Source organism: Jaculus jaculus, chromosome 6 (genome assembly GCF_020740685.1).
Source record: "Jaculus jaculus isolate mJacJac1 chromosome 6, mJacJac1.mat.Y.cur, whole genome shotgun sequence".
Taxonomy (NCBI): Eukaryota; Metazoa; Chordata; class Mammalia; order Rodentia; family Dipodidae; genus Jaculus; species Jaculus jaculus.
The window spans coordinates 32,710,972-32,852,361 of NC_059107.1; the positions used below are offsets into that span (position 1 = coordinate 32,710,972).

At 44.0% G+C, this 141,390-nt stretch overlaps 5 protein-coding genes and 2 non-coding genes across 14 annotated transcripts in view; 6 read left to right on the forward strand and 1 right to left on the reverse strand.

Annotated features, from left to right (window-relative positions):
* The first annotated feature begins 8,043 nt into the window (after positions 1–8,043).
* Camlg (calcium modulating ligand) lies at positions 8,044–20,007 on the forward strand. 3 transcript variants are annotated; one of them, XM_045152759.1, is made up of 4 exons: positions 8,044–8,235; positions 11,113–11,570; positions 16,126–16,191; positions 19,389–20,007. In XM_045152759.1, exons 1-4 carry the CDS (start codon positions 8,064–8,066, stop codon positions 19,578–19,580), a joined length of 888 nt encoding a protein of 295 aa, XP_045008694.1. In that variant the 5' UTR covers positions 8,044–8,063; the 3' UTR covers positions 19,581–20,007. The 3 variants fall into 3 exon arrangements, with proteins under 3 accessions (XP_045008694.1, XP_045008695.1, XP_004665128.1); XM_004665071.2 differs by having other exon boundaries at positions 8,047–8,235; positions 11,110–11,570; XM_045152760.1 differs by lacking the exon at positions 16,126–16,191 and having other exon boundaries at positions 8,045–8,235; positions 11,110–11,570.
* A 1,471-nt stretch (positions 20,008–21,478) lies between these two features.
* LOC123461855 lies at positions 21,479–21,582 on the reverse strand. Its single transcript, XR_006637919.1, has one exon. It is a non-coding gene; the product is annotated as a U6 spliceosomal RNA (small nuclear RNA).
* Positions 21,583–29,009: 7,427 nt separating this feature from the next.
* On the forward strand, positions 29,010–75,201 carry Ddx46 (DEAD-box helicase 46). Of its 3 annotated transcripts, none has more exons than XM_004665072.2 (23): positions 29,010–29,184; positions 34,436–34,624; positions 37,190–37,333; positions 39,581–39,677; positions 42,778–42,943; positions 44,609–44,760; positions 46,853–46,966; positions 48,014–48,179; positions 48,898–49,018; positions 51,092–51,267; positions 52,152–52,273; positions 56,991–57,069; positions 59,167–59,249; positions 60,571–60,735; positions 61,188–61,350; positions 63,278–63,471; positions 66,595–66,732; positions 66,997–67,146; positions 68,112–68,285; positions 69,950–70,168; positions 71,462–71,606; positions 73,554–73,627; positions 74,862–75,201. In XM_004665072.2, exons 1-23 carry the CDS (start codon positions 29,168–29,170, stop codon positions 74,907–74,909), a joined length of 3,096 nt encoding a protein of 1,031 aa, XP_004665129.1. In that variant the 5' UTR covers positions 29,010–29,167; the 3' UTR covers positions 74,910–75,201. The 3 variants fall into 3 exon arrangements, with proteins under 3 accessions (XP_004665129.1, XP_045008024.1, XP_045008023.1); XM_045152089.1 differs by having other exon boundaries at positions 29,011–29,184; positions 46,856–46,966; positions 68,112–68,288; XM_045152088.1 differs by having other exon boundaries at positions 29,012–29,184; positions 68,112–68,288.
* Positions 62,941–63,073, forward strand: LOC123461940. Its single transcript, XR_006637985.1, has one exon. It is a non-coding gene; the product is annotated as a small nucleolar RNA SNORA9 (small nucleolar RNA).
* Positions 75,202–89,189: 13,988 nt separating the features above from the next.
* C6H5orf24 (chromosome 6 C5orf24 homolog) lies at positions 89,190–101,785 on the forward strand. 3 transcript variants are annotated; one of them, XM_045152538.1, is made up of 3 exons: positions 89,191–89,325; positions 89,518–89,902; positions 97,502–101,785. In XM_045152538.1, exon 3 carries the CDS (start codon positions 97,505–97,507, stop codon positions 98,072–98,074), a length of 570 nt encoding a protein of 189 aa, XP_045008473.1. In that variant the 5' UTR covers positions 89,191–89,325; positions 89,518–89,902; positions 97,502–97,504; the 3' UTR covers positions 98,075–101,785. The 3 variants fall into 3 exon arrangements, with proteins under 3 accessions (XP_045008472.1, XP_045008473.1, XP_045008474.1); XM_045152539.1 differs by having other exon boundaries at positions 89,192–89,325; positions 89,518–89,891; XM_045152537.1 differs by lacking the exon at positions 89,518–89,902 and having other exon boundaries at positions 89,190–89,325.
* Positions 101,786–108,658: 6,873 nt separating this feature from the next.
* Txndc15 (thioredoxin domain containing 15) lies at positions 108,659–122,308 on the forward strand. Its single transcript, XM_004665074.2, has 5 exons — positions 108,659–108,879; positions 113,203–113,666; positions 117,297–117,460; positions 118,790–118,920; positions 121,802–122,308. Exons 1-5 carry the CDS (start codon positions 108,696–108,698, stop codon positions 121,996–121,998), a joined length of 1,140 nt encoding a protein of 379 aa, XP_004665131.2. The 5' UTR covers positions 108,659–108,695; the 3' UTR covers positions 121,999–122,308.
* Positions 122,309–125,350: 3,042 nt separating this feature from the next.
* Pcbd2 (pterin-4 alpha-carbinolamine dehydratase 2) overlaps positions 125,351–141,390 on the forward strand; it is a 98,635-nt gene continuing 82,595 nt past the window's right edge. The window contains exons 1-2 of one of the 2 annotated variants that reach the window (XM_045153042.1): positions 125,351–125,434; positions 132,534–132,665. In XM_045153042.1, the coding sequence (XP_045008977.1) occupies positions 125,351–125,434; positions 132,534–132,665 (216 nt within the window). Of the gene's footprint in view, positions 125,435–125,533; positions 125,673–132,533; positions 132,666–141,390 lie in introns of those variants that run through there. The other variant, XM_045153043.1, reaches the window with a different exon arrangement.

The following is a 141,390-nucleotide window of genomic DNA, read 5'->3' on the forward strand; positions in this document are numbered from 1 at the left end:
TTTATTTATTGGGTTTTATTTTTTTTCTGATTTATTTTTATTTACTTATTAGAGGGAGAGAGAGACAGAGTAGGATTGGGCATACCAGGGCCTCTAGCCTCTGCAAACGAATTCCAGATGCATGTGCCACCATGTGCATATGGTTTACGTGGGACCTGAATTAAACCTGGGTCCTTAGGCTTTGCAGGCAAATGCCTTAATCACTAAGCCATCTCTCCAGCCCTATTTATTTATGCATTTATTTTTAATATTTATTTATTTGACAGAGAAAGAGGAAGAAAGAGAGGGAATGGGCATGCCAGGGCCTCCAGCCACTGCAAAGTACTCCAGATGCATATGCCCCCTTGTGCATCTGGTTAACGTGGGTCCTAGAGAATCGAACCTGGGTCCTTTGGTTTTGCAGGCAAACACCTAAACCACTAAGCCATGCCTCTGGCCCATTTATTTTTTTTGAAGTGGGGTCTCACTCTAGCCCAGGCTGACCCAGAACTCATTATATAGTCTCACGGTGGCCTCGAACTCGTAGTGATCCTCCTACCTTTGCCTCCCAAGTGCTGAGATTAAAGGTGTGTGCACCACTCCCAGCTCTTTTTTTTTTTTTTTAATACTTTCTGGGCTGGAGGGATGGCTTAGCGGTTAAGGCGTTTGCCTGCAAAGCCCAGGATCAATTTCCCAGGACCCACGTTAGCCAGTTGCACCAGGGACGCACACATCTGGAGTTCTTTTGCAGCAGCTGGAGGCCCTGGTGTGCCCATTCTCTGTCTCTCTTCCTCTTTCTCTGTTAAATAAATAAAAATATTTTCCTCAGAGCTGGAGAGATTGCTCAGTGGTTAAAGGCACTTGCTTTCAAAACCTGATGGCATGAGTCTGACTCCCTGGTACCCATATAAAGCTAGATGCACAAAGTGGTGCATGCACCTGGAGTTCCTTTGCAGTGGCAGGGGCCCCTAGCTTGCCTATACTGACTCTCTCTCAAATAAATAAATTCAAATATTTAAAACAATGTTTTCCTCTGTGACTTCTTTGCCTCCATCGTGCATGGGATGCAGCTAACTAATCTCGCTTCCATGATGCTGTGAATGTGGATAAGACACCAGGAAGCTGGGCGTGGTGGCACATGCCTTTAATCCCAGCACTTGAGAGACAGAGGTAGGAGGACTCACGTAAATTTAAAACCATCTTGGGACTATAGAGTGAGTTCCAGGTCAGCCTGGATTAGAGTGAGACCCAACCGTGGGGAAAAAAAAAAAAAAAAAAAGCCAGGTATGGTGGTGCACACCGTTAATCCCAGCACTTAGGAAGCAGAGGTAGGAGGATCACTATGAGTTCGAGGCCACCCTGAGACTACATAGTGAATTACAGGTCAGCCTGAGATGCAGTGAAACCCTACCACCAAAAAAAAAAAAAAAAATCCACCAGGTTCTGACTTCCAGCAACTCTGCTTTCTAGAGGTCTACTATGACCTTGCCCAGGTCAGAGCACTCCAAACCAACCTCCACGAAGGCAGTCTGAAGCCTGCTTGGTGACAGAGAAATGCGGTGATCTTCAACTTGGGAAGGGGCCAGTGTGGGAGAGGGTCTTTACTCCCCAAAGAACTTTGGTAGTTTCTTAACACATTTTTGGTGTCCTAACATTCATGAGAGGCCTACTGCCACCTAGTGGACACACGGCAGGGACGCTGCTAACCCTGAGATGCACATCAGCGCCACCAACAAAGGATTCGGGGCTGAGGTGTCAGTAATGGAGAGGTTGAGAAACCCTAGGGTAGACCTCTGGCCCTTCTGTTTGTTCGCTAGCAGTGTGTGGCTTTTGAAAGGCTGAGCAGAGGCGTTTAGTAAATAATATATGCTACAGCCATGGAACACAGTAAATATATAGCTATGAAACACAAAACGATGCTCCCAGCACAGACAGATGTTCAAATTAGTTGACTCCCAACCCAAACCTGTGTTTTTGGCGCCTTCCCCATCCATCGTTGCTCTCAAGGGATCCTGAAGAACGTAACTCTGCTCTCGCTGAGTGCATTGAAGCTTTTCCTTACCCACTCTGCTCTGCCCGCTCTCTAGTAAGTGCTGGACTGGAGGGGTGATCCTTTAAGGGGTCTCACAGGAGAGTCTGTGCCTCTCTCTCCAGCTCTGCACCCCCCCAAACCTAGCTGTTGCAGTGATCAAAACACATTTCTGGCCTTCATGGAGCTTGTCTCCCAGAAGGGAAATTCAGACAGTCAAGAGAATTAGTGTAACTGGAATACCAGAGCTTGTGAGGCTGACCACCATAGTCAATGAGCACAGACAGGAATTGAATATTAAGCGTGTTTATGTATTTATTTGACAAGTTACATACTTGAACATAATGTAATTTCATCATATGCTGCTCCCCATGCCTTCTTTTCTTCCCCTTCCTCCCTACTACGGAACTTCTATCCAATTAATCCCTCTCCTGTATTTTGTTTTGTTTTCTTCAAGGCACAGTCTCACTTTAGCTTGGGCTGACTTCTTGGCACTCATACTGCAACTCCAGACTGGCCTTAAACTCACAGCAATCGTCCTACCTTTGCCTCCTGAGTGCTGGGATTATAGACATGTGCCACCAGGCTTGGCTCCCTCCTCCGTTTTTTATTTTTATTTTGGTGTTACCAGGTAGGGTCTGACCTGCAGCCCATGCTGTCTTGGAATTCACTATGTAGTATCAGGCTAACCCCAAACTCAAAGCAATCCTACCTGTGCCTTCCAAACTGGGATTAAAGGCGTGTGCCACCATACCAGGCTGGTTTTGTTTGTTTGTTTGTTTTGTTTTGAAGTAGGGTCTCACTGTAGCTCAGGCTGACCTGGAATTCACTATGTAGTCTCAGGGTGGCCTCAAACTCACAGCCGTCCTTCTACCACTGCCTCCCGTGTGCTGGGATTAAAGGCATGCACCACCACACCCAGCTACCAGGATGTTTTTTTAAATTCTCTTTTTAATTTATTTGCAAGAAGAGAGTGAGAGAGAGAATGGGTGCACCAGGGACGCTAGCCTCTGCAAACAAGCTCCAGATGCATGTGCCACTTTATGCATCTGGCTTTATGTGGGTCCTGGGGAATTGGACTTGGGTCCTTAAGCTTTGCAGGCAAACACCTTAGCCCCTGAGCCATCTCCCCAGCCCCCCTCTTCTGTTTTGATGACTTTTTTTTTTTGGCCTGCCTTCAATATCCATATTGAAATGTTGATGCAATCAATATTGTGGAAGCATTGACATCTGCTGTTGGGTCATGAAATAACCCACTACCTTCTGCATGAAGTCAGAAGATAAGGTCCCAAAGTATTCCTCCCGATCCTCTGGCTCTTATATTCTTTTTTAAAAAATTATTTTGGGCTGGAGAGATGGCTTAGCAGTTAAGCGCTTGCCTGTGAAGCCTAAGGACCCCGGTTCGAGGCTCGGTTCCCCAGGTCCCACGTTAGCCAGATGCACAAGGGGGCGCTCGCGTCTGGAGTTCGTTTGCAGAGGCTGGAAGCTCTGGCGTGCCCATTCTCTCTCTCTCCCTCTATCTGTCTTTCTCTCTGTGTCTGTCGCTCTCAAATAAATAAATAAAATATAAAAATTTAATTTATTTCATTTCATTTTGGGCTTGAGACATGGCTTAGCGGTTAAGGTGCTTGCCTGCAAAGCCAGAAGACCACAGTTCGATTCCCCAGGACCCAATTAAGCCAGCTGCACAAGGGGGCACATGTGTCTGGAGTTTGTTTGCAGTGGCTGGAGGCCCTGGTGCGCCCATTCTCTCTCTCCCTTTCTCTGTCGAGTAAATAAATGAAATAAAATATAAAAAATGTATTTTATTTTATTTTTAAGAGAGAAAGAGGCAGAGAGGGAGAAAGAAAATGGGTGCGCCAGGGCCTTTCAGCCACAGCCAACAAACCATAAACCCTTGTGCCCCCTTGTGTACATGTGCGACATTGCAGGCTTGCATCAGTTTACTGAGGGACCGGATTTGAACAAGCATTCTTAGGCTTTGCAGGCAAGTGCATTAACCATTAAGTCATCTCTCCACCTCTGGCTCTTACATTCTTTCTGCGCCCTTTCCTGCACATATTTTTTGAATATTGAATGCCCTGTTTATTCAGCATCATCTGCAAAAATAATCTTCTCTTAACAAAGGTGACAGAATTATCCTTTTTTTTTTTTTTTTCTGAGGTATGGTTTCACTCTAGCCCAGGCTAGAATTCACTATGCAGTCTCAGGGTGGCCTTGAACTCACAGTGATCCTACCTCTGCCTCCTTAGTGCTGGGATTAAAGGCATGTAGCACCATGCCTGTCTCCCAGATGATTTTTTTTTTCTTTTTATGTTTTTTCGTGGTAGGGTCTCACTCTAGTCCAGGCTGACCTGGAATTCACTGTGTGTTCTCAGGGTGGCCTCCAACTAATGGCAATCCTCCTACCTCTGTCTCTGGAGTGCTGGGATTAAAGGCGTGTGCCACCATTCTCGGCTTGATTTTTTAAATTTAATTAATTACTTTATTTATGTGTCTTGTGTGTATATGACCATGCCAGGGTCTCTAGCTGCTGCAAGTGAAATCCCATGCAGCTTCACATGGGTACTGGGGAATTGATCAAGGGGTAGCAGGCTTTGCAAGCAAGCACCTTTAACCATTGAGCAATCTCTCCATCTCAGACTTTTTTTTTTCAAGGTAGGTTCTCACTCTAGCTGAGGCTGACCAGGAACTCACTATGTAGTCTCAGGGTGGCCTTGAAGTCAAGGCGATTCTCCTACCTCTGCCTCCACCACCATGTCTGCCCCTCTCTGTCTGTTTTCCTCAGAATAAATACATTAAAATAAAAATCATCCTCTGAGCCAAGTGTGGTGGCGTATGCCTTTAATCCCAGCACTCTGGAGGCAGAGTTAGGATCACTGTGAGTTCAAGGCCACCTTGAGACCACATAGTGAATTCCAGGTCAGGGCTTGGAGGGATGGCTTAGGTTAAGGCATTTGCCTGCAATGCCAAAGAACCCAGGTTCAATTCCCCAGGACCCACATTAGCCAGATGCATAAGGTCAGCCTGGGCTATAGTGAGACCCTACCTCAAAAACAAAACAAAACAAAAAATCATCCTCTAATCAAGCTGGAACTGAGCTGAAACCCTCCTCCCCACTGACCAGTTGTCAGAAAGCTGGCTGGAAAAAGCTACGCTGCATGCAGCCTTATGGGAGATAAGATTCAATTCCCCAGGACCCATGTTAGCCAAGGTGGCGCACGTGTCTGAAGTTCATTTGCAGTGGCTAGATGCCCTAGTGTGCCCATTCCCTCTCTGTCAAATAAATTTTAAAAATTTTTTTACAAGAGACCCATTGAGAAGGGAAGTGGATATGATGAAGGATGTATTTGTGAAGGGGAATGTGGGGGAGGGGAGGGAATTATCACGGTTTATTGTCTATAATTATGGAAGTTGTCAATATAAAAAATAAATAAAAATAACAACCTGGCCTGGTGATGCACGCATTTAATCCCAGCACTTGAGAGGTAGAGGCAGGAGGATTGCTGTGAGTTCAAGATTAGCCTGAGACTATATAGTGAATTCTAGGTAAACCTGGGCTAGCTCGAGAGCCTATCTTGAAACAACATACAAACAAACAAAAACCCCCAAATTTAAAGCAAACAAAAAAAGTCTTCCTTGGGCTGCAGAGATGGCTTAATGGTTAAGGCACTTGCCTGCAAAGCAAAGGACCTTGGTTTGATTCTCCAGGCTTTCACCTCTGGAGAACTGGAATCAATTCTGGCGAATCCTGTCCTGCCGTGCATCATGGCAAAGTGAGACTGTTGTCTTGCCACCTGGTTCAGCTTGGCCAGATCGAGCAGAGAAATGGTGTGTTGTCCTTGAATGGAGTAGGCGTCTAGAGGTGGTCCCTCCAGGTCGTGGGTGGCGTGGGGGTAGCCCGCCGCATCGCTGCAGCGGTCTTGGCCGCCCGCGCAGATGACGGGCAAGCTGGTGGGCATGGGCTGGTATGGAATGGTCATGACTCTCCCCTGCGGAGACTGGAAGAGCGACTCCAGCATGACCAGGCAGATCTGCTTGACACACTCGGTGACCAACTGCGACACGCCGGCCGTCCTCGTTTCTTGATGCACACATACAGATATGGGCTTCTGACTTAGACTCCCTGAGATGGGGAAGCCTCATGACCCTAGCATGCTCCAATCTAGTACAAAGTATCATAGACACAATCAATGAGTCCCATGATCCCAGAAGCCTTCCCCATTCCTAAAATAATTGTCTATTTTTTATTAATTTTATTTATTTGTGGGGGGGGTGTCAGTTAGATAAATAGATACACAGAGAGAAAATGGGCACGCCAGGGGCTCCAGCCACTGCAAATGAACTACAGACATATGCACCACCTTGTGCATCTGGCGTACACTGGTACTGGTGAATGGAACCTGGGTCCTTAGGCTCTGCAGGCAAGCATCTTAACTGCTAAGCCATTTCTCCAAACCTTTAATTTTTTAAATTAAATTTTATTTATTTGAGAGATAGATAGATAGAATCCCCCCCCAAAGTAAATAAAAGGCTAGATTTTAAGAGTCCCGGAGCTTTCTGCCCATTCCCCTTTTTCCCTCCTCACACCTGACCATGGGTAGTCTATGCGTGGGATTCTGAAAACCCCTCCTGTTACGGTAATTGAGGATATCTCTGGGTGAGGTGAACGCTTACTGAAGGCTCAAAGGGCATTTTCCCTCCTTTTCCTATAAAACCTCTCTCTGGCCTTTTATTCTTTTTGTTGTCCTATTCCCAGTGCACCTCACCCATTTTTCCTCTCTCTCTCACCCATTACGATAAAGTCTTCAACTCAAGAAAAGGTTTGTCTTCGTGTCCACCCAGCCCCCCAAATCTTACAGAAGCAAAGGTAGTTAATCAACAGAGGTCAAGGTTGCCTTCACCGGAGTGCCACATCCCTATAAAACTAGGCCTGGTTAACGTTCATGGTGTCAAGTTTTGCCCTCCTCCAGACGCCTACTTAGGTTTCTTGCATGCTAGGCATGAGGTAACTCAGCAAACCATTGATAATCTTTTTTTTTTTTTTTTTTTTCGGGGTAGGGTCTCACTCTAGCCTTGGCTGACCTGGAACTTTGTAGTTCCAGGCTGGCCTCGAACTCACGGTGAACTCTGCCTCCCCAGTGCTGGGATTAAATGCATGAGCTGCCACGCCCGACTTTTAGCCATTGATAATTAATGCGTGCGTTACTAGTTTACACACTTCAGATTCCTTTCTGTACAAAGTGCTTTACGGTCCTGTAAGCATGAAAACATAGTGGCAAGTGCGAAGCAGGAAAAGAAGGGCATAAGGCTGGGCGTGGCGGCGCACGCCTTTAATCCCAGCACTGGGGAGGCAGAGGTAGGAGGATCGCTGTGAAATTTGAGGCCATCCTGAGACTACAGAGTGAATTCCGGGTCAGCCTGGGCTAGAGAGAGACCCTACTTTGAAAAAAAATGGAAAAAAAGAGAGAAGGGAATAAGGAATGTTGTGAAGTGGATAGGGGAAGAACTGGGAAAGTCTCTTTAACAAAAACGCGCTAGGAAAGTCTCGCAGAAGCACGGTTCAGAGCAGGACTCCTGACCACCAACCCCAGCGGCACCCTCCGTTACGCATTACGTATTAATTCACGAGCCAACTCGCGGAACGTTTGGTAACATGCGTGTGTCTGTCGCTGCAATCTCCATTTTGCTTTCTGGCAACGCATCCTCATTGCTAACCTTTTCATACCTATCAGCCCTGCGTCGGTTTTATTCACCTCGGAGAGAGCACTAGATGGGGTGCGGGCGACGGCGAGGAAAGGGGAGCAGTGAGAGCCACGTGCGGCGAGGCTCTGCAAGCAGCCAGCATTGCCCTCATCAAAAATGGCGGCCAGGGACTCGCGCGCGGGGCCCTGGGAACGGCGCCATTTCCGGCGGCGCGCGCACGCCCGGCCCGCAGCCCAGGCACCCTGCCCGGGGGCGGGTCTACAGTGGGCGGGGGCCGCGCGTTCCGTGACCGCGTTCTGCACCGCTGCCGCCCCGCTCGCGCTGTGGAGGGAAGGGAGGAGGAGGAAGGATGGAGTCTGCGATTGCGGCTGCCGACGGCGGCGACAGGCCCGAGGCCGCGGCGGGTTCCGGCCTGTCCGCCTCCCAGCGTCGGGCCGAGCTGCGGCGGAGAAAGCTGCTCATGAACTCGGAGCAGCGCATCAACCGCATCTTGGGCTTCCACAGGCCCGGCGGCGGCGCGGGTGAGAGCGCGGGGTCTCCCTGTGTCCCGCCCGCCCCCTCTGCACCTTCAACCCCCTTCCGGCCTCTCTAGTCCGCTGACCCCGGGACCCGAGGCCCTGGCCTCCGCCCGTCCTCCTTTCCCGCCGTCGTCCTCACGTCTTAACCCCGGTTTCCGCGGGCGCCCCGTCCTGACGTCGTCCCCCCCGCCCCGGGCCACCAAGCCTGGGCCTCGGAGTCTCTGCTCAGTTACCTGATTCAGCCCTCGTCATCCTTTCCTGCCCCCCTCGCCTTTCTTGAAGGACGCATTTTATTCCCCAGACCGCTCAGGGACATCGTTTTCCTTTCCCTCTCTTCCAGATGCTCCAGTGCCTTCCCTGTCTCTTTCCTTCCTTCCATTCTCCCATCCTTCCTTCCCTCTCTCTTTGCAGTCTAACTCTTGTTCTCGCACATCAGCTTGCTTGCTCTGTAGATCAGGGACCGTGTGTCATGTCTAGGCTGTGTTTAGTGCTCTCGACACACCTATGGGTCTTATTAGAAACTGAATTTATATGAGTGAACGCTGTATATACCTCAACAACTGTAATGTGCCCGTCTGAGATTTCATCAGTTGAGATGACTATATTCTTTTTAGTAACTGTATCTAACCAAGGAAAGTCCTTATTTTTTTTTGTCCAAAGTCATGTCCAGTATTTTTTTTTCTTCATATGAATACAATTGAACACTCGCTGTTTTAAGTTTCTTTTAAGTTTATGTTGGGGTGTGTCCTGTTATAATTGGCATTTAGCAAGCTCTATCCAGCTTGTTAGTGACTTCTATGAGGTATTACGGTTCTGAACTTACAAACAGTGTGAAAAAGAATTAGGAGCACCATTTTCAATTTCTGCTAAAACAATAGAAGAATTTTTTTTCTGTAATGATCAATATAAGGACATTTGCTGTTTCTCAAATGATTGTTCTTAAAGTATTTTCTGTATTTTTTTCTTTTCCTTTGAAAAATTTATCCATCTTTAAAAGCTTTTTAAAAATCCCAAACAGCCTCCTTACAACTGCTTAAGTGCTTGCTAATGGCTGCCTGATGATATAAACAGTGGTTTTAGGTATGCCACACCCTGTGCTCACAGGATTCAGGACTCAGAAATCTAGTTTTAATTTAAAAAGATGTAGTTGTTTTATATAATTTAGCCAAATAAACATGTTCAGGCAATGCATGCATACCTCTGGTATATATTATCCATGAAATGCTATCTTACTGCTTATTCTATACCTTAATAGTTTTCCCAGTCTGCTCACTAATCTCATTCCATAGCCACAAAATTTCAATAATTTTCCTGTGACAGAATACTCATTTAAGATGCTGTATTTTTAAATTTTATTTTATTTTTATATTTTGGGTTTTCAAGGTAGGGTCTCACTCTAGCCCAAGCTGACCTTAAATTCACTATGGATTTCAGGGTGGTCTCAAACTCACAGCATTCCTCCAACCTCTGCCTCCCCAGTGCTGGGATTAAAGGTGTGTGCCACCACACCCGGCTTTTGTTTGTTTTTTAAGGTAGTGTCTTGCTCTAGCCCATGCTGACCTTGAATTTCCCAGCAAGATGCTGTATTTTAAGAGTGTCGAGGAAGGAACTAGTTTTGTTTATTTTATTTAGTTTTTCGAGGTAGGGTCTCACTGTAGCCCAGGTAGTTTATTTATTTATTTATTTTTAAATTATTTTAATTTATTTATTTGAGAGCGACAGGTACACAGAGAGAGAATGGGTGCACCAGGGCCTCCAGCCACTGCAAAGGAACTCCAGACCCGTGCGCCCCCTTGTGCATCTGGCTAACTTGGGTCTTGGGGAATTGAGCCTTGAACCGGGGTCCTGAGGCTTCACAGGCAAGTTCTTAACCACTAGGCCATCTCTCTAGCCCAGGTAGTTTAGTTTTTAAAACCATTTTCATTTATTTATTTGAGAGAGAGAGAGAGTGGCAAATAGAAAGAGAATGGGTGCTCCTTGGTCTCTAGCCACTGCAAACAAATTCTTGACACATGCATCACCCTGTGCTTCTGGCTTTATCTGGATACTGCGGAATTGAACCTGGGTCCTTTGGCTTTACAGGCAAGCATCTTAACCACTAAGTCACATCCCCAGCCTTAATTATTTATTTTGGTTTTTCAAGGTGGGGTATCACTCTAGCTAAGGCTAACCTGGAATTCACTGTGTAGTCTCAGGGTGGCCTCAAACTCACGGCAATCCTCCTACCTCTGCCTCCCAAGTGCTGGGATTAAAGGTATGTGCCACCATGCCTGGCTATTTTTTTTTTTTTTTTTTAAATTTTTATTTATTTATTTGAGAGCGACAGACACAGGGAGAAAGAGAGAAAGACAGATAGAGGGAGAGAGAGAGAATGGGCGTGCCAGGGCTTCCAGCCTCTGCCAACGAACTCCAGATGCGTGTGCCCCCTTGTGCATCTGGCTAACGTGGGACCTGGGGAACCGAGCCTCGAACCGGGGTCCTTAGGCTTCACAGGCAAGCGCTTAACCGCTAAGCCATCTCTCCAGCCCCTGGCTATTTTTTATTATTCGCAAGCAGTGGGGAGAGAAAGGAAGAATTGACTTACCAGGGCTTCTTGTCATTGCAGCTAAACTCCAGATGCGTGTGTCACTTTGTGCGCGCATCTGGCTTTACCTGGGTACTGGGTAGTCAAACCCAGGCTGTCAGCTTTGTAGGCAAGTGCCTTAACTACTGAGCCATCTTTCCAGCCTCCTTTTTTTTTTTTCCTTCAGGATCAGTATTTATTTTGATTCAGAGAGCCACATCCTAGTAGCAGCAGTATACTTTTAAGTATTAGTGTATAAGGTGTTTGCTAGGATGTAACACACAATGACTTTAATTTCTTTTTTTCTCTCCTAGAAGAAGAGAGTCAAGCAAAATCAAAGCAGCAGGACAGTGACAAACTGAACTCTCTCGGTGTTCCTTCTGTTTCCAAGCGGGTAGTGCTGGGTGATTCAGTCAGTTCCGGGAGCACTGACCGGCCTGGTGGTGTGGCTGAGGTCAAGGGTACCCAGCTGGGAGAGAAACTGGACTCATTCATGAAACCACCAGAATGCAGCAATGATGTCAACCTTGAGCTCCGGCAGCGGAACAGAGGGGACCTGACAGCAGACAGTGCGCAGAGGGGCTCGCAGCACGGCTTAGAACAGTACCTTTCCAGGTTTGAAGAAGCCATGAAGCTCCGGAAGCAGCTGATCAGTGAAAAGCCCAGCCAGGAGGATGGAAGTTCCACAGAAGAGTTTGACTCCTTCCGAATATTTAGATTGGTGGGATGCGCTCTTCTTGCACTCGGAGTCAGAGCTTTTGTTTGCAAATATTTGGTAAGAAAAGGGCTGTAAACCATCCACTAGAGAATTGGAATTTGGTTATAGTAATGGGTACTTTTTTTTTTTTTTTTTTCCCAAGTTAGGGTCTCACTCTGTCCCAGGCTGACCTGGAATTCACTATGTAGTCTCAGGCTGGCCTCAAACTTACAGCGATCCTCCTACCTCTGCCTCCTGAGTGCTGGGATTAAAGGCGTGTGCCACCATGTCTGGCTTTTTTGGTAATGGGTACTTTTTAAAAATACTTTGTTTTTATTTATTTATTTGAGAGAGAGAGAGAATGGGCGCACCAGGGCTTCCAGTCACTGCAAATGAACTCCAGATGCATGCACCACCTTGTGCATCTGGCTTTTGTAGGTCCTCGGGAATCAAACCTGGGTCTTTTGGCTTTGCAGACCAGCTCCTTAACTGCTAAGCCATCTCCCCAGCCCAGTAATGGGTACTTTTAACCCATAGGATTCAATGTCATACAAGTATCTTCGAGACCTATAAGGTTGTTTGGAAGTCTAATAATGTGCTTTGTTATTCCTCTTAATTATAATATTTTTATATTTAATACTTAATATTTACTATTTTTATTTTAATATTTATTTATTTATTTATTTATTTGAGAGCGACAGACACAGAGAGAAAGACAGATAGAGGGAGAGAGAGAGAATGGGCGCGCCAGGGCTTCCAGCCTCTGCAAACGAACTCCAGACGCGTGCGCCCCCTTGTGCATCTGGCTAACGTGGGACCTGGGGAACCGAGCCTCGAACTGGGGTTCTTAGGCTTCACAGGCAAGCGCTTAACCGCTAAGCCATCTCTCCAGCCCCTATTTTTATTTTAATTAGAATAGGAATAATTACTCAAGTTCTTCTATGTAGAAGATACTTTTTTTTTTTTTTTGGTTTTTTCAGGTAGGGCCTGACCTGGATTTCACTATGTAGTCTTAGGGTGACCTGAAACTCACAGAGATCCTCCTACCTCTCCCTCCGAGTACTGGGCTTAAAGGCATGTGCCACCACGCCTAGCAACTTATTTATTTATTTTATTTTATTTTTTCAAGGCAGGGTCTCACTGTAGCTCAGGCTAACCTGGAATTTACTATGTAATCTCAGGGTGGCCTCAAACTCAATGGCAATCCTTCTGGCTCTGCCTCCTGAATGCTGTGATTAAACGTGTGCACCACCATGCCGGCTGAGTGTGCCACCTTGTGCGCACGTACCAGCTTGCGCACTTGTGTCACCTGTGTGTCTGGTGTATGTGGGAACTGGAGAGTGAAACATGGGTCCTTAGGATTTGCACGCAAGCATGTTAACCACTAAGCCATCTCTCCAGCCCCCAAATGGTTTTTAAAATCATTTATTTTTATTTATTTACTTATTTATTTTTTTTTTTTTTGCAAATATTTTCTTAGCTAGAGTCTCTTCAGTAGACTTGGTCTTTTTTTTCCACAGCAAAGATCAGTGGCGCTTTTAACATGTGAAGCAAGAGGGTTGCTTTTTTGTCTTATCTAAAAACTCTGCTTTCAGGCTTTTAAAGCTGTGTCTCATTTTTGGGTAGGTGTGTTTTTGTTTTTTTTTTTTGATTTGGTTTTCTGGTTTCATGACCAGCTGTTTAGTTTTTGCTCTGTACTGCTGTGCAATAATGTTTGCTTCTTTGTTCTCTTTATGATCACTGCCATTTGAGAAATAATTATGTAAATTAAATGCCATTTTGATAGCAGCCAGACCACCAGGGTGTTTTATCTATAGTAAGTTTTATTTATAGTATGAACAGCCTGTTATGTGAGGGCCCAGGCTGTATGAGTTAAGTGCCCTGAACTCTGAGGGAGGAATGGCGTCTGTTTCGAGGTGCGGGGCCTTTGATGCATGCTTAGGTTGTTAATTCACGTCTTCCGGCTGAGGAAGATGTACTGCATGTTGTAGTGTGAATGGGTCACTATGTAATGCTTTATTTTGCCCATGAAGACCTGGAACTCAACTCTAGTCCCAGGCTGGCTTTGAACTCACAGAGGTCCTCCCACCTCAGCCTCTTGAGTGTGAGTGCTGGGACTACCATGCCGACCTCTTAATACTCCTAATTTAAAAGATAAGGCTGGAGAGATGGCTCAGTTGGTACTACCCAAGTCTGACTCTATAAACCTTGTGAACAGCAGGGTGTGGCCGTGCATGTCTGTATCAGTCCCACAAAGGGGAGCAGACCAGGTCATCGCTGGGGTTGGTGAAAAGTAGCAAGTTCTGGCACGGGTACAGTAAGAAACCCAGCTCAAACAAGAACGTGCGCTGGGAAGGAGAGGATTGCTGTCACAAGGCAAGCACATGGTGCTCAGCAAGGGCATGCACACGTGCAAGCGCTACACCACACGCACCACGTTACATATGCCCCTTCCCGACCCCCCCAAAAAAGAGGTTTTGGACTGGGTGTGAGAGCACAGCCTGTAACCTACAACTCTGGAGGCTGAGGAAGCAGGAACATAAGTTCAAGGCCAGTCTGATGCTTCAAGACCAGGTGGCCCAGCATCTGACAGTGAAAGCAAAGGACTTCTTCTAGACCAGCTTGGATTCCATAATGAGAATCCATCTCATAAAAAGAAAAACAGGCCAGGTATGGTGCAATTGCCTTTAATCCCACACTTGGGAGGCCAAAGTAGGAGGAGTGATGTGAGTTTGAGGACAGACTGGGACTACATAGTGAATTACAGATCTGCCTGGGCTAGAGGGAAACCCTACCTCAAAAAAAAAAAAAAAAAAAAAGAGAGAGAGAGAGAGAGAGATGGCTTAGTAGTTAAAGCATTTGTCTGTGAAGCCAAAGGACCCAGGTTCAATTCCCCAGGACCCACATAAGCCAGATGCACAAGGTGGTACATGAGTCTGGAGTTTGTGTACAGTGGCTGAAGGCTCTAGCACACCCATTTTCTCTCTTTCTCTCTCTCTGTGTGTGTCTATCTCCCTCTATCTTTCTCTCTCAAATAAATAAAATAAAGAAAGAAAAAACAAACAGAAAAACTACTGGGTGTGGTGTTGCATGCCTTTATTCCCAGCACTTGGGAGGCAGAGGTAGGAGGATCACTGAGTTTGAGGTCACCCTGAGAGACTATATAGTGAATTCTAGGTTAGCCTTGGCTAGAGTAAGACCCTACCTCCACAAACCAAAAACCTGTTTTTTTTTTTTTTTTTTTGAGGTAGGGTCTCACTCTGGCTCAGGCTGACCTGGAATTCACTATGTAGTCTCAGGATGGCCTTGAACTCTTGGCGATCCTCCTACCTCTGCCTCCCGAGTGCTGGGATTAAAGGCGTGCGCCACCACGCCCAGCTAAAACCTGGTTTTAAAAGACATTTTTATTTATTTATTTGCAAGGAGAAAGAGAGTGAGAAAAGAAATAATGGGCATGCCAGGGCCTCCAGCCACTGCAAATGAACTCTAGATACATGTGACACTTTGTGCATCTGGCTTTACTTGGGTCTTGGGTAATTGAACACAGGTCATAAAGCTTTGCAGGCAAGCACCTTGACCTGAGCAACTGTCTAGCCTGAAAAACAATTTTAGTTTTCATCATAGGGATTTGCTGTAGCCCAGCTGACCTGGAATTCACTATGTAGTCTCAGGATGGCCTTGAATTCATGGTCTTCCTCTGCCTCCCAGGTGTGCTGAGATTAAAGGCATGCACTACCATGCCTGGCTGAAAAACAATGTTTATATGAGAGAAGACATTTTGGAGAACGTTGAAAGATCATATCAGCTGAGAAATATGTTTATTTTTTGGTTTTTCAAGGTAGGGTCTCACTGTAGCCCAGGCTGACCTGGAATTCACTCTATAGTCTCACGGTGGCCTAGAACTCACTGTAATCTTATCTCTGCCTCCCAAGTGCTTGCTTGGATTAAAGGTGTGCACCACAAAGCCCAGCTTTTTTGTTTGTTTGTTTGTTTGTTTTTGTTTTTTCCGAGGTCGGGTCTGTAGCCCAAGCTGACCTGTTTCCTGTATGCTGGGTTTAAAGGCGTGCACCACCACGCCCAGCTTTTTTTAAGTAATTAGTTTGACAGAGAAAGACGGGGAGAGAGGGAGAGAGAATGGGCGCATCAGGGCCTCCAGCCCCACTGCAGAGGAACTCCAGATGCGTGCGCTCCCTTGTGCATCTGGCTAATGTGGGTCCTGGGGAATTGAACCTAGGTCCTTTGGCTTTGCAGGCAGACATCTTAACCACTAAGCCATCCCTTCCACACTTTTTTTGTTTTTTTTTTTTTTTGAGGTAGGGTTTCACTATAGCCCAGGCTGACCTGGGATTCACTATGCAGTTTCAGGGTGGCCTCGAACTCTCAGCCTCTCTTCTGCCTCCCAAGTGTTGGGATTAAAGGTGTGTACCATCACGCCCAGCTTTGAGAAATATGTTTTATGGCTAGAAACTCAAATGTCTTTATTGTCTTCCCCCTTCTGCAAAAACAAGATTATTTGCAGACATTAAATTATTTTACTGTAATGTTTTGCTTTTTTATTTTATAACTTTGGTTGGTTTATTGTGGTCTGATTGATTCTGTTGGAAAAATTGAATTTTATCTTCTATCTTCACAGTCCATATTTGCTCCGTTTCTTACTTTACAACTTGCATACATGGGACTATACAAATACTTTCCCAAGGTAAATTTCAATCTTTTCTAAATTATGATGTATTTAGATTGAATCATGCCTAGCTCATTTTAAGAACATAAGAAAGAAAAATGTTCTGCTTGTGGTCTGAGTCAGTACTGCTCAAAGTGTGGTCTCTGCTGGTGCTGATATTTAGATGGTTTGTGTCTGAGAGGCATTAATTCCAAAAGTGAGAAAACGTCATAGCAATTTGATATCACTGTTAACATTTTAATCATATGTATGTATATTTAAAAATATTTATTTATTTGAGAGAGAGAGAGAATGGGCACACTAGGGCTTCCAGTCACTGCAGACAAACTCCAGAGCATGCACCACCTTGTGCATATGGCTTTACACAGGTATTGGAGGCTAGAACCTGGGTCCTTTGGCTTTGCTGACAAGTACTTTAACTACTCAACCAGCTCTTCAGGATACACACACACACACACACACACACACACACACACTTAATTGTATTTATTTATTTGAGGCCAAGAAAGACAGAGAGAAAAAGGCAGACAGAGAGAGTGAGTATGGGTGCATCAGGGCCTCCTGCCACTGCAAATGAATGCCAGTTGCATGCACCGTTTTATGTGGGCACTGGGAAATTGAACCTAGGCTCTCAGGCCTTGCAAACAAGCACCTTTAACAGTTGAGTCATCTCTCCCACCCCTTAATTATATTTCATACTATTTTGTTGTGTGATATGTTAGTGGCAAAGATGATGCTTCATCTTAGGCTGTGAATACTATCTGTCCAAAAAGTGTGTGTTTGATTAGTAAATGTAACACACTGGACATGGTGGCACACACCTTTAATCCCAGCACTCTGGAGTCAGAGGTAGGATGATCACCGTGAGTTTGAGGCCATCCTGAGAATATATAGTGAATTCTAGGTCAATCTGGGCTAGAGTAAGACCCTTCCTTGAGAAAAGAGACCAAAGAAAGCAAACTAACAACAGTGTGACTATACCCAGGTCTGTGAGCTCACTATAACAACTGGGCGGGACCAGGATGCACCTCAGTGGCAGAGTTATTTTCTAGCGTGTGCTCAAAATTGCTCCCCTGCAACCCCTCAAAAAAAAAAAAAACAACAACGAAAAAAAAACTGTGGGCTGGAGAGATGGCTTAGCAGTTAAGTGTTTGCTTGTGAAGCCTAAGGACCCCAGTTCAAGGCTCTCTATTCCCCAGGACCCAGGCTAGCCAGATGCACAAGGGGGTGCATGTGTCTGGATTTTGTTTGCAGTGGCTGAAGGCCCTAGTGTGCCCATTCTCTCTATTTGCCTCCTTCTCCCTATGTCGCTCTCAAATAAATAAAAATGAACAAAAAATTTTTAAATGAAGTCACACACAAGTCTGGCTTTAACAATCCTGCCTTCATCTCCCCAGTGCTGGATTACCTGCAAGCACCACTTAGCCTGGCCAACAGATCAGGTCCCCTCTGCTGTCAGGCAGGCCAAGCCCGTGGGGTGGAGCATACATCTGCAGTCAAGAAGACTGTCACCATCACCCTCTCCGTAGTACTTGCCGAGTATTTCTCAAACTCAAATCCATTTTATTTTAAAAATTAATATATTTTTTTGTAGACAAAATGAATTGTAACTTTTTTTTTTCCCCAGTAGGGTCATATTCTAGCTCAGGCTGACCTGGAGTTCACTAGGTCATCTCACTTGCCTTTCACCTACCTCTGCCTCCTGAGTGCTGGGATTAAAGGTGTACAACACCACGCCTGGCTTGTTAAATGTATTAAGTTAAATTACTTATTAAGTGTGGGGGGGCAGAGGGAATTAACATGGGATTTTTTTTATAATCATGGAAAATGCTAATAAAAATTTTAAAAAAGTGAAAAAAAAAGAAAAAAATACTTATTAAATTAATTAATTTATTAATACCCAGCCTTACAAAGCTTCTTAATTTTTTGCTTGCTTGTTTTTTTTTTTTTTTCAAGGTAAGGGTTTCATTCTAGCCCAGGCTGACCAGGAATTAACTCTGTAGTCTCAGGGTAGTCTTGAATTCCTGGCGATCCTCCTACTTCTGCCTCCTGAGTGCTGGGATTAGAGGTGTGAGCCACCATGCCCTGCTCAAAATATATTAGTTTTTAAAAATTATTTACTTATTTATTTGAGAGAGGAAAAAAAGGCCGATAGAATCGGCACACCAAGGCCTCCAGCCACTGCAAACAAACTCCAGATGCATGCACTACCATGTGCATCTGGCTTACATGGGTACTGGGGAATCAAACCTGGGTCCTTAGGCTTTACAGGTAAGCACCTTAAGTGCTAAGCCATCTCTCCTAATTTTTCTTTTTTTCTCGAGGTAGGGTTTCACTCTGACACAGGCTGATGTGGAATTAACTCTTGGTGGCCTCAAACTCACAGCAATCTTCCTACCTCTGTCCCCCAAGTGCTGGAATTAGAGGCATCCACCACCATGCTGGCTTTCCTAAATTAAAAAAAAAAAACTAATTTCTTTATTTATTTGAGAGAGAGGCAGATAGATAGAGAATGGGTGCTCCAGGGCCTCTAGCTACTGCAAACCAACTCTAGAAGCATGCACCACCTTGTGCATCTGGCTTATGTGGGTTCTGGGGAATTGAACCTGTGTCCTTTAGCTTTGCTGGCAAGAGCCTTAACTGTTAAGCCATCTCTCCAATTCTTTACACAGTTTACATGAAACTCTAAGGTCATTTCTCTCTTTGAGTGTCAGTCACACATAATCCACTTTCATGCATTTATGTCTTGGCTAGTAATGTTTTTTCCTGTTTTTGTCTCGTATTATATAGCTCTTAAATAGTTGGTTATGTCTTGTAATACAAGACATAAATGATGCATTTATAAAACTTTTGCTAGTAAGTATGTTGTTTGCAGGTGGGTGTGTTGGTACATGCCTTTAATCCCAGCACTCAGGAGGCAGAGGTAGGAGGATTGCTGTGAGTTTAAGGCCAGCCTGAGACTACATAGTGAATTCCAGGTCAGCCTGAGCTAGAGTGAGACCCTACCTCAAACAAACAAACAAAAAAGAATGTTATTCGCTATTGCCTAGTAAATTTCCACTATATTATATTCTCAGTAAATATTGACATGTTAATTGTTTTGAAATTTCGTTAGCAGTCTTACAAAATAATTTGGAAAAGTATCATGGGTCATGTTTATAGATCTGAGCTATGTAGTCCGCTGAGGGCTGAAGATTGATGTGCCTCTGTTGCAGGGAGAAAAGAAAGTGAAGACCACAGTGCTCACAGCAGCTCTTTTGTTATCTGGGATTCCTGCTGAAGTGATAAATCGATCGATGGATACCTATAGTAAAATGGGTGAAGTCTTCACAGACCTTTGTGTCTACTTTTTCACGTTCATCTTTTGTCATGAACTGGTGGATTATTGGGGCTCTCAAGTACCATGAAGGCTGAAGAACTCAGAGTTTTCAAAGTGAAAATCAATTTCTCTTCAATATTGCAATGTTTCAGAAGGAGGCAAATTGCTTTACACCTTTATGTAATTCTTTTAATTTACAGGGACTGTAAAACGACTTTATTAGGTTCCCTGAATTAAAGGGGTTTGTGAATGTACTAGTACTGCTGAGTAACTAGATGGGGTAATGATTATTATTGATCATTATTGGTTGTCCTTATTTAATTAGACTCTCAGCCACATACCTTCCTCCTCACTTCTGAGATGTACGCTTCCTGTTTTGGAGACTAAGGTCTGTTTGTAGGAGAGTAGATAAACATGGTCTCAGCAGCCCTAAAGGTCTATTTCTTGTATTTCTGTCATTTTGTCCTGAGATATAAAACCCATCTTAAAAATAAAGCGAAAAGAATTGTATTGTTGATTGTGGTATGCCACGCACCTGGCTTGGTTTTACTTTTTTGGTGTGTGCATGTGTATGAATGCAGGTGCACGCATGCTCTTCTATGTGTGGAGGTCAGAGGACAACTTTTGCCTTCTACTTTATTTGAGACAGGTTCTCTCATTTGTTCATTGCTGGATACCAGGGTAGCTGATATACAAGCTTCCAAGAGATTCTCTAGTTTCCACCTCCCCTCTGGCTGTAGGTTTGGCGAATTCACAGAAGCCTGCTGTGGTGGCAAGCTTTTATGTGGGGTCTGGGACCTGAACTTAGGTATTCAAGGCAAAAGTGCTTTGTCTGCCACCTCCCTAGCTCCTAGCTCCTACATTCTTTTTTTTTTTTTTTTTTTTGGTTTTTCGAAGTAGCGTTTCACTCTAGTCCAGGCTGTTTTGGAATTCACTATGTAGTCTCAGGGTGGCATCAAACTCAGGGTGATTTTCCTACCTCTGCCTCCCAAGTGCTGGGATTAAAGGTGTGTGCCACCACGATCAGCAGCTCCTACATTCTTTAAAGATTAAAAACCTAAAATCTTATTGATGTATAGATTTTTAAAATTTTTTAAAACTTTTTATGTATTTGAGAGAGAAAGAGGCAAAGAGAGGGAGAGACAGAATGGGCATGCCAGGGCCTCCAGCCATTGCAAACAAACCCCAGACACATGCTCCCCCTTGTGCCTCTGGCTTACATGGTGTTGCAGTCTGGGTCGCATTGCTGGTAGAAATCACCCAACCAAGAGCAGCTTCTGAGAAAAAGAGGTTTATTTGGCTTACAGGCTCGAGGGGAAGCTCCACGATGGCAGGGGAAAACGATGGCATGAGCAGATAGTGGACATCACCCCCTGGCCAACAGAAGATGGACCACAGCAACAGGAGGGTGTGCCAAACACTGGCATGGGGAAACTGGCTATAAAGCCCTTAAGCCCGCCCCCAACAATACACTCCCTCCAGGAGGCATTAATTCCCAAATCTCCATCAGCTGGGGAGCTAGCATTCGCAACACCTAAGTTTATGGGGGACACCTGAATCAAACCACCACACATGGATCATGGGGAATCTAACTGAGGTCCTTTGGCTTTGCAGGCAAATGCCTTAACCGCTAAGCCATCTCTCCAGCCCTTAAAAATTATTTTTAAGGTTTATTATTATTATTAGTAAGATGTATTGGTACCCTTTTTTCCCTTGTCCCTGCCCCCATTCTTGTTTGTGATGCTTCTCAGTTGGGTCAACAGGTATTCCCCATGAGATTATGGTTGATGCATTGTGGGAGCAGTAGTCTATTATTTTGTCTGGGAAGAGAATGCCTCTGGGCATGATGTCACAACCAGTGACTCTTATAATCTTTCCACCCCATCTTCCGCAAAATTCCCTGAGCTGTGGTGGGTGAGTTTTAAGTCTATTTCAGTGATGAGCTATTAGGAGCCCTTTGGATCTCTGCTTTGGTAGGTGTTGAGTAAGAATATGGAAGGCTTCATGAATTTGTGTGACATCCTTGTGCAGGGGCCATGCTAATCCTCTCTGTGTCACTCCTATTGTATATGTGCTGCTGAAATGAGTACAGTTTTTTCTTTTCTTTTTTTTTTTTTCTGAGGTGGGGTCTTGGTGTAGCCCAGACAGACCTGGAATTCACTCTGGAGTCTCAGGATGGCCTCGAACTCACAATGATCCTTCTACCCCTGCCTCTTCCTAGTGCTGAGATCAAAGGCGTGCGCCACACACCTGGCTTGCTGTATTTTTTTAAAAAGTATTTTTATTTGACAGAGAGGAAAAGAGAGAGAATGGGCATGCCAGGGCATCCAGCCACTGCAAACAACTCCAGATGCATATGTCACCTTATGTATCTGGCTTATGTGGGTCCTGGGGAATTGAACCTGGGTCCTTTGGCTTTGTAGATAAGTGCCTTAGTTGCAAAGCCATCTCTCTAGCCCGTGTTTATTTTAATTTTTTTTTTTTTACTTGGGATTAGAATAACAAGGATATGTACAGATGTGATGGTATCCATCTCTAATCTTAGCAGTCAAGAGTCTGAGGCAAGGGCTGGAGAGACGGCTTAGTGGTTAAGCGCTTGCCTGTGAAGCCTAAGGACACAGGTTCAAAGCTTGACTCCCCAGGACCCACGTTAGCCAGATGCACAAGGGGGCACACGTGTCTGGAGTTCATTTGCAGTGGCTGGAAGCCCTGGCGTGCCCATTCTCTTCATCTACCTTTCTCTCCCTCCCTCTCTGTCACTCTCAAATAAATAAATAAAACGAGCAGAAATATTAAAAAAAAAAAAAAAAAAAAGAGTTTGAGGCAAGCCAGAAGGCAAGATCCTCCCAAAAAAAAAGGAGCTGTAGAGATGCCTTATTGATTAAGGCATTTGCTGGCAAAGCCCAAGGACCCAGGTTTGATTCCCCATAAGCCAGATGTTCAAGGTGTCACATGTGTCTGAAGTTCATTTGCAGCAGCTGAAGGCCCTGGTGCGCCCATTCTCTCTCTCTCTCTTTCAAATAAATAATTTTTTTTAAACAAAAAGGGTCTGGAGAGGGCTGCAGAGATGGTGTAGCGGTTAAGTGCTTGCCTGTGAAGCCTAAGGACCCTGGTTCAAGGCTCAATTCCCCAGGACCCACGTTAGCCAGATGCACAAGGGGGTGCAAGCATCTGGAGTTCATTTGCAGTGGTGGGAGGCCCTGGCGCGCCCATTCTCTCTCTCTCTGTCTATTTGTCTCTTTCTCTCTCTGTGTCTGTTGCTCTCAAGTAAATAAATAAAAATTAAAAGCGGGGGCTGGAGAAATGAGATGGCTTAGTGGTTAAGGCACTTGCCTGCAAATCCAAAGGAGCCAGGTTCAATTCCTTAGTACCCACGTAAAGCCAGATGCACAAGGTGGTGCATGGATCTGGAGTTGGTTTGCAGTGGCTGGAGGCCCTGGTGTGCCCATTCTCTCTATCTGCTTCTCTCTCTCAAATAAATAAATAGATAGAATACTGCTGGGTGTGGTGGTGCACACCTTTAATCCCAGCAGTCAAAAGGCAGAGGTAGGAGCATCACTGTGAGTTCCAGGCTACCCTGAGACGACAGAGTGAATTCCAGGTAATCCTGGGCTATAGCAAAACCTTAACTTGAAAAACCAAAATAGAAAAAAAAAAAAACAACAAAATATTATGGTGGCACACGCCTTTAATCCAGCACTCGAGAGGCAGAGGTAGGCGGATCACTATGAGTTCAAGGCCACCCTGAGAATCCATAGTGAATTCTAGGTCAGCCTGGACTAGGGTGAAACCCTACCTCAAAGAAACAAAGAAACAAAAAAGAAACTTAATAAAACCCAAGAGACAAAACATGTTTCCTGATTTCATAATGAACTTGGTGCCTAGAGAACTTAAATGTATCCTTCCCCTAATTAATTTCTGGAAAACCACTCTGTCAAATCCAGGACCTAGTACTTCAGGTAATTTTTTCTGTGGAGATGTGGACGACACCCCAGATAAGATATCAACAAAGGATCAAAGTAACCATGCAGCCATAATCCACCTTGGTGAACGAGTGAGTTGACAGGGGTTACTTAAGGAGCATGGAAGACTCCGAGGCAGCTGCATCACCAGAAAGCCCACACCGACATGGGTAACTGCTCACCAACAACCCTGGAGCTCTCTGGAAGACCTGAAGCCACCTACCTGTCTTGCAGTCAGTTCAGCTGGTCCCCAATCATTGTCACTGTTTGTATATCCTAGAGGAGGGATTTTGTAAATCTTGAACTATTTACTTCCCTAAATCCTAAGAGATTCATTCCATCGAAGGGAATATTTCAATTCAGAGGAAATTGCTATCTAGCACCTAGCTAGGTAAACACTTCACAAAAGTGCTAAATCCCCAACCCTAGCACTAGTGGTCTTGAATTGTATGTTTATTAAAATTGTTCCTTAAAAGATAAAAGCAGGGGTTTTAAGCGCTTGCCTGTGAAGCCTAAGGACCCCGGTTCGAGGCTCGGTTCCCCAGGTCCCACGTTAGCCAGATGCACAAGGGGGCGCTCGCGTCTGGAGTTCGTTTGCAGAGGCTGGAAGCCCTGGCGCGCCCATTCTCTCTCTCTCCCTCTATCTGTCTTTCTCTCTGTGTCTGTTGCTCTCAAATAAATAAATTTAAAAAAAATTAAAAAAAAAAAAAGATAAAAGCAGGGGACTTCCAGTTAAGATGGCAGCATAGGACCCAAGCCAAAGCAGCTCAGGGGAGAAAAAGCCAAAAAAGCCCCAGCAAAATACATTCTTCTACTAGAAAGTGAGGTATATAAGAAATTACCAAATGTAGCAGGGAAGGAGAAGAGATTCACCGTGTCCAGAGCCCACTGAAGCAGGCAGAGGCAGCTCCAGCAGTGGCGGCACCAGGTCTGCGGGGCCACAGCTGCAAAGCTCAGCCTGAGCCACAGGAAAAGCCAGGTGAGGGGATTATCCACTCACATTGGAGCTCCTTGTGTACTCAAGAAACGTGAAGGGGGGACAGCAGGGAAGAGCAGAGGAGCAGCTTGTGAGGAAGAGGATCACAAGGACCAGCAGGAAAACAGCCACCATCCACAGCCTCCCCTCCCCCACTGCCAGCACAAGCTCCAGAGACCTGGGCAAGGGAGCTCACAGCACCCAGCTCCGGTGACCAGAGCAGCGATCCAGCAACCCAGCCAGCCTACTTGAACCCACAGTGCACCAAAAAGGGACCCAAGCAGGAGCGCAGCATAATTGAGAACAAAACCATCCCAAAAGATAACTGGGATTACACCAGGTCAGTACCTGCCAAATAAGCCTCGTATACAGGCTTGAATTGGAAGTGGTAATTGCACCTTCAATATCAGGATAAATTATATGTTAAATCTGATGGATGGATGGATCTGCCATTCTTTTTTTTTTTTTTTTTTCGAGGTAGGGTCTCATTCTAGCCCAGGCTGACCTGGAAATCACTATGGAGTCTCAGGGTGGCCTTGAACTCACAGTGATCCTCCTACCTCTGCCTCCCAAGTGCTGGGATTAAAGGCGTGCGCCACCACACCCGGCGGATCTGCCATTCTTAAATAAGCTATATTTGGTGCTTGTCATTTGTTGTTTCCTGACTTATTGTGCCTTTGTTTCCTCTTCTGTTGTTCATTAGGGAAGGGTCTCAGTTGGTCACAAGCTGACTTGGAACCCTCAACAGACCAGAAATCTTAGCTTCCTAGTTAACAGGATTAAGGGTGTGGGACAACACACACGCTAAGGGATTGAGATTTTGTTAGAGGATCTGGTTGTCATAATACCTACTCTTGCATAAATATTCTGTGCTATTTTTCATTGAATATGTACATTGCTTAGTTAAATTTTAGAATCTGCCTGTATTTTGTTCCACTCAGCCTATTTGAATACTCTCATAGCAGGCAAACCCAACACCTAGGGTCACTTTTGTAGATACTCTGAGAGTCTTGAGAACCACACCTAGCACCTTAAGCTCCTACCCTGAAGATATATAACATCAGATTGACTGATATATCTAATAATACTACAGCTAATTAGAAAATCCAAGCATTAAATTAATCCAAGATGCAAAAATATACACATTATAACACAAGAAACATCAAAAATCAAGACAAGGGCTGGAGAGATGGCTTAGCGGTTACGTGCTTGCCTGTGAAGCCTAAGGACCCCGGTTCGAGGCTCGGTTCCCCAGGTCCCACGCTAGCCAGATGCACAAGGGGGCGCACGCATCTGGAGTTTGTTTGCAGAGGCTGGAAGCCCTGGCGCGCCCATTCTGTCTCCCTCTATCTGTCTTTCTCTCTGTGTCTGTTGCTCTCAAATAAATAAATAAATAAATAAAGATAATGAAGAATGAAATATTTAAAAAAAATCAAGACAATATAAATCTACCAAAAAGTATTAATGCATCAGAAATGACCTCCAGTGAGAATGAGTTAGTGGAAATGCCTGAGAAAGATTTCAAAAGAATGATTATAAGGGCTGGAGAGGTGGCTTAGCGGTTAAACGCTTGCCCGTGAAGCCTAAGGACCCTGGTTCGAGGCTTGATTCTCCAGGACCCACGTTAGCCAGATGCACAAGGGCGCGCACGCGTCTGGAGTTCGTCTGCAGTGGCTGGAGGCCCTGGCGTGCCCATTCTCTCTCTCTCTCTATCTGCCTCTTTCTCTCTCTGTCACTCTCAAATAAATAAATAAAAATGAACAAAAAAAAATTAAAAAAAAATGATTATAAATATGCTGAAAGAAGTTAAAGAGGAAATCAAAGGAATGAAAGAGGAAATCAAAGGAACCAAAGAAGACACAGGAAATCAATTTAATGAAATAAAGAAGTCAATATAAGACATAAATAAGGAAATAGAAATAATAACAGAAAACCAGTCAGAAATACTAGCAATGAAGAACACAGTGAAATTTAAGAAAAAAAAAAATGTAGAAAATCTCACCAGTAGAATGGATAAAGGAGAGGACAGACTATCTAAGTTAGAAGACCAGGTAGCAGATCTAATACAACCCAACAAAGAGAAAGACAAAGTAATAGGAAAGTATGAATGGGAATTTCAAGATATTCGGGATGCTATGAAACTATGTTGAAAGCAGTTAGAGAGAAAGATCAAGTTACATACAAAGGCAAGCCCATCACAGAAGATTACTCAACACAAACTTTAAAAGCCAGAAGGGCTTGGCGTGATGTATTCTAAGTTCTGAAAAATAACAACTGTTTACCAAGGTTACTTTATCCTGCAAAGCTACCCATTCAAAAAGAAATAAGGACATTCCACAACAAAAGCAGGCTAAAGGAATATTTGAAGACAAAACCAGCTCTACAGAAAATACTTGAAAGAATCCTCCACACTGAAGAGAAAGAAAAGCACACATACAAGGAATCTGGGGGGGGAAAAAAAAACATACTCAAATACTTGTTAATACAAGAGAGCAAAGGTAAAACTGGAAGAACTACAAAAATGGCAAAAATAAATACACAACTTTCAATATCTCTTAATAGCAACAGCCTCAATGCCCCAACCAAAAGACATAGAGGTTTGCAGAGTGGGTTAAACAGCAGGATCCTTCAACTTGTTGCCTCTAAGAAACTCACTTTTCTACAAAGGATGGACACTATCTTAGGGTGAAAGGTTGGAAAATGGTGTTTCAAGCAAATGGGCCTGGAAAACAAGCAGGGGTTGCTATCCTAATATCTGACAAGGTATACTTCAGTCCAACATTAGTTAGGAAAGATAAGGAAGGTCATATTATATTGATTTTTTTTTTTTTTTTTTTTTGGTTTTCCGAGGTAGGGTCTCATTCCAGCCCAGGCTAACCTGGGATTCACTATGCAGTCACAGGGTGGCCTTGAACTCACAACAACCCTCCTATCTCTGCCTCCTGAGTGAGATAAAGGCATATTCCACCTTGCCTGACCTCTAATCTCATTTTTAAAGTAAAATTGATCGTATAATGTACATGTAATAGGAAAGTACTGTTTCTTTTTTTTTTTTTTTCGGTTTTTCAAGGTAGGGCCTCACTCAAGCTCAGGCTGACCTGGAATTCACTAGTCTCAGGGAGCCTTGAACTCATAGTGATCCTCCTACCTCTGCCTCCCAAGTGTTGGGATTAAAAGTGTTTACCACCCTACCCAGCTATTTTTTTTACTTTTATTTTAGAGAGAGACAGAGAGAGTGAGAAAATTGGCATGCCAAGGCTTCAGCTACTGCATTCAAACTCCAGACAATTTTACCACCTAGTGGGCATGTGCAACCTTGTTCTTGCCTCACCTTTGTGTGTCTGGCTTAATGTGGGATCTGGAGAGTTGAACATGGGTCTTTAGGCTTCACAGGAAAGCACCTTAACAGGTAAGCCATCTCTCCAGCCCTAATTTTTAAAATTTATTTTTGTTTATTTGAGAGAGAAGCCCACAGATAAAGAGTGTATGCGTGTGTGTGTCTAAGAGAGACAGAAAACTTGGTGTGGTGGCACACACCTTTAATTTTAGCACCCAGGAGACAGGTAGGAGGATCACTGTGAGTTTGAGGCCACTCTGAGACGACAGAGTGAGTAAACGGGCGCACAGGGTCTTCAGCCACTGCAACAAACTCTAGATGGATATGCTACCTTGTGCACGTCTAGCTTACATGGGTCCTGGGAAATTAAACCTGGGTCCTTTGGCTTTGCAGGGAAGCGCCTTAACTGCTAAGCCATCTCCCCAGGCCAAAAGTAATGATTTACAATGGGCGTGGTGGCGCATGCCTTCATCTCAGCAATGTGGAGGCTTAGGTAGGAGGGTCATTTGTGAGTTGAGGCCAGCCCCGAAGTACAAGTCCCAGGTCAGCCTGGTCTACAGTGAGACCCTACCTTGAAAAACAAAACAAAAAACAACAACAACAAAAGATATTCTTGGGCAGGAGAGATGACTCAGCAATTAGGGCACTTTCTTACAAAGTGACAACCGAGGTTCAATTCTCCAGTAGCCAGGTAAAGTCAGATGCAAAAGTGTTGCAGGCATCTGGAGTTCATTTGCGTCGTCTGGAGGCCCTGGCATGCCCATTCTCTCCGTCTCTCTTCTATCTCTCTTTGCTTCCAAAAAAATAAATATTTAAGAAATGATAATCTTAGCCGGGTGTGGTGGTGCACGCCTTTAATCCCAGCACTCAGGAGGCAGAGGTAGGAGATCCCCATTTGAGGCAACCCTGAGACTACAAGAGTGAATTCCAGGTCAGCCTGCGCTCTAGTGAGACCATACCTAGAAACCCTTCACCCCCCCCCAAAAAAAAAAAAAAAAACCAGCAACAACAAACAAACAGGTTGTAGCGCTCCAAAGATCCTTTCCTCCAGGGTGGACCAGACTGAGGCCGAGGGACCAACCAGACTCCATTGCACCCATCAGCCCAGCGAGGGCATCTCCGCCAGGTGCAGCGCGGCGGGTGTGCGTCCTCCGACCGGTAGGTGGCGCTGCGCGAAAGCAGCGACTTCCTGCGGGCGGTTTCCTTCCTGCCGCGGCCGGGGCCTTTCGGTCTTATGGGCGTTTGCCGCGCTGGAATGACGGCCTCCTCCGGGGCTGCTGCGGCTTCTTAGGACCAGCCCTTCCTCGGCGCCCGCCCGTGCTCCGTGACCTCCTCCTTCGCCCTTGTTCGCCGGCGCGCGGTCCCCGAGGACGAGGCTTCCGTGCAGCCCCGCCGGCAGCATGGGCCGGGAGTCGCGGTGAGTGTGGGCGGCGACCTGGGGTCGCTGGGGAGGAGAGGAGAGGAGGGAGTTGGACGGTGGCGCGGCCATGGCTCCAGCGCCCCACCGGTGAGCAGCCGCCGCGGCCGGGGCATGACTGTGTTGGGGCGGCGAAGGTCACCGACGATAACCCCTGAGCTGCCAGCAAGCCGGCCCGAGCCCCGGGTGCGGAAACCATCCATCGTCTGCGGAGTTGCCTCCGCCTGGGAGCGTGCAGCCTTGTCTCTCCTCTGTAGGGATCCCGTTGGGAAGTCCCATCGCCTTGCGTTGGCATCATTTCTCAGCACTCTTTTCGGTTTTGATCTGCCCAGGTCCTTGGAAAAGGGGCGCGCGGGCAGACCTGTTTGCCTCTCCGTGCAACACTGCTTCTTCTGGGTTAAGGTTAAATAAAATACTTGTTGCGCGGACATTGACTTCCAGGATAGACTTCGTCTTTCTTTGTGACCTGCTTTTCAATCTTTCTGAAACGGTGCGCGGAGAGAGCTTATTTTCGACTCCTTCAAAACTTTAGATCGCTGATGCAATGATTCGAGACCTTGCGATTTTTAATCTTAAAATACAGCTATTAGGGATGGAGGGGGGGATAGGAGGAGGGGACGAGAATCAACAAAAACAAGCCGGGCATGGTGGCGCATGCCTTTAATCCCAGCGTTCTGGAGGTACAGGTAGGAGGATCGCTGTGAGTTCGAGGCCAGCCTGAGACTCCATAGTGAATTCCAGGTCAGTCTGGGCTAGTGTGAGACCCTACCTTGATAAACAAAACACACACACACACACACACACACACACACACACACGACAACAACAACGAAAACACCTGTTGTTTGCTATGTGTTTAGCAGTGTCAGGAAGATGCTGTGGGATGGTGTATGGAACAATGAAAGTTTACTACATTTTTTTAAAAATTTTTTTTAAATTTTAATTTATTTGAGAATGACAGACACAGAGAGAAAGACAGATAGAGGGAGAGAGAGAATGGGCGCGCCAGGGCTTCCAGCCTCTGCAAACGAACTCCAGACGCGTGCGCCCCCTTGTGCATCTGGCTAACGTGGGACCTGGGGAACCGAGCCTCGAACCGGGGTCCTTAGGCTTCACAGGCAAGCGCTTAACCGCTAAGCCATCTCTCCAGCCCTTTGTTTGTTTTTTATGTCTTTGGAGGTAGGGAGGTTTGTGTCTGGAGGAGCACGTTGTAAGGAGTCCTACCCTTCCTTTGACTCTCACATTCTTTCTGCCACCTCTTCTGCAACGGTCCCTGAGTCATGGAAGGTGTGATAGAGATATTTCAGTGCTGAGCTCTCCTCTGTCATTTCTCAGCACCATGGTTCCTTCTGAATCATCCGGTCACTGCCATCTGAAAAGAGAAAGTTCTCTAATGAAAAAGTGAGAGTAGCATTAATATAAGGGTATGAACATTAAGAGAAGTGCTTACTGGGCAGTTTGATGCGCATAGTATATACATTTAGCTACAGCAGACGTTACACCCCTAGGGCTCATGACTACCCCTGTTGTAGGTATCAGGGATGTATTCCCTCCCATGGAGTGGGCCTCCAGTCCAGTTAGAGGGTGGTTGGTTTCCTGCATAACAGATGTGCCACTAGCCTGTGCCACTTTATGTATCTGACTTTGTGTGAGTGGCTTGGGAATTAGACCCAGACTTGAAAGCTTTGCAAGCAAGTGCCTTTAACTGCTGAGCCATCTTCTCACCCATTGTTTTACTTTTTAATGCTAACTGTAGTTTATTGAGATATAACTAACATTCAGGAAAATGGACACAAAGTGAAATTTAGCAAATATATAAACTGTGTAGCCTCATCTAAATAAAAATAAAGAATATTAACTACAGTAACTTCCTCTGAAGGTTTTTTTTTTGTTTTGTTTTGTTTTTTGTTTTGGAGGCAGGACTCTCACCCTGCCTGACCTGGAACATTCACTCTGTAGCCTAGGCTGATTCTCCTACCTCAGCTTCTTGAGGGCTGAGAACAAAAGTATGAGCCTACCACACCTGGCCTATGGAGGTCATTTATATCTCTCAGAAGTCATTGCTATTCATCTGGCCACCCAAACTAGGAAGCTGAAAGTGGTATTTTGACTCTTTTTTTTCCCCCCCTTTATTGCCTCCTTCCCACTAAATCCTGCAGCCATTTTCCATTTCTCCTCTTCCTAATTTAATTACAATCCTTATCATTTATTGCTGAGATTCATACATCTGCTTCAACTTGATTTCCTCCCTGAATCATCTTTCATCTTGCTGTTCTAATCATAAGGTCATTCCATCTCTCATACTGATTGGGGAATGATGCTTCTGAAAATAGTGGGGCTGGAGAGATGGCTCAGAGGTTAAAGGTGCTTGCTTGAAATATCCTAAGATTGTGTCATTCTGTGACTTAATCTCTACTGGTTCACATTGCTTCCAAGATGCAAGCCACACTCTTCAGGCAGCCTCCAGGACATTTCACAGGAAGATCCGCCTTAGCCCGTTAGCCTTCTGCCATACCTTTGTGCTTTCAGTTTGTCCAGGGAATGGTGAGAGGCTCAGAGGCTTGCCTCCAAAGCCAAGAACCCATGCAAGCCAGATGCCCAAGGTGGCAAACGTGTCTGGAGTTCGTTTGTGCAGTGGTTGGAGGCCCTGGTTTGTCTGTTCTCTACCTGTCTGCCTCTTTCTCAAATGAATAAATAAATATAAAATATTTAAAAAAAGAAAAGAAATAGCCCCAAAGCCCAGTTTGCCATTTTATTTTTATTTATTTATTTGAGAGAGGAAAAGAGGCAGAGAGAGAGAGAGAGAGAGAGAGAGAGAGGGAGGGAGGGAGGGAGGGAGGGAGGGAGGGAAAGAAAAAGAAAGAATGGGAATCAGAACCGAGCTTCTCTGGCTTTGCAGAGAAGCACCTTGGCGGCTAAGCCATCTCTCCAGCCCCAGTTTGCCTTTGTATGTAGCTTTCATGAAGGACAAATGAAAGAGATCCAGAAAAGGCCCCAAAAGTGAACAGATTGGTTTAAATTTTCCAGATAAGAATTTGTGAGCCTCTGAGGATTTTGAGCAAGAAATTGGCAATGGGCTGGGCATGGTGGCCCACACCTTTAATCCCAGCACTTGGTAGGCCACAGTAGGAGAATCACTAGAAATTCAAGGCCTCCCTGAGACTACATAGTGAATTCCAGATCAGCCTAGGCTAGAGTAAGACCCTACCTGGAAAAAACAAAAGTAAATAAATAAAGTAGAATTCTAAGCCCATTATTTTATTTTATTTTATTTATTCCAGGCTGACCTGGAAGTCAATATATAGTCTCAGGGTGGCCTTGAACTCGTGGCAATCCTCTTGCTTCTGCCTCCCAAGTGGTGGGATTAAAGGCGTGTGCTACCATTCCCAGCTTAGCATTCTACTTTAGGAAAGATTGCCCTAACAGCAGTAAGTCATTTAAGAGAATAAGAGAGAGGCTGGAGAGATGGCTCAGTGGTTAAGGCATAAAGCCTAAGGACTTTGGTTCTATTCCTCATAATACCTAAAGCCAGATGCCCAAGGTAACACATGTGTCTGGAGTTTGTTTGCAGTGATTAGAAGCCCTGGTGTGTCCATTTTCTCCTTCTGTGTATATATCTGCACAACACCTCACATACACATGTAAATAAATAAAATATTAAAAGTATAGAACAAGGGACTTGAAATAGGAAGACCAGGAGTCTAGAATAATGTGCTGAGTAAGTTGTGCAACAGTGACTGGAAAGTCTGAGGAGTGGCACCAGGTGAAAGGGAGAACAGAGATGGGATTTGGTGTTGTATTGATTGTGTAGAATGAGAAAGAAAAATACTGTAGGTCACTGATGTTTTGAGCCTAGTGACTAGAAGTTGTGAAGACAAATGGTTTGGGCGGAGAGTAAATGTAACAAGTTTGTTTCTACACACTGAATTTGATAATAGTTGTATTTATTCTCTAGTAGTATTATCCAGGTTTTGTTGTTTCACTATTTATTTAATTTATTTTTTCATTTGAGAGGAGAGAAGTAGGGGGAGAGAAGTAGGGGGAGAGCAAGAGAGAGAATGGGCACACCAGGGCCTCCAGCCACTGTAAATGAACTACCTTGTGCATCTATCTGGCTTACGTGGGTCCCGGGGAATCTAACCTGGGTCCTTTGGCTTTGCAGGCAAACACCTTAACGGCTGAGCCATCTCTAACCCTCACTTTTTTTTTTTTTTTTTTTAATTTGCAAGTAGAGAGAGCACAGAAGGGAGGGAATGGGCACTCCAGGTGCATATGACACTTTGTGCATCTGGCTTTAAGTGTGTACTGGGGGATGGAATATGGGCTGTCAGGTACCTTTAACTGCTGAGCCATTTCTCCAGCCCTGTCTCCCCTCTACCCCGGAAGGGTCTCATTCTAGCCTTAGGCGGATCTGGAACTCACTGTGTGTGTGTGTATGGGTGCTACAGGGTGTCTTGGCAGTGCAAATGAATACCAGATGTTTGTGGCACGTTTAGCATCTGGCTTACACGGGTCTTATGGGAATTAAACCTGGGCCAGCAGGCTTTGCAAGCAAGTGCCTTTAGCTTCTGAGCCATCTGCCTAGCGCCCTTTAAAAAATTTTTTTTTTTGAGGTAGGATCTTGCTGTAGCCTAGGCTGACCTGGAATTCTCTATGTAGTCTCAGGGTGGCCTCCAATTTATGGTGTTCCTCCTACCTCTGCCTCCCGAGTGCTGGGATTAAAGGCGTGCGCCACCACCCCCGGCTAAAAAAATTTTTTTTTTAAAGCTTTTGCATGAGTGCATATGCAACAGAGCCCCTTTAACCACTGAACCATCTCCCTAGTCTAGTTGCTTTATTTAGAGATGGGGTTATTCTCTGTTACCTGGGATAGCCTTGAACTTTTACCCTCAAGTTATCGTCTTTCCTCGGCCTCCTTAGTAGTTGGCCTAGCAGATGTACTACACGCCTGCCTCAGTAGCTTCTTACTTACTCAGAAGAAAGGCAAAGTTTTAATAATGGCCTGTGAGGCTTTCCTTGTGTGGCTGCTTTGTTGTGTCTCTGGCTTTGTCTCATGGTGCTGTGGGTCATTCAGAAGAAGGAGGATCATCGTGAGTTCAAGGCCAGCCTGTGACTACAGTGAATGCCAGGTCAGCCTGGACTAGAGCAAGACCCTACCTCAAAAACCCAAAATAAATAAATAAATAAGTAAAAAGAAAAATGAAATGCATACTGTTTCCTAAATTTAATCTTTGATTGATTCCTGTTCTAGCCACTATCGCAAGCGGTCAGCATCACGGGGACGCTCTGGAAGTCGATCGAGGAGTCGCTCACCCTCAGACAAAAGAAGCAAACGTGGAGATGACAGACGGTCTAGAAGTCGAGACAGAGACAGGAGGAGAGAGAGGTCTCGGAGTCGAGATAAGAGAAGATCACGGTCAAGGGACAGGAAGCGTCTGAGGTAAGACATTCATCTCTGACAGACCAGTGATAAATTGGCCTTCACAGATCAACTGGGTGTCTCCAGAAGTATTTTCAGATTGGAATTTAATAGCTTATTTGTGCCCACTCTTCTATCCCCATTGTTTTTATTTAAAAAATTTTAAAAATTATTTTTATTTATTTAGTTGAGAGAGGGAGATATACAGAAATAGACAGGTAGAGAGAGAGAATTGGCATGCCAGGGCCTCCAGCCGCTGCTAACAAATTCCAGGTGCGTGTGCCATCTTATGCATCTGGCTTATGTGGGTCCTAGGGAGTTGAACCCGGGTCCTTTGGCTTTGAAGGGAAGCCCCTTAACTGCTAAACTATCTCTCCAGCCCCATTCTTTTTTTGGGGGTGGGGTGGGGTGGTTTGGTTTTTCAAGGTGGGGTCTCACTGTATAGCCCAGGCTGACCTGCAATTCACTATGTAGTCTCAGGGTGGTCTTGAACTCATGGCTATCCACCTACCTCTGCCTCCCAAGTGCTGGGATTAAAGGCGTGCACCACCACGCCTGGCTTATCCCCATTATTTTATTAGACACAGAACACTTGACCACCAATAGATTCTCAAACAATGTTCTAGGTTGTGTTTCCTATGATCCCTGAAGAACCCTTGAAGCTCAAGAAGAGAGGTAGAAAGGAAACAAAAAATAAGGGGCTTGGGAGATGGTGTACTTGTTAAAGGCACTTGCTTGTAAAGACTGCCAGCCTGGGCTAAATTCCCCAGCTACACATGTAAAGCCGGATAGGCATTAAAATCATTTACAGTGGCAAGAGTTCTGTTGCTCCCTCCCTACACATGTGTGCGTGTTTGCATACATGCAAGTAAATACAATAAAATATGGTAGTATGCTCTATTTATGGTCATTGTATTTTGATTTTGCCTTAACAGGGCTGAGCAGTCATTAAAGCAGGCAGGGGAAGATAGAAGGCTGAGGTTTCTCTAAGCCCTCTGCTGTTTTAAGCTACTCCAGTTACTGGTCTTCTACATAGAGTAAAGAACACTCTTTTTGTTTTGTTTTTTTCAAGGTAGGGTCTCACTTTTAGTTCAGACTGACCTGGAATTAGTGTCAAGGTGGCCTTGAGCTCATGGCGATCTACCTACCTCTGGTCCCAAGTGTTGGGATTAAAGGCATGTGCCACCACGACCAGCTTCTAAAGAACACTCATATTTATTGTACATTTCTTTGCAGTTCATTGACACTATAAGCAAATAGCCATACCTTTCTGGAGGTGAAAATGTGTCAAAATAATTATTCTTAAAAATAATAATTATTATTCTTAGCCCTTCAAATTTTTGTTCTCATTAAAGTTGGAGGGGAAGACATAGTTATGCTGTGAACAGATCACAGAAAGAAATTGACTTTTATCTTTTTTAAACATTGAAAGGAGATAATGAAGTGATGTTACCTGGTACTTAGGGGAAGTATTTGCCCATGTCAATGTGCTTAATGCTGACAGTTCAGTCAAGTACTTGTTAAATGAAATCGGTTGTTTAGCATTTTGACCTTTGAGTTTTTCTTTTTTTTTTTTTGGTTTGTGAGGTAGGGTCTCACTCTACCCCAGGCTGACTTGGAATTCACCATAAGTCTCAGGGTAGCCTTGAACTCATGGTGATCCTCTGCCTGCACCACTATGCCCGGCATAAAAGAAGTCTTTGGGATTGCTACTTGTGGAGATCTTTTTTCTTGTATATTGTATTAATTTATTTATTTGAGGGGGGGGGCAGATAGAGAATGGGTGTGCAAGGGACTGTGGCCACAGCACACAAACTCCAGACATGCACCACCTTGTGCATCTGACTTAGGTGGGTACTAGGGAATCAAACCTAGGTCCTTAGGCTTCATAGGGCAAAAGCCTTAACCACTAAGCCATCTCTCCAGCTTTTTTATTTTTATATATTTTTTTTGGTTTTTCAAAGTAGGGTCTCACTTTGGCCCAGGCTGACCTGGAATTCACTGTGGGGTCTCAGGGTGGCCTTGAACTCATGATGATCCTCCTACCTCTGCCTCCCAAGTGCTATGATTAAAGGCGTGCGCCATCATGCCTGGCTTGAACTTTGATTTTTGATGTGGAAGTAAAATTACAAGATTGACATCAGTGGCATTCTTAAATTCTCCATGCTTTCCTGGTGGGAGACAGGTCAGAGCTGGAGAGCTGATGTTTGTCATGTTGGTGGTCAGTAGCAGTGAAGGCTATAAACTTTTGCCTTCAGTTCAGGGGTCTTCCCCTCACAGTCAAATGTTGCCCATCCTTATACTTTAGTGTAGGGACAAGTGTTTCATCACTGAGCTGTATCCCCAGCCAATTTGAAAGTTAGAATTTCTGCTGTAGACTGTATATTTAAAATATCTGTCATTACTGATTTAATTAATATCCTCATGTTTCCATTGAGTATTTAAGAACTAGCCTTGTTTCCTATTGAGCTGATCTGCCTTTAATAATGATTTTGAAATCTTTTTTTTTTTTTTTACTATGGTACAGTCATGATCTGAAATAGCTCCCTTTGGCCATAGATAAAATGAAAAGTGTTCCCCTTCCAGGCGTTCCAGAAGTCGAGAGAGAGACAGAAGCCGGGAGCGAAGACGATCTCGAAGCCGAGACAGGAGGCGCTCCAGAAGTCGCAGCCGTGGCCGGCGGTCCCGGTCCTCCAGTCCGGGCAATAAGAGCAAGAAGGCAGAGAACAGGTGATGCTGTCCTTGGGTTGGGTTTTCTGTACAGGTTGGGTACTGTTTCTCCCTTTGCTGGGTCTTCCCTAACCCTCCCTTGAAATTTATCCTTGTGAATAATTACGAACCTTTGGCAGAATTTTAATAGGTTGTGGAGTTTAATTTTTTTTGGTTTATTTTTATTTATTTATTTGAGAGCAACAGAGAGAGAAAGAGGCAGAGAGAGAGAGACAGACAGACAGAATGGGTGCGTTAGGGCCTCCATCCACTGCAAATGAACTCCAGATGTATGCACTACCTTGTGCATCTGGCTTACATGGATCCTGGGGAATCAAGCCTCGAACTGGGGTCCTTAGGCTTCACAAGCAAGTGCTTAACTGCTAAGCTATCTTTCCAGCCTGGTTGTGAAGTTTTTAACTCAACTGGAAAATACTAGATCCTATTGGTTTTAATACTCAGTACATTTTAATAATACTGTTATTATTTATTTTATTTAGGTGTTTTGAGGTAGGGTCCTGCTCTAGCCCAGGCTACCATGCCCAGCTACATCGTCCTTTCTATATTAGCCTCCCCAGTGCTGAAATTAAAGACCTGTGCCACCATGCCCAGCTCTTTGTTTTTTCGAGGTAGGGTCTCACTCTGGCTCAGGCTGACCTGGAATTCACTATGTAATCGGGTGGCCTTGAACTCACGGTGATCCTCCTACCTCTGCCTCCCGAGTGCTGGGATTAAAGGTGTGCACCACCACGCCCAGCTTTTCTTTTTCATATATATATACATATATATATTTTGGTTTTTGGAGGTAGGGTTTTACTCTAGTCCAGGCTGACCTGGAATTCACTATATAGTGTCAGGGTGGCCTCAAATTCATGGTGATCATGCCTCTCAAGTGCTGGGATTAAAGGTGTGCGCTATTGTGCCTGGCCTTTTCTCTCTCTCTCTCTCTCTCTCTCTGTCTCTCTCTCTCTCTCTCTCTCTCTCACACACACACACACACACACACACACACACACACACACACATAGGTATAGATATATAGATATAGGTTTGAGAAAGGGAGGAGGAGGCAGAGAGAGAGAGAGAATGGGTATGTCAGGGCCTCCAGCCACTGCAAATGTACTCCAGATGCATGTGCCATCTTGTGCATCTGTCTTATATGGGTCCTGGGGAATTGAACCATGGTCCTTTGGCTTTGCAGACAAGTGCTTGACCACTAAGCCATTTCTCCAGACCTTTTTTTTCATGTATTTATTGGCCATTTATAGTTTCTCTTTTTGGAAGTACATGTTCTTATCCTTTTCTCATTTTCCTATTGGATTCTTAGATTGGATTTTTCTCTCATTTAAAGAAGTGTTTCTTCGTAAGTAACACGTTATCTTGTCAATAGAAGTGACGTTCTCCGTCTGTCAGTGTGTGTGCCTGGTCTATCGGACTATTGCAGTGTGAGCCTTCAAGTCAGTTCTATTCACCAACCACTGCTGGGGTGGTTCCCCGGGGCCGCCCTGCTGTGCTCCAACGCGAGCTCACGCTGACCAGACAGGCCGCAAGGACAGACTGACTGCGCTCACAGTACCTCTGCCACCAGGGTCACGTAGAGATGACCGCGCGGGGATCCGTGTTTGCTGTAAAACTGCTCAGTACTGCAAAGCTTCTGTGGCTGTGTGTTTAACTCTCAAACTTACAGAATACAGTAAAGTCAAAACAAAGAAAAAAAAAAAGAAGAAGTGTTTCTTTCCTTCTCTTTTTTTTCACTGTAGCTCAGGCTGACCTGGAATTCACTTTGTAGTCTCAGGGTAGCCTTGAACTCACAGTGATCCTCCTACCTCTGCCTCCCAAGTGCTGGGATTAAAGGTATGCATCACCATGCCTAGGTTAAATTTTTTTTCTTAGACAAATTTCCAAATGTTTAGTAATGTTTTCCATTAAGTATTTGGACACATATTATTTCATTTTAGTTTCAAGATATTTATTAATGGAATATGAACTAACACTTGGGGTAATAAAGTGAAATCCAAGTTTATTAAAATAGTCCCCCCCCACCATGGTAGCATCTTGCTCTAGCCCAGGCTGACCTGGAATTCACTATGTAATCTCAGGGTGGCCTCAAACTCATGGTGATTCTCCTACCTCTGCCTCCCCAGTTTTGGGATTAAAGACATGCACCACCAGGCCTGGTCTAAAATAGTCTTTTAAAATGAAGACTGTGTTTTGAAGCACAGATAGCTAATATCTCTTTTCTTTTTCTCTCTTGTTTTGACTTGGTAGGTCTCGGTCCAAAGAGAAAACAGAAGGTGGGGAAAGTTCTAAAGAGAAGAAAAAAGACAAGGATGACAAGGAGGATGAAAAGGAAAAGGATGCTGGTGTATGTTTAATATAACTCTATTATCAGTCTTGTTTGTACTGGAACAAGTTATTTCTTGTTTTTGTTTTTTTTTTGAGGTAGCGTTATATGCAAGCCAAGGCTGACCTAGAATTCACTATGTAGTCTCAGGGTGGCCTGGAACTCATAGCAGTCTTCCTATCTCTGCCTCCCAAGTGCTGAGATTAAAGGCATGCCCCACCACACTTGGCCCTGGGACACATTATTTCTTTACGATAGATGTTAATTTTTTCTAGTTCATTGCCACCACTAACGTTATTTATTTATTGATTTGACAGAGAAAGAGGGAGGGGGCGAGAGTGAGTGGTCGTGCCAGGGCCTGCAGCCATTGCAAACAAACTCCAGAGAAGTGCGCCCCTTTGTGCATCTTGCTAATGTGGGTCCTGGGGAATCGAACCGGGGCCTTTTCTTTGCAAGCGCTTGCTTAACTATTACGCCATCCCTCTATTGGGTCTCATGTCAGCCTCGGCTAACCTGGAATTCACTCTGTACTCTCAGCGTGGCCTCAAACTTATAGCAATTCTCCCACCTCTGCCTGCCGAGTGCTGGGATTAAAGGTGTGTGCCACCAGGCCCAGCTGGTTTCTCTTTTAAAAAGAAGAAATTTTATTTACTTTTTGTTTTTTTGAGGTCTCATTCTAGCCCGGGCTGACTTGGAACTCATTTTGTAGTCTCAGGCTGGATTCGAACTCACAGGGATCCTCTTACCTATTCCTCCTGAGTGCTGGGATTAAAGGCGTGCACCACCATTTCTGGCCATTAGTCTATTTATTTAAGAGAGAGAGAATGAGTATGGGTGTACCAGAGCTGTCTACCACTGCAAATGAACTGCAGAAGCATGTACCACTTTGTGCATCTGGGTTTATATGGGCACTGGGGAATTGAACTCAAGCCATCAGATTTTGCAAGCAAGGACCTTTAAGCAAAAAACCTTCTCTCCAGCCCCCCTTACTTTATCTTTGGGGTACCCCAGGCTGATCTAGAACTCACTGTGTATTCCAGGTTGGCCTCGAACCCATAGTTATTCTCCTACCTCTGCTTCCTGAGTGTTGAGATTAAAGATGTGCACCACTGTGCCCAACTCTGATCTTGTGGCGTGTGTGTGTGTGTGTGTGTGTGTGTGTTTTCCTAGGTAGGGTCAGCTCAGGCTGACCTGACCTAGAATTCACTATGTAGTTTCAGGGTGACCTCAAATAGAGATCCTCTTTCCTATGCCTCCGAGTGCTGGGATTCAAGGCATGTACCACCATGCCTGGCCTCTAGTCTTGTTTTGATCCAGAGTCTCTTTTTACTGCTTCCAGTACTTGTCTGGCTCTGTCCATTCTCAGGTCTCTTACTACACTGTAGGACTAGGGTTATAGGCATCATGGTCACACCCAGATGTTTACATGGGATCTGAAGACTTGAACTCAGGCAGTCTCAGGTTTCCTGAGGGCCTCATGCTTATGTAGGAAGTACACTAGCTACTGAGCTATCTGTCCAGCTAGTTCCATCTCTTATTTTGTTTTTGTTTATTTATTTGAGAGAGAGAGAGAGAGAGAGAGAGAGAAAGAAGTGAATAGAGAAAGATAATGGGCCCACCATTATCTAGACACTGCAGATGAACTTATGTGGGTCCTAGGGAATTGAACCTGGCTCCTTAGGCTCCACAGACTAGTACCTTAACTAACAAGCCATCTCTCCAGCCCATTTCTTTCTTCCTTCCTTCCTTCCTTCCTTCCTTCCTTCCTTCCTTCCTTCCTTCCTTCCTTCCTTCCCTCCCTCCCTCCCTCCCTCCCTCCCTCCCTCCCTCCTTTCTTTCTTTCTTTCTTTCTAATTTATTCCTTTTTTATTTCTTTTTTTAAATATTTTTTGGTTTTTCTAGGTAGGGGTTCACTGTAGCCCAGGCTGACCTGGTATTCACTTTGTAGTCTTAGGGTGGTCTCAAACTCTTGGTGATCCACCTACCTTTGCCTCCTAAGTGCTGGGATTAAAGGCATGTGCCACCACACCTGGCTTCTTTTCTTTTTTGTGCATGTGTTCATATATGTGTGAGTGCATGTGTGTGAGGGGGAGCTTACTTTGTGTGTGTGTGCATGTGCACATGCACGTGATCATGCATGTTGAGGCCAAAGGTTGATATTTGCCCTACTCAGTCTCTACCTTTTTTGTGAGACAGTATCTTTTTTTTTTTTTTTTTGGTTTTTTGAGGTAGAGTTTCTAGCCCATGCTGATCTGGAGTTTACTTTGTAGTCTCAGGATGGCCTCAAATTCATGGAGATCCTCCTACCTCTGCTTCCCAAGTGCTGGGAAAAGGCATGGAGACAGTGTCTTTTTTAAAAAAACATTTTATTTGGGCTGGAGAGATGGTTTAGCAGTTAAGGCGCCTGCCTGCAAAACTTAAGGACGCATGTTTGATCTCTTTCCAGATCCTGCATAAGCCAGATGCACATAGGTGACGCAGGCACAAGGTCACACATGCCCACTTGGTGGTGTAAGCATCTGGAGTTGGATTGTAGTTGCTGAGGCCCTGGTGCACCAATTCTCTTTCTATTTCTTGCTCTTGCTATCTCTATAAAAATTTATTTAGGTTGGGGAAATGGCTTAGTGGTAAAGACACTTGCCTGTGAAGCCTAAAGACTCTGGTCTGATTCCCCAGGACCCACATAGCCAGATGCACAAGAGGGAGCATGCGTCTGGAGTTTGTTTGCAGTGGCTGGAGGCCCTGGTGCACCCATTGTCTTTCTCTCGTTTCCAATAAATAAATAAATAAATAAACAAATAAATAAATAAAATATTTAAAAAATTTATTTATGTATGTATTGGAAAGAGAGTGAATAGGCATTCCAAGGCCTCCAGCTGCTGAAAATGAACTCCAGATGAATGCGCCACTTTGTGCATCTGGCTTACATGGGACCTGGAGAATTGAACTTGGCTCCTTAGACCTTGCGGGCAAGCGCCTGAACTGCTAAGCCATCTCTCCAGCCTCATTTTCCTCTTTTATACATTGGAGAATTTATTTAGAATCTGATGTGAGGTAAATTGCTGATACTGATTCTGGTTTTAGTTTTACTTTTCCTTTTTTGTCTCTGTTCACCCCCAAGAACTTTGACCAGAATAAGCTGGAGGAAGAAATGAGAAAGCGAAAAGAAAGAGTTGAAAAATGGCGAGAAGAACAGCGTAAGAAGGCTATGGAAAACATAGGAGAACTGAAAAAGGAAATCGAGGAGATGAAACAAGGAAAAAAATGGAGCTTAGAAGATGATGATGGTATATAAATCAGCTTGTGGAGCTGTTCATGGAGAGGACTGTAGAAGAATTAGAATACTTCATATTGGGCTTTCAGGAGAGCTTTCTTTTCTTTTCTTTTTTTCTCAAGTATACATTTATTTTTGCAAGCAGAGAGAGAGAGAATGAATGGGTGCGCCAAGTCTGCTTGCCACTGCACAGGCATTCCAGATGCATGTGCTACTTTGTGCATCTGGCCTTATGTGGGCACTGGGGAATTGAATCAATGTCATTAGGCTTTGCAAGGAAGCACCTTTACCATTGACCAGTCTCTTCAGCCCAGGGATTTTTTTAAAAAATATATTTATTTATTTATTTGAGAGGGAGAATGGATGCACTTCTGGCCATTGCATATGAACTCCAGAAGTGTGCACCCCTTTGTGCATCTGGCTTACGTGGGTCCTGGAGAATCGAACCGGGATCCTTTGGCTTTGCAGGCAAACACCTGCTAAGCCATCTCTTCAGCCCTCCCTCCCCCCCCCCTTTTTTTTTTTTTTGGTGTTTCAAAGTAGGGCTTCACTCTACTTGAGGCTGAATTGGAATTCAGTATGTAGTCTCAGGGTGGCCTCAAACTCATGGTGATCCTCCTACCACTGCCTCCCAAGTGCTGGGATGCACCACCACACCTGCCTTTTTTTTTTTTTATTATTATTGTGAAAAATATATACAATATGGTACTTACAATTTTTAACTTTTTTTTTTCTGTTTTTCAAGGTAGGATTTCACTCTAGTCTAGGCCAACCTGGAATTCATTATGTAGTGTCAAGGTGGCTTCCAACTCTCAGTGATCTTCCTACCTCTGCCTCCCAAGCACTGGGATAAAAGGCAAAGGCATGTGCCACCACAGCCAGCTGGATTTTTTTTTTTTTTTTTTTTTTTTTTTGGTTTTTTGAGGTAGGGTCTCACTCTGGTCCAGGCTGACCTGGAATTAATTCTGTAGTCTCAGGGTGGCCTTGAACTCACGGAGATCCTACTACCTCTGCCTACCTCTGCCTCCCGAGTGCTGGGATTAAAGGCGTGTGCCACCATGCCCGGCCCAGCTGGATTTTAACATTTTTCCTGTCTTTGGTGCTGAGGTTCAAAGCTAGACCTTAGTTATGCACAAGAGTTAGGTTGTCTAGAGTGATATACCAGTTTTTCCTTCTGTGAATACAAGAGAATTTGAAAAATCTGAAAAAAAGAATTTGAAAAAGCATTTAGAAGGGTGTGGTGGTGCATGCCTTTAATCTCAGGACTAAGGAGGCAGAGATAGGAGGATTACTGTGAGTTTGAGGCCACCCTGAGAATACATAGAGAATTCCAGGTTAGCCTGGACTAGAGTGAGACTCGACATCAACCCCCCCCCCAAAAAAAACCCACAAACAAAAGCATTTAGCAGAGAAAGTCTTTGACTTTTCTCAGTAGAGCTGTGTTTATAGCAGTATTGCCCCTTTCCTATTAAGTGATTTGTTTTCTCATTATTGTTAATCAGAGATAATATATGCATGGTTGAAAACTGTAAATCTCCAAGTGTGAGCACTTGAACTATAGCCTGGTTGGAGTTATTGGGAGGGTGGGTGTTTGTAGCGCGATACAAGTTCGAAAGGGAGGTTATGTGCGGGGCTTCTTTTTGAAACCGTTCACAAAGTGTATCTGCTGGTGTTGTAGATGACGAAGATGATCCTGCAGAAGCAGAAAAAGAAGGAAATGAGATGGAGGGTGAGGAATTAGACCCACTAGATGCGTACATGGAAGAAGTGAAGGAAGAAGTAAAGAAGTTCAACATGAGGAGTGTGAAAGGAGGTGGAGGAAATGAAAAGGTATTAGACTTTCTCTTTTAAAGATTTATTTAAGCTGGGTATGGTGTTGGACACCTTTAATCCCAGCACTGGGAGGCAGAGGTAGGAGGATCACTATGAGTTCAAGTCTACCCTGAGACTACATAGTGAATTCCAGGTTATTCATGGGTTAAAGCAGGACCCTACAATGAAAAACCAGAAAAAGAAAAATATTTTCTCTCTCTGTCTCTTTCTCTGTCAAATAAATAAATAAATAAAAATATTTAGAAAAATAAAAAGGGTGGGATGGCATAGTGAGTAAGGCATTTGCCTGCAAAGCCAAAGAACCCAGGTTCGATGCCCCAGGACCCACGTAAGCCAGATGCACAAGGTGGCTCAAGTGTCTGGAGTTCGTTTGCAGTGGTTGGAGGCCCTGGTGTGTCCATTCTCTCTCCCTCTTTCTTTATCAGATAAATAAATAAATAAAAATAAAATATTTCAGCCAGGTGTGGTGGTACATACCTTTAATGCCAGCACTCAGGAGGCAGAGGTAGGATTGCTGTGAGTTCGAGGCCTCCCTGACACTACATAGTAAATTCCTTATCTCTATCTATCTGTCTGTCTGTCTGTCTGTCTATCTGTCTGTCTGTCTGTCTATCTATCTGTCTATCTATCTTCTCCTGAGAGAAATTGAATTGATTGCATTGTCCTCTTGGTACTGTTTTCATAATATACTATGGGATTGGGAATTGGGGTGCACATTTTTTTTTTTTTTTTTGGTTTTTCGAGGTAGGGTCTTACTCCAGCCCAGGCTGACCTGGTATTCACTATGGAGTCTCAGGGTGGCCTTGAACTCACGGCAGTCCTCCTACCTCTGCCTCCCAAGTGCTGGGATTAAAGGTGTGCGCCACCACACCTGGCTTTGGGGCGCACACTTTTAATCTCAGCCCTGGAGAGGCAGAGGTAGGAGGATTGCCCTGAATTTGAGGCCAACCTGAGACTACAGAATGAGTTCCTGGTCATCCTGGGATAGAGTGAGATACTGCCTCAAATAAACCAAAAAATAAATAAGTAAAATAAAATATATTGTGGGAAAATGAGCTCATGTCTGTAGTGAAGTTTCATTTTTCTTATCGCAAAAGTTCTTTAATAAAATTTCTTGGCTTTGGTTTTTTGAGGTAGCGTTTGTTTCTAGCCTAGACTGGCATGGAATTCACTATGTAGTCAGAGTGGACTTGAACTCACTACAGTCCTCTTACATCAATCTTCCTAGTAGTGCTGGGATTAAAGGCAGGCACCACCACACCTGGAAATAAAATCTTTTACCACTTCAAAAGCATATATATTAGGTCTGGGGAGATATCTCAGTAGCTGAAGTGCTTGTGTTGCCAGCATGAAGACCTGTACGCGAAATGCTGGGTGTAGTGGCATGTGTGTGTTACCCAGTGCCAGGGAGGTGGAGAGGGGTCCTGAAACCCACTGGGTAGCCAGTCTAGCCCAATTAGTGAACTTCGGGCCCATGAGAGACCCTGTTTCAATGAATCTCAAAGAGGCTGGCGGTGTTCCTAAAAATGATGCCTGAGGTTGTCCTGTGGCCTCTATACATACATGCATGCCTACATTCACACGCCCAAGTATATTCTGTGAAATTACATGTTGTGCAATAAGCTTTATGTTAATGTGTTATAAGCAAGTATCTTTAACCTCTGAGCCATCTTCCCAGCTCACATAAATGTATATATAATGTTACATTTTAAAATTTATATAAGTTGAAATGAAACTCAGTATCGCTGCTCTTTTCATTAATTAACTTTAAGTTAGTTTGAATTATAAATTGTGGGGGCTGCTATGGTGGCTCTGTGGTTAAAGGCACCTGTTTACAAAACCTACCAGCCTTGGTTCATTTCCCAAGCCAATCATGTAAGCCAGATGTAGAAAGCGGAGCAAGCGTCTGGTGTTCATTTATAGCAGCAGGAGGCCCTGACATGCCCATATACACACACAAACTCGTGCAGAGAAATAAGAACAAAATTCAAGAAACAATTTTAAATCTTAAGATCTAATGTGATACATTTGACATATATAAGTTTTGTTTTAGTGTTGCAAGATATTTTATATCCCTTTTTTATTTTAGAAGTCTGGGCCAACAGTCACAAAAGTTGTTACTGTTGTAACAACCAAAAAAGCAGTTGTGGATTCTGATAAGAAGAAAGGCGAGCTGATGGAGAATGACCAAGATGCCATGGAGGTGATTGTTCATTCATTGTTACTTGGGTTCTGGTAATGTCTAAGAGGTATTTACCACAAAGTATTGCTGGACATGTGATTTTCAGCAATACAGACTACTACTGAGAGGAATTCTTTCAGTTAATTCTGTGTAGCATAATGGTATTATAGCTGTATTTCCACTTGGTAGAATTGTTTGGCATCTTTCATCTTTTGTTGAATGCCTACTTTTTTGCCACCCCTCCCATCATCAGCTCATGTACACATCTAGTACACAGAAAAATAAAGTGATAGAATGAATTAATCTTTCCTGTTGCATTATAAGAATGTATCCAGTGAGAACAGTAGCAAACTTCCTTGAAATCCTCTCTAAGTTAAATTAGCTTGTATTGGCATTCAAACAGCCAGCAAAACGCCTCTCCCTAAAAGCTAAGAAATTGGGATGGAGAGATGGCTTAGTGGTTAAGGCACTTGCCTGCGAAGTCTAAGGATCCAGGTTTGATTCTTCAGGTCCCACGTAAGCCAGATGCACCAGGTGGCACATGCATCTGGAGTTCGTTTGCAGTGACTAGAGGCTTTGATGCACCCATTCTCTCTCTCTTAAGAAATTAAGTTGGTTGGGCTGGAGAGAGATCTTAGCAGTTAAGGTGCTTGCCTGTGAAGCCAAAGGACCTCAGTTTGATTCTCTAGGACCCATGTAAGCCAGATGCACAGGGTGGTGCATGCATCTGGAGTTCGTTTACAGTGGCTGGAAGCCCTGCCGTGTCTCTTTCTGCTTCTTTCTCTCTCAAATAAACAAATAGAAATGAAATATTTTTTTAAAAAGGAAATTAAGTTGGAATGTTCTTGAAGAGGTGATTGTTTCTATTCCTCATCACAGACAGATACCATCAAGAGAATGAGGTTTAAGTGTTCTGGAGTTGGATAAAAATCTTGGGGGTCAAGTAGAATGTTTTAGAAAGTATAGAACGAGCTAACGCAGTTTCTGCGGGGGAGCAGATTTTTAAACTAGGGCTGTGCTTCCATAAGGGGGAGAATAATAATGAACTCTTTTGTCTGTAAACTCAAGTATTCTTCAGAAGAGGAAGAAGTGGATCTTCAGACAGCTCTCACAGGCTATCAGACAAAACAAAGAAAACTTCTAGAACCTGTTGATCATGGAAAAATTGAATATGAACCATTTAGAAAAAATTTTTATGTTGAAGTTCCAGAACTAGCAAAAATGTCTCAAGAAGGTAAAATTCTTCTTTGTTTATTGATTGTCGAGGAGTCAGGGGAGGCAATATTTCACTTTGCCTAGGAAGAAGGTGGCTAGGGATGCATGTTGCAAGATGTTTTTGGAAGAATTTTTAAAAAGAGCAAACATGAATTCAGTCCATGTCATTGATGTTCTTAGGATTGAAAATACTCTTTTTTTTGTTTTATCTTTTTGAGGGAGGGTCTCATTGTAACCCAGGCTAACCTGGAATTCACTATGTAGTCCTTGAACTCACAGTGATCCTCCTACCTCAGCCTTCCAAGTGCTGGGATTAAAGGCATGCACTGCCATGCACAGCTGAAAATACACATGTTAAGTTGTAATGGAATATTTCTATTAGTTCTTGTATGTGCGAGGAAGGAACAACTGTCAGTCTGTTGTTGGTTAAATATAAATAATCGGGCAACTCTTTACTAGGAAAACAGGTAGTTGTAGTATTTGCCAATCATTCGTTATTGTCATCATTACAACCAATGTTGAATTTGAGATATTTCTGCATTCTTAATTTATTGCTTGTACTTTCTGAGCTGTTTGGTGCTTCCTATTGCAGATTTTATATGAAATTTCTATGATAGCATTAAAAGACAAAAAAGAATGGAAGATTCTTAAGGATTCTTAGTCTTAATTGAAAGGTAGAAGGTACTGTGAAGCAATGATTTTGTAAGGGTTTTTGTAATCTGGATTTTGTTTTGTAGAGGTGAATGTATTTCGATTAGAAATGGAAGGCATTACAGTTAAAGGAAAAGGTTGTCCTAAACCAATAAAATCCTGGGTCCAGTGTGGCATTTCCATGAAGATATTAAATTCCCTCAAAAAGTAAGTGGTTGGTGACTATTCACATTTTTCAGTGTCTTTCCTACTTAAAATAGCTGTTTTACATGAACCATTTCTCTGGGCTTAACTAATATTTATTTATAGTTTAGTTTTCTGAGTTACGGTCTCACTCTAGTTCAGGCTGACCTGGAATTCACTATATATTCTCACAGTGGCTTCAAATTCATGGTGATCCTCCTACCTCTGCCTCCCAAGTGCTGGGATTAGCCTGGCTTTTTTTTTTTTTTTTGATAGATAGATAGATACAGTTTTATGAGAGAGAATAGGCATACTAGGACGTCCAGCCACTGCAATCCAACTCCAGATGCATGTACCATCTTGTGCACTTGCATCACCTTGTACGTCTGGCTTACGTGGGACCTGGAGAGTCGAACATGGATCCTTGTAGGCAAGCGCCTTAAACTTTAAGCCATCTCTCCAGGCCAAATATATATATATATTTTTTTAAATTTATTTATTTATTTATTTATTTGAGAGCAACAGACACAGAGAGAAAGACAGATAGAGGGAGAGAGAGAGAATGGGTGCGCCAGGACTTCCAGCCTCTGCAAACGAACTCCAGATGCGTGCGCCCCCTTGTGCATCTGGCTAACGTGGGACCTGGGGAACCGAGCCTCGAACCGGGGTCCTTAGGCTTCACAGGCAAGCGCTTAACCGCTAAGCCATCTCTCCAGCCCCAGGCCAAATATTTTTACCTATGCAAGCTGAGCGAGAGAGAACGGATATGCCAGGGCCCTGTAGTCATGCATGTGTTACTTGGTACATCTGGCTTCATGTGGGTACTGGGAGTCGTGCTTGGGTTGTTAGGCTGCATGCACTCTTTTTTTATTTAGAAATAATTTTTTTATTCATTTATTTATTTGGAGAGAGAGAGGGAGGGAGGCAGATAGAGAGAAAGAGAATGGGCCTGTCAGGGCCTCCAGCCCTTGTAAACGAGCTCCATACTCATGCACCACCCTGTGCATCTGGCTTATGTGGGTCCTGAGGAATCGAACCGTTGTCCTTTGCCTTTGCCGGCAAGTGCCTTAACTGCTAAGCCATCTCTCTAGCCCACTTACACTTTTAGTAGAAAAGTTTTTTGTAGCTAAGTGTGGTGTGGTGGTACACACCTTTAATCCTAGCACTTGGAAAGCCGTGGTAGGATAGCTGTGAGTTTGAGGTCAGCCTGGGACTACAGAGTGAATTCCAGATCAGCCTGGGCTAGAGTGAGACCCTTCTCAAACAAACAAAACAAAATCAAAAAAAGTTTTTTGTGTCCCTCCTCATGGTGGGAGCTAAGCATGGTAGGGAAGTGTTCTGTCACTAAGTATATCTCAAGCCCCAGCCTTTTCCCCCCTAAATGGCTGTATTAAGATACAATTTAAATCTGAACTTTTATTATTTAAAGTATACAGTTCAATGGTATGTTTATAGAATTGTGCAACCATCTAATTATTTTGGTTTTTCAAGGTAGGGTCTTTCTGTAACCCTGGCTGACCTAGAATTCACTGTGTAGTCACAGGGAGGCCTTGAACTTGATTCTCCTACCTCTGCCTTCTGAGTGCTGTGATTAAAGGTGTGGTCTGGCTTAATTTTTGTACATTTTCATCATGTCCCAGAGAAACCTGTATCCATTAAGTTCTCTCCTATCTCTTCTACCCTGGGCAACTATGAATGTACTTTTTTTCTATAATTGGCTGCATTGGACATTACACACAAGCAGAATTATATAATATGTAGTCTTTCCCCTTGGTACTATCACAGTGTTCTCCCATTTTGGGGACTCTCTTGATACTTCATTGCTTCTTTTTCTTTTCTTTTTTCTGAGATAGAGTCTCACTCTAGCCCAGGCTGACTTGGAATTCACTATGTAGTCTCAGGGTAGTCTAGAGCTCACGGTGATCCTTCTACCTCTGTCTCCTGAGTGCTGGGATTAAAGGCATGTGCCACCATGCCTGACACATTGCTTCTTTATTATGTGGAGAAATAACATTTGAAGAACTCATATTTATGGGGCACCAAGGAGCGTAGCAATGATTGCAATTCTTACCTTGTTTCTTTTTGCTTCTTTTTAAGGCATGGCTATGAAAAGCCCACACCAATCCAAAGTCAAGCGATTCCTGCAATAATGTCTGGCCGAGATTTGATTGGCATTGCCAAGACAGGAAGTGGAAAAACCATTGCTTTTCTCTTACCCATGTTTAGACACATCATGGATCAGAGGTCCTTAGAAGAAGGAGAGGGGCCAATAGGTACAATTCTCATAAATTTTTTTTTTTAAGATTTCTTGGTTGTCAGTTAACTAGAAAGACCTTATGCTCTATAGAGTTATTAATTATGCCAATAAAGATGTCTTTATGTCCATTTCCTGTATCAATTTGGCACTTTGGGGCTGATTTCCCCTTACCAGCAGGTGGAGTGAGAATCTTCAGAGCTCTGGAGTGACATCTCAGAAGTTCAAAAACAGCCTGTCCTGGCACAGCTCAGTTTTTAAACTCTGACCTGGCAGGTAGACCCCTCGTGCATCTATCTGTTTATTTATGTTGAGCTTTGTTCTTGGCCCAGTATCAGGAGGTATATAAACTCAACATGGAGGATAGTAGGGAAATGCATTTTCCCAGAGTTTTCTCATTTTGGTCTTAGAAAGTGTAGTGCCAGCATTTCACTCAGGATTCGGTTTTCAGATTCAGACTTCTCGGTTCCTTTTGGCAGAGTCGTCTGCAGGTTTGAGTAGGGCTTTGGAAAGTTGTTGAGCTCTTCATGTAAATTCAAGGCACAGTATATCTCTCCTCTGTCTGTGCCCCTCAGAGCAAGGTGGTTTCTGGAAGCAGCAGTATGGCTTCTGTGACACAGTGAGTCGTTTGATTCTCTTGTTACGTGATTGGCAGTTGAGAACTGTTTGAATTTCTGTTCAACCACGTGTTCCTGAGGGTTGAGTATGATGTTTAACTCTTATTTATTTTCCTATAGCATGTTCTTAATCTATTATGTTCTTTATCATAATATTTATGTATAATATACAAAAACAAACAAATATGTCTATGAGACCCAAATTTTATTGCAGAGGTTAATTTAACATTTTAACATATCACCTCAAGACTTGGGTGATCAGGCTTTGACATATTTCTCTTTTCAGCTGTCATCATGACACCAACTCGGGAGCTGGCTTTACAAATTACTAAAGAATGTAAGAAGTTTTCGAAGACATTGGGACTTAGAGTTGTCTGTGTTTATGGAGGAACAGGGATCAGTGAGCAGGTAGTTAGAAAAGAAACATTCAAACTTTCTTTTTTAATGCAGTGTGTGTGAGTGTGTGAGTGCATCATGAGCATTTGGACATCAGAGGACAACGCCCAGGGTCAGTCCTTGCTTTCCACCTGGTTTGAGGCTGGGCTCTTGTTTGCTGCTAAGGATATTAGGTCCAAGGGCTTCTAGGGTTTGTCTGTATTCTCCCTTCTCATTTTAGAAGGGTAGGGCTTACAGTAACTTGCATCTGGCTTTATGGCTTTTTCTGGGGTTTGGGGACCAGAGCTCAGCTTGTTATGCTTGTATTGAAATTGCTTTTAGCTGCTGAGCCATGTCCCAGCCCCCCAATTTTTCTGTCTTTCCTCAAATTGAATGAGTTAATAGTTAAATAGTAATTTTTCATTTGAGTGTTTTAAATGTGTGTGCTTCTAAAATCATAAAGAGTATTAGTGTGTGAAAAGAATTGTAAAAATATTTTTTTGTCTTCAAGGTAGGGTTTCACTCTAGCCCAGGCTGACCTAGAATTCACTGAATTGTCTCAGGGTGGCCTCGAACTCATGGTGATCCCCCTACCTCTGCCTCCCCAGTGCTGGGATTAAAGTTGTGTGCCACCACGCCCAGCCCTAGAATTGTAAAAATTATATACTTGCGCAGTGGTACATATCCATAATCCTTGCATTGGGAAGACTAAGATAGAAGGTCACAGCTGAAAGCCTTGAAAGACTGTTGAAAAAAGAACAAAGAAAAGCTGGTCAGGTCAGCCTGGGCTAGAGCTAGACCCTACCTCTAAAGAAAAAGAAAATGAGGGCTGGAGCAATGGCTTGGTTGTTAAAGCACTTGCCTGCAAAGCCTAAGGACCCATGTTCAACTCCCCAGGTCCCACATAAGCCAGACGCGCAAGGTGACACAAGTGCAAGGCTGCAGAGGCGCACAAGATGATGATGCACTGTCTGGGGTCTGATTGCAGTGCCTAGAAACCCTGGAGCGAGCGTTCTCTCTTTATCTTTGCTCTCTTCCATTCTTTCCCTCACTCTCTCTCATTAAAAAAAAAAAGAAAATCAGGGAATGGTGATGCACATCTATATCCCCAGACTGAGGCAGTAGGATCACAGTGAGTTTGAGGTTAGCCTGTTGTACAGAGTAAGTTCCAGGTCAGGCAGAGCTCAGTACAAGAACCTGTTCCAGGGGCTGGAGAGATGGTTTAGTGGGTAAGTGCTTGCCTTTGAAGCCTAAGGACCCTGGTTCGAGGCTCGATGCCCTGGTACCCATGTAAGCCAGATGCACAAGGTAGCGCATGCATCTGGAATTTGCTTGCAGTGGCTGTAGGCTCTGGTGCACGTGCTCTCTCTATCTTTCTCTGCCTCTTTCTCTCTCTGTCTGTCACTCTCAAAAAAATTTTTAAAAAGAACCTGTTTGACAGAGTAAAAAAGAATGAATTGATGTAATATAGGTAGCATATATTCGTAGCATGATAGCTATCGTTAGTATTCTACTAAAAACTTAGTTTTCTCAGAGTTCATCCTTTTTTTGGGAGAGGGGAGGTTGAGGTAGAGTCTTACTCTAGCTCAGGCTGACTTGGAATTCACTATGTAGTCTCTGGGTGGCCACAAATTCTCATGATCCTCCTGCCTCTGCCTTCTGAGTGCTGGGATTAAAGGTGTGTGCCACCATACCCGGCTCTCAGAGTACATCTTAAATTAGGTTATTGTTATTTCTGTTTTAGAATTTCAGAGTCATTCTTACATTAGCATGCCTTTCTTTCCCCTGCCTAGAAAGACAGATTTATTTTTCCATTTTATAGATGCAAAAGTATTCGGGATGATGAAATAAGATGACAAGTTGGTTTATAGGAGTTAGACCTTAATTGAGGACCTAGATCTTCTAATTCCAAGGCCTATAGTTATCTTCTCTATTTCATCTTGGCTTCTGTCAAGTATGGTGGTTCCGGGCATGGTGGCACACGCCTTTAATCCCAGCACTTGGGAGGCAGAGGTAGGAGGATCACCATGAGTTCGAGGCCACCCTGAGAATGTAGAGTGAATTCCAGGTCATCCTGAGCTAGAGTGAGACCCTACCTTGAAAAACAAACAAAAAAAAAGTATGGTGGTAATGTTGTATATCATTGTTACAATTTCATCTGTATTCTTAGGTGTTTTTTAGCAAGAATTATTTTTACAAACCTTGGCTGTATTTAATTTGGCATTTATAAAACTGTCTTATGGAGATTATTATTATATTTTGACTAGAAAGGAATAAAAATGGCTTCTGTGATTGTGATCAAATAAGCCCTGAAAATTTTGGATTATTCAAAGTTAAAGTTTATTTACTCCAAGCTGGAGAGAATGCTTAGTGGTTAAGGCATTTGCCTGCAAACCCTAAGCACCTTGGTTCAATTCCCCAGGACCCATGTAAACCAGTTAGTTGCACAAGGTGGCACATGCATCTAGAGATTGTTTACATTGGCTGGAGGCCCTGGCGTGCCTGTTTCTCTCTCTCTCTCTCTCTCTCTCTCTAATAAATAAATAAAAAAAATAAGATTATTTACTCTAAGACTTGCTATGGAGCCCAGCTGTCCTCTAGCTTGGGGCCCTCTTGCTTCTACCTCCAGAGTGCTGGAGACCCTATGTGCATCTCCATACCAGGTCATTGTAGGTTTTTGTTTTCTGTGCTGGGGATTTCAGCTTATCAACTCAGTTCTCTTAAAACCCGTGTTCCTCAGCTCCATTAGGACAAACATACTATCATTTTTTCTCTTTGGGCCTGTAACCCTGACCAGCTGTCTGCAAAATCAGGGCTGCAGCTGGGCTTGCACCTTTAATCTTAGCATTTGGGAGGCTGAGGCAGGAGGGCCACTGTGAGCTTGAGGCCAGCCTGGGTTAGTGAGACCTTGCCTCAAACAAACAAAATGAGGGCTGCTTTACTCCTATCAGTAATGGTAAGTTAAAATTGGTGAAATTCCGCTGGGGGTGGTTGCACACGCCTTTAATCCCAGTACTTGGGAGGCAGAGGTGGGAGGATCGCTGTGAGTTCAAGGCTACCCTGAGACTACATAGTGAATTCCAGCTCAGCCTGGGCTAGAGCAACACCCTGCCTTGAAAAAAAAAGAAAGAAAGAAAAGAAGAAATTGGTGAAATTCTTTAGTTTTATTGCCTTCAAATTTTATGGCACCATGTGGTTCTGCTGTTCCACATTCCTTTAACTGTCTGTGGCACTCCAGTGAACCAAACAGAAATGTTTGGTGACTGCTGCTGCTTTAAATTTTTTTTTTTTATTTTATCTAAACACCCTACTTAAAATTGCAACGCTAGCTGGTTGTGGTGGCATATACCTTTAATCCCAGCCCTCTGAGGCAGAGGTAGGAGGATTGCACTGTGTTTGAGGCCATCCTGAGACTATGTAGTGAATTCCAGGTCAGTCTGGGCTAGAGCGAGACCTTATCATGAAACACCACACATTAAAAAAAAAAAAAAAAGTGAGCCGGGTGTGGTGGCGCATGCCTTTAATCCCAGCACTTAGGAGGCAGAGGTTGGAGGATCGCTGAGAGTTTGAGGTCACCCTGAGACTACATAGTGAATTCCAGGTCAGCCTGAGCCAGAGTGAGACCTTACCTTGAAAAACCAAAAAAATAAAATAAATAAATAAAAATAAATAAAATAAAAAGTATAACATTTTTCTCAACACTTTTCTGCTTTATTTTGGTCCAAAGTACTTCAACTTCACTCTATCTAACATTTATTTAATTACTTCATTTTATTTGGTGGGGGGAGGTGCTGCTTTTTAATTTTTTTCCCCTTTAAAAAAGTTTTTTTTTTTTAATTTTTATTAACATTTTCCATGATTATAAAATATATCCCATGGTAATTCCCTCCCTCCCCACCCCCACACTTTCCCATTTGAAATTCCATTCTCCATCATATTACCTCCCCATTATAATCATTGTAATTACATATATACAATATCAACTATCAACCTATTTAGTATCCTCCCCCCTTCCTTTCTTTTTTTTTTTGGTGTTTTTGAGGTAGAGTCTCTCTCTGGTGCAGGCTGACCTGGAATTCACAATGTAGTCTCAGGTTGGCCTTGAACTCACAGCAGTATTCCTACCTCACACTCTAGTTCGTTCTGGGATTAAAGGTTTGTGCCACCATGTCTGGTATGCATCTTTTATTTTTTTAAATTTTTTTTTTAAATTTTTTATGTTTTATTTTTATTTATTTGAGCGCAACAGAGAGAGAGAGAGAGAGAGAGGGAAAGAGGCAGAGAGCGATGGGCGTGCGAGGGCTTCCAGCCACTGCAAAGGAGCTCCAGACACGTGCGTTTCCTTGTGCATATGGCTAACGTGGGTCCTGGGGAATCAAGCCTCGAACCAAGGTCCTTAGGCTTCACAGGCAAGTGCTTAACTGCTAAGCCATCTCTCCAGCCCCTATTTTTTTAAATTTTATTTAAGAGAGTACATTGATGCGTCAGGGCATTTAGCTGCTACAAACTCCACATGCATGTACCCACCACTTTGCACATCTGGCTTTATGTGGATACTGGGGGATTGAACCCTGGTTGCAGACTTTGCAAGCATGTGCCTTTAACCACTGAGCAATCTCCTCAGCCCTGTGTTTGGTGTTTTCTACTCAGACCATTTTGCCTGATAGAGCTATGTAAGAGCCAGTTTTTTAAAATCATTTTAAGCATTAATGCTGATGGATAGAATATAAAATTTCTTCTTTTTAATTAGATTGCTGAGCTGAAAAGAGGTGCTGAAATTATTGTTTGCACACCTGGTCGAATGATTGACATGTTAGCAGCCAACAGTGGTAAGTTGGGGGTATTTTTTTCTGTTTTCTTTTATTGTTGAGCTTGTCACATTTTTGTTAAAAGCAGATAAAAGAAACCAACAAAGGGTTTCTACATTTCTTCTTAAAGCTGTGATATCTTAGTGTGTATTGTAACAAGCTTTCTGTTGAAAGTATTAATCCTTCTTTTGGAATTCAATTTAAAATTTCGTTTCAGAACTAACTCAGTTCATGTCCTTAGCATTTAACTTGGATCCCCCTCAATCCCCCCAGGTAGGGTTTTTTTGCTCTAGCCTAAGCTATCCTGGAATTCACTATGTAGTCTCAGGATGGCTTCCAACTCATGGTGAGAACTTTCTACCTCTGCCTCCAAGTGCTGGGATTAAAGGCATGTGCCACCATGCTCAGCTATTGGATTCTTAATTTATCTTTTGTTGTCATTGATTTTGATTTTTGATTTTCGAGGTAGGGTTTCACCCTAGTGCAGGCTGCCCTGGAATTCACTATGCAGTCTCAGGGAGGCCTTGAACCCAAGCTGGTCCTCCTACTTTGGCCTCCCAACTGCTGGAATTAAAGGTGTAGGCCACCACACCCAACTTAATCTATTTTTTTTGCTTGGCTTTGCTTTTAAAATGGTGGGATGCTAGTTTTTATTGTAAAATTCTCCCCAGGGTCAGTATTTTACAATACTAGATAAATTAAGATATTGCAGCTTCAAGAAATTTTTATCTTTTGTAAATATTGCATGTTTTAGCTCAAATGTTATGCTTTGTTAAATTATTCCCTATCAAAACTGTTACTAAACTGTTGACATTATTTAACTTCTGTGGAGAAAGGCCCTTCAAGATTTATAGAACTGGGCTTCCGAGACTAAACCATCAAAGGTAGGTAACTTAATGCTGTTCCCAAACTTGCAAAACTAATTGTGGCTGCAGGTGGTAGTGTGGAATACATAGCCATTAGGAAGCACTTATTTTGGCTCATTTTTAGTTCTAGAAGAAAATGCTTTCAAAGGTTTCCATTACAGTATGTTGCAGTATTCATATACATATTAGAGTACTGAAAACTGAGTAGTGCATGTTTCTAACAGCATTGTTTGAATTTCTGTGTAAACTTAATTATAGTTCTACTCGAGGTTGACCAGGTGACATGGAAGTTGTTTGTTAAATCATATGTGCTTGCATAGCATATGAAAAGTTTGGGGATAAGTGTTGATTAAATAATCCCTTATTTTTTCTTAATGCTGCATTGATTAAATTTCCTGAAATTCATCTTGATTAATTTTACCTTTTTCCTTTATGTGTCTCTTTGGTCTATCTTTAATAACTATTTTGTACATGTTTTTGCCAGGTGTTTGATTCAACAATTGATAGCAATGCCTATATTAATCCTTAAGAAAGGGCTTCCAGTATATTTATTTAGTTTCCACTATGAAGTCAGAAGCATATATTTAAACCAGTGACAGCACTTAATAAAATTTGCTGTATATCATCATATTAAATATATATTTATGTGTAATGCATTTGTTACTTGAAGATTGTGTATAATACATTAGTTACCTAGTGAGCTGAGTAGCTTCTTAGTACTGGTTTGACATGACATTTACGGAGCGTCTGACTATGGAAGTAGCTTATGAAGTAATGTGGAGAAGTTCTTTATAAAGTAATATGGAGAAGTTCTTTGCCTCTGAATTAGTTAGTGCTGGAGCTTGCTTTCCACACATACGCTGTAATCTCTAATATGTTTTTTCCTAGGTGATGCTGTCAGATAATGGCTGATGTGGCTCGATGCTTCATCTCAGTCTTAGTTTTATGATGTGTTTTGGAGAGGGCTGTTTTCTGAATTTTACAGGTCCTTCAGGCCCTATGATGGTATGCAAGAGACGAGTTTGACAAAAGAAAGGGCCTCATATACCCATTGTCAGAAAGTATTTGCCACTAGATTAAGACTTTCTAGACCAAAAGTTCTTTTCACTGTTAAAGTTACCTAACCTACCCCTCTGGTTAAGTCAGGCATTTTTAGCTCCCTTTACAGTTTTAAAGTTCTTAGTAGTCATAAAATGAATTTGTGACTAATTCTTGGTTTTCTTTTTGTCTTTATTTTTTCTTCTCATCTTAGGTCGGGTCACAAATCTTCGAAGAGTGACATACGTTGTTTTAGATGAAGCAGATAGAATGTTTGACATGGGTTTTGAACCACAGGTAAGCAAGTTTCTCACTTTTTTTTTTTTTTTTTTTAAACTGAGATAGGGTCTCAGTCTAGCCCAGACTGACCTGGAACTCACTCTGCAGTCCCCAGGGTGGCATTTTTCTCATGGTGATCCTCATACCTCTACCTCCCAAGTGCTGGCATTAAAAGCATGTGCCATGCCACACCCAGCTAAATTTCTTAATTTTTGAAATTTCTTTTTATGTATTTATTTAGTTAGTTATTAGAGAGGCCAAGAATGGGCATGCCAGGGCTACCAGCCACTGCAAACAAACTCAAGATGCATGTGCCACCTCATGCATTTGACTTACATGGGTTCTGGGGAATCAAACCTGGGTCGTTGGGCTTTGCAGGCAAGTGCCTTAACAGCTAAGCCATCCCTCCAGCCCAGTTTTTGAAATTTAAATATGACATTCCTATTGCCATGACGGTGCAGTGTTTCTATGGTGTCTGAAATTTCCACACATTTCTGTTGCCTGGTAGTACTGTATGTTAAGGGCATGTGGGACTTAAATAAATAAATATAAATATTTAATATTTATTTCAGGCTCATCTCAAAAATACAAAGGTATTTGTGTAGACTTTCTTTAGCCACCCAAACATCAGTGTTGAAGCTAGAATTAGTGTACGAATAATGGAATTTTAAACTTTTCAATTTTGTAATTTTTATGATTTTTTTCAAATACTTTTTATTAGTGTGGGCATAGGCCATGTGCATGCTGTGGTGCTTGTTTTGATAGCAGAGAGCAAGTTCGAATGTTGATCCTTGCTTTCTGCCTTGTTTGAGACTGTATCTCACATTCACTATGATGTTCATCTGAGTAGCTGGCCTGCAAGCTTTTGGAGTGATTTTCCTGTCTCAACTCCTTTCTAGCCCTAGACACCCTGGGATTGTAAACATTAGTGTTTTGGCATGTGGTTTTACACGGGCTCAGGGATCCACATTCAGGTAACCATGCTCACATGGCAAGTGCTTTAACCACTGAGCCAATTCCCAAGCCCCAAAGAATGGTGTTTTGTTTGTTTTCGGTTCAATGTAGGGTCTTGCTCTAGCCTAGGCTGGCCTGGAATTCACTATGTAGTATCAGGCTGACCTTGATCCTCCTACCTCTGCCTACTAAGCTGGGATTAAAGGCAAGCACCACCATGCCTGGCAAGTTTAGATTTTCTAAGGCAACAAGTTGAAATAAATCTCAAAACTTCCTTACTTGATTTGAACATTGTGTAAGTTTTGGAAACTATACTCATTTTACCTGCCTGTATTGTTTTTTCAGGTAATTAGACTCACTGCATTTCTCTGTATTGTTTTCTCAGGTCATGCGCATTGTGGACAACGTCCGTCCTGATCGACAGACAGTTATGTTTTCAGCTACTTTTCCCAGAGCGATGGAGGCTCTGGCTCGCAGGATCTTGAGTAAGCCCATTGAAGTACAGGTTGGAGGCAGGAGTGTGGTTTGCTCGGATGTGGAGCAACAAGTGGTAGGTACTGTGTTTAGGAAACTTTCCGTTCCCTTGGTATTTAGGCAGTACATGTTCTCTATTTAGTTTGTGTGTGAAGTGGGCAGGAAACTTCTAAAGTTGGGTCTCATGCATCAGCTCAGGCTGCTGTGTGTGGCCAGCTACATAGGATTGTGTGCTGTATGGAACTGCTCCTTCTTTCATGGTTTTTAGCTTCTCCCACAGAAGTGGAGAGCTAGCAAAAATGTTACACATTGATCCTAGTTATATGGCTAAGGGACAGAGAGAACCCATGATCATTTGCCTACATTTATAAACCTCTTATGCTCTGAAAGTTTATAAATTTTTTTCTTAGCCTTTTAAAAATATACGAAGTTGTTACTTTTTAATTGTTCACTATAAATTATGTATTTCTGTTCAGAGTCACAGTGGCCTTTTTAGTCCATTAACTTGATGTAATGTGGCATTTTCAGATTGTGATTGAAGAAGAAAAGAAATTCTTAAAGTTACTGGAGCTTTTAGGTCATTATCAAGAGTCAGGATCTGTCATTATCTTTGTGGACAAGCAGGAACATGCTGACGGCCTTCTGAAGGACTTAATGAGAGCATCTTATCCTTGCATGTCTCTTCATGGAGGTAATGTCTGCTTCACACATAAAATATGTTTGAAGTATGTATCTTGCCAAGGACTATCCTGTTCTGAATAACAATAATTGCTTTGTTGTTTGGAATTTAAAGTTGAGTTTCACATCATTTATTTTAGTTTTTTAATTTTTATTTTATTTATTTATTTTGGTTTTTCGAGGTATGGTCTCATTCTGGCCTAGGTTGACCTGGAATTCACTATGTAGTCTCAGAGTGGCCTTGAACTCATGGCGATACTCCTACCTCTACCTCCTGAGTGCTGGGATTAAAGGCGTGCACCACCATGCCCGGCTTATTTATTTATTTATTTATTTTGGTTTTTCGAGGTAGGGTCTTACTCTGGTCCAGGCTGACCTGGAATTAACTCTGTAGTCTCAGGGTGGCCTTGAACTCATGGTGATCCTCCTACCTCTGCCTCCTGAGTGCTGGGATTAAAGGCATGCGCCACCACGCCCGGCTTTTTATTTATTTTTTGATGTGTGGTCTTGCTCTAGCCCAGGCTGACCTAGAATTTACTGTGGCGTCTGGCCTCAAACTCACAGCAGTCCCCTACCAAAGGTGTGCACCACCATGCCCGGCTCTGCACCATTTTTTGCATCTGGGTTTATGTGAGTGCCTTAGGAATTGAACCCTGCTCTGTAGGCTTTGCAAGCAAGAATGACTGAGCCATCTCCCCAATTCACTTTCATTGGAGACATTACTTTGTGTTTAATAATTTTTGGAGGAATCATGTTGCCTTGGATTTTCATGCTGTATTTTGTTTTGCCACTCGTCCTGAGCCTCTTCACGTCTTCAACTTAAGAGAGATCTGGTTGGGTACTTTAAAACCAGTAGTCTTGGAGGGGCATTGTGGTTCACGCCTTTAGTCCCGGCACTTGGGAGGCAAAGGTGGGAGGAGCATTGAGAGTTCGAGGCCACCCTGACTATATAGTGAATTCCAGGTCAGCCTGAGCTACAGTGGGACCCTACCTTGAAAAACCAAAACAACAACAACAAAAACAGTAGGCTTCAGAGTTACTGTGTCTGTGGTAATGACCTAAGAACCAAGTTGAAGTGCAGCTTTTGATGTAATAGTTTGGGGTAAAAGTACAGGTTCTGTGTGTGGGGCGCTCCTTCTGATGGTGCTCCTTCTGGCCCTGAGTAACAAGCCCCAGGAGAATAAAAAGTTCTGAGTCCTGCTAATGTAGGCTAAGTGTTCTGCAGTTTCCTCCATATCTTCCCAAAGCAGGTGGTTTGATTCAGGTGTCCCCCATAAACTTAGGTGTTCATAATGCTAGGTTCCCAGCTGATGGAGATTTGGGAATTAACACATCACCCTGGAGGCAGTGTATTGTTGGAGCTGGGCTTATGGGTGTCACAGCCAGCTTCCTCTTGCTGTGGTCGGCACACTCTCCTGTTCCTGTTGTCCACCTGATGTTGGCCAGGGAGTGATGTCCACCTTCTGCTCATGCCATCATTTTCCCTTGCCATCATGGAGCTTCCCCTCAAGTCTGTAAGCCAAAATAAACCTTTTTCCCACAAGCTGTTCTTGGGTGATTTCTGCCAGCAATGCGAGCCCGACTGCAACAGTGGGTTGAAAGCCCGCAAGTCTCCAGTGTGCCCAGGTCTGCAGTGACCCTGTGCAGTCCTGCAGTGCTTGACAGAGCCGTTTTGAAATGATTTGAGGCCTTGCTCTGCTCTCTCCAGAACAAGGTTATAGAAATTTCAGACAATTCAAAGAAAGAGGGAAAGCAAGTCCAGTTTGGAATGTTCATGGAGTGGACCAGTGGTCTTGAATCTTGCCAGAACATTTTCTTGCAAGTCTTTGTGAGAGTTGGAAGTGTGCATTTGTTTTTATTCCATGCTTAGAATCTTTCTATTGTCAGAGGAAATTGAAAACTTCAGCATGTTTCACCATGTGTATCTAATTCACTTACAGGTATTGATCAGTATGACAGGGATAGCATCATCAATGACTTCAAGAACGGAACCTGCAAACTTCTCGTGGCCACCTCTGTTGCTGCCCGAGGTCTAGATGTGAAACACCTGATTCTCGTAGTTAATTATAGCTGCCCCAACCATTATGAAGATTATGTGCACAGAGCAGGACGGACAGGAAGAGCAGGCAACAAGGTACAAAACAAAACATTATAGTTGATTTCTTTTTTCTTTTGAGATAGGATCTCACTCTAGTCCAGGCTGTCCTGGAATTAACTACGGAGTCTCAGGCTGGCCTTGAATTCACAGTGATCCTCCTACCTCTGCCTCCCTAGTGCTGAGATTAAAGGCATGCGCCACCACGCCCGGCCTTTTTCATTGATTTCTTTAAAAAGATAGTATGATTCTGAGCTGGAAAGATGGCTCAGCAGTTTAGGCACTAGCTCTTAAAGTCTAAAGGCCCAAGTTTGATTTCCCAGTATTCACATAAAGCCAGTTATACAAGGAGGCATATTCATCTGGAGTTCATTTGCAGTGGCCAGGGAGTGATGTCCACCCTCTGCTCATGCCATCGTGGCAGATGGACCTGGTTTTTCCTCTCTTTCTCTGCTTGCAAATGAATAGAAATTAAAAAAAAAAAAAAAAAATACGTGGAGGCTGGAGCAATGGCCTAGCACTTGGGGTGCTTGCCTGCGAAACTCAAGGACCCAGGTTCGATTCCCTAGTGCCTATGCCAGCCAGAAGCACAAGGTTGTGCGTGTGTTTAGTTTGTTTGCAGTGGGTGGAGGCCTTGGTGGACCTATTCTCTCTCTATCTGCCTCTTTCTCTCTCTCAAATAAATAAATAAAATATTTTAAAAAATGAATATGGGGGCTGAAGAGATGGCTTAGCAGTGAAGCGCTTGCCTGTGAAGCCTAAGAACTCCGGTTCGAGGCTCGATTCCCACATTAGCCAGAGCATCTGGAGTTTGTTTACAGTGGCTGGAGGCCCTAGCGTGCCCATTCTTTCTCTCTACCTGCCTCTTCCTCTCTGTCTGTCTGTTGCTCTCAAATAAATAAATAAAAATAAACAAAAAAATTTAAAAAAAAAGAATATGAATTCTATTAGTCACTGATCATGAAAGTTATTTTCATCTGGGAGTTTCTTCAGTTTCTTCTTCAGTGAGTTGGGGCTTATTTTTGTTAGGTTACCTGTTTTGTTTTTATTTAATTTCCATACATCCTATAGTATATTATCTCTGGGAGTAATATTTTATTTTTTTTTAAAATAAAATATTTTGGCCTCTAGCTGCTGCAAACAAACTCCAGATGCATGCACCACTTTGTGCATCTGGCTTACATGGGACCTGGAGAATCGAACCTAGTTCCTTAGGCTTCATGGGCAAGCACCTTAACTGCTAAGCCATCTCTCCAGCCCCAGGTTTGTTTATTTATTTTATTTACTTTTTATTTACTTGAGAGAGAGGTGTAGAGAGATTGGGAGAGGATGGGTGCTCCAGGGCTTTCAGGTTCTGCAAATGAACTCCAAATGCAAGTGCCTCCTTGTGTATCTGGCCATCCTGGGTCTTGGGGAATCGTACTGGGTTCTTTAGGTTTGCAGGCAAGCGCCTTAACCACTAAGCAACCCTCCAGCCCTGGGAGCAATAAATATTTTAAAAGGAAGACAGTTACTTTGACTTTCTTTTTCTCACTTTTTTCTCAAATTTAGAGCCATCCTCCTACCAGCTGGGGTTAAAGGTATGCTCTACCATGCCCAGCTTTATTTTTTTTTAATGTCCTTGTTTATTTTTTAATATTCACTCGTGTCTTCATTTGGAAGCTCTTCTTGACTTCTGGGGTGTGGATAATTCATCCAAAAGTGTCCTTCTTCAGTGCCCCATTGAGTTTCTGCTTCATTTTAGCTTTGTGAGTTTGGGAGCAGCCAGACCATCTGAATACCATTTTCTCTTGTGTCTGATTAAAATGCTGCTTTGATGATATTTGGGCTTGTCGTCTTTAAGTTTTTGTATCAGTCGGGTGGTGGTGCCCACCTTTAATTCCAGCACTTAGGAAGCAGTGTTATGAGGATTGCAGTGAGTTTGAGGTCACCCTGAAACTACATAGTGAAGTCAGGTCAGCCTGGGCTAGAGTGAGACTGTACCTCAAAAAACACAAACAAAAACAACCATCTTTGTATAGCAGCAGGTCCACATCCTTTATCCAGTGTTGTGACATGCACCAGCCCTTCCGCTCTCCTTTCTTTAGCTCTCAGACTCTTTCAAGGGTGCTTCCAGGTCCATAATGTCTCTGCAGAGGAGTTGCCCAGGCATTATTGGCCAGTACCACCTCCCTTCAGGCACTGTGGCCACAACCACCTATCAACAGTGACAGCGAGAAAGGAAGTGGGGACAGGTGAATATAGCCTGGTTTTGTTTTTGCCACAGAATCTCATGTTGCCCAGACTGGCCAAGAATTCATTGTGTAGCTAAGGATGACCTTGTACTCCTGATCCTCTTGACCCTGCTTCCCCAGGCATGTGCCACCAAACCCACTTCATACAGTGCTGGGAATTGAACCTGGGGCTTTGTGCATGTGAAGCAAGCACTCTACCAACTGAGATGCAACTCAGCCTGTCTTCCTTCATTGTCTTCGCATTTTCATTGTAGATGTCTTTTACCTTCTTGTTTTAAGTTTATTCCTAGGTATTGTGCATTTTCTTTCATTCTTTCTTTCTTTTTTTTTTTTGAAGCTGTTGTGAATTCAGTAACTTTTCTTTCTCAGTTTGTTATTGACATAGAAAAGCTGCTGTTTTTTTTAATTTTTTTTTTTTTTTTTTTTGAGAGCAACAGACAGAGAGAGAAAGAAGCAGCAGAGAGAGAGAAAATGAGCGCACCGGGGCTTCCAGCCACTGCAAATGAACGCCAGACGCGTGTGCCCCCTTGCGCATCTGGCTAATATGGGTTCTGGGGAATCCGACCTCAAACCGGTGTCCTTAGGCTTCTCAGGCAAGCACTTAACCACTAAGCCATCTCTCCAGCCCAAAAGCTGCTGTTTTTTTAAAAAAATGTTGAAATTACTTATTTGAGAGACAAAGGCAGAGAGAGAGAGAGAATGGGCATGCGGGGCCTCCAGCCACCTCTAACGAACTCCAGATGCTTGTGCCCCTTGTACAGCTGGCTTACATGGGTCCTGGAGAATTGAACCGGGATCCTTTGACTTTGCAGGCAAACACCTTAACCGCTAAGCCATCTTTCCAGCTCAAACGGCTTGTTTTATATGTTCTGAATCCTGCTTTGCTGAAAGGTCTCATATGTAGTTATACCTTCTCACCCTTCATCAGGGTTATGCCTACACTTTTATCACAGAAGACCAAGCTCGCTATGCCGGTGACATCATTAAAGCTCTTGAATTGTCAGGAACTGCAGTGCCTCCTGATCTGGAGAAACTCTGGAGTGATTTCAAAGATCAACAGAAAGCTGTGAGTGTGTTTAAACTCTTATGCAGAAATCACTGATGAGGCTGTGTGGTGCTTCAACATTTGATAACTGTCTTTACTTGTTTCTTTAGAAGGGAAAGATGAAAACAGAAAGCTCTTGTTTGAACTCAGTATTTTGTGAAGTTTGTAGAACATTTATTTTTAATGTAAGGTGAACTAGTTTTGTTAAGTTTGCATATGCTGCTTTGATAAATATTTAATAGATGATTGCTCTGAAATAAACTTTATTAAATTTTTCCTTAAAAGGAAGGAAAAATAATTAAGAAGAGTAGTGGGTTCTCTGGCAAGGGATTCAAGTTTGATGAAACAGAACAAGCCTTGGCTAATGAAAGGAAGAAGCTACAAAAAGCAGCCCTTGGCTTGCAAGACTCAGATGACGAGGATGCTGCTGTCGATGTAAGTGCTGTTCTAAGCCTCATCCTTGGCCTGTGAAGTGATTTTTATTTTTTCTTTTTTATTTGTACTGGGAGCTGGGTCTTGTTACAGGATTGGTGAGGTAGCCAATCACAGGAAACCTTGGTGTGTTTTTGTTGTTGTTTTGTCCAGGGGTGTGGTACACACATGCATTCATGTTTACTTATTTTCATAAAGTTGGATTATACTGCTTCATAACTTATTTTTACAATAGCATAACTTATTTTTACAACAGCAGCATGATCAGTGATTTCCGTGTTCTTGGTGTCTTATTCAAAGACTTTAAGAAAGGCACATACAAATGTTGAAGCAACAAAGAACTTTATTAAGAGCAAAGAAACAAAGATTTGAATTCACTGCCAGGTTGGGCAGCAGACCACCCGAGTGGAGTATACTCCAGGGCACTAGGAAGTGGTCTGGGGCTTCTCTTCATAGGAATGTTAGGGAGGATGGATCATTTGCTAGGAGTGTAGCTTGAGTGGCCCTCTACTTGAGAATCTTGAAGCTTGAAAAGGGATAATAACCTTTTCATAACTCATTATTGTCATCAGAGTCCATGTTCTTAACAAATTGAGGGTTTTACAGACTGTATTCTTTGCAACCCTGATCCAAGGAGCTTTAGAAGAGAATGTTTTTATAGCAATTGATTATGCCTATTATTTACCAGTACCCTCCTTTTATATTAAGTGGGTCATTTAGCATTGCATATTGTTTTCTTTCTTTCTTTTTCTTTTCAATTTTTTCTACCACAGACAATAGATTTTTGAAATAAAATGTATGCCCTTAATGAAGAGCTGGTATATTTTCCTGTTAATCCATGAGTTTGAATTTATATAAATTTACCCTCTTATCCTAGCCCTTTGCTGAGAACATTTATTTGTCTTGATACAACTAAGTTAGTATGTCCACTCCAGTTTTTATTAATCCTTGATTTTTGCTTGGTCCAGATTGATGAACAAATTGAAAGTATGTTTAATTCCAAGAAGAGAGTGAAGGACATGGCAGCTCCTGGGACATCTAGTGTCCCTGCTCCAACGGCAGGGAACGCTGAGAAACTGGAAATTGCTAAGAGATTAGCTCTCAGAATCAACGCTCAGAAGAATCTGGGCATCGAGTCTCAGGTATTAAGTAATTTGTTCCGAGTCTTAGTTGTTATGTTGGGGCCTGGGGTTGTTTTGAGACAGGATCTCATGTATGTATCTCCAGGCTGGTTTTGAACTCAGTATGTAGCCAGGGATAACACTGGACTTTGATTCATCCTGCCTCTATTTCCCAAGGTGTTTTATCACCACACACAGCTTCATTCATAACTTTCTTAGTTTTGTTTTGTTTTGTTGTTTTCCCGAGGCAGGGTCTCAGTCTAGCCTAGGATGACATGGAACTCACTCAGTAGTCCCAGTGGCCTCATACTCTCAGTAATACTCCTACTTCTGCCTGCCATGTTCTGGGATTAAAGGTGTACACCATTATGACAAGCTTATTCATTACGTGAAAAAAATACATATATATATGTTTTGAGATAGGGTCTTGCTCTAGCTCATGCTGACATGGAATTCACTATGTAGTCTCAGGATGCCCTTAAATTCACGGCAATCCTCCTACCTCTGTTTCCCAAGTGTTGGGACTAAAGGTGTGCACCACCATACCCTGCTTGTTTATTTTTTATTTTTAGGTTTTAGAGGTAGGGTCTCACTCTAACCCAGACTGACCTGGAATTCACTATGTAGTTCCAGACTGGTCTTGAACTCACAGTGATCCTCCTACCTCTTTCTCCCTGGTGCTGGGATTATAGGTACGAGCTACCACTCCTGGCATTGATAACTTTTTTTTTTTTAAAGTATGTTTTTATTTATTTATTTGGAAAAGAAAGAAAGACAGGGACGGGGGGGGGGCGGGGGAGAGAATGGGCATACCATGGTTTGTAGCCTCTGCAAACAAACTCCAGATGCATGCACCACATTGTGCATCTGGCTTATGTGGGTTCTGGGGAATCGAACCTGGGTGCTTTGGCTCTGCAGGCAATGCCTTAACCACCATACCATCTTTCCAGCCCGCATTGATAACTTTTAACTAAGACTATATTTTCAAAGCATTCTCAAAGAATGACTCAACTGATTTTTGACTGTAGTTTAAAGATTTTGGATTAAGTCATTTACTATAACTTACTGAATGTTGGGTTGGTTCATGGAGTAAGGCTCAGTATGCCAGCACCTACTTCAGGAAAGTGCCTAGGAGTCATAAAATACGTGATTTTAGAAGTACTGCGCTCTGCATGAATCAAGAGTTAGATCATTTTCAGGAGCATATTTATAATTCTGTAGAGCATTTAATGGATCATTGAATGTTCTGCAGTTATCAGGAGTAAGAAAGATACATACATGAAACTTAGTTAGAAATGTAAACTGTTAAACTGCACGTATATGTGGAACTCTACATCGGAGAGGTGCTTTCTGTTTCTTTAAATAGTGATTTTCAGGGAATAATTTTGGGTGAGGTTCTTGACCCTGTTTCTTCTTTTAAAAATATTTTATTTATTTATTTGACAGAGAAGGAGGGAAGGGAAGAGAGAAAGAGAGAATGGGTGCACCAGGGCCTTCAGCCACTGTAAACGAACTCCAGACGCGTTTGCCCCCTTGTGCATCTGGCTAACGTGGGTCCTGGGGAATTGAACTGTGGTCCTTTGGCTTTACAGGCAAATGCCTTAACCGCTTAGCCATCCTTCCAGTTCCTTGATCTTGTTTTTGTCCTCCTTTGAGATTTGACTGCGGATCTTCTTTAACTGCAGGATGTGATGCAGCAAGCCACCAATGCAATTCTCAGAGGTGGCACCATTCTGGCTCCCACAGTGTCTGCCAAAACCATTGCAGAACAACTTGCTGAAAAGATCAATGCCAAGCTCAACTATGTGCCTTTAGAAAAACAAGAAGAGGAGAGACAGGATGGTGGACAGAATGAATCTTTTAAGAGATATGAGGAGGAATTAGAGATCAATGACTTCCCACAGGCAAGTAACATTGAAACATTTTTATATGGTGAAATAGCGATTCTTACTTTATTTTTCTTTGTGTGTGTGTGTGTGTGTGTGTGTGTGTGTGTGTGTGTGTGTATGTATCTGTTGTGTATGTACTTGCATGTGCCCGTGTGTGTGTGTTGTGTATCTACTTGCATATGCCCATGAAACACCGAGAATGCCCACCTGTGGTGAAACCATTCCATAGCTCTTCTGCCTGTTCTTCCTTGAGCTGGAGCCACTGCTCCACGTGCTCCAGTAATTCTCCTGTCTTTGCTCCTCATGGAACTGGGGTTACAGATGTGTATGGTCCTCCCCAGCTGTTTATGTAAGTCCTATGGGTCGAACATGAGTGGTCTATCAGGCCTTGTATAGGAAGTACTTTTAACCCCTAAGCCATCTCTCCAGGCCAAACTCTTGCTTCTTTAAGAACAAAATTTCTTCTTTAAAACACATGAACAGAGCCACCATGCCCGGCTTAATCTGTTTTTTACTTTATTTTATTTTGTTTTTTAGGAATTACGATTTTAATATTGACCATGTGTATTAACCAGTCTATTCTTTATCAACTCAGATTTTTTTTTTCCTTTTTGGTTTGTCAAGGTAGGGTTTCACTCTAGCCCAGGCTGACCTGGAAATCACTCTGTAGTCTTAGGCTGGCCTTGAACTCATGGCGATCCACCTACCTTTGCCTCCCAAATGCTGGGATTAAAGGTGTATGCCACCACACCTGGCTTCAGATTTTTTTTTTCCTTTGGTTTTTCAAGGTAGTCTCTGTTTAGCCCAGGCTGACCTGAAATTCACTCTGTAGTCTCAGGCTGGCCTCAGACTCACAGTGATCCTCCTACCTTTGCCTCCTGGGTGCTAGGATTAAAGGCAGGTGCCACCATGCCCGGCTTCAACTCAGATTTTTTAAAAAATTTATTTGAGAGAGAATGGACACTCCAAGATCTCCAGCCACTGCAAATGAATACCAGTGCATGTGCCTCCTTGTGCATCTGGTTTACATGGGTCCTGGGCTCTTTGGCTTTTCAGGCAGAAGGCTTAAACGCTAAGTCATCTCCCCAGCCCTCAACTCATTTTTGCCCTCAACTCATTTTTTTTTTTCAAGGTACGGTTTCACTCTAGCCCAGGCAGACCTGGAATTCACTATGTAGTCTCAGGGGGGCCTCAAACTCACAGTGACCTTCCTACCTCTGCCTCCTGAGTGCTGGGATTAAAGGTGTGCACCACCATGCCTGGCTGCAAACTTGGATTTTTATGTCATGGTCCTTACCTTTCTTTTAGACGGCAAGGTGGAAAGTTACCTCCAAGGAAGCACTGCAGAGGATCAGTGAGTATTCCGAAGCTGCAATCACAATCAGAGGAACGTATTTCCCTCCTGGCAAAGAGCCCAAGGAAGGCGAGCGGAAGATCTACTTGGCAATTGAAAGTATGTACTGTTGATTTTGCATCAAGGCTGATGTAGACTTAAGTGAGAAGCCAGTTGTAGGAAGGGCTGAAGATAAGGAACACCCGCAAGAACAGTGTATTTCTTTATGTCACGAGGTCTCCATTTAGAAATTCAGTAAATGTGTAATGGTGAATGATTTATTTATGGGACTTGTTTTGAAAATCACTTGAAAATATGAATTTTTAAGACTTAGGCTTCTGCTAAGTGAAGTATTCTGGCCAAAGTTCAGGGGAGAAAGTAAAGTGGCTGTAGCAGTACACTTAATGCTGCTGAAACCGACCTTCCCCTTCCTACCCCAGGTCTCACTCTAGCCCAGGCTGACCTGGAATTCACTGTGGAGTCTCAGGGTGGCCTCGAACTCTTGGTGATCCTCCTACTTCTGCCTCCCAAGTGCTGGGATTAAAGGTGTGTGCCACCACGCCTGGCTTTCTGTAGCCCATTTTTTTAAAACTATGTTTTATTTATTTATTGGGGGGGAGCAGATTAGAGAGAATGGGTATGCCAATGCCTCTTGCCACTGCATACAAACTCCAGACACATGTACCACATTACGCATCTGGCTTTATGTGGGTCTGGGGATGGAACTTGGGTCCTTCAGCTTTGTAGGCAAGAGCCTTAATCCTAAGCCTCCCCAGCTCAAGACCTTGTCCCCCCCCCCCCCCCGAGGTTGGATCTCAGCATAGCCCAGGCTGACCTGGAGTTCATTTTTATTTATTGATTTGATAGTGAAAGAGAGGCAGACATACATATAGAGAGTGGACATGCCAGGGCCTCCAGCCACTGCAAATGAACTCCAGACGCATGTGCTACCTTATGCATCTACCTTATGTGAGTCTCAGGAAAATCGAACCTGGATCCTTTGGCATTGTAGGCAAGCGCCTTAACCAATAAGCCATTTCCCCAGCCCCTGAGACCTTGTTTTGAAATTTCCCAGTGAAGCTCCCTCATTCCTACTTTTATCAAAATCCGTGGACTGTTGATACCCTGTCCTACAGGAAGTCAGGAAAGCCTTTCCTAAGAGAGGTCAGACTTGGTTTTCAAACCTGTTCATGAATGAATTCGTTCTCCAGCTAAGCTCTTTTCTTGATTCTGTACCATTGCATATATGTGTCCCTTTTTTAAAAAAAATTTACTTATTTATTTATTTGAGAGCGACAGACACACAGAGAAAGACAGATAGAGGGAGAGAGAGAGAATGGGTGTGCCAGGGCTTCCAGCCTCTGCAAACGAACTCCAGACACGTGCGTCCCCTTGTGCATCTGGCTAACGTGGGACCTGGGGAACCGAGCCTCGAACCGGGGTCCTTAGGCTTCACAGGCAAGCGCTTAACCGCTAAGCCATCTCTCCAGCCCTGTGTCCCTCTTTTTTAATTGTCTCTTCCTGTAAGAATTTGTTCAGAAGGCACTTTCCTCATGTGTTTGCCAGCTTCAGAGAGCATAATAGATATCCAATGAATATAATTGTTAAATGAGTAAACAAAAAAGCTGTATTTTCCATTAGCCTTTTCTATTCTTTTCTGGATAAATCACTGATCTTTGCTCTGTTTCTAATCTAATCAGAACTCATAGCACTTCTATAACTGTGATTCCAAATGAATTTTTAGATTGTATTTTCTATTTCCATGAAGAAAGCCTTTGGAATTTTGATAGGGATTGCATTAAATGTGTAGATTGCTTTAGGTAAGATTGCCATTTTCACAATATTGATTCTTCCAATCCAGGACACTTCTATAACTGTAATTACATTTGAAACCCTAAAAGCAGCCAGAAAGATAAATGGTCACTTTAGAGCATTGATGATGGTTCTATTGGGCATTGGACAGCTGTCTTGGCAGGCAGTAACGTTTCTTCCTGGCCCTCCCTGACATGGATAAACATCTGTATGATCCTAGTGATACAAATAGTACACTTTCTTCTCAATCACCAGGTGCTAACGAATTGGCTGTGCAGAAAGCAAAGGCAGAAATTACCCGGCTCATAAAAGAAGAGCTCATCCGACTGGTGAGTGAGAACTTCAATGGATGATGTGTTTCAGTAAATTTTTTCCTCTATTCTCACTAATACAGATATGTAAGCAAATCATAAGTACATACCTTGCCCGGCATGGTGGCACATGCTTGTAATCCCCACAAGTTCACACATCTTTGTAGCTTACTTGTACATTGGATTTTGAGATTATTCTGGTTTGGGCTTTAATGAATAGCACTTCTGTGAACCTTCTCTTGTCTTCTTGGTATACATATATTAATGTGCTTTTTTTTTTTTCTTGAAAGTATACTTTGAATAGAGTTTCTATTTATAGATATGTTTAATTTAGCTTTTTAATAGGTATTGCTAAATAATTTTCCAAAGGATATTAACAGTTTCCACTCCTCCTTGCAGCATAGGAAAATTCCAGTTTTTCTTTATCTTTGCCAACACATGTTGGTGTTTTAAGTTTAGGCAATAACTTCATTTGTTTTTGTGGGAGAAAGCAGCCTACTAAAGGCTTCTTTCCACGTGAGCAACAGACATGTTGCTTGTCTTTAGTGTCAGCTGGAGATCATAAACTCCTGTAGCAGGTGGTTGGAGAGAAAGCTGCCTCTGTATCTTAGGAATGTGTGCTTGAGAGCAGTTTTCAAATTTTACTTACATCACAATCTTTTGGGAAGATACAACTTAAAAAAAGAGGATACACAAGTGCAAAAGAGATGACCCACACCTATGATCCCAGCACTTGGGAAGCTGAGGCAGGAAGATTGCATAAACTTAAGATCTGCCTGGGCTACAGTTTGTGACTGTCTGAAAATGCCAAGTGATGAGAATGAGACATTGGTCTGGGGACAGCCTCACATGAGAGTACTAGAGAGAAAGCGTTGTGCCGTGGACCTCCTTTGTGTGTTGATTCCAAGCATAGTTGTCAAGAGAAGGAATGCTTGAGTGAATGAAGAATTGGTTATTTATTGAACACTTCCTTTTTGTTTGTTTGTTTTTTGGTTTTTCAAGATAGGGTTTCACTCTAGCTCAGGCTGACCTAGAATTTACTCTGTAGTCTCAGGGTGGCCTTGAACTCACAACAGTCCTCCTACCTCTGCCTCCCAAGTGCTGCGATTAAAGGTGTGTGCCACCATGCCCAGCTCCTTGTTGTATTTTTATTTTGTTTTTCTGATAGTTTTGTAGGTTGCCACATAAAATCATCTTAAATATTTAGTGTGTAGCTTTTTCTAACCATATATCTTTTTGTTTTTTATCATAGCAAAATTCATATCAACCGACGAATAAAGGAAGATACAAAGTATTATGAACATCTAGGAATTGCTTTTCACCTGTGCTGGTCTGTCATGCTCACGGCAAGTGTCTGAAGTTTACATGTATTGTCAAGTGCAACTTTGAAGATTCTATCTTGCTTATTTTTTAAATATAAGGAAGCAATGTTTGCTCAGTCAATATCTCCAGGTGTGTTTAAATCAGCTTGTTTCAGAGTATGGTGTATTTTGTTGGAAAACTTAAAACGCTGATATTGTAAGTATCTGGAAACATTTGGATTTCATATTGAAGGCAGTAATAAAAGTACATCAGTCACCTTCTCCTTTCAATGAACTTGTGATCATCTAAGAAAAGGTAAAATTCCTTGTCTTTTTTGTGTCACTGCTTCTTAAGCTTAGGTCTTGACTAAATGGGACGTATGGACTGTCACAGTAGTTGTAGTAGTTGGGCATGGTGGCTAGCCTGAGAACATATAGTGAATTCTAGGTCAGCCTGGGTAGAACGAGACCCTACCTTGAAAAGCAAAAGAGAATATTAAAGTAGAAGTCTTACAAAATAGACTCAAGAGTTTTTGTTTTCATTTTTATAATTATAAGTGGGCAATGTTTGGTTTACTTCTTGTGTTTAGGTTTTTATACAATTAAATACATGTAGTGTAAGGACTTTTTTTTTTTTTTTTGAGGCAGGGTCTATATGTTGCCCAGGTGGGCTTTGAACTTGTGATCCTCCTTCATCAGCTTCCATAGTGTTGGTATTATGGTGCCCAGCTTCACATTTCTTTACACTGAAGTAAAATGTAGTGTTTACTACTTTCAGATTCCATTCTTAACTCTGAGTCTGCCTACATACTGATTCCTTTATCATCTTTCAAAGTTTTAGCCTTTAAATACTAAATATATGGGCCGGGTATGGTGGCGCACGACTAATCCCAGTACTAGGGAGGCAGATGTAGGAAGATCACCATGAGTTCAAGGCCACCCTGAGACTACATAGTGAGATCCAGGTAAGCCTGGGTTAGAGTGAGACCCTACCTCAAAAAAAAAAAAAAAAAAAGGCAAAAAACTGAAACAACAAAGCAGACAAGGCTAGGGATACAGGTCCATTTGCAAAGTTCTTGCCTAACCTGCACAGGGCCCTGAATCGGATCCCCAGCACCACAAGGAGACAAAAAGATAATTTTCAGAAGTACTGGAAGTTCCGTTTCAGATAGATTTCAATGTCTCTGATAAAAATGTGGTTCATGCCGGGTGTGGTGGCACATGCCTTTAATCCCAGCACTTGGGAGGCAGAGGTAGGAGGATCTCCATGAGTTCAAGGCCACCCTGAGACTACAGAGTTAATTCCTGGTCAGCCTGGGCCAGAGTGAAACCCTACCTCAAAAAAAAAAAAAAAAAAAAAAAAGTGGTTCACAAGGAATTAAAAACTTAGGTTCTTTTCTTGATTGTTCTGATTTTAAAAACTATAATTGGATTGCCTAATATTCTTTTCAAGAGTCCTGTATATGAGAACTTAAGGGTCTGAGGAGATGGCTTGGCAGGTAAAGGCACTGGCTTGCAAAGCCTGACAGCCTGCATTCAGTTTCCCAACACGTATATAAATCTAGATGCACAGTGGTGCATGCATTTGGCATATGTTTGCAACAGCAAGTCCCTGGTACGCCTTAAGCAGTGGTAGTTTAGTGACAGGCATTAAAAAAAAAACAACTTCATATTGTTGTCACTTGCTAAGCCTTTTCAGGAATTAAATAGATACATTTCTTACTGACAGAAAAGTTCTGTTAACATTTTTGACTTAAGTTGGGAATGGAATCACATGCTTATAGTTCTAGCATTTGAGAGGCAGAGGCACGAGGACCTTCCCTAGATTGTTAAGGACAGCCTGACCTACATAGTGAGTTTCAGGTAAGCCAGAGCTACTATATAGTAAGACCTCATCTCCAGAAAAATCCAGCTGGGCTGGGCGTGGTGGCCCACATCTTTAATCCCAGCACTCAGGGGCAGAGGTAGGAGGATCGCTCTTGAGTTTTAGGCTGGCCTGAGATGACATGGTGAATTTTAGGTCAGCCTGGGCTAGAGCAAGACCCTACCTTGAAAAACAACAAAAACAAACTAGGTATGGTGGCACACATCTTTAATCCCAGCCCTCCGTAGATAGAGGTAGAAGGATTGCTGTGAGTTCCAGGTTAGCCTGGTTACAATGAGACCGTGTCTTGAGAAAAACAAACAAAATCCCAGAACAAACAACAAAATATGTATATATATATATATATATATATTCTTGGCTTACAGTTTTGGTTTTTTTTTTTTTTTATCAAAGCATACTATAGTTGTTAAATCATTTTAGTACAGCTATGGGTACAGTGACAGGGGAGAGAATGTATTGCTTTTTCAATATCAAATCTTTACTGAAAAAGCAAAAGACAACTGGGAACTATCCCTCCCATATCCACTTACAACTTACTGAATGAACAAAAGAAAAAAAATGAACTTTTACTCTAAAATTCTAGTCTAAGCTCCTTTTACTCGTCTGTTGGTTTATTTATTCGCTTGTCTTTCTCACCTGGCGGTAGCTTGTTTCCTGAAACAGGCATATGGCAGTCCCACATGGGTGCCATTGGTGCTTCCTTCAGTTCCCTGGATCACTGTGAGGCTCAGAGACTTGTTCCTGCATTTCCTTGTGTTTGTATATCTAGTTGCTGTGAACCACTGGTAGTATTTTGCTGTGAAATGAAATATTACTTAGTACATTTTTAGTGTCACACTGACTTTTAAAAGTTGAATGATGTACAGATTTTAACTTGTTTTTTTTTTTTAATGTAGTATCGATATTTACTCATCTCTGGATTTCTTATAAAATAAAGTTAATTCAATCTGCACTTATCCAAAATGGCCTTTCCTTGAATTATTTTTCTGGTCATGTTTGTATTGATAGATATGAAAGAAGTGTTGCACTTTGTGTATCTGTTTTTAAAACCTCAGTAACTTGCCATCTGAAATACTTGTGATTCTACAAATTTCTGGGGCTGGGAGATGGTTCAGTGGTTAAAGGCACTTCCTTAAAAATCCTGCAAGCTCAGGTTCAATTTCCCAGTACTCACGTAAAGTCAGATACACAAAATGTGTGTTTCTGAAGTCCACTTCTAGCAGCAAGGGGCCCTGGTATGTACCTTATTTACTTATAACTCTCTCTCAAATAAAACATAAAAAATAAAATAAAAATGTTCCTGAAGAGGCTGGTTTAGACACTTGCTTGCAAAACCTGATGGCCTGGGTTTGATTCCCCAGTACTCACATAAAGTCAGATGCACAAAGTGGCACATATGTCGAGTTTGTAGCTGCCAGAGGTTCTGGTGTGCCCATTCTCTCTCCTTGCAGATACATAATAAAAGTAAAAGGAGAATAAGTGTGTGCAGACCAATAGCTTCACTTGACAGACTTTAATCACGGTACGTAGGGCTGGGTTGTAGCCCCGTGGTGGAGAGCCTACCATACGTGAGGCCCTGGGTGTGATCGTCAGCATTGCAGAAAAGGAAGGCAAAATGGAGATTCGGACCTGAAAAGACAGTGACTGTGTTTCTCCCGTCTCCCTTGGCACTTCATAGGTGTGTCCCGTGTCTCAGTGGCGTGGCATGCACCTGTTTTTCAGCTGGAGTCACCGTCCGTCGCCAGTGCTCGAGTGTTCATCCCAGGAGAGCCAGCTCTGGAGCCTTGGGATTCCTGAATCCCATTGAGCCTCTCACAGGGTGTGCTAAAATGATGCATAAGCATTTTGAGGAATGTGAAGTAGAAAACACAGTCTTGGGCTGGAGTGATGGCTTAGCAGTTAAGCGCTTGCCTGTGAAGCCTAAGGACCCCAGTTCCAGGCTCAATTCTCCAGGACCCAACGTTAGCCAGATGTACAGGGGGCACACGCATCTGGAGTTCGTTTGCAGTGGCTGGAGGCCCTGGCACACCCATTCTCTCTCTCTCTCCCTATCTGCCTCTTTCTCTCTCTGTCACTCTCAAATAAATAAATAAAAATGAACAACAACAACAACAAAAGAAACACAGTCTTGGGGTTCTAGCTCAGTTGCAGTGTAGATCTTTCTGCTATATTTCTATGCTGTTTGCCAGTGAAAGGTCTTTGGCGGTCCATTTACATAATGCTTTTGTTTTTATTTTTATTTTTCCAAGGTAGCGTTTCATTCTGGTCCAGGCTGAACTGGAACTCACTATATAGTCTTAGGATGGCCTAAAACTTAGGGAGATTCCCCCTTCCTCTGCCTTCCAAGTGCTTGGATTAAAGGCATTTGCCACCATACCCAGAAAATTTTAATATTTAAAAAAAATTTATTTATTTATTAGAGAGAGGATGGGCATACCAGGGCTTCTAGGTATTGCAAACAAACTCCAGATGCATGCACCACCATATGCATCTAGCTTACGTAGGTTCTGGGTAATCAAACCTGGGTCCTTAGGCTTCACAGGCAAGTGCCTTAACTACTGAACTCTCTCCAGCCCTGGAACCAGCAGTTAAAAATATTTTTTTAATAGTTTAAATTTTTTATTTATTTTCAAGTAGAGAGAGAGAGGAGAGAGACAGAGAGAATGGCCACACCAGGGCCTTTAGCCACTGCAAATGAATTCCAGATGCATTTGCTCCTTGTGCATCTGGCTTATGTGGGTCCTGGGGAATTGAACCTGGGTCCTTTGGTTTTACAGGCAAATAAGTGCCATAACTGTTAAGCCATCTCTGCAGCCCAGTTTAAAATATTTTGGAGAATTGCAAGTCAGCTATCGTGGCACATTCCTATAATCTCAGCCCTTGGGAGATGGAGACAGGAGGATCAGGAGTTTGGGTTTATTCTTAACTACATTGCAAAGTTCAAATCCAGCCTGGGCTATGTGAGCCCTCTGTATTAATTACTTCCTCATTGCTGTGACCAAATACTTGACAAGAAGCAATTTAAGAAAGGAAGGTGTTGCAGTCAGGTTCGCATTGCTGGTAGAAATCACCCAACCAAGAGCAGCTTTTGGGGAAAAAAAAGTTTATTTTGGCTTACAGACTTGAGGGGAAGCTCAACAATGGCAGGGGAAAACGATGGCATGAGCAGAGGGTAGACATCACCCTGTGGCCAACATCAGGTGGACAACAGGAACAGGAGAGTGTGGCAAACACCAACAAGGGGAAACTGGCCATGACACCCATAAGCCCGCCCTCTTCCCCCGCCCCCCCGCCAACAGTACACTCTCTCCAGGAGGCATTAATCCCCAAATCTCCATCAGATGGGAACCCAGCATTCAGAACACATAAATTAATGGGGGACATCTGAATCAAACCACCTTCTGTGGTTTCCACTTCAGAGTTCAGGTCCTTGGAGGTGGGAAGGGCATGGCAACAAGTGTTTGAGGCAGGTGGTTACACTGTCACTGTCAGCCTCCAGGCAGCAGAGAGCCATGAGTGCCTGTGTTCAGTTAGCTCTCCCTTTCCATCTTTGAGTTAGGGTTTCACTTTAGCCCAGGCTGGACTTGAACTTGGGGCACTCCTCTTGCCTCAGCCCCCTCTAGTGCTGGAACTATAGGTATGAGCTACCACACTCGGCTTTATCTCTCCATTTTACGAAGCCCTGGACACCTAACCTATGGAATGGTGTGGAGCACATTTGGAGTGGGTCTTCTCACCTTAACTAACCTAATGTAGACAGTCCCTCCCAGACATGCCTATATACTTGTTTCCATGATGACTGTAAATCCTGTTAAGTTGGCAGCCCAGATTAATCATCACAGACCCTATCTACAAAAAAATAAAAAATAAAATAAAACAGGGCTGGGTAGATGGCTTAGCTGTTATGGTGCTTGCCTGAGAAGCCTAAGGACCCAGGTTCAGTTCCCCAGAACCCACGTAAGCCAGATACACAAAGTGGCACATGTGTCTGGAGTTCATTTGCAGTGGCTAGAAGACCTGACATGCCTATTCTCTGTCTCTCTCAAATAAATAAAAATAAAAATAAAATTCATTTATTAAAAAAAAAAATCACCAACCAGGCATGGTGGCACTTGCCTTTAATCCCAGCCTGAGCTACAGTAAAACCCTACCCCAAAAAACAAACAAACAATAAAAACACAGTGGGCTGGATTGATGGCTTAGTGATGCACTTGCCTGCAAAACAAAAGGACCAAGGTTTGATTCTCCAGTACCCATATAAGCCAGATGTACAATTGTGTCTGGAGTCAGTTTGCAGTGGCCCTGATGTGCCCATTCTCTCTTTCTCAAATGGACAAATTAAAAACTTTAAAAAAGGGGGAGGGGGCTGGAGAGATGGCTTAGTGGTTAAGGCATTTGCCTACAAAAGAAAAGGACCCACTTCTGTGTGAGAATGAAAATACTTAGTAGCAGAGGCCAGTAAGTTGAAAAGGAGACATAAAGGGAAGAGAAAGGAAGGGAGGAGGATACTTAATAGGTTGATATTGTATATATGTAATTACAATGATTGTAATGGGGAGGTAATATGATGGAGAATGGAATTTCAAATGGGAAAGTGTGGGGGTGGGGAGGGAGGGAATTACCATGGGATATATTTTGTAATCATGGAAAATGTTAATAAAAATTAAAAATATATATAAAAAAGAAAAGGACCCAGATTTGATTTTCCAGGACCCACATAAGCCAGATTCACAAATGTGTCTGGAGTCAGTTTGCAGTGGCTAGAGGTCCTGGTGTGCCCATTTTCTCTCTCTCTCCCTTTTTCTCTGAAATAGATAAAGGGGGGTGGGGGGTGGGCTGGAGAGATGTTTTAGTGGTTAAGTGCCTGTGAAGCCTAAGGACCCAGGTTTGATTCCCCAGCACAAAGTGGCCCATGCATCGAGTTCCTTTGCAATGGCTAGAGACCCTGGTGTGCCCATTTTCTGTCTATCTGCCCCCCTCTCTCTCAGATAGATAAATAAGTAACAATATTTTTAAAAAGGAAAACAATTCAAACCATGTTGGTACATAGTTTAGTGATAGGAATGTTCTGTCATTAAGAGCTAAAGTTTTTTGTTTGTTTTGGTTTTGATTTTTCAAGGTAGGGTTTCTCTCTAGCTCAGGCTGACCCAGAATTCACTATGTAGTCTCAGGGTGACCTCAGACTCATGGAGATCCCCACCTCTGCCTCCCAAGTGCTTGGATTAAAGGTATTTGCCACCACACCCAGAAAGTTTTAGTATTTAAAAAAATATGTAATGTATCTATAAGCAAGCAGGGAGAGAGAGAGACAGAATAGGCATGCCAGCACCTCCAGCTGCTGCAAACAAGCTCCAAATGCATATGCTACTTTATGCATCTGGCTTTACATGGGTACTGGGGAATCAAACTCCAGTTGTTAGGTTTTGCAGGCAAGTGCCTTAACCATTGGGCCATCTCTCCAGCCCTGAAGTTTAAAAGATTGTGTGGGGAGCTGGGCATGATGGTGCACGCCTTTAATCCCACCACTCAGGAGACAGAGGCAGGAGGATCACCATGAGCTTGAGGCCACCCTGAGACTACACAGTGAATTCCAGGTCAACCTGAACTACAGTAAAACCCTACCTCAAGAAAACAAACAAACAGCCAAGCATGGTGGCACACACCTTTAATCCCAGCACTTGAGAGGCAGAGGAAGGAAGATCGCTGTGAGTTCAAGGTCACCCTGAGACTACATAGTGATTTCAGGTCAGCCTGGACTACAGTGAAACCCTACCTCGAAAAACAAAAAAAAAAAAACAAAAAAAAAAAGAAAGAAAACAAACAAAAGAAAAGTGTGTGGGATGTGAGGGTGATCTGGCTGCGACATCCACCACCCCATTCCATTGATTGTCAGGGTAAGAGGGCCATCTTCCCTGAATGGAGGAGGAACTATCTTTAGTCAAGGGTATACAAGTAGTTCTGCTTCCCTGCTAGATCCTCCTAATAATGTCTCAAGAGTGGGGACTTCCTCCAAGACAATAGAATGTTTGAAGTGTCTAGTGCTGGATTTATTCCACCACCAGGCCATGACCCAGCTGGAGAAAGCTGTCACCTTCAACCAGTACTGCATCATGGACATGGCCAGTACCAACTATGCCCAGTTCATTACTATTGCCCTCATCCCATCCAGTATCAGCATCAACCTTCAAGAAGTGCTACTGGTATTCATAGCCTCACAGGGACCTGCAGGAATGTCATCAAAATAGAAGAGAAAGGGACTGGAGAGATGGCTTAGTGGCTAAGGCATTTGCCTGCAAAGCCAAAGGTCCTCAGTTCAATGCCCCAAGATTCACATAAGCCAGATGTACAAGGTGGTGCACGCGCCTGGAGTTCGTTTGCAGTTGGTGGAGGCTCTGGTGCACCCATTCTCTCTCTCTCTCTCTGCTTCTTTCTCTCTCACTCTCTCAAATAAATAAAAAGAAAATTAAAAAAAAAATAGAAGAGAAAGCCAGGTGTGGTGGTGCACGCCTTTAATCCCAGCACTTGAGAGGCAGAAGTAGGAGGATCGCCATGAGTTTGAGGCCAGGAGACCTCAGAGTGAGTTCCAAGTCTGGACTAGAGTGAGACTCTACCTCACAAAAACAAAATAAAATAGAAGAGAGACTAGTTAGATGGGATTCAGTGAGGGGCTAAGAAGAGTGGGGGGAGGGGACTTCAATCATGGTGATTGTCTATGTGAAAGATGTCAATAAAACCTTTGAAAAAACGCCAAGTGGTGGTGGCACATGCCTTTAATCCCAGCACTCAGGAGACAGAGGTACCCTACACTGAAAAACAAAAGACAATCAAAAAACGTTACAGGGCTGGAGAGATGGCTTAGCAGTTAAGTGCTTGCCTGTGAAGCCTAAGGACCCCGGTTCGAGGCTCGGTTCCCCGGGTCCCACATAGCCAGATGCACAAGGGGGCGCACGCGTCTGGAGTTCGTTTGCAGTGGCTGGAAGCCCTGGCGCGCCCATTCTCTCTCTCTCCCTCTATCTGTCTTTCTGTCTGTCATTCTCAAATAAATAAATAAATAAATAAAACGTTACAAAAAAATTAAAAAGAGCTTGGCATGGTGGGCACACATTTAATTCTAGCACTAAAGAGGCTGAGACAGGAGGATTGCCATGAATTCAAGGCCAGCCTGAAACTACAGAATGAGTTCCAGGTCAGCCTGAACTAGAGCAAGACCCTACTTCAAAAAAACCAAAAAATCCAGCACTCAGGAGGCAGGGGTAGGAGGATCACCATGAGTTCGAGGCCACCCTGAGATTACCTAGTGAATTCCAGGTCAGTCTGTAGAGTGAGACCCTACCTTGAAAAACCAAAAAAAAAAAAATAGCTGGCCATAGTGGTGCATGCCTTTAATCCCAGCACTTGGGAGGCAGGAAGGATTACCATGAGTTTGAGGTCACCCTGAGAATTGAGAGTGAATTCCAAGCCAGCCTAGACTAGAGTGAAACCCTACCTTGAAAAACCAAACATACATACATACACACACGTGTGTATGTGTGTGTGTGTGTATGTGTATATATACATATATATATATATATATATATATATATATATATATATATATATATATATATGGCTGGGTAGGTGGTGGGGAGTCACAAGCCCCACTTTGTCTGGAGTTTGTTTGCAGTGGTAGGAGACCCTAGTGGGAACATACTCTTTCTTTTAGATAAATAAAATTTTTTAAATTATTTTTATCTATTTATTTGCAAACAGAGACAGAAAGAATGGGCCTTCCAAGACCTCTTGTCCCTGCAAACAAACTCCAGATGGACGTGCCAATTTGTACATCTGACTTTACATGGGTATTGGGGAACCAAACCTGGGTTGTCAGGGTCTGCAAGCAAGCACACTAACTGCTGAGAAATCTCTCCAGCCTCTAATAAATAAATTTTTAGGGGCTGGAGAGCTGTCTTGGCAGTTAAGGTGCTTGCCTGCAAAGCCTAATGAGGTAGGAAGGTCATAAATTCAAAGTTGCCAGGTGTGGGCACACAACTTTAATCCCGACACTTGGGAGGCAGAGATAGGATCACTGAGTTCAAAGCCAGCCCAAGACTACAGAATGAGTTCCAGGTCAGCCTGGGCTAGAGTGAGACCCTACTCAAAAAATAAAAACTAGGGTTGGAGAGATGGTTTAGCAGTTAAGGCACATGCCTGTGAAGCCTAAGGACCCAGGTTCAATTCTCCAGGTCCCAAGTAAGCCAGATGCACATAGTGGCACATGCATCTGGACTTTGTTTGCAGTGGCTAGAGGCCCTGAACACCCATTCTCACTCTCTCTTTCTCTCCCTCTTTCTGTCTCAAATAAAAATAAAGCTTAAAAAATATTTTAAAAAATAGCCAGTCATGGTGGCACATTCTTTAATCCCAGCACTTGGGGGGCAGAGGTAGGAGGTTTGCCCTGAGTGCCATTCTCTATCTGCCTCTTTCTCTCCTTTCTCTCTCTCAAATAAATAAATTAAAAATAAAAAAATTTTAAAGTTTATTTATTTATTTGATAGAGTGAGAGAGACAGAAAGAGAGAATGGGTGCACCAGGGCCTCCAGCCACTGCAAACAAACTCCAGACACATGCGCCACCTTGTGCATCTGGCTTACTTGGGTCCTGGGGAATTGAACCTGGGTCCTTTGGCTTTGCAGGCAAATGCCTTAACTGCTAAGCCATCCCTCCGCTTCCCCCCCCCATTTTTTTTTTTAAATTGTTCAGGGCTGAAGAGATGGCTTAGAGGTTAAGGCACTTGCCTGCAAAGCCAAAGAACCCAGGTTTCAGTTCCTCAGTACCCACGTAAGGCCAGATGCACAAGGTGGTGCATGCATCTGGAGTTCGTTTACAGTGGTTGGAGGCCCTGGAATGCCCATTCTCTCCCTCACTCTCTCTATGTCTCAAATAATAATAATTTTAAAAGTTCAAAGTTGCCCTCTGTTATACAGTGACTTCCAGATCAGCCTGTGATACATAAGACACCTGTCTACCACCTGTCTATTAATAATTGATAAAGCACTTTATCACAGAGGTAAGTGAGATCATTTGACTTGTTTGGTTGGTTGGTTTTATTTTGTTGAGACAGGGTCTTGCTATGAAGCTCAGTCTGGCTGAGAGCTCTGACTCTGCACCCCAGTGCTAGGATGACAGGCATGTATTTCTACTCCCAGCTCATTTGACCTACTTTGTGCAACGTGAGTGAAGACAGCTAAGACAATGGGTAGACCTTAATAGAAGGCTGACTGCTTCAATCTGAGGCCAAACTTTGTGGAAGCAAGAGCTGGCCTGTGTGCACTCGCGTGGAGAATTAAGATACTCCTTAATACAAAGTAGCTGGGCTAGCTTTTAGGCAGGAATAGCTCTCTTGAAAGTGCCTCACAAACTCTGGGGAAACTCTATTTCTTTTTCAAATTTTTATATCTCTCTCTTTGTGTGTGTGTGTGTGTGTGTGTGTGTGTGTGTCTGTAGGAGAGGGGGCTGCACCAGGGCCTCTTGCCACTGCAAACATACGCTAGATACTTGTGCCACTCCCGCCCCCCCCACGTTTTTTGAAGTAGGGTCTCACTCTAGCTCAGGCTGACCTGGAATTCACTATGTAGTCTCAGGGTGGCCTCGAACTCGCGGCAATCCACCTACTTCAGCCGCTTTTTGTATCCAGCTCACGTTGAGTCACCTGGGAATTGAACCTGGACCGGTAGGCTTTGCAAGCAAGCACCTTTAACCTCTGAGCCATTTCCCAGCCCTGAAGTTCTATTTTACATGGTTATAACTCTTTTCTGCTGCAGTGAACTTGTAAAAAATAAGTAAATATATAGAATAAAGTATGAAAGATCTCTCGACTAAAGTAACAATGCACTTAATAACATGGGACCCTCCACCTGCATCGAACTGCAAGTACCCTCACCTTCAAACAACACTAGAGGCTTACTCCTTCCTAACACCTCCTTGGTAACTCCTCTCTTGTACTGAGTTTCCAAGGAAACAAATCCTGAAACTAGAAACAGAGTTGACCCAGCCTGGACTGGTTTGGTGTACCTGCCTTAATAAGGCAAACTGTCCTCTATGAACTTTTAGGGGAAATCCCCTATTTAGCATCTTACGATTATGCATGCTTGGGTGTACATATTAATTAAAATCAGATGCATCATGGGAAAGGACATGTGCAGTGAATACAGGTTCTATAATACAATCCTATTGATCAAAACACCACCCTACACTACTCTGGAGCAACCAACTTGTTCTTCTGGACCCAACAGAACAAATCCACAGGCAACAAACAATAAGATCTTCAGCCGGGGATGGTGGCATATGCTTTTAATCCCAGCATTTGGGAGGCAGAGGTAGGAGGATCGCCGTGAGTTCAAGGCTACTCTGAGACTACATAGTGAATTCTGGGTCAATCTGGGCTACAACAAGACCCTCCTTCAAAAACAAACAAACAAACAAAACCTTGAGCAATCTAGCTCGAATAGCCTGCCACCTCCTTGCAGTGTGTCCTGAAGTCTCTTTTTTTTTTGTTTTTTTGTTTTTTTTTCGAGGTAGGGTCTCACTTTAGTCCAGACAGACCTGGAGTTCACTATGTAGTTTCAGGGTGGCCTCAAACTCATGGTGATCCTCCTACCTCTGCCTCCGGAGTGCTAGGATTAAAGGCGTGTGCCACCACTCTTGGCCTAAAGGACCTTATTCTTATAGTGAATATAGGAAGGCATCTCTTCTGTCCATAGATAAAACAACTCCCTAACTCATTCAGGCAGTGACCTGACATATGTGCCAACACCTTTCCCAAGAAGCCTGTTCAGAGGGGACCAAATTCTCCAGTGACAAGGTAGACAAAAGCCACTGCTTTATACCCACTAGTACTGCAACCAGAAAGAGGGTGTAGATTATGGAGGAATATTGTCCAAAGCCAAAGGAAACAGGCAGGCATTGCATGATGTTTATTTATTTTTTATTTATTTATTTATTTTTTAAATCAATTTTTTAAAAATTATTTATTTATTTATTTGAGAGCAACAGACACAGAGAGAAAGACAGATAGAGAGAGAGAGAGAGAATGGGCGCGCCAGGGCTTCCAGCCTCTGCAAACGAACTCCCCCTTGTGCATCTGGCTAACGTGGGACCTGGGGAACCGAGCCTCGAACCGGGGTCCTTAGGCTTCACAGGCAAGCGCTTAACCGCTAAGCCATCTCTCCAGCCCGCATGATGCTTATTAATGTCAGGCAAGGGAGAGGTTTCACAGTGGGACACCCTGGGAATCTACAAAATCACTCTGCTCCTCTCTCAAGGATGTCCTTTAGGAGGAATCAAGCCATGTGTCCGTGAGGAACATTGCTTCTGTTCTACTGGACTCCTTATAGGGTATATCCGTTTATATATAATATTAGCATGATCAGTCCTGATTTCTAGTATATTATAGTGATAATTAGACTAATATTTAGAATCATGTTATAAAATCCCACCTGTCAGAAAATCCTACCTTCTCAACCAGGCTGTCACATCTGATCTTTGGATTTTTTTGTTGTTGTTGTTTTTGGTTTTTCAAGGTAGGGTCTCGCTTTAGCCCAGGCTGACCTGGAATTCACTATGTAGTCTCAGGGTGGCCTTGAACTCACAGCGATCCTCCGACCTCTGCCTCCCAAGTGCTGGGATTAAAGACGTGCGCCACCAGACTCGGCACGAACAGCTATTTAATAAATTTTTAAAAAATATTTCATTTATTTAATAATTTGAGAGAAAGAGGGAGGGAGAGTGAGCGAGAGACTATGCACACCAGGGTCCTCCAGCCACTGCAAACGAACTCCAGATGCATTCTCCCCCTTGTGCAGCTAGCTCATGTGGGTCCTGGAGAACCAAACCGGTATCCTTTGGCTTTGCGGGCAAACGCCTTAGCCGCGAAGCCATCTCCCCATATAAACAGCTGTTTTAATAGCTTGTCTCTGGGACATGACTGCTAGATGGAAACCCTGTATTTATTATTATTAATCGTGTATCCTAAGAGATTGGGTGAGGCGATTCAACACCACAAAGCAGGAGTGATAAACCCACGTTAGGAAGACTATTCATCTGCCATTTGGTGAGAGTCCAGCTGCGGCCATGGTACCCTCTCCAGAAGCAGAGAAGCGTAGGCCTTGCAGAGCCCGCGGCCCAGGCCCGGCGCACACTACGCCTGCGCAGACTCAGCCTCCGGGCCTTCCCTCCCAAACTCGCGTTCTAGTCGCCGGCGGGAGATCTGCTCTCGCGATGCGTGCGTGCGTGCGCGTGCGTGGTCCTCGCGCGCTCGCCGCCTCTCGCGCTCTCGGGGGCTGTGGCGGCCTCTTCTTCCTCTTGCGTCCCGGGCCCGCGGTGAGCGGTGGCGGCGTTCGAAGCCTGGTGTTGGCATCTGCCTCGCCGCCGCCCTCGCTGCCCGTCCGCGGTGGACCCTCCTCGGCCCCGAGGAGCGAGCGGCGCCAGCGTGAGGTTCCCAGCGGATGGGCAGCGCCTGGACGCGCTGAGGGGCCGGGCTCCGAGCGGCCGAGGTAGGAGGGACGGACGCGCGGGCCGGCGGGGTTTGGGAGCGCGGGGGCGCGCACGGGCTGGGGGCGAGCGCGGGGGCGCGGACGCAGCCTGTCCACCGCCGGAATGCCTCCCGCGGCGTGCAGGGAGAGCGCTCATCCTTTCTTTTCTTTGAGAGCTGCGAATCCAGCGTCGTCCTTCCGCTCTCCCCGCAGGCACCGGAGCCGTCAGGCCGGGCGAGCGGCTTCCTGAACGGCAACCCTGGATGTGGATGCTTGGGGCGAACTCGCAGCCCTTTTTCTAATGTGGGCGCCTCTCTGCAAACTGGATACTGCTAGATAGATTTCATAGTCACTTCCCAGCAATGACATTTGTTGTGTGAGGTCCAGTAAGGATATTGGCAACCGCGAAACTGTGCCGTGGGGCACAATTCAGGAGAGGAGAGAAGACAAAGGAGGCCGTTATTTTTGTCCTGTCCCAGGATCAAAACTTTCCATAAATCAGGCGTGGTCGTGGTGCCTAATCCCGGCACTGGGGAGGTGGAAATACGACGATCATCTTGAGTTCGAGGCCAGCGTGGGACTACTGAGTAAGTTCCAGGTCAGCCTGGGATAGAGTGAGACCCTGCTTCAATTAAAAAACAAACAAACAAACAAAAAAACCCAACACTCTACGTGGTGGGGCAGGGTGGCTTTTTTTTTTTTCCTGGTTATATCCTGTTGAGTGGTTAAAATAGTGGCAAACACATTTTGAAATATAAAACCATACACGATTGTATGTTCGTTGTTAGCCAGATAATGACATAAATCTGACAATTACGTGATGCTTGATCACATAATTTTAAATTTATTTGAGAGAAGGAGAGATAAAGACCAGAGAGAGGGAAGGAGTATGAGCACACCAGGGCCTCCTCCCACTGCAGATGAACACCAGATGTACCTGCTACCTTGTGTCTGGCTTCACAGGGATACCGGGGAATTAAACTGTCATCAGGCTTTGTAACCCAGTGCCATTAACCACTGAGCCATCTCCAACCCTGACCACATAATTTCTATTTACACAGCCTCATGCATGGTTTCTGAAGCTTGTAAAAAAAAAATAACAACCCCCCCCCAAAAAAACACGTTTTTTGCGTTGGTAGTAATGACTGCCACAGTCAAGATAAGAATGTGGAATTTTATAAAGAACAGCTTACTGAAAGACTTTAGGAGTTAAAAGCACACATTAAAACAACTTCAAGCAGAGCAAGTTTTAGCACAACTTCCAAAAAAAAAAATCGAAGTCAGCCGTGCGTGTGGTGCACACCTTTAATCCCAGCATTTGAGAAGCAGATGTAGGAGGATTGCTGTGAGTTCAAGGCGTGCCTGAGACTACATGAATTCCAGGTCAGCCTGGGCTAGAGTGAAACCCTACCTTGGAAAACAAACAAAAAGTTGAAGTTAGTCACAGTCACAATGTAGAATTGGGGCTGGAGATGTGGCTTAGTGGTTAAGATACTTGCTTGGGGGCTGGAGAGATGGCTTAGCGGTTAACTGCTTGCCTGTGAAGCCTAAGGACCCCGGTTCGAGGCTCGGTTCCCCAGGTCCCACGTTAGCCAGATGCACAAGGGGGCGCACGCGTCTGGAGTTCGTTTGCAGTGGCTGGAAGCCCTGGCGTGCCCATTCTCTCTCTCTCCCTCTATCTGTCTTTCTCTCTGTGTCTGTCGCTCTCAAATAAATAAAAAAAAAAAAAAAAAAAGATACTTGCTTGGGAAGCCTTAAGGACCCAGGTTAAATCCCTCAGTACCTACATAAGCCAGTTGCACAAGGTGGCACACGCATCTGTCGTTTGTTTGCAGTGGCTAACAGCCCTGGTGCACCCATTCTCTCTCTGTCTCACTCTATCTGCCTCTTTCTCAAGTAAATAAATTATAATAAGATATATATTTTTTAAAATACGGAATTTGGCCGGGCATGATGGCACATGCCTTTAATCCCAGCACTCGGAGGAAGAGGCAAATTCATAATAATGAGGATTATATATACATATGTGTATATGAACAGTAACTTAAAGTTTTCTGTGCCGGGCATGTTGCCACACGCCTTTAATCCCAGCACTAGGGAGACAGAGTTAAAAGGATTGCCATGAGTTCGAGGCCACCCTGAGACTACAGAGTGGAATCCAGGTCAGCCTAAGCTAGAGTGACACCCTACCTTGAAAAAACCAAAAAAAGAAAAAAAAAAAAGTACATATATAATTCGTAGTTGCTTCTTTACTTTGGCTGAAGCATTTTAGTGTCTAGTATATTCAAGGCCCTGAGATCCATTCCCAGCACTAGAAAACAGCCTGTGACCTTTGATAAGGAAGAGTGGTCTATAACTATTAGCTTCCATTCCACCCACACCATATAGAAATATAGTATTCTTTCTGACTTTCTTAAGAAATATGGTCTATATAGTTTTAGTGACTTCATCTGAAAAGAATCTTTCAAGGAGAGCTAGTTGGGGACAAACTTAGTATTTAAATCATACAGGTGGAGGATATTGTAATTCGGTGGTAGAACACTTGCCTAGTACATTCAAGGCCATGGGTTCAATCCCCAGCACTGCCAAGAAAAAACAAAAAATAGTAAGCTGGTGCTGTTGAGAGATGGCTCAGCTTGCTTGCAAAGCCTGCGAGCCCAGGTTCAATTTCCAAGCCATCTAAGTGAGCTAGAAGCAGAAAGTGGTACATGGGTCTTGTGTGTCCCCTCCCCCATTAAAATATTAAAAACAAGTCAAAGAAAAACAATAGTTAGTTCACTAGGTACACAACTCTCTAAGCCCAGCACCTGGAGGCTGATTGATGCCATCCTGTGTTACATAGTGTTTTTCAGGCAAACAGGCTACTGTGAGCCGCTGTCTTTAAATAAGTAACAACAAAGATGAGCTGATAAGCCTTGATGTAGAAACGAAATAGGCATTATGAAGTATAGGGTTAATGCTGATGAATTATGCAAATGCTGGAAATAAACATCCTGCATATAAATATATAATAGTCATGCATGGATGTAATAGTGCTGATTCATTGAAATCTGAAAGTAGGACAGACTGTTCAGTTTTTTCTTGTTAACTACTTACATGATATTTACATAGTAGATGTCTTATCTGCTTTGTTAATCATTAGTTACTGAGTAGTACTCTACCTCATAGCAGTAACAAGAAGGGAAAATAGAGGATATACAGAAAGTCCACCCCTTCAGAAGTGTTCTGTAGGTCATTGTATTTATCTTGTCCATTTTTTGTCTTGGTGCTTAGTAACTATGCTGAGTGAATAGATTACCATAATACAAACCAAAAGCATATGTTCCTGGAGAAGATTAAAGAACAGGAAATGGGCCCCTTTAAAAAATGTGCACACAAGTCTTCTCTTAGGTAGTGGGGTTAGGATTTGGTAACTGTTTCTTAGAGAAAACCCTTAATTACATCCTTGCTCTGATACTGTACCAGTGGCAGCTGTCGCCAAGGGGAACAGAGATAATAAAATAAAAGGGCTGGAGAGATGGCTTAGCAGTTAAGGTACTTGCCTGTGAAGCTTAAGGACCCAGGTATGATTACCCAGTATCCATGTAAACCAGATGCACAAGGTGGCTAGAGGCCCTGGTGTGCCCATTCTTTCTCAGTCTGCCTTCTTTCTCTTAAATAAATAAAAACTGAAAATAAGCGGATTTATAGCCGGGCATGGTGGCGCACACCTTTTAATTCCAGCACTCAGGAGGCAGAGGTAGGACGATCACCATAAGTTTGAGGCCACCCTGAGGCTACATAGTAGATTTCAGGTCAGCCTGGGCTAGAGGGAAACACTACCTTGAAAAACAAAAAACAAAAACAGACAAAAAAGCAGATTCACAGTTGGAAAGATGATTCAGTAGTTAGAGGTGCTTGCTTGCATAGCTTGATGGCCTGGGTTCAGTTCCCCAGTACCTACTTCAAGCCAAATACACAAAATGGTGCCTGTGTCTGGAGTTCATTTTCAGTGACAAAAGTTCCTGGTGCACACATATTCTCTTTCTCCATCTCTCTTTTTCTGTCTGCTGGCTGATAAATAATGTAAAAAATACACAGGTCTAAGTTTGAAAAAAAGTACTTGCCTGGGTACATTTGTGTGTGCTAGAACCTTTTGTTATTGCAAGTGAATGTCAGACACATGCATTACTTTTTGGTGTCAGATATTACATGGGTGCTGGGGAATTGAACCTTGGTCAGCATGTTTTGCCAGATACCCTTAACTGCTGAGCCATCTCTCCATCTTCTAATTTTATTTTATTTTTTCGAGGTAGGGTCTTGCTGTAGCCCAGGTTGACCCAGAATGGGGTATATAGTATCAGAGAGGCCTTGAACTCAAAGCAATCCTCCTACCTCTGCCTCCCAAGTGCTGAGATTAAAGGTGTGTGATACCACACCTGGCCAAAATAAATATTCTTACTCTAAAAGAGAGGAATCGGGGCTTTATCTGCTCCTGCCTTCTCGAGCAGGAGCTCTCTGTACTCTCTTTTCTTTTTCCTTCTCTTAAGTGCTTTTAAGTTCTATCTATAATATTATATAGATTTCTTTTTTTGTGTTTTTGTTTTTCTGAGGTAGGATTTCACTCTAGCTCTGGCTGAACTGGAATTCACTATGTAGTCTCAGGGTGTCCTTGAACTCATGGTGATCCTCCTACCTCTGCCTCCTGAGTGCTGGGATTAAAGGTGTGCACCACCACGCCCGGCCTAGATATTTTTATTTACTTGCATGTGTGTGCATGCACACATGCCAAGGTCTCTTGCAGCTGCCCATGAAAACCTGTCTGGCTTTCCTTGGTTGGCTGGGGAATTGAACCCATGCCAGCAGTCTTTGCAAGCAAGTGCCTTTAACTGCTGAGCCAATTCCCCAGCTGCTCAAGTTTAATTCTCTTTTCTTTTCTCTCCCTTCCCCCTTCCCTCTCTCTCTCTTTTTTTGGTTTTTCGAGGTAGGATCTCACTTTGGCCCAGGCTGACCTTGAATTCACTATGTAGTCTCAGGGTAGCCTTGAACTCACGGCAGTCCTACCTCTGCCTTCCAAGTGCTGGGATTAAAGGCGTATGCCACCACGCCCGGCTCTCTCTCTTTTTTTTTTTTTTTTTTTTTGAGGTAGTGTCTCACTCTAGCTCAGGTTGACCTGGAATTCACTCTGTATTCTCAGGGTGGCCTTAAACTCAGGGCGATCCACCTACCTCTTCCTCGAGTGCTGGGATTAAAGGTGTGTGCCACCATGTCTGGCTTCCAGGTGTAATTTTCAATGATATGTGTTTTTAAATGTGGATTGAGTATGTGACAGGATTTTCCCCTGGGACTACAGAGTGAGTTCCTGCTTGGTATGGAGGTACACACCTTTAATTCCAGCACTTGTAAAGCAGAGATAGGTGGGTCACTGTGAGTTTAAGGCCACCCTGAGACAACATAGTGAATTCCATCTCAGCCTGGGCTAGAGTGAGACCCTACTTCAAAAAAGCCAAAATAATAATAATAGAAGCTTCATTCTCCTTACACTTGTGGGAAGTCAGTGAAAAGTCATTCCTTTTTTTTTTTTTCTTTTTTTTTTGTTTCAAGGTAGGGTCTTGTTGTAGTCCAGGCTGGAACTCACTCTGTAATCTCAGGTTGGCCTTGAACTCACAGTGGTCCTCCTACCCCAGCCTTCCAAGTGCTGTGATTAAAGGCGTGTGTCCCCACTCCGGCAGGTTCCCTTTTTTTTTAAAAAAAAATTTATTTATTTGAGAGCGATAGACACAGAGAGAAAGAAAGATAGAGGGAGAGAGAGAGAATGGGCGCGCCAGGGCTTCCAGCCTCTGCAAACGAGCTCCAGACGCGTGCGCCCCCTTGTGCATCTGGCTAACGTGGGACCTGGGGAACTGAGCCTCGAACCGGGGTCCTTAGGCTTCACAGGCAAGCGCTTAACCACTAAGCCATCTCTCCAGCCTAGGTTCCCTTTTGATATATGTGTTTAACTTGTTCAAATCTATGTAGCTCTTGATGTAAACAAGTAGCTTCACATTGCAGATATATTTTAAATTATCTATTTATTTATTTGAGAGAGAGAGAATGGGTGTGTCAGGGCCTCTAGCCACTACAAACAAACTCCAGATGCATGTGTCACTTTGTGCAGCTGGCTTACATGGGTCCTGGGGAATCAAACCTGGGTCCTTTGGCTTTATAGGCAAGTGCCTTAACCACTAAGCCATCTCCAACCCACATTGTAGATATTTTTACTTCATAGTTAAGATTTTAAGCTTGCTACCCAATAACTCTATTATCTTGATTTTCAGCAAATATTGAGTAATTCAATAGAATTGACTTCTCTGACTTCATTATTTCCTTTGCTTTTAAAAACGGAAATAAGTACACAGTGGTTTTGGTTTACACCAATTACCTATTTTTTTTTTTTTTCAAGGTAGGGTGTCACCCTGGTCCAGGCTGACCTGGAATTAACTCTGTCATCTCAGGGTGGCCTTGAACTCAGGGCAATCCTCCTACCTCTGCCTCCCGAGTGCCAATTACCTATTTGTGATCTCTGAGAGTAACTATTTTAATAACTGAAGTCTTGTTTTCTATATATGAAGGGTACAGGCAAATGTTTCTTAACTATACTGTAGTCTACAAAGCCCTCACTTTCTGTGTGTGTGAATAATATGGTTGTTTATGGTGGCTAGTTGGGGTGTTGTTAATATTCTGGTTTATTTTAATTTTTTTTTTGCCCTGAGGCAGGGTTTCACACTAGCCCAGGCTGACCTGGAATTCATCTGTAGCTCCACGCTAGCCTCAACTTGCTGTCTAACTACCTCAGCCTCCCCAGTGCTGGGACTGAAAGTGTGTACCACCATACTGGGATTCTGGACCTTTGATTCTACTTGTGTGACATTTCCTGGGGAGACACGAGCAACCTCGGTTTACACCAGATAATAGTCCAAAGCAACAATTCCACCCAAGTCTGGAGTTTATTGGGATTGCTTACTGGAGCACAGATTCCTGAAATGTACCAGCATCAGAGAACTTTCCTAATGCAGAGTTGCTTTTATATGACCTGGGAGGACTTTGGGAGAGTCTCCTCTTCCTAGTAGTAGTTTGCTGATTTTGGGGGAGGATGGGCAGGACTTGTGAATCTGGTAACTTTCAGGAGTTTCCTGAGCCTCTTAGGTTTTATTTACTTCCTCAGTTTTCTGGGTTTCTCCCCAAAGAGGCCTGTTTTATTTCAGGTTGAGAGCTGCACTGCACTGGTGATCTGTGTTTCTTTCTTTTTGTTCTTCTTTTATTTCGTTGGTTTTTCAAGGTAGGGTCTCACTGTAGCCCAGGCTGACCTGGAATTCACTCTGTGTTCTTGGGGTGTCCTTGAACTCATGGTGATTCTCCTACCTCTGCTTCCCTAGTGCTGGGATTAAAGGTATGTGTCACTGTGCCTGCCTTCTTTGTTTCTCTTATTTATTTTTAAATATTTCATTTGTGCTGGAGAGATGGCTTAGTGGTTAAGGCACTTGCCTACAAAGCCTCAGAACCCATGTTTGATTCTCCAGGACGCACAAATTGATGCAAGTTTGTAAGGTTGCACATGCACACAAGGTGGTACATGTGTCGAGTTTGATTGCAGTGGTTTTAGGTCCTAGTGTGCCACTTCTCTCTCTCTCTTGCTCTTGCTCTTGCTGTCACTCTTGCATTAAAAAACAAAACAAAACAAAAAAAAAAACTATCCGGGCATGGTGGTGCATGCCTTTAATCCCAGCACTCACTCGGGAGGCAGAGGTAGGAGGATTGCCGTGAGTTGAAGGCCACCCTGAGACTACAGAGTGAATTCCAGGTCATCCTGAGCTAGAGTGAGACCCTACCTCGAAAAACAAACAAACAAAAAAACTTAAAAATTTATTTGCATGCAGAGAGAGGGGCTGTGGGGGGGCCACACCAGGGTATTTAGCCATTGCAGACAATTCCAGATGTGTGCACCATTTTGTGCATTTGGCTTTACATGGGCACTGGGGTAATGAACCCAGGTTGTTAGGCTTTGCAGGCAAGTACCTTAACCACTGAGTCCTTTCTCCAGCCCACTCTTGTGTTTTTGTAAGTGGTCTGGATCTCTGCCTGGTGGCCCAATATTGGACTATCTAAGTAACATTGTTAGAAGATAATTTTCCCATTGAATCCTGTTATACAGATAAGTATTTGTCTTTATTTTCGGTAGAAAATGATGCACCCGGTTGCCAGCAGTAATCCAGCATTCTGTGGGCCTGGCAAGCCTTCCTGCCTCAGTGAAGATGCCATGAGAGCTGCCGCTGATCAGTTTGACATCTATTCCTCCCAGCAGAGCAAGTACAGCCACACAGTCAGCCACAAGCCAATGGTATGTCAGAGGCCAGACCCGCTAACTGAGCCACACTTGCAGACTACGAGTGGCAGAAACATAGAGATAAAGGATGAACTCAAGAAAAAGAAAAATCTCAGCCGATCTGGTAAGCGTGGCCGGCCCTCGGGAACCACCAAGTCAGCAGGATACCGGACCAGCACAGGCAGACCCCTGGGAACCACCAAAGCAGCTGGATTTAAAACAAGTCCAGGCAGACCTTTGGGTACAACTAAAGCAGCAGGATACAAAGTCAGCCCAGGGAGACCTCCAGGTAGCATTAAAGCCCTGTCCCGCCTCGCCGATCTCGGCTATGGCTGTGGTACTGCTGCTTTCCCTTACCCCATGATGCACAGCAGAGCTGTGCATGGGGTACAGGAGACCAGCACTGAAGTCAAGCCCCCCAGTGAATGATGGAGGGAGGGAAGGAGGGCCATGGTGGGAGATTGTGAACAAGCCCAAAGCTTCTTGGTTTAATTTGACAAATTTTACTGCCTGGATTTTCCAAAAACAATTTTCTGTTTGATTTTCCCCCTGCTTTTGCTGAGAAGATGTGCTCAGCATGAGCGGGGCTGTGTTAGTCTGCACACACGTTCACTTCTGCCCAGTAAGTCCTTTTGCTTTCCCTTTAGAGTCCTGGGTGTGTCTTGTTTTTCATTAGTACTTCGGGGCCATTCTAAATAGATGCTTTGTGTGCTAAGCCACTGAGACTGTTCCACATCTAAGTTTGTGAGGTAAACCTACAAGGTGATACGGTTATTTTCCAAGGTATTTTCACTGGTGGAGAAAAAGAGCAAGCTAGTAAGTAAGGTTACTTGAGGTGACAGCTATGTGAGTTTTCCTAACAATTTCCCTGAAGTGTGCTTTGGAATTTAAAACTTGCTTTTAGTATTCTAAGTTTAAATAGCTTCTTATTTATTAATTTACATTATTAGCATTAGTTGATTTAACCATTATTCCTGAAAGAATTTTTTAATACTTTCCTTCCAGCAGTAATAGGTTATGTATTTTTAGTTGCCTAAGAGCGTATATACCAAACACTACAATTCATATTTACAAAAAAACCTTAAAAATATTTTATAAAAACTGCACATTTAGTATACTAGAAAAAGAAACCTTAAGTCTGCATGTAACTATACTCACTATTTTGCCTTTCTTATACTTAGTTTCGAAGTATTATATTTAAAAACACATTAGTATTGCTCATTTATTTAGAATTTTTTTTGTTTGTTTTTCTGAGAAATTGTCACATTGCATTAGCACTTACTGTGTTTTCATGTTTATATCTCCCAAAGGACACAAATTGAGTGGTAGACTATAAAACTGGTATAAACAGAAAATAGTTTCCTGACTGTCAGAACTCAAATATTAAATATAGTATCCATGTAGGCATAAAACCTATAAAAAGAACATTGATTACTCTAATTAACAATCATGTTGTGGCTCTAGTGAGACCACATCATCCAAAGGAAAAATTTCCCCAATGATGTTTGCTTTAGAAATAAGATAGAAAAGAGAAAAGATACTGCACACATAGGTGTAGTTAGAGACAGAGAAACATCTCCTGTTCTGAAATACTCCTTGTTAATAGGCATTTTATTTACCCTGAGTTCTAATATTAACTTCAAATTTGAAAACTATTTCACTGAACTTTAAAAATTATGTTTGTACTTGGGATTTTATTGCCTTTGAGATTAAAATACAGATTTGCAAGACCCACAAACTTTTAAAGTAATTCACATTTGAAAAGGGCATGTGTTGTGTTGGTTGGTCTTGCTCTCAGTTAATACAAACTGATTGCAACTGGATGTCATGTTTCATACTTCTTTATCAGGAAAGCAGCAGCAAGCCTTCAGGTGTTGCAGTGATGCTGACACAGTGATCTGGACTTAGGCTGCTCTACAGTAAGAGCTGTTGCGTTGTATGTGGGGACTGTGTGCACTGCATCTAAGACAGGGACCTCAACATCAGCTTTGCACAAACCACAGCGAACAATGTTGGCTGACTGACGACATAACCAATTGTAACATTCTGGCAGCTAAATTGCTGCAAGAATTTCTTCTTGCAGAAGCTTAGACTTTAAACTTATAATAATTTACTCAGAGCAGTATAACTTCTGACACACACAAATGCTTGCATCTTTGTCCATGCGTTCATCCACTCGCTTTCTTCTTTAATTGCCATCCAGCTGTTTCTCGAGAGGCTCAGCAGTTGGCTGCTTTGGCATCTTTCAAGCTAGTTAATTAACTATTCACTACTCTACCATAGAATGATGTCCATCAGTGTCAAGGATTTGGGTGCATGTGGTGGTTTTTTATAGTAAATCCATTATCCTTTCAGTGGATTTAATTCCTGATTTTCTTAAACATACCGTCCATTTTTTCCTACATTCATTCCTTTCCCCTCCAACTTCCAGCACATTTACCTACTCAGTGGTGCTGTGCTGTGTGTCAGAAAATAAAGCAGGTGTATTATTGTAAAATAAATTTTGTATACATGTTTATGACATAGTGAACTCAACTTAAGGAAGAGGTATGTTCATAACAGTGTTCATTATCAGGAGCTTTGTCCCAGGAAAAAAGGGGGTAAATGGTTACCTATAGTTGTGAATGGCTAACATCACTTAGAAAGCCAGATTTAATGTTCATGTGAGCAGTTACCTGGAATATTAGATCTGCACACTGATGAACAGCTCCTGATTCCACTTACTTTTCTCCTTGTGAACAGTTTACCGGTGCCATGCTGAAGAGAAAGACATAAGTAATAACATGAATGAGGTCTTAAAATACAAAATTATTTTTACTTCTATAGTCTAAAAAGAGACTACATTGTGCATCTTTTGTAACACTGTCTTTTGTCATGATAAACACTGAAATAGCATGATAAACAGTCCTATCTTTCAGTATAATCAGTTGGAGAAAACTGGCCTTTTCTCCCAATTGTTCCTTAAAAGGTAAATTGCTAATTTTATACTGTGTGATTCTGTTCTTCATAAAATAGGTTTCACTATTCTTATTAAAACTGTTGGTCAGAAAATGATCTGCTATTCAAGTAAGTTTGTTTTACTTTTTTCTTAAAAATATTTTAATATGCCTTATTTATTGTTATAACAAATGAGCTAATAAAGATGAATTTTCATTTTGTGACAGATCTAATAACCTTGCCTAACTAATCTTTAGTATGGGATGATTTTGATACTATCTTTGGAGCTTTGCACTGGATATTAAAAAATATACTGGCACAGTGTATTGAAAGAAAATAAGTAGTGTCTGGCTTAATTTTTAATATTTGGGATACTTTTTAAATCAGTGTTTCAATTAGACTAAAAATTGTTTCTATTTTCTATTTACTTTTTAAAAGAAACATCTGTCAAAGTAGTATTTATTCATTCCAAACTAATGTTTGTGTGAATTATATCTATATTTTCATGAAATAAGAATAAAGCTTCTTTGAAGTAAGGAGGAAAAAATCTGGATTCATTGATTTTGCTGAGGTGACTTGTCCAACATAAGAATGATAAATGTGTGAGTTTCAACAATAAACTTCTTGGTATTTCAAGAAGCTTTAAGTAGGGGGTATTGAGAACTGCTACTCTGTCAGTCCACTGTCTGCATATGCAGTGAAGTTTTATGATCCCTTTATAATGAAATGTATCACAACAGTTCTTGAACATAAAAGGTTTTGATGCTTTATGATTTTGTTTTTATTATAGCATAACTGTTTGCTCTTAAACTCTAGGATGTATCTAAATCTTTCCTTTGCTTTCCCCTACCTTTTCCTCCCAAGTAGATAAATCTATGCTCTCACATACAGTGTATTTAATTTTTGGAAAATATATGCTATACATCAAGTGTGTGTTAATTAGGCCACTTTGATCTTTTAAGTTTTTACAGTTCCTATTTTCCACAGAAAATTATGGAACAAGTAATTACCAATTATAATGATAATAAGCACGTTGTCCTCTGCTGTAAAAAGTCTGAATAGATACTGTGTATGTTTTAATGTCCATGAACTTGAGCTACTCATGTGCAATTATGTGTATGGGAATGGAGTAGTGTTCATGATTTGTATCTACATCATCATATGGATGTATATTTATTAATAAAGTAACTACTTTAAAACCAACTGTATGTTTACTACTTTATTTTTTAGTGTAGTATTCTTCAAGTAGGACATGTTACATAGTAAACTTCATGATTTGTTTGTATATTTTTCTTGAAATTTTATGTTCTGAAATTTATTCTTTTTTTTCTCTTAAAGTAGCTATATTTGTTGGGCATGGTGGCATACACCTTTATTCCCAGCACTTGGGAGGCAGAGATAGGATGATCTCTGTGAGCTCAAGGGCAGCCTGGTACTACAGAGTGAGTTTCCGATCAGTCTTCCGGAGGGAGTGAGACCCTACGTTGAGAGAGAAATAAACAAATAAATAAATCCTGGTCAGGTGTGGTGTTGCACATCTTTAATCCTACCTCAAAAAAATAAAATAAAAAATAAAAAAGACCTATCAGAATAGATGCTGGGGAGAAGCTCAGTGGTTACAGGTGCTTACTTGAAAAGCCTGCTAGACTGATTCAATTCCCCACTCATTCACCTAACGCTGGGTAAACATTTGTTTGCAATGGCGAGAAACACTGGCATACAGACACATACGTGGAAATAAATAAAAATTAAAAAGGAGGGGCTGGGAAGATGACTCGGGGGTTAAAAGCACTTGATTGCAAAGCCTGTCAGCCTAGATTCAATTTCTGAGCTACCCACATAAGCTGGATGCAAAAAGTGGCACAAGCATGTGGTGTTTGTTTGCAGTGGCAAGAAGCCCTGGCATGCCCTCTATGTACATACCCCCTCCTTTCCCAAATACACATGCAAATATGTATGTAATGTATGTATGTATGTATGTATGTATGTATGTATGTATTGGTTTTTCAAGGTAGGGTTTCACTCTATCCCAGGCTGACCTGAAACTCACTATGTAGTCTCAGGGTGGCCTGAACTCATCGTGATCCTCCTACCTCTGCCTCCCAAGTGCTGGGATTAAAGGTGTGTGCCACTGTGCCTGGCTTGTAATTTTGTTTTTAATTGAAAAGAGCTGGGTGGATCAGTGGTTATAAAGGCACTTGCTTGCAAAGCCTGACAACCTGGGTGTGGTTCCTCAGTACCCACATAAAGCCAGATGCTCAAAGTGATGCATGCATCAGGAGTTCCTTTGCAACAGCAGGAAGCCCTGATGCACTCATTCTCCATCTCTCAAAAAATGATAAATATTTTATTTATATATTTGCATGCAGAGAGAGAGAGAGACACAAAGAGCATGGGTGTGCCAGGGCCTCCAGCTGTTGTAAATGAACTCCAGATGCATATGCCACATTGTACATCTGGCTTTATGTAGGTACTGGGGAAATTGAACCCAGGTCATTAGGCTTTGCAGACAAGTGCCTTAACTGCTGAGCCATTTCTCCAGTCTTGTCCTTGAACTCTTAATACTTCTGCCTTCACCTCTTACGTGTTAATATGCCCAGCCAGATTAATATTTGTGTGTGTGTGGTGTTAGCTTGGTGTATGTACGTGTGCATATGTGCAAGCCATGCACAGGAGTTCAGGGGCTGTAGGAGGACTTGAGGCTCCAGTGTTTCCTGTCTCCCCCTCCTTCAGTGCTGTTGTTAATGGTGTGCACAGGCACATCCAGCTTTTTTTGTTTGTTTTCTGAGGTAGGGTGTCACTCTAGCTCAGGGTGACCTTGAACTCATAATGATCTTTCTACTTCTGTCTCTTGAGTGCTGGGATTAAAGGCATGCACCACCTCGCTTTGCTCCTTTTTTTTCTCCTTTTTACATTTTAATACAGCTACAAGATGTATTTTGATCATAATCTCACATTACTTTCTTGTCATCCTCCCCCTTCCACTATATATAGCAATGGCCCCACTTCATACCAATTTTTGTTTTAGCTACTTTTTTTTTTTTTTTCGAGGTAGGGTCTCCAGCTCAGGCTGACCTGGAATTCACTGTGTAGTCTCTCAGGGTGGCCTTGAACTCACGGGGATCCTCCTATCTCTGCCTCCCCAGTGCTGGGATTAAAGGCGTGTGCCACCACACCCAGCTTTAGTTACTTTTCTTACTGCTGTGACAAAACATTCGACAAAAGCAGCGCAAGGAGTCATGTCCAGAGCTTTGTAACCTAAGTGATTCTAGAGCCAATCAAGTTGACAGTCAAAAACAAACCATCCCTGGGCATGCCTTTAATCCCAGCACTTGGGAGGCAGAGATAGGAGGATCCCCTTGAGTTCAAGGCCACCCTGAGACTACATAGTGAATTCCAGGTCAGCCTGGGCTAGAGTGAGACCCTACCTCTAAAAAACCAAACCAAACCAAAACAAAACACCACAATGATCTCAGGGCCTGGAGTTAAGGATTGGCTCTGCCTTAGGTTTCCTGATCTCTGGCACAGTCCTAGGTGCCTGCCTCTGTGACCTTATACCACGGACATGGAAACTTGCAGCTGCCTGCAGCCAGCCGTTCCTGCCTGGAGAGCCCCTGCCCAGGAATGATGCCAGCACAAGGCCAGTAGAATAGAGAGAGGCTGAGAGAACAGCCTTAATTTCTTCCTTTGTCTACATGTTAAGCCTCTCTGGCGCTGGGGAAGCCCTGATCAACAAGGTAAGTCCCAGTTTTCACAGAGTAACATTTCAGCAGGGACAAGCAAGCACTAAAGCACATGAGCATACTGTAAACAGGCGAACAAATAGGCCAGTGCCAAGGTCCCAGTGTCCCCTTCAAGGGCCCATCCTAGCAACCCAACTTCCTCACTACAGGCTCTGCCTCCTGACGGTTCCTCCACCTCCCAGAAACACCATGGCTTGGGACTGCGCCTTCATAATCATTTGCCTGAGTTTTTTGCTTTGCTTTGCTTTGCTCTGCTTTCTTGGTGTTAGGGATTGAACCCCGGGCACTCTTGCACATTCCATGCACTCTCACTTTGTGTATCTGCTTTTATGTGGGTATGGGGAAATTGAACCTGGGCCATCAGGCTTTGCAAGCAGTGCATGTGACCACTGAGCCATTTCCCCAGCTTCTCTACATGCACTCTATAACAGCTCCTGTGTAATGGTTTCTCCTTTTATTTTATTTTATTTTTTGGTTTTTTGAGGTGGGGGGTCTCACTCTAGAGCCCAGGCTGATCTGGAATTCATTATGTAGCCCCAAGCTGGCCTCAAACTCAGTGATCCTCTTACCTCTGCCTCCCGAGTGCTGGGATTAAAGGCATAATGTGCCAACTGGCCCAGCCTTAACTTCCTTTTTTTTTTTTTTTTTTTGGTTTTATTGAGGTAGGATCTTGCTCTAGCCCAGGTTGACCTGGAATTCACTATGTAGTCGCATGGTGGCCTCGAAATCATGGTGATTCTCCTACTTCTGCCTCCTGAGTGCTGGGATTAAAGGCATGAGCCATCACATCTGGCTAGACTCTCCCACACCAAATATTATTTATTTGAAGCAGAGAAATAGAATGGGCATGCCTGGGCCTCCAGCACTGCAAATGAACTCCAGATGCATGTACCACTTTGTACATATGTTTTTTTATGTGGTAACTGTGGAATCCAAACCTGGGTCATTAGATTTTGTGGGCAAGTGCCTTAACCACTAAGTCATGTCTCCAGCTGTTTTGGGAGACATTTTACATTCAAATCACAAACTGCAAGTGATCTGCCTTATGCATCCAGTATCTGGGGTTATGAGTGTGAGCCACCACTAACTGGACAGTCCTTGGTTGTTGTTTTTTTTTTTTTTTTTGTCACCAATTTTTTTTTATTAACAACTTCCATGATTGTAAATAATATCCCATGGTAATGCCCTCCCTCCCCCCACTTTCCCTTTGAAACTCCACCCTCCATCATATCCCCTCCGACTCTCAATCAGTCTCTTGTTTTGATGTCATGATCTTTTCCTTCTACTAGGATGGTCTTGCGTAGGTAGTGTCAGGCACTGTGAGGTCATGGATATCCAGGCCATTTTGTGTCTGGAGGAGAACGTAAGGAGTCCTACCCTTTAGCTCTTACATTCTTTTTGCCGTCTCTTCCACAATAGACCCTGAGCCTTGGAAGGTGTGATAGAGATACTCCAGTGCTGAGCACTCCTCTGTCACTTCTTCCCAGCACCATGATGCCTTCTGAGTCATCCCAAGGTCACTGCCATCTGAAAAGACAAGGTTCTCTATCAAAAGTGAGAGTGGCATTAATAATATGGGTATGAACATGAAGAGAAGTGCTTACTGGGCAGTTTGATGAACATAGTATATACATTTAGCCAGACAGCAGCAGACATTCCACCCCTAGGTTCATGACTACCCCTGTTTTAGGTTTTCAATATCAGGGATATATTCCCTTCCATGGAGCAGGCCTCCAGTCCAATTAGAGGGCAGTTGGTTTCTACCATGACAGATGTGCCACTATTGCACCCATTGGCTCATTTGGCCTGGGTGGCCAAATATAAGCCTTGCAGTGTCCACAGTTGAGTATCTTCACTGGTGATTTCTCTCTCCTGTTGAACTGCATGCAGAATGGCTTCTTCCATCTTTCTGTCAGCTGGTCTACATGGAGGAGGTTATCAGCTAATTTCCAGCAGGATTTCTCAGTGGCCTTGCAGTCCAAGTATGTGGAGTCTTCAGCAATAGTGTCTTATCATCTATTCCTGGTGGGAAACCAAGGGCCTCAGCAATGGCTTGTAATGTTTTGTGGGCATCAGGGACCTCCCTGGCCAACAACTCACTAGAAGATATCCCACCCCTGGCACTGAAAATTTTCTAGTAATAATCTACAGCTCCTGAGTGTTCCATTGTCCAAAAATGTAGGTTTCTTCCACCTTTACTCAATCTCTTCCCCTGACCTCCCTTGGGAAAACCTCAATTTTGAGGCTGCTTCTGAACTATACTTCAGTTAAAAGAACTTTAAAAGAACTCGGCATGCCAACTTGTCATACTCTGAGGTTTCTTTTTTCTTTTTTTGGTTTTTCGAGGTAGGGTCTCGCTCAAGCCCAGGCTGACCCGGAATTCTCTGTGTAGTCTCAGGGTGGCCTTGAAGTCTTGGCCATCCTCCTACCTGTGCCTCCTGAGTACTGGGGTTAAAGGTGTGCGTCACCACGCCTGCCACTGAGTTATCATTTTCTGAACCCTGTCAGTTTGTATTTGAGAACAGGATTGGGTAACAGTTTTTTGGACCCAAGATTTTTATTTAAAGCCATGGAGGAGAATGGCTGGATCTGAAATGAAATGAAAGGAAAGGAGCTTTGGAACAGAGAAGGTTTTAAGAATTTTCTGGGCCAGGCATGGCCACATGCCTTTATTCCTCCCCACTATCCCCTTCACAAATCTACCCTCCATCATATCCCCTCCCTCTCTCCACTAGTCTTTTATTTTGGTTTTTCTTTCTTTCCTTTTTTTTTTTTTAATAGATTTTTATTTACTTAACAGAGGGAGAGGGAGAGAGAATGGGCACATCGGGGCCTCCAGCCACTGCAGACGAACTCCAGATGCTTGCACTCCTTTGTGCATCTAGCTAAGGTGGGTCCTGGGTCCTTTGCCTTTGCAGCCAAATGCCTTAACCACTAAGCAGTCCCTCCAGCCCCTGGTTTTTCTTTCTTTCTTTTTTTTGAGGTAGGGTCTCACTCTAATCCAGGCTGACCTGGAACCCACTATGTATTCTCAGGATAGCCTTAAACTCATGGCGATCCTCCTACCTCTGCCTCCCAAGTGCTGGGATTAAAGGTGTGCGCCAGCAATCCCAGCTCTTTTTTGTGTTTTGTTTTTTTGAGGTAGGGTCTCACTCTATCCCAGGGTGACCTGGAATTCACTATGGAGTCTCAGGGTGGCCTCGAACTCACGGTGATCCACCTACTACTGCCTCCTGAATGCTGGGATTAAAGGCATGCGCCACCACGCCCGACTCTGGTTTTTCTTTTTTTTAATTTTATTTTATTTGTTTAAGAGAAAGAAAGAGCTGCATACCAGGGCCTTCGGTTGCTGCAAACTCACTCCGGATGCATGCGACACCTTGTGCATCTGACTTACATGTGTTATGGGTCCTTTGGCTTTGGAGGCAAGTGCCTTAACCGCTAAATCATCTCTCCAGCCCCGGAACATGCCTTTAATCCCAGAATTTAAGAGGCTGAGATAGGAGGATTGCTCTAAATTCGAGGCCAGCCTGAGACTAATTCCGAATCTGTCTGGACTACAGCAAGACTCTACTTCGAACCACCCCCCACCCCAACAACAACAAAAAATTCAGGGAGAGGGAATCTTGCACTATGAGGGAGTGGCCTCCCATGGGATGTATGGGACATGGGGTCCTGGTTGAGCACTGGTTACTGAAGCATACTTGGTTGGGTTGTCAGTTTAACTCATTTTGGAAAGGGGGGCTTAGAATGTTGTCTGTATTGGGGCACTGGGTTGTCACTTTCTATAACAGTAGGTATGGATTACCTGGTACAGGGCACAGCTTGGTGGGGGATGGGGCAGGGAGATGCGCCTTTTGTGCAATGTAACAAACCCCAATGTTAAACTTTATGACCCAATCAAACCTCTCTCAGTATAAGGCTAAAGTGGTGAGATGTAGCCAATTATAGGATACTCAGTAATAAGAAATGTCCCTTATAGTAAAAAAAAAAAAAAACATGTTACAATTCAAATAATTGGATTTATCTTGTCCATCTGGCAGCCTTAACTAGTTGTAGCAGGGTCAAGCAAGAGATGTGAAAATCTGCCTGCTCTGGCACTCGGAGGAAGCTTCTGGGCCTTTTGTGTCCGCGGAAATGAAGTGTGGAAATCTCCAGGCGGGTGCCATGGGTACTGCAAGCAGCCAGGTGACGACTTGGTAGGGACAAAACGGAACCACGGACGACGTCAAGCTGGAGTTCTGCTGCTCTGGGGTTCGGCAAGAGCTCTAAAACACCGAAACTCCCTCAAAGCGACTTCTGGCCCGGTGGGGGGTGGGGGGTGAGGGGTGCTTAGGACTCAGTTCGGAAGCCGGCTGCCAGACTTCAAGATGGCGTCGGCCGCTTCGGCCAGGGGTCAAGATGGCGGCGCGGGGCCACGCCTGCGCTCCGGGCTCTCCTGCCCCCACCAGCCTTCCTCCAGCCTGGGAGCCGTCTCACCGAGCGCCATGCAGCTCCTCTGCTGGTGGCAGGTACTGCTGTGTGTGCTGGGGCTCCCGGCCCGCGGCCTGGTGGGTGAGTGCGGGGCCCGGGGCGGGGCGGCGGCGTGGGGAGTGACCGGGAGAGGAGGAGGTCCGCCGGGCGACGCTCTTGACCTGCTGCAAGGCCGAGATGCGCGCCTCGCCTCCTCCCCGCCTTCTCAGGGGCACCCCGCGCGGGGCTCCGGCCCTTTCAGCACGCATCGGGCAGGTGGGAGTGTGTTCCCAGAGCCTACTGCGTACCCCGTTGTGATGAGCACTTTCTCATCCATCATCATAACGTATAGCTGACATTTTCCGTGGCCTTTTGAGAAGCCGAGCACTGTGTCCCTCGTACTTGACATCTTTATCTCATTTAGTCCTCCCACCCAACTCCGTGACACAGGTTCCATGAATATCTGCTTTTCACAAACCAACACGCCCAGGCTCAGAGAGGATAGCAGTCTGCCTAGGTGCACTTCTGGTTAATGGCAGGACCTGTCTCCCTGACTCTATAAATATAGTCTAGCTGCTGGATAGCTTTTTGAAGGTGGCCGCTGTTGTTCAGCAGGTCCCTGCAGTGAAAGGCACCAGGACAATCCTGAAGCCGTGCTGATGAGGGCTTGGGGACCCCTTAAATGAGGAAGAGGAAGGGAGTCACCTGAAAGGCATGGCTCCTTTACCCCACTCTTCACTCCTGTTAAAGTCTAGTCCCTTTGGTCTTACTTGACATTCAGTCCTTAAAGAAACAGGTCTTGCCTTTCCTTGGCATGCCCCACCAGAAGGAGGCAATACTGAACCCAGAGAAGGATGAGGCAACGTAAAACAATTAACTTTATTTTTTTGGTGTTGTTGAGATAGGGTTTTCATGTAGCCCAGGCTTGCCTTGAACTCTTTTTTTTTTTTTTTTCTTCGAGGTAGGGTCTTGCTATCTAGCCCAGGCTGACCTGGAATTCACTATGTAGTCTTAGGGTGGCCTCAAACTCAAGGCAGTCATCCTACCTGTGCCTCCCAAGTGCTAGGATTAAAGGCATGTGCCACCATGCCTGGCTATTTTTATAAAGAGGCAGAGAGAGAGAGAGGTGGGGGGAGGGAGGAAGGGAGAGAGAGAGGGAGAGAGAATGGGCATGACAGGGCCTCCAGCTACTACAAACAAACTCTAGATGCATGCACCACCCTGTGCATCTGGTTTATGAGGTGGGTACTGGGGAATCAAACCTGGGTCCTTAGGCTTCGCAGGCAAGCGCTTAACTGTTGAGCCTTCTCACCAGCCCTTCACAATTGCTTTTTTTTGTTTTTCAAAGTAGAGTCTCAACTCTACCCCAGGCTGACCTGGAATTCACTAGGTAGTCTCGGTGGCCTTGAACTCACTGTCATCCTCCTACTTTTGCCTCCCAAGTGCTGGGATTAAAGGCGTGCGCCACCACATCTGGCTATGATTGCTATTTTTAAACAATATTTTAAAATATATTAAAAAAATTAATTATCTGAGAGAGAGAGAAGGAGATAAAGAGAAAGGATGGACATGCTAGGGCTTCCAGCCACTGCAAATGAACTCCAGACATGTGTGCCACCTTGTGCATCTGGCTTATGTGGGTCCTGAGGAATCGAACCTGGGTCCTTTGGCTTTGCACTCAACAGCCTTACCCACTAAGCCATTTCTCCAGCCCCTCCTCCCTCTTTTGGATTGCATATCCACATTTGTGTGCAGGTGCACACGCCCCATACATACACATGGGAAGACCAGCTCTATCACTCTTTTATTGCCTTAAAATAAAATCCTTTGTTGAATTTGGAGCCCATGCTGTTTCTTGGTTAGTCCCAATGATCTTTCTGTCTCTAACCCTTTCAATGCTGGAGTTACCCTTGTGTATGGCCATAAACAGCTTTTATTTTTATTTTATTGTATTATTTCATTTGACAGAGAGAAAGAGGCAGAGAGAGAAAGATACACACACACACACACACACACACACACACAGAATAGGCGTGCCAGTTTCTCCAGCCACTGCAAATGAACTCCAGATACATGTGCTAACTTGTGCATCTTACATGGGTCCTGGGGTATTGAACTTGAATCCTTTGGCTTTGCAGGCAAGTACCTTAACTGCTAAGCCATCTCTCCAACCCCATGAATAGCTTTTTATTTTATTTATTTTATTTTTAAATTTTTTATTAGCATTTTCCATGATTATAAAAAAAATCCCATGGTAATTCCCCCCCCCCCCCCGCCCGCACACTTCCATGAACAGCTTTTTATGTTTACAGCAGCTGAAGGTCCTGGCATGCTCATTCTCTCTCTCTCTCCCCCTGCCTCTTTCTTCTCTAATAAATAAATTAAATTAAAAAAAAAAAAGAGGGGTGGGGGAGGGAAATGATGTTGGAAAGCGGCACTCCTTGAACTGCACGAGGAGCCAGAAGGTGTGTGTGTAGTATCTCGCTCTTCTGCTGCTGTTTCTGGGCTGGAGTTCCTTAACAATGTTTTTCTTTTTATTTTCTCAAAATTCTTGTCTACCTACGTGTGTGTGTGTGTGTGTGTGTGTGTGTGTGTGTGTAGGCTTGCCAGAGTTTCTTGCTGCTACAAACAAAGCCAGACACTTGTTCATTTTTCTTTTTTTTTCAAGGTAGGGTCTTGCTCTAGCCCAGGCTGATCTGGAATTCACTATGTAGTCTCTCTCTCAGGTTGGCCTCGAACTCACAGCAATCTTCCTACCTTTTGCCTCTGAAGTGCTGGGATTAAAGATGAACACACCATGCCTGGCAAAGCCAAACACGTGTGACACTTCTTTTCTTTTCTTTTCTTTTATTTTTTTCATAGTCTTGTAGCTCAGGCTGGCCTGGAACTCAGAATGCTTCTTTTTTTTTTTTTTTTTTTTGATTTTTTATTTATTTATTTGAGAGCGACAGACACAGAGAGAAAGACAGATAGAGGGAGAGAGAGAGAGAGAGAATGGGTGCGCCAGGGCTTCCAGCCTCTGCAAACGAACTCCAGACGCGTGCGCCCCCTTGTGCATCTGGCTAACGTGGGACCTGAGGAACCGAGCCTCGAACCGGGGTCCTTAGGCTTCACAGGCAAGCGCTTAACCGCTAAGCCATCTCTCCAGCCCGACGCTTCTTTTTTTGTTTTGTGTGTGTGTTTGTGCAGGTTCACACCCTCACAGAACCCCATAAGCTTGCCTGTGGTGGCTTAATGAAAGCTCCAGTGTCCTGCTCCATCACTCTTCTTCTGGCCTTGTTTCTGAGCTGGGGTCTTCTTACTGTGTGCTTAGCTTGCAGGCGGGGCTCCATTGATTCTCCCATCTCTGCTCCCCTGCAGGACTGGAGTTACAGGGGCAGGTGGCCATGCCCAGGTGTTTTGGGTCGAATCCGGAGATTTGAACTGGAGCAGTCTCAGGCCCCGTCAGGCCCTTATACTTGTGCAGGAAGTACACTTAACTGCTGAGCCATCTCACCGGCCTTTGTGTCTGGCTTTCCATGGATGGCGGGGGACCTTGGGCTCACATGATGAAGCTGCATATTTTCTTATTTAAAAATTTAAAATTTATTTTATATATTTATTTATATATATAAACATATAATATATGTTATATAATAATATATAATATAATATTTTTATATATATGTATATATACACACACATACATACACACACACAACTTCCATGGCTGTAAACAATATCCCTTGGTAATGCCCTCCCTCCCCCCACTTTCCCCTTTGAAACTCCACTCTCTATCATATCCCCTCCCCCTTTCAGTCAGTCTCTCTTTTATTTTGATGTCATGATCTTTTTTTAAATTTTTTTTGTTTATTTTTATTTATTTGAAAGCGATGGACAGAGAGAGAGAGAGAAAGAGGAAGATATATAGAGAGAGACAGAATGGGCATGCCAGGGCTTCTGGCCACTGCAAACAAACTCCAGACGCGTGTGCCCCCTTGTCCATCTGGCTAACATGGGTCCTGGGGAACAGAGCCTCGAACTGTGGTCCTTAGGCTTCACAGGCAAGCGCTTAGCCGCTAAGCCATCTCTCCAGCCTGATGTCATGATCTTTTCTTGGCATCCATTAGTGTAGTAAACCCTCTTGATGGCTTCCAGACCTGGAGAATGGTTGGTGACTTTCTGTTAGTAAAATGGTTTGTTTTAGAGTCAAATATGACTGAACAGCAGTTAAAGGCACTTGCATACAAAGCCTGCCAGCCCAGGCTTAGTTCCCCAGCACCTAGGTTAAAGCCATATGCAGAAAGTGGCAGTTGTGCCTTTTATTTGTTTACAATGGCCAGAGATCCTGGTGTGTCTACACACACACACACACACACACACACACACACACACACACACGCACAACCGAATAAAAATATGACTTAACATGCCGGTATGATTTAGTTGCAGAGGAAAGCAGTCATGTGTGGGCCAAGGGGCAGCCTCCCCAGGCTCTCCAGGTGGGAGCTGTGTACCTGCGTGAAGAGGATCCTGCCCCTGACCAGCAGGGCCAGGCCCAGGTGGTCCAGGAAGCTGATGCCTCACTGGGGCTGGGCCCTCTTGGTGATCCCATGGTGGTGTTGTCGGTGATTCCCGGGGAAACCGAGGACAAACGGAACTCTGAGGCCCGTGGAGGTACCTGTGGCGTGCGGGGAAGGGAGGACCAAAAGTACAGTGCCCGGGAGAATCTCTTCTCGCTGGACAGAGAAGAGGTGTACTACACGGAGCCGGGAGTGGCTGAGACCGAGCCTGCTGCCCGCGAGGAGGCCAACAGCACGGAGAGCCCCAAGTCCCCCAAGGTGAATTGCGAGGAGAGGAATGTGACAGGACTAGAAAATTTCACGCTCAAAATTTTAAATATGTCCCAGGTAAGAAAACATACGTTAAATACTTTTCTCTTTTTCTGTGCACAAATCTTATTGTGTCATACTCTAATAACTTTCACCATGAAGTCTCAGGGCATCCTTGAACTTAAGGCAATCCTTCTACCTCTGCCTCCTGAGTGCTGTGATTTAAGGCGTGTGTCACCACACCTGGCTCCTAATACTCAGCTTTCAAATGAATGAAGCTCAGGCTGGTCTCTAAATGCTGGGATTACTACCAGTGCATGCCACCACCATGCCCAGCCTCACCCTTCATATTGTGATTTTTTTTTCCAAGCTGGTTCTCCCTCTAGCTTAGGCTGATTTAGAATTCACTATGTAGTCTCAGGGTGGCCTTGAACTCATGATGACCCTCCTAGACCTCTGTCTCCCGAGTGCTGGGATTAAAGGTGTGTGCCACCATGCCTGGCACCCCTCATATTCGTAAATGGGGATAGTGTTGAGTGGCTGCCTTGGAGAAATTGCCTTTTTTTTTTTTTTTTTTCCTCAGTGATACTTATAGAAAAAAAGAAGAAATATAACTGCTGTCTATTTTGCTTTATTTATTTATTTTTTTATGAGAGAGAGAGTAGGCACACCAGGGGCCTGTAGCCACTGCAGTTGAGCTCCAGACATGTGTCACCTTGTGTGCATGCATAACCTTGTGTGCACGCGTCACCCTGTGTGTCTGGCTTATGTGGGTTCTGGGGAGTTGAACCTGGGTCCTTAGACTTCTCAGGCAAGTGCCTTAACTTCTAAGCCATCTCTCCAGCCCCATTTTGCTTTTTAGAAGTTGGGTGTGGTGTGGTATTGTGACACAGTTCTGTAAGAGGCCTGGGGAGGGGGATAGTAAGATCAGGGTCAGCCTGGGTGACAAATCTGTGAGCTTATTTTAAAATTTTATTTTTTGGCCGGGCGTGGTGGTGCACACCTTTAATCCCAGCACTCGGTAGGCAGAGGTAGGAGGACTGCTGTGAGTTTGAGGCCACCCTGAGAGTCCATAGTGAATTCCAGTTCAGCCTGGGCTAGAGTGAGACCTTACCTCGAAAAACCAAAAAAAAAAAAAGATTTGTTTTAAACATTATTTATTTAATTTTTTTGAGGTAGAGTTTCATTCTAGCCCAGGCTGATCTGGAATTTACTATGTAGTCTGAAGATGGTCTCAAACTCATAGCGATTCTCCTACCTCTACCTCCCAAGTGCTGGGATTAAAGGCATGTGCCACCAAGCCTGGCATTTTTATTTATTTATTTAATAGAGGAAGACAGAATAGGCACATCAGGGCCTCTAGCAGCCACTGGAAATAAACTCCAGACATATGTACCACCTTGTGCATCTATCTTTACATGGGTACTGGGAAATTGAACCTGAGTCCTTAGGCTTTATGGGCAAGTGTCTTAACCACTGAGCCATCTCTCTAGCCCCTCCCTGCCTTTTTGTTTTTCGAGGTAGGGTCTCACTCTAGCCCAGGCTGACCTGGAATTCACTATGGAGTCTCAGGGTGGCCTCGAACTCACGGCGATCCTCCTACTCTGCCTCTGGAGTGCTGAGATTAAAGGCGTGTGCCACCACACCCAGCTTAGTCCCTTAAAAAAAAATTGATAATTTATTGGTAAGGAAAGAGGGAGAAAGAGAGAAAGAGAATATGAACATGTCAGAGCCTCCTGTCACTGCAAATGAGCTTCAGACATATACGTGCACCACTTTGTGTATCTGGTTTTACATGAGTACTGGGATATTGAACTCTGGCTGTCAGATTTTAGAAGCCAGCACCTTTAACCACTGAGCCATCTCTCAGTCCCTCAACCCCTCCCCCACAGGCCTTTTTTTTGTTTGTTTGTTTGGTCTGGCCTGGAACTTGGTATATACCCTATAATGACTTTGAACTTTTCTGATGTTCCTCTGGAGTGCTAGGGTTACAGCTGTGTAAACCATGCTTTGAAGTGCATCCAGGTTTTATGTATACTAGGCAAGCCACTCTTATCAACTGAGGCACATCCCAATCCTGTTTTAAAAAGAAAAGGAGTTAAAAATTTTAAAAGCTGTTTATTTATTTATTTGGAGAGAATCAGAGAGAGAAAGAGAGAGAGTGAGAGAGGGAGGGAGAGGTGACGCAGACAGAATTGGGCGTGCCAGGGCCACCAGCCACTGCAAATGAATTCCAGACACATGTGCCACCTTGTGCATCTGGTTTATGTGGGTCCTGGTGAATCTAACCTGGGTCCTTTGGCTTGGTAGGCAAATGCCTTAACCACTAATCCATCCCTCCAGCCCAATTTACTTTTTATTTTTAATTTTTTTTTAATTTTAGAGATAGTGAGAGACAGAGAGCAAACTAGGGCCTCAGCTATTGCAAGAGAACTCCAGACGCGTACGCCATCTGGTGGTCATGTGCAACCTTGCGTGTGCCTCACCTTCGTTTATTTGGCTAAAGTGGGATCTGGAGAGTGGAATGTGAGTCCTTAGACTTCTCAGGCAAGCGTCTTAATGGCTAAGCCATCTCTCCAGCCCTTACTTTAAATTCTTTGAAAATATTTTTATTCATTTGCAAGGAGACACACACACACACACACACACACATACACAGAGAGAGAGAGAGAGAGAGAAAGAGAGAGAGAGGGGGGGAGAAAGAGAAGAAACAAAGAGACTGGGTATGCTAGGGCTTCCAGCCACTGCAATTGAACTCCAGGTAGCACTGTTCATCTGGCTTTGCATGGGTACTGGGGGATCGCACCTGGGTATTTTTTGGCTTTGCAGGCAAGCACCTTAACCGCTAAGCCATATTTCCAGCCTGCCCCTTGATTTTTTGAAGTAGGGTCTCACTCTAGCCCAGGCTGATCTGGAACTCACTTTGTAGCCCCAGACTGGTCTCACACTCAGAGATCTTTTTACCCCTGTCTCCCGAGTGCTGGAGTTAAAGGTATGTGCCACCATGCCTGGCTCCAAATCATGATTTTTTTTGTTTGTTTGTTTTGAGAGGTAGGGCCTCACTGTAGCTCAGGCTGACCCGGAATTCACTATGTTGTTTCAGGGTAGCCTCGACCTCTCAGTGATCTTCCTACCTCTGTCCCCCGAGTACTGGGATTAAAGGCATGTGCTACCACGCCCAGCCAAATCATAACTTTAACAAAATTTTTATTATTTATTCATTGAGAGAGAGAGAGAGAATGGGCATGCCAGGGCCTTCAGCCACTGCAAACAAACTCCAGACATCTGGGTCACCGTGGACATCTGGCTTATGTGGATACTGGAGAATTATCCGATCCTTTGGTTTTGCAGACAAGCGCCTTAACCAGTGAGCCATATCTCCTGCCCCCCCCCAACTCATAACTTTGGACATGCGTGTTTCAAAGGTATAGCTTGTATACTCGGCGAGTACTTAGTATATGAGTTGGTGAAGTGTGACGAATATTCACGTAGTTTTTAGGAAAGCTTAGAGCTAAGTGTGTGCTTTGTCTCTAACAAGACTTTTCTGCTGACTCACGGGATCATCGAGGGTGTACTGTACAGCCCCCCCTTTCCTCCTGCCCCACCTGCTCTCCCTTTCCCTGGAGGCAGCAGAGCCTCTTCCTTAAGTATCCTTCCAGAAACATGGACATTTGCTCCTGATGCTAACACATGTTTCTTTGGCAACAGGACCTCATGGATTTTCTAAACCCAAACGGTAGCGACTGTACCCTGGTCCTCTTCTATACGCCATGGTGCCGATTTTCTGCCAGTTTGGCCCCTCATTTTAATTCTCTGCCACGGGCGTTTCCAGCTCTTCGCTTCTTGGCACTGGATGCGTCGCAGCACAGCAGGTATCTCTGTCCCATCCTTTCAGTGGGTGCTTGGAGTTTCGTGCCCCTTAGTTATTTATTTATTTTTGGTTTTTCGAGGTAGGGTCTCGCTCTAGCCCAGGCTGACCTGGTATTCACTATGTAGTCTCTGGGTGGCCTCGAACTCATGGCGATCCTCCTACCTCTGCCTCCCGGGTGCTGGGATTAAAGGCATGCGCCACCATGCCCGGCTTACTTTTTTTTTTTTTTTTTTTAAGATTATTTATTTATTTGACATAGAGGGGGAGAGAGAGAGACAGAGAATGGGCACACCAGGGCCTCTAGCCACTGCAAATGATCTCCAGACTCATTCATGCTCTCCATGTGCATCTGGCTTATGCGGGACCTAGAGAACCAAACCTCAGTCTTTAGGATTTGCAAGCATATGCCTTAACCACTAAGCCATCTCTCCAGCCCCTTCTTTACTTTAAAAACAAACAAACAAACAAACATATTCTATTATTTATTTGAAGAGAGAGACACTCCCCAGAGAGTGCCCTCCAGCCACTGCAAACGAACTCTAGATGCATGTGTCACCTCGTGCATCTGGCTTATGTGGGTCTTCTTTACTTTGCCTCCACTGAATGCTTGGGATGGTGCCTCAGTTATGGAGACTAGCATACTTGTTCTTATTACAAGGGTTAGGATACGTGTTTGACTTTTATGCTAATGTCTAAATGGCAGCATGTTTGCAACAGAGAAATATTTTTTATCCAATACTGTCATTTTACCAGTGGGAGGAACTGAGGCTTTGGGAGGTCAAATAATCTGCCCAATGCTTGCAGCTGTGCAGTGGTTGAGCTGAGGTTAGAGCCTGGACTGGTGTGAATTGTGTGCAACAGTCCTTTGGGTCAGTTCACTTCTGAGTCCTCCTCTCCTTATTGTGAACCTCCTGGTGTGTGGTTCCGTCATATTCAACACTTATTAAACACTGATCTTTTGTAAGGGATGGGATGGCCATTCTGAAATTCAGTTTTTTTTTTTCTGTCAAGAAAATTGACACACTGTGCTTTGTCCATAAATTAGAAATTTTCTGGTCTTAGTTGTTTTGACAGTTCAAAATTTAAGAATTAGAATCATTTGAGTCATGGGTAGAAAAGGAGCTCAGATTGCAGAGCAGGAATGCCCCAACATTGTCACATGAAGGGGAGGGTCAGGAGCAAACTAGAAGTCAAAAGTTTGAGTATCAGAAATCTCCCTGGGCGACCCAGAATGGCTGCTTGCTCACTTCTGCCCATCATTCTGGTCTGGTAGTTGTTGAGAAAGGATGTTGTCCATTTGGGTTTTTAAACTACCTTCTTTCTGTTGCAGTCTTTCCACCAGATTTGGCACCGTAGCTGTCCCTAACATTTTGTTATTTCAAGGAGCTAAACCAATGGCTAGATTTAATCATACAGATCGAACACTGGAAACATTGAAAATCTTCATTTTTAATCAGACAGGTATGTAAAAATAATATCCTGAGGAGGAAGGTTTTTTTTTTATTAAGTTAAAAAATATATTTATTTGTATGTGCATCCAGGGTCTCTTACCTTTGTAAATAAATGCTTGTTCGGCATTATATGGGTGTTGGAGATTTGAACTCAGATTGTCAGCCTTTACAAGCAAGTGTCTTTAACCTCTGAGTCATCTCTCCAGCTCCAAATAACTTTCCTAACAAAGTGTTTTGGACCTGTTAAATATTTCCTCATCAGTGGCAACTTAACATGAATAAAGACATTTTTTTCTTTTTTTTTTTTTTTTTGAGGTAGGGTCTCGCTCTAGCCCAGGCTGACCTGGAATTAACTATGTAGTCTCAGGGTGGCCTCGAACTCATGGTGATTCTCCTACTTTTGCCTCCCAAGTGCTGAGATTAAAGGCATGAGCTACCACGCCTGGCTTTTAAAAAAATAAACATTTTAACTTTTTTCCTGATTTATTTATTAGAGACAGAGAGAGACAGAGACAGAGACAGAGACAGAGACAGAGAGAGAGAGAGAGAGAGAGAGAGAGAGAGAGAGAGAGAGGGAATGAGTGTGCCAGGGCCTCAGCCACTGCACCACCATGTGCACTTGGCTTATGTGGGACCTGGAGAATTGAACTTGGGTTCTTAGGCTTCACAGGCAAGTGTCTTAACCATGAAGCTATCTCTCCAGCTCTAATATGTATACATTTTAAATCTTTTGTTAAAAACTAAGACACGATGGGCCTTTGTTAGGGTGAGGAAAACTAATATCACTGTCACCTGTCTACATAGATATCTTCTAACTTATTTATTTGTTTTTGTTTTTTCAAGGTAGGGTCTCCCTCTAGCCCAGGATGACCTGGAGCTCACTCTGTAGTTCCAGGCTGGCCTCATACTCATGGTGATCCTTCTACCTGGGCCGCACGAGTTCTGGGATCAAAGGTGTGCATCACCATGCCCAGCAGAGAGAATGGGCATACCATGGCCTCTAGCCACTGCAAAAATCACCTTGTACATCTGGTACTGGGGTATCAAACTCAGGTCATTGGGCTTTGTGGGCAAGCTCCTTAACCTCTGAGCCATCTCTCCAGCTTGGTTATTCGGAATTCTGAGACGTGTATTGGATCCTGACTGGTGAGGAATCCATTATGTTTAGTGTTCGAGGGAAACCTTGAGCATAAAACTGAGGTGTCCTAGCATCTTTGATTATTGATCCTAGTGGTAGGTAGTGGTGTAGTTCTGACCATTCTTCAGTACCTTATTAAAAAGCATTTTGAGGGGCTGGAGAGATGGCTTAGTGGTTAAGCACTTGCCTGTGAAGCCTAAGGACCCCGGTTCGAGGCTCGGTTCCCCAGGTCCCACGTTAGCCAGATGCACAAGGGGGCGCACGCGTCTGGAGTTCGTTTGCAGAGGCTGGAAGCCCTGGCACGCCCATTCTCTCTCTCCCTCTATCTGTCTTTCTCTCTGTGTCTGTCGCTCTCAAATAAATAAATAAATAATTTAAAAAAAAGCATTTTGAGGGGCTGGAGAGATGGCTTAGTGGTTAAGCACTTGCCTGCGAAGCCTAAGGACCCTGGTTAGAGGCTCAATTCCCCAAGACCCACGTAAGCCAGATGCACAAGGTGGCACATGCATCTGGAGTTCGTTTGCAGTAGCTGGAGGCTCTGGCACGCCCATTCTGTCTCTCTCTCTGCCTCTTTTTCTTTCTCTCTCAAATAAATAAATAACATAAACAAAATTTTTTTAAAAAAAAGGCATTTTGAGGGCTGGAGAGATTGCTTAATGGTTAAGGCATTTGACTACAAAGCTAAAGGACCCAGGTTTGTTTCCCCAGTACCCACATGAGCCAGAGGCACAAGGTGGCGCATGTGTATGGAGTTTGTTTGCAGCAGCTGGAGGCCCTAGCATACCCATTCTCTCTCTTAAATCAATCAACAAATAAAAATAAATATTAAAAAAAAAACATTTTGAGGTTAGGCATGGTGGCACACGCCTTTAATTCCAACACTTGGGAGGCAGAGGTAGGAGGATCATTGTAAGTTTGTGGCCACCTTGAGACTACATAGTGAATTCCAGGTCAGCCTGGGCTAGATTGAGACCCTACCTTGAAAAACAATAACAAAGCCGGGCGTGGTGGCGCACGCCTTTAATCCCAGCACTCGGGAGGCAGAGGTAGGAGGATTGCCATGAGTTCAAGGCCACCCTGAGATGACAGAGTTAATTCCAGGTCAGCCTGGACCAGAGTGAGACCCTACCTCGAAAAAACCAAAAAAAAAAAAAAAAAAAAAACAATAACAAAACAAAACAAAAACAAGAAGGAGAAGAACAACAACAAAAACATTTTGAGGGGCTGGGGAGATGGATCAACAGTTAAAGGTGCTTACTTAGAAAGCCTGCTAGACTGAGTTCAATTCCCAGCCACCCACCTAAAGGTGGAAGGGAGTTTGTTTGCAGTAGGAAGAAACTGGTGCGCGCGCGCACACACACACACAAAGATATTAATAAACATTTTAATTTAATTTACCATTAACTGACCTGTGAAAAACATTTGAAGCCTTCTGAGAGTAACTTTATTTGTAGAACTTTGGCTTAACAGAAGGTACTGTGCCACGGCATTCACGAGGAGAGCTCTGAGGCGTTCACAGAAATTGTAGAGTTTTAGCTTTGAAGAGCTGAAAGGATTCCTGGTCCTTTGATGTGGTGGGGAGAAAGGCAAATTACAAATTACACTGACAAGCAGGTGAAATCCATCCCAGATACACTAGCAGCAGTGTTTATTTTACGGTTACATGTCACTTTGTATACCATGCTTCATACTTCAGGAAAAATGTGAGGCAGATGTGTTTTCTCTGACTCGCAACAACTGATTTCTCTTTCAGGTATAGAAGCCAAGAAAAACGTGGTGGTGACTCCAGCTGACCAAATAGGTCCTCTTCCAAGCACCCTGGTCAAGACTGTGGACTGGCTGCTTGTATTCTCCTTATTCTTTTTAATTAGTTTCATTATGTATGCTACCATCCGGACTGAGAGCATTCGGTGGCTGATTCCGGGGCAAGAGCAGGAGCACGCAGAGTAAGAGCTGAAGAGGTGGGAAAGATTTCAGGCCCTCATCTCAGAAGTTAGCATTTTAAATCTCATGCATTTTCTCCACTGAAGGATGGACTACTGAGATGGAGCTTCAATCAGAGGAAAAGAATCATATATTTGTTGAATTAGTGAATGGACAACACACGCAGTGATGTTTTTAACTAATGTGATAATAAACAGATTAAAAAAAACTGTTCATTGGAAGCCAGGTGTGGTGGCACATGCCTTTAATTCCAGCACTCAGGAGGCAGAGTAGGATGGTCACTGTGAGTTTGAGGCCAACCTGAAACTGCAGTGAGTTCCAGGTCAGTCTGGGCTAACTCAAAAATAACAAAACAGAGCCGGGCGTGGTGGTGTGTGCCTTTAATCCCAGCACTTGGGAGGCAGAGGTAGGAGGATTGCTGTGAGTTCGAGGCCACCCTGAGACTCCATAGTGAATTCCTATCTAAAAACCAACAAAACAAAACAAAACAAAACAAAACAAAATTGCTCATTGGAATTTGCTGTTTTTGTTTTTACTACTTGATCATAGACCAATATATATATATTTGAGGTAGGGGACTCACTGTAGCCCAGGCCGACCTGGAATTCACTATGTAATCTCAGAGTGGCCTTGAACTCATGGAGATCCTCCCGAGTGCTGGGATTAAAGGCATGTGCCACCACACCTGGCTGAAGTCAGTATTTTAAGAGCAATCCTGTTTGAAATGTGAAAACATTCTGGTAGAATAGTGAGTAACATGATGCTATAGTTACTGTTTAGGAAGCAGAAATAGGAACTTCAGATTATAGTTTTTATAAAAAGTCTTGGTTCCTCATATATGTCTAAGAAGGTGGGTTTTCCATTTGTTTACAATTTCTATTCCAGTGTCATTAAGTAGGATAATGAGAAATGTAACTAGAATGGACCTGTAAGTAACAGCTGACAGAAAATAAAATTGTCAAAGATCTTGGTGTTTGTTCTTTACTTTATATTTATTTATTTATTTGAGAGCAACAGACACAGAGAGAAAGACAGATAGAGGGAGAGAGAGAGAGAATGGGCGCGCCAGGGCTTCCAGCCTCTGCAAACGAACTCCAGACGCGTGCGCCCCCTTGTGCATCTGGCTAACGTGGGACCTGGGGAACCGAGCCTCGAACCGGGGTCCTTAGGCTTCACAGGCAAGCGCTTAACCGCTAAGCCATCTCTCCAGCCCTGTTCTTTACTTTTACTGAAAGAATTCAGAGTGGCCTCAGGGGTTTCCAGGTAAGGCAATTATTGGGGAAAAGTACACGTTAGCATAATGGAAGCACATTTATTTATTTATTTTTTACTTTTTTTTTTTTTTTCTTTTCTGAGGAAGGATCATGCTTTAGCCCAGGTTGAATTGGAATTCACTATGTAGTCTCAGGCTGGCCTTGAACTCAGTGATTCTCCTACCTCAGCATCCAGGGTTTGGGATTAAAAACATGTGTCACCATTTCTACTTTTACTTATTTGCAAAGAGAGAGCGAGCGAGCGTGCGAACAAGCACACATGCATGCCAGGGTCTCTATCCAGTGCAAGGAACTCCAGATGCCTGAGTGCATTTGGATACTGGGGAATTGAACCTGGGTTGTTAAGTTTTTCAGGCAAGTGCCTTGACCACAGAGCTCTCTCTCCAGACCTCTTTTTTGTTTTTCTTTTCTTTCTTTCTTTCTTTTTTTTTTTTTTCTTGTTTGTTTGTTTGTTTTTGAGGTAGGGTATCACTCTAGCTCAGGCTGACCTGGAATTCAGTATGTTATTTTTAGGGTGGCTTTGAACTCATGGTGATCCTCATACCTCTGCCTCCCGAGTGCTGGGATTAAAGGCATGAGCCACCCATCTCAGCTTTTTTTCTTCTTTTGAGGCAGTTTTCAGTTCTCATGTAGCCTGGGCTGGCCTTGGACTCACTATGTAGCCAATAATGATGACCTTGAACTTCTGATCCTCTTGCCTCAGACTCCTAAATGCTGGGATAACAGAGAAGTGTCACCATGCCTGGCTTTAGGAAGTACTGGGGATTGAACCCAGGGTTTCCTGAATGGTAGGCAAGCCCTCTACCTATTGATGTACATCCTCAGCCCTTGATTCTCATTCTTAAAATAAAACCATCAAACCAACTCGGGTTACTTAGTAAAAAAAAACAAAGATACAAGTTACAGTAAAAACTGCAACATTAAATCACACTGTGCTACCACACCGTATCACTGAGCTCAATTCCCAGCCCTGAACCACAAGGTTTCAAGGAGTGAATTCTATGGTTTGTCGGTTGCATTTCAAAAAGAAAATAAAAAATGAATAGATCAATGAGAATAAAGATTCACATACACACACTTACATGGCATATAAAACAAAGAACAGGGCTCAGCAGTTGTAGGTGCTTGCTTGCAAATACTGAGGGTTGGGGGTTCAGTTTTCTAGCCCCCACAGGGTATAAAATGTGGCCAAGCATTTGGTGTAAGAGACCCTTGTGCATGCACGTGTATACCCAATGCACACACATAAATAAAAATACATTATTAATATATATATATATTTTTTGAGGTAGGGTCTCACTCTAGCCTAGGCTGACCTGAAACTCATTATGTAGTCTAAGGGTGGCCTTAAACTCATGGCGATTCTCATACCTCTGCCACCCAAGTGCTGGGATTAAAGGCGTGTGCCACCATGCCCGGATATATATAAATACATATTTTTTAGGGGGGTAGGAGTCTTCCTGTAGCCCAGGCTGACCTAGTACTCACACTGTAGTCCTAGTCTGACCTCAAATTTATTTAGAACCTCCTCCTGAGTGCTGGGATTAAAGGCATGCGCCGCCATACCAGGGCCCTAATTTTTTTTAAAATTTTTATTAGCATTTTCCATGATTATAAAAAAAATCCCATGTTAATTCCCTCCCTCCCCACCCCCACACTTTCCCCTTTGAAATTCCATTCTCCATCATATTACCTCTCCATCACAATCATTGTACTTACATATATACAATATCTTTTTTTTTTTTTTTTAAAGAAAGTGGGGAGGAAAAAAAAGCTGGGCGTGGTGGCGCACACCTTGGATCCCAGCACTCGGGAGGCAGAGGTAGGAGGATCGCTGTGAGTTCGAGGCCACCCTGAGGCTACATAGTGGATCCCAGGTCAGTCTGGACTGCAGGGAGACCCCACCTGCAGATTCGAACCCGCGGCTGCCCGCCAGGGTCCCTGGCGTGAGTCGCGGTGGTTCCCGGCCCCCCCCCCCCCCCGCGCCGGCGACGCCCCCCCGTTCGCCTCGGCCAGGCTCGGCGGGGCTCGCTCAGGCAGCGCGCCGGGCAGCCCGCGTGCGGGTCCCCGCGGCGCCCGGGGTCATGGCGGCGGCGCTCGGGGCGCGCTGCGCGGGGCGGCGCTGGCTGGCGGCGCTGCGGGGCCGCGTGGCGGGCCGGGCGGCCATGGTGAGTGAGCGGCGGCGGGAGCCGGCGCGGGGGCGGGAGGACCGCGCTGCAGCCTGGCTGGGTCGCCGGCGCCCGCGGACCCCGGCCGGCCCGGCCCCCCTTCCCGGCGCGTTCCGCGTATCTCTCCGTAGCCGCGAGCCCGACAGCAAAACAAACGGGGAACCGGGCAGGGTGGCCACGCGTCTTTAACCCCCTCCAGAGGATCGCCGCGAGTTCGAGGCCACCCTGAGACTACGGAGTGAGTTCCGGGTCAACCAGGGCTACAGTGAGACCCTACCTCGAATAATAATAATGATAATGCTAATAATAATAATGCTAATAATAATAATGATAATAAACAAGAAAACAAAACCAAAACCAGGCGTGGTGGCGCACACCTGGAATTCCAGGCAGGAAGAGTAGATGTTCAAGGGCATCCTCAACTATGTAGTGAATCTGAGGTCCGCCTGGGATAGGGATGCAGACCCTGCCACGTGCGAGGAATTATTTTATTTATTTATTTATTATTTTTGGCTTTTCGAGGTAGGGTCTCACTCTGGCCCAGGCTGACCTGGAATTCACTATGTATTCTCAGGGTGGCCTCGAACTCACGGTGATCCTCCTCCTACTGCCTCCCGAGTGCTGGGATTAAAGGCATGTGCCACCACGCCCGGCGGAACTATTAATAAATTACTTTTGTTTGTTTTTTGGTGATACATTGACTTTTCTTACTACTTCGAAGGGGGCGTTTAGTTTTCTTTCTTGAGAAATTAGTATTTTGGTGCTCTTCTGTAATCTCAGCCCTTGACAGGCGGAGGCTGGAGGATCAGGAGTTCTAGGCTAGCCTCTCTGTTCCGTTCAAAATGATGAGTAAACTGAGTGAAAGTTTTGACCGGCAGTGCCACCTAGTGGAAAAATCTTGCATCAAACTCAACATTTTCATTTAAAGATCCTTGTGAGTGCATTTGATGTTTGGCTGTTTCTGTTTTTATGATACTGAATCTCACGTAATCCAGGCTGGTCCAGAGCTCCTTCTTATAGGTTATTTAATTTTCTTTTTTTTTGTTTGTTTTTATGAGATAGGCTTTCATGTAGCTGGAGGCTGACCTTTATTGAAGTCGTGATTCTCTTCTGACTGATGGATTTACAGGCATGTGCCACTACACAGGTTTTGAAATTTCTTTCTTTTAAAAACAATTGGGAAGCTGGGAGTGATGGCGCATGCCTTTAATCTCAGCACTGTGGAGGCAGAGGTAGGAAGATCGCAGTGAGTTCGAGGCCACCCTGAGTCTACGTGGTGAATTCTAGGTCAGCCTGAGTTAGAGTGAGGCCCTACTTTGAACCTCCACTAAAAAATTGGGGCCTGGAGGGATGGCTTAGCAGTTAAGGTGCTTGCCTGAAAAGCCAAAGGACCCAAGTTCGATTCTCCAGTACCCATGTAAGCCAGATGCACAAGGTGGCACATGCATCTGGAGTTTGTAGCAGCTGGAGGCCTGGGTGTGCCCATTCTTTTTGTCTCTCTCTTTGTCTGACTCTCTTTCGAATAAATAAATATAAAAAAAACATATTAAGCCAAGTGTGGTGGGGACACACCTTTAATCCCAGCACTCAGGAGGCAGAGATAGGAGGATTGATGTGAGTTCAAGGCCAGTCTGGGGCAACAGAGTGAGTTGCTGGTCAGCCTGGGCTAGAGTGAGACCCTATCTCAAAAACAAAACAAGAAAAAAATTATTCATTCATTTATTTGCATGAGCGATACATAAGAGAAAGAGAGCAGAAGAGAGCGAGTTAGCATAGGCACATCAGGGCCTCCAGACATATGCGCCACTTTGTGCATCTGGCTTTCCACGGGTTCTAGAGAATCGAACCCAGGACATCCGGCTGTGCCAGCAAGTGCCTTTAACTGCTGAGCAATCTCACCAACCCCTGTTTTGAAGTGTCTTTAATAGATGAAATTTACAATAGCTCAGAAGTGGAGAAGATAAGTGCTCTGCTTCACGGTTAGTCTTGAACACACAGGAGTCCTTACTGTCACCCAGGCATGTCACAAGGGTTATGTAAAATCTTGCTGTCTGAGAAGGGATGAATAAACATACTTGATTTGAATCACTGCCCAGTGCCAGGGACTTTGCTGGCTATTGTCACATTCAAGATCTCTCTCTTCCTTTGGTGTTTTTGGCGGTAGGGTTTGACTCTAGCTCAGGCTGACTTGTACCTCACTCTGTAGTCCCAAGCTGGCCTCAACTCAGCAGTCCTTTTACCTCTGCCTCCTGAGTGTTGGGACTAAAGGTGTGTGCCACCATGCCCAGCCTAAGATCTCTTCAGAAACCAAATTCTTTCAGAGACTAAAAATCTTGACATTTATTGTAAATAACTATAGACCTGAGGACACTGGAAGGCCAAGTTCAGCATCCAACCATGGAAAGTCACAAAGTCGATCACTCCTGGTTTACACCCTCCAGGTTCTTATCCCACGAACAACATTTTTAGGCAGCCACAAAGGTTTCTGTTGCGAGTGATTTTTGTTTTTTTAGGTAGGGTCTCTCTGTAGCCCAGGCTGACCTGGAATTCACTATGTAGTCTCAGGGTGGCCTTGACAGCAATCCTCCTACCTCTGCCTCCTGAGTGCTGGGATTAAAGGTGTGCGCCACCACGTCTGGCTGCAAGTATATCTTAAGGGGGCCTTTGGTGTTACTTTGGTGTTGGAAGAAGGGATGATCCCTGTTGGTGGGCAGACATGTGATGAGCCAGCCTGGATGCCCTTGATCCCAGTAGGGCCATGGATGGCCTGGCACCGTAGAAAAACAATGTCTTCCACAGCTTCCAGATGAGAATTGTGTAATCGTTGGCATGTTTAAATTTCCCTTGCTGCTATTCTTTGGGGGAAAAATAAAAATGAACAGTCCCCACCCCAATTCTCTGAGTTGGCTTAAAATATTTAAGTGTTTGATAAACAATTGAAGTGATTTCCTGTAGTAGACCTTTCTGTAAAATTTTCAGAACTAGCTGGCCATGGTGGCACCTATCTACAACCCCAGCACTGGGTAGGCTGAGGCAGGAAGTTTGCCATGAATTCATGGCCAGCCAAGGCTACATAGTGAGATCTTATCTCTACTCCCCTCAGAAAAGAAAAAAATTCAGAACTGTGATTGTAAAGCTCTTTTGGTCCTTAATAATGTTTATATTTCAGATAAGTAGTTTTGGTTTAAGAGATATTCTCATTTTCTCCCTTTTCTTAGTTGTGAGACAAGGTAAGAACAACCAGAAAACTGATTCATTTCCATCCCTTTTTCCTTCTCATAGAATAAGTTGTCCAAAGATTTTGCCCTCTTCACTGTATTGATGTCAGTGAGAAGAGTTTTTGGGAGCTGTGGATATGACACAGCAGTGAAAGATGCTTGCTTACAGAGGCTGCTGGCTAGGGGTCAATTCCCCAGCACCCACATAAAGCTGAATAGGCATTTGTTTGCAGTGGCAAGAGGTCTTGGTGCACCTGCATGCACATGCACACACACACATGCACACACACTCTAACACGTGTGCAAATAAATAAGTAACTGGGAATGAGTTGCAGCCTCATGGCAAGAATCCAGGGAATGCAGTCTCCCATCCACTTGCAGGGTCCTTAGCATTGGAGTCACCTCTCTGGGCAACAGTCTTGCTGAGAAGTCTCATCTGAACCTACAAGTAGGTGAGGCAGAAGGTATTGATTGGCACTTACAGTAGAATGAGAAGCACATTTTTTTTTTTAAATTTTTTTTTTGTTCATTTTTTATTTATTTATTTGAGAGCGACAGACACAGAGAGAAAGACAGGTAGAGGGAGAGAGAGAGAATGGGCGCGCCAGGGCTTCCAGCCACTGCAAACGAACTCCAGACGCGTGCGCCCCCTTGTGCATCTGGCTAACGTGGGACCTGGGGAACCGAGCCTTGAACCGGGGTCCTTAGGCTTCACAGGCAAGCGCTTAACCGCTAAGCCATCTCTCCAGCCCGAGAAGCACATTTTTTTTTAAAGCTTTTATATTTATTTTACTTATTTGAGTGTGAGAGAGACACACACAGAGAGAGGGCAGATAGAGAATGGGTGCACCAGGGCCTCCAGCTACTGCAAACAAACTCCAGATGCACGAGCCCCCTTGTGCATTTGGCTTACGTGGGTCCTGGAGAGTCGAACCTGGATCTTTTCCTTTGCAGGCAAACGCCTTCACCGCTAAGCCATCCCTGCAGCCCGACGTGCACATTTTTATAACTTGTAGTAGAATGTTCATCTCTTCCCTCTGTGCATGATGTTAATTAAATTTTTTTTTTTTTTCAAAGTAGGGTCTCACTCTAGCCCAGGCTGACCTGGAATTATCAGGGTGGTCTTGAACTCACTCCTACCTCTGCCTTCCTGGTGCTGGAATTAAAGGCATGTGCCACCATGCCTTGCTGAAAACATTTTTTTTTTTTTCAAGGTAAGGTCTCACTCTAGCCCAGACTGACCTGGAACTCACTGTGTAGTCACAGGCTGGCCTTGAACTCACAGTGCTCCTCCTTCCACTACCTCCTGAGTGCCTAAACTAAAGGCATATACCACCACATCTGGCTTAAATATTTTTATTTATTGGAGAGAGAGAGAGAGTGAGTGTGTGTATGGGGGTGCCAGGACCTCTTGCCACTGCAAGTGAATTCTAGATGCATGCAGCACTTTGGGCGTCTGGTTTTATGTGGGTACTGGGGAATCGAACCTGGGCCATGTGACTTTGCAAACAAGTGCTTTTAACTGATGAGCCATCTCTCCATCCCCACGTTCAGCTTTTTTAGTTAGAAAACAAGAGGCACGGGAGAGGGACGGAAGCACGGAGCTGTGAGTGTCGTGGGCAGGGAGAGCAGGAACAAGGTAGATGGTGCGTGCAGGAGCTCTTGAGTAGATGTGGCCACTGCAAGGACTTCTTACTGATGCTCTGAGAAGTGTTTTGTAAACTGTGAAGGCAAGGACTTTTTACCTATAGTAGAGGGCCTGGGAACAACCTCCGAGAGATTGTAATATAAAATCCCATGTTGGGCCGGAGAGGTGGCTCAGAGGTTAAGGTGCTTGCCTGCATAGCCTAACAACTGGAGTTTGATTCCCCATTACCCACATACAACCAGATGCACAAAGTGTCTCATACATCTTGAGTCTTTTTGCAGACTGTGACTTTGAGGCCACTCTGAGACTACATAGTGAATTCCAAGTCAACCCGGCTACAGCGAGACCCTAGGTCAAAAAACCAAAAAAAAAAAGCTGGGCGTGGTGGTGCATGCCTTGAATCCCAGCACTCAGGAGGCAGAGGTAGGAAGATCACCGTGAGTTCGAGGCCATCCTGAGACTCCATAGTGAATTCCAGGTCAGCCTGGGCTAGAGTGAGACCCTACCTCGGAAAACCCAAAAAACAAACAAACAAACAAACAAAAAAACAACCCAGAAAAAGCCTGGCTTGGTGGCACATGCCTTTAATCCCAGTGTTTGGGATGCAGAGGTAGGAGGATTGCCATGAGTTCAAGGCCATCCTGAGACTACAGAGTGAATTCCAAGTTAGCCTGAGCTAGAGTGACACCCTACCTCAATAAACAAACAAATAATCTCATGCCAGTGTTCATTTGTCCCCCCCACCCCCCGCCCCACATAGATTTCCATCAGATATGAAGGGGTTAGTCATCCCAAATAAGAAAAACACAAGATTGTGTTGGGGAGATGGCTTAGTGGTTAAGCGCTTGCCTGTGAAGCCTAAGGACCCTGGTTCAAGGCTTGATTCCCCAGGACCCACATAAGCCAGATGCACAAGTGGGTACATGCATCTGGAGTTTGTTTGCAATGGCTGGAGGCCCTGATGCACCCATTCTTTCCCTGTCTCTCTCTCTCTCACTCTTTCTCTGTCTGTTGCTCTCAAATAAATAAAGATAAATAACAAAAATAATTTAAAAAAAGAAAAATTCAAGAGTCAATGACGAAGGCTTTACCGGGGGTGGGGAGCCATCCTGGGGGCAGACCAGGAGTTTACAGCCCTGAGTTCTAATCATGGTCTGTGGTCTGCAGATGCTAACTGGGTAGAGTGTCCTTGAGTGAATATTTTGACATCAGTTGCCCAAATTCTATGATTCTGCAAGGCCAGAGGCAGTGAGCAATCTCATTTATCTTGGTGATAAACCAGAGTTGCCCAGTTTTGAAGTGTGAGGCAGCATCAAGGAATGAAGAGAGCGTTAGGAGGCATCTTCTGTGCAGAGCTAGCCTTGGCTTCTGTCCATGTTCTCCTCCCCCCACCCCCAAGGTAGATCTCACTCTAGTCCAAACTGACCTATAACTCACTCTGTAGTTCCAGACTGGGCCTTGAACTCACAGTCATTCTCCTGCCTTTGCTTCCCAGGTGCTGGGATTAAAGATGTGTGCCACCACGCCCAGCTTCTGCCTATCTTTTGGGAGCGAAAGAATGGGAAATGGTTAGAATTGTTACCCTTAGAGGGTGTGTGTGTGTGTGTTTATTTGAGAGCGACAGACAGAGAGAGAAAGAGAGAATGGGCGCACTAGGGCCTCCAGCCACTGTGAACAAACGCCAGGCGCGTGCGCCCCCTTGTCTATCTGGCTAACATGGGTCCTGGGGAATCGAGCCTCGAACTGGGCTCCTTAGCTTTCACAGGCAAGCGCCTAACTGCTAAGCTATTTCTCCAGCCCGTGTGTGTGTGTGTGTGTGTGTGTGTGTGTGTGTGTGTGTGTGTGTGTATTTTGAAGCAGGGTCTCATTCTAATCCAGGATGACCTAGAACTCACTCTGTAGCCCAGGCTGGCCTCGATCTCACAGTGATCCTCTTTAGCCTCTGGAGTGCTGGGACTAAAGGCATGTGCCCCACACATAAGCTTTTCCCCTCATCTCTTCTTCTTTTTTTTTTTCGAGGTAGCATTTCACTCTAACCCAGGCTGACCTGAAATTCACTATGTAGTCTCGGGGTGGCCTCGAACTCACAGCGATCCTCCTACCTCTGCCTCCCGAGTGCTGGGATTAAAGGCGTGTGCCGTGTGCCATCTCTTCCTAAAGGGAAGAGGTAAAAGCTTATGTAGAGGGTGTAAGTAACCCCTACGTTTCCAGACACGCGCTGTTCTCTCTACAGTCTTCAGATGCTCAGTGGCTGACTGCAGAGGAGAGGAGTGAAGTCATCCCTGACCTGAAAGCATCAGGGTGGGTGGAGCTGAGTGAGAGAGATGCCATCTACAAAGAGTTCTCCTTCAAAAACTTCAATCAGGTAACTATTGTGAATTCTTAAAAAATTTTTTTTGTTTTTTTTTTTTTCTGTGTTTATTCTTTTTTTTTTTGTCTTTTTTTCTCAATTTTTATTAACATTTTCCATGATTATAAAAAGTATACCATGGTAATACCCTCCCCTGTCCACTTTCCCCTTTGAAATTCCATTCTCTATTATATCCCCTCCCCATCTCAATCAGTCTCTCTTTTGTTTTGATGTCATGGTCTTTTCCTCCTCTTATGATTGTCTTGTGTAGGTAGTGTCAGGCACTGTGAGGTCATGGATATCCAGGCCATTTTATGTCTGGAGGGAGCACGTTGTAAGGAGTCCCACTGTTTTTATTTTTATTTATTTATTTGACAGTGACAGACAGAGAACGAGGCAGATAGAGAGAAATAGAGAGAATGGGCGTGCCAGGGCCTCCAGCCACTGCAAATGAACTCCAGACGCGTGTGCCCCCTTGTGCATCTGGCTAACGTGGGTCCTGGGGAAACAAGCCTCAAATAGGGGTCCTTAGTCTTCACAGGCAAGTGTTTAACTGCTAAGCCATCTCTCCAGCCCATGAATTCTTTTTTTTTTTTTTAATATTTTTTATTTTTTATTTATTTTTTGTTTTTCAAGGTAGGGTCTCATTCTAGCCCAGGCTGACCTGGAATTCACTCTGCATTCTCACGGTGTCCTCAAACTCAGTGATCCTCCTACCTCTGCCTCCCGAGTGCTGGGATTAAAGACGTGCGCCACCATGTCCGGCTTTTTTTTTTTTAAATTTTATTTTTTAAAAATTTATTTGAGAGACAGGGAGAGAGGGAAGGAAGGAGGGAGGGAGAGCAAGAGAGAGAAAGAGATATGAGTGTGCCAGGGCCTCCAGCCCCTGCAAATGAACTCCAGATGTATGTGCCACCCTGTGCGTCTGGCTTACATGGGTCCTAGGGAATCAAACCAGGGTCCTTTGGCTTTGCAGGCAAGCACCTTAACTGCTAAGCCATCCCTCCAGGCCCTCCCCCCTGCCTTTTTTTTTTTTGAGGTAGGGTCTCACTCTAGCCCAGGCTAACCTGGAATTCACCATATAGTCTCAGGCTGGCCTCGAACTCACTCACAGGGAGCTTTCTACCTCTACCTTCCAAGTGCTGGGGTTAAAGAAGCGTGTCACCACATCTGGCCACTGTCACACTTTTTGATACTACTGTTTTTCTGGTCCCAGCTGGTCACACCCTCCTTTATGAATTCAGAGATCCCATACCCCTGCCCTCTTGGCAGTTCTAGCTCTAGGGTAAGGGGTGGTTTGTATAATTTGGAAAATTAGCAAATTAGCACTGGACATGGTGATGGATACTCCCCCACCCCCGAGGTAGGGTCTTGCTCTAGCCCAGGCTGACCCGGAAGACATTCTTTACTCTCTGGGTGGCCTCGACACATGGTGATCCGCCTACCTCAGCCTCCCAAGTGCTGGGATTAAAGGTGTGCATCACCATGCCTGGCTTGATGCATGCTTTTTTTTAAAAAAAATTTTTGTTTGTTTTATTTATTTATTGGAGAGCAACAGACAGAGTGAGAGAAAGAGGCAGAGAGAGAGAGAGAGAGAGAGAATGGGCATGCCAGGGCTTCCAGCCACTGCAAACTAACTCCAGATGCATGTGCCCCCTTGTGCATCTGGCTAACGTGGGTCCCGGGGAATTGAGCCTCGAATCAGGGTCCTTAGGCTTCACAGGCAAGCGCTTAACCGCTAAGCCATCTCTCCAGCCCAATGCATGCTTTTAATCCCAGAATTTGGGAGGCTGAGGCAGGAAAATTGCAAATTCAGGATCAGCCTAGGCTACATAGCAAGACCTTATCTAAAATACATTATATAGCCCAGGCTGACCTGGAATTCACTATGTAGTCTCATGGTAGCCTCAAACTCATAGCAATCCTCCTATCTCTGCCTCCCAAGTACTGGGACTAAATGCGTGTGCCACCATACCTGGCTTATTTGAAACTCACTCTGTAGTCCCAGACTGGTCTCATACAGTGATCCTCCTATTGGTGCCTCCTGAATGTTGGGATAAAAGACATGTGCCACCATGCCCTGCTACCACTATTTTTAAAATTTTTATTTATGTATTTACTTGAGAGTGACAGACAGCGAGAGAAAGAGAGAGACAGAGAGAGAGAGAGAGAGAGAGAGAGAGAGAAAAGGAGGAAACGGGTGCCACGAACTCCAGATGCATGCACTACCTTGTGCATCTGGCTTAGTGGGTCCTGGGGAATCAAGCCTCAAACCAGGGTCCTTAGTCTTCACAGGCAAGCACTTAACTGTTAAGCCATCTTTCCAGCCCTCAAAATTTTATTTATTTTCAAGCAAAGAGAGAGATTGAGAGAGAGATAGAGAGAAGAAAGCCAGAAAGAGAATGGGTGTGCCAGGGCCTCTAGCCACTGCAAATGAATTCCAGACACATGTTCCCCCTTGTGCATCTGGTTTACATGGATATTGGGGAATTGAACATGGGTCCTTAGGCTTCTCAGATAAGTACCTTAACTGCTAAGCCATCTCTCTAGCCTTGTTCTTTCTTTTTTTAAGATGTACTTTTATTTATTTATTAGAGACAGGGGGGTGCGGGGGGAGAGGGAGAATGGGTGCACCAGGGCCTCCAGCCACTGCAAACAAACTCCAGATACATGCGCCCCCTTGTGCATCTGGCTAACATGGGTCCTGGGGAATTGAACCTGGGTCCTTTGGCTTTGCAGGCAAACACCTTAACCGCTAAGTCATCCCTCTAGCCCCTGTTTTTGTTTTTAATACCTGTTGTGTCTTTGCTTCTCAAGCCAAAGTCTGCACTGCTTCCTTGTACAACCCCTTTCCCCTGAGCTTTCCTCGAGGCCTGAGGGCAGACTCAGCTTCCCCGGGTAATGGTTGCATTTGGACCCTACTCTGTTTAGCGGCATCTCCGTGACTTAGCCGTCCTGATCACTCCACTGTGTTCATGGAAGGCAAATGTTCTTGATTCGTTCAAGTTTCTTCAGTTCATTTGGTAATCCTTTGGACAGATTTATTGTTTTTATTTATGTTAGGTGTTGGCATCTAGAAGTCAGAGACGTGTTTCTTTAAATCTCTGTTGAACCTAACATAGCTCTGGGTACAAACAGGCATTTGATAAATGCCCACATTGATTATAGGGCTTGCTGGTTTCAACGAGGGCAAGGACCGGGCTCCTGAGGCAACCCTGGGCGTGCTTCCCACTGGCTGTGCTGAGAGGCCTCACGGCTCTGTTCTCCCGTCCATCTGGCTGCCAGCCATCTGCCATGAGTCCCCAACTCCTGAGGAAATGTGGACGAAGCCCACTGCCTGTCCCTGCTGCCTCACGTGCTCCACAGCTCTTGTCAGGGGCTTAGCACTTTGTGGCGGGTGGCAGGGAATCCCATTGGTACAGTAAGCTTGTGCATGGCTCTAGGTAGCATTTTCCAAGCTTATTAAAATTCTTACATGTGTACAGCTTGACTTCTTTAAGCCCGGGCTAATTTATTGGGCTTGAACATGTGGCTTAAAGTACTTGGGTAGCGTTGCCTCAGGCTCTGCCCATGAGTCAGTCCTCCAGCCCCGCAGTAGCCTTGTGCTTCGGGCGACTAGCGGAAGTGAGAGGGAGGGAGCCTATTGGGGGGCATCATGGGGTACCGGCATCATTCTTCACGGGGACATTTTTCACTACTTCGGCCCTTTCTTCCAGCATTTAGGAAAAGAGACAGATGCCAGGAACACTGGCTGGTGTCAGAAACATGTTCTGAGAGCTGGCCTTGACGCTCTTAAGTTTTCCTGCAGGCCTCTGGGACCTCTGTCTGTTCAGCCGCCTATCATGGCACTGGTGTGATGGCAGCTACTACCACCCTCCGCCAGAGGCAACGGGCAGCACACCTGCAGCTGAGCAATGTAGAGCACCACTGGGCATTGCAGGAAGACACTGGTAGAAAGAGTGTTAGAAAGTGAAGAAACCAGCTGGGCGTGGTGGTGCACGCCTTTAATGCCAGTGCTTGGGAGGCAGAGGTAGGAGGATCGTTGTGAGTTTGAGGCCACCTGAGACTTCCGAGTGAATTCCAGGTCAGTCTGAGCTAAAGTGAGACCCTCCCTCAGAAACAAACAAACAACAACAACAAAAAAAGAGAAAAGAAATCAGGGGGATGGATTAGTGGTTAAAGCACTTGCCTATGAAGCCTAAGGACCCAGGTTTGATTCCTTAGTACCCACATAAGCCAGATGCACAAGGTAGCACATGCATCTGGAGTTCGTTTGCAATGGCTGGAGGCCCTTGCACACTCATTCTCTCTGTCTGTCTGTCTCTCTCTCTTTCTCTCTCTCTCTCTCTCTCTCTTTCTCAAATAAATAAATAAAAGAAAAAAAAAGAAAAGGAAATGAAGAAATCAGAACTTTGTTCTGGATTGGGTATTGTTAGGAAATGGGAAGATCTAGGATTCTCTTTATGATAGGGAGACTAGACTTAGAGGGACCCAAAGCTTAAATTGCAGAAGCGTTAGCTGGGAACAGAGATGTTTGGTGGTGTATGGCCTAGACAACGTTCATGCCTGTCTGCGTCTGGACATCATCAGAGTGGTCAGTCTCTGCCCTCATTCATCATGGGCACAGAATGGCAGCTGCCGACACTGTGTTCAAGAGGAGAGTTCCAGCCAGTGTGATGGCCAGCATTTAGGAGACTGAGGCAGGAGGATCACCAGTTTGAGGTTAGCCTGGGCTACATAAACAAAGCCATACCAAAACAGGAGCGCAGCGAGGCCCAGTCAGCGATCCCAGGCCAATGCTCAGATATCAGTGCTGCTTCCTCAGGCTTCCAGCCAAGTGTGAAGTGGTTACTCTGGGGCACTTGCAGATCCTCGCTTTTCTTTCACCTACCATACAAAAGCCAGTCTCTTCTTATTTATTTATTGATTTTGAGGGAGGGTTTCACTCTAGCCCAGGCTGACTTGGAATTCACTATGTAGTCTTAGGCTGTCCTGGGCCTCATGGTGATCCTTCTTCTTCTCCCTCCCGAGCACTGGGATTAAAGGTGTGCATCACCACATCTGGCTCTGTTGTAGCTCTTTAATCTCCCTTCACCTGAACAAACTCTTCAGCCTTCCATTCCTTTTTTTTTTGGTTTTTCGAGGTAGGGTCTCATTCTAGCCCAGGCTGACCTGTAATTCACTATGGAGTCTCAGGGTGGCCTCGAACTCACGGTGATGCTCCTATCTCTGCCTCCCGAGTGCTGGGATTAAAGGCGTGTGCCACCACACCCAGGTCATTCCTTGTTTTTTTTTTAATTTTTTTTGTTTATTTTTATTTATTTATTTGAGAGCGACAGAGAAGGAGGCAGAGAGAGAGAGAGAGAGAGAGAGAGAGAGAGAGAGAGAGAGAGAGGGCATGCCAGAGCTTCCAGCCACTGCAAACGAACTCCAGATGCATGCGTCTCCTTGTGCATCTGGCTAACATGGGTCCTGGGGAATTGAGCTTCGAACCGGGGTCCTTAGGCTTCACAGGCAAGCGTTTAACCACTACGCCATCTCCCCATCCCTCATTTTTTTTTTTTCTTTTTTCGAGGTAGGGTCTCTGTTGCAGTCAGGTTCGCATTGCTGGTAGAAATCACCCAACCAAGAGCAGCTTGTGGGAAAAAGAGGTTTATTTTGGCTTACAGGCTTGAGGGGAAGCTCCATAGTGATAGGGGGAAATGATGGTGTGAGCAGAAGATGGACATCGCCTCGTGGCCCACATAAGGTGGACAACAGGAACAGGAGAATGTGCCAAACCCTGGCATGGGGAAACTGGCTATAACAACCATAAGCCCACTGCCAACAATACACTGCCTCTAGGAGGCATTAATTTCCAAATCTCCATCAGCTGGGAACCTAGCATTCAGAACACCTAAGTTTATGTGGGACACCTGAATCAAACCACGACATCCCACCCCTGGCTCTCTTAAACTGATAACTATACATGATATAAAATGTAGTACATTCATTCAACTTTAAAAGTCCCCATAGTTTTTTTTTTTTTTTTTTATCAATTCCAATTATGTTCATACAGCCCCATAATCCAAGGCCTTTTAACTGAGCCATAATACCAAAAAATCCCCCCAAACCCATAATGGCACAGAATAAACATTCACACTGCAAAGGATGGCATTGGGCATAGCAAAGAAGGATTCAACCAGTACAAGATTTAAAATAATGAGGGCAAACACCAAACCCTGTAGCTCCATGTCCAACAACTCTAGCCAGTGACAAGTCACCAAGTCTGATAATTCTTTTTATTTTTATTTATTTATTTGACAGAGAAAGAGGGAGAGGGAGAGGGAGAGAGAATGGGTGTGCCAGGGCTTCCAGCCACTGCAAACGAACTCCAGACGCTTGCACCCCCTTGTGCATCTGGCTAACGTGGGTCCTGGGGAATTGAACCTAGGTCCTTTGGTTTTGCCAGCCAATGCCTTAACCACTAAGCCAGCCCCAAGTCCGATAATGCTAACCAGCAACAAGTCTCTGGAGTTCCAATTCTGTCCCTCCAGCGAGGCTGCTCAAAGCTCTGGAAAACTTCATTGGGGCCGGCAGCTCCTCGGCAGCCATCTCATGGTCCCTGCATCTCCACTGGGTCTCCACTGCAACCCACAGTTTATCCTCATGGCCCCATGGGGTCTCCATGTAGGCATCCAGCAAACGTGCTTCACACTGCCCATGGCTCTTTCCAAAACACAAGACCATGTTGCAGACTCAAGACCCTCTCTTTCCTGCTTTTCTTATACTCCACAATACCAGGTAGGGTACCAATTTGTTAACCCAGGGGGAAATAAAGCAGACTTTGAAGAAGAGGACACTCCTTGAGCACTCAGGCCCCTTCAAAAAACTGCATTCTTTCTGTTGTCCCAGTGCTGGTCAGCTGGCCCAATCTCAAAGGTTGTAATCTCTCAATTGCAGCTGAATGGGCAGCAGTTCACCCAGATTTTTTTTTTTTTTCTGTGCCATATCCTTCTGCTCACACCAGTTCATTTCTACACAAAGCAACCCTGCACAACTTCTCAGGACATGGCATAACAGCAAGCTTCTCACTCAAACTGCTAGCCCAGTCCAAGCAAAGCTCTTTCTCACCCTCATAAGCCAAACCTCATAGTCCATAGTTCTTAATGCATTCAGGTCTTTCAACTCTGACCAGAATAGTCCATCAAGCTGTACTTACAGCACGGCAAGGCATCTCTTAGGTCAAGGTTTCAAATCCTTCCACATTCCTCTTGAAAATCAGCTCCAAAAAGCCAGAGCTACACAGTCAGGTATCTAGCAGCAACCCCACTCTTGGTACCACTTTGCTGTTGCAGTCAGGTTTGCTTTGCTGTTAGAAATCTCCCAACCACCGGGCGTGGTGGCGCACGCCTTTAATCCCAGCACTTGGGAGGCAGAGGTAGGAGGATCACCAAGAGTTCGAAGCCACCCTGAGACTCCATGGCGAATTCCAGGTCAGCCTGAGCCAGAGTGAGACCCTACCTCAAAAAACCAAAAAAAAAAAAAAAAAAAAAAAAAAAAAAACCCAACCAAGAGCAGCTTGTGGGAAAAAAGAGGTTTATTTTGGCTTATAGACTTGAGGGGAGGCTCCATGATGACAGGGGAAAATGATGGCATGATCAGAGGGTGGACATCACCCCTGGTCCACATAAGATGGACAACAGGAACAGGAGAGTGTGCCAAACATTGGCATGGGGAAACTGACTATAACACCCATAAGTCCACCCCTAACAATACACTGCCTTTTGGGGGCTTTAATTCCCAAATCTCCATCAGCTGGGAACCTAGCATTCAGAACACCTAAGTTTATGGGGGATGCCTGAATCAAACCATGACAGTCTCACTAACCCAGGCTGACCTGAAATTCACTATGTAGTCTCAGGGTGGCCTCAAGCTCACGGTGATCCTCCTACCTCTGCTTCCTGAGTTCTGGGATTAAAGGCATGTGCTACCACACCCAGCTTCTTCTTCTTAGTTTTCAAAAAATATTTTATTTGGACTGGATAGATGGCTTAGTGGTTAAGGCACTTGTCTGTGAAGCCTAAGGACCCAGGTTTGATTCTCCAGGTCCCATGTAAGCTAGATGTACATGATGGTGCATGCATCTGGAGTTTGTTTGCAATGGCTACAGGCCCTGGTGTGCCCATTCTCTCTCTCTCTGTCTTTCTGTCTGTAATAAATAAATAAAAATAAATCTTAAAAAATATTTTGTTTATTTGTTTATTGGAGAGAGAGAGAAAGAGGCAGATAGATAGGTAGAAAGAGAGAGAGTGGGGTGCACCAGGGTCTCTGCCATTGTAAATAAACTCCAGACACATGTGCCACTTTGTGCATCTGGCTTGATGTGGGTACTGGGGAATTGAATCTGGGTCCTTTGACTTTGCAGGCAAGCACCTTAACTGCTAAGCCACCTCTCCATCCCCAGTCTCTTCTTTACTGTGGCCATTATGTGACATTAAAGTAGAATGATGTGAGTTTAAAAAAAGCCTGGTCTGGAGAGAAGGCACTTGCTTGTGAAGCCTAAAGACCCAGGTTTGACTCTCTAGCACCCATGTAAGCCAGATATACAAGATGGCACATGCATCTGGAGTTTGTTTGCAGTGGCTAGAGGCCCTGGCACACCCCTTCTCTTTCTCTCTATCTGCTTCACTCTCTCTCTCATAAATAAATAAATAAAATATTTAAAAGGTCCCATCAGAGCTACTTTATTTTCTGTTCT

Coding starts and splice junctions, on each gene's coding strand:
- Ddx46 (XM_045152088.1), top strand. Junction 37,334..39,580: donor AGCAAGAAGGCAGAGAACAG/GTGATGCTGTCC, acceptor TTGACTTGGTAG/GTCTCGGTCCAAAGAGAAAA. Junction 70,169..71,461: donor AGATCAATGACTTCCCACAG/GCAAGTAACATT, acceptor CCTTTCTTTTAG/ACGGCAAGGTGGAAAGTTAC.
- C6H5orf24 (XM_045152537.1), top strand. CDS start 97,505: ATGATGCACCCGGTTGCCAGCAGTAATCCAGCATTCTGTGGGCCTGGC.
- Camlg (XM_004665071.2), top strand. CDS start 8,064: ATGGAGTCTGCGATTGCGGCTGCCGACGGCGGCGACAGGCCCGAGGCC. Junction 8,236..11,109: donor CAGGCCCGGCGGCGGCGCGG/GTGAGAGCGCGG, acceptor TTTCTCTCCTAG/AAGAAGAGAGTCAAGCAAAA. Junction 16,192..19,388: donor TATACAAATACTTTCCCAAG/GTAAATTTCAAT, acceptor CCTCTGTTGCAG/GGAGAAAAGAAAGTGAAGAC.
- Txndc15 (XM_004665074.2), top strand. CDS start 108,696: ATGGCGTCGGCCGCTTCGGCCAGGGGTCAAGATGGCGGCGCGGGGCCA. Junction 113,667..117,296: donor AAATTTTAAATATGTCCCAG/GTAAGAAAACAT, acceptor CTTTGGCAACAG/GACCTCATGGATTTTCTAAA. Junction 117,461..118,789: donor GATGCGTCGCAGCACAGCAG/GTATCTCTGTCC, acceptor TTTCTGTTGCAG/TCTTTCCACCAGATTTGGCA.